This window comes from Staurois parvus, unplaced genomic scaffold, assembly GCF_062004578.1.
Source record: "Staurois parvus isolate SC_StPar_1 unplaced genomic scaffold, SC_StPar_1.0 ptg000243l, whole genome shotgun sequence".
Taxonomy (NCBI): domain Eukaryota; kingdom Metazoa; phylum Chordata; class Amphibia; order Anura; family Ranidae; genus Staurois; species Staurois parvus.
Genome location: NW_028318039.1, coordinates 3,228,013 through 3,372,191, shown reverse-complemented (window position 1 = coordinate 3,372,191; position 144,179 = coordinate 3,228,013). Strand labels below are relative to the sequence as shown.

General features: G+C 43.0%; 1 protein-coding gene across 2 annotated transcripts; it reads left to right on the top strand.

The window, feature by feature from the left end:
• The first annotated feature begins 32,115 nt into the window (after positions 1 to 32,115).
• Positions 32,116 to 120,208, top strand: ACOD1 (aconitate decarboxylase 1). Of its 2 annotated transcripts, none has more exons than XM_089680386.1 (5): positions 32,116 to 32,313; positions 108,177 to 108,338; positions 112,110 to 112,199; positions 115,360 to 115,565; positions 117,451 to 120,208. In XM_089680386.1, the coding sequence occupies exons 1-5, from the start codon at positions 32,287 to 32,289 to the stop codon at positions 118,409 to 118,411; spliced, it is 1,446 nt and encodes a 481-aa protein (XP_089536512.1). In that variant the 5' UTR covers positions 32,116 to 32,286; the 3' UTR covers positions 118,412 to 120,208. The 2 variants fall into 2 exon arrangements, with proteins under 2 accessions (XP_089536512.1, XP_089536511.1); XM_089680385.1 differs by lacking the exon at positions 32,116 to 32,313 and adding an exon at positions 107,303 to 107,440.
• Positions 120,209 to 144,179: the final 23,971 nt, after the last annotated feature.

The window sequence follows — 144,179 nt, the reverse complement described above, 5'->3', positions numbered from 1 at the left end:
ATTTATTTGAGGCCTCCTTCTCCCCAGTCTCACCACTCATAGGGGTCTCCTCAAGAAGACTTATTACCCAGGAAGTCTCCACACTTAAGAAGCTGGTATGACAGTCTAACTACTGAGAAGGTAATAAAAGTGTCTATTGACTACTGTATAGGGTGGCTTAGTATGGCTTAGGTGCGATTTAGCTCCTTGATTATCACATATATTTATTTATCTCATCTTTATGTTCCAGTTTCCACATACCAGGAGGTTACTCTACATACAAAAAGAGGGGGGTTGTGAAAAGAGATTCACAAAGAAAGCGGCTACATTATGAACAGAATGTGATACTCAGAAAAATTTCCAAAAATTATGCTTTATTACACATACAAATTTGACATATGGGCAATCGCCCTGGTTTACCATCACCTCAGTATGAGACAATACACACAGACCTAAAACCATATAAAATGACACCAAGACCGGTCTGAATGCATGTGCAACAAGGACAATGACTACAAGAGTCTAAAGTCCCTGTAGCACTGGCGCATAGGTGAACACTTCCCAAAGGAGGTGTATACAAAAATTATACCATAGGTATACCATAAAACATGTTATAAATGTGTAGACTATGCTACTACCAGAATGGTTATATCCCAAACAGGGAGTTTCAAAAAATTATACCATGGATATAAGTATCACATGTATGCAATACAGCAAGCACAGTATGTGTCAAAAAGAAGGCATGCCTCTGGGCCTATATGAGACAAAACATAAATGTCATATAAATGATGCAGTACATTCCTATGCCGGCACACGTGGTTGGGGCCCATTCATCTGTGATATTACCAGCTGTTTCCTAGGGCTCTTAAATAAGAATATGCCCCATTTTTTACCAGGATGGAAGGATAGATGCATAAAGCAGCGCACTGCTTGAAATGGTTTCTTCACCACTACATGTGGACTACACACCACTTTCTGTAAGAAAAACAAGACACATCCCAATAGATCTTCTGCCTGTTGAAATACATGTGGTATATCTTGTTTCCTCTACATACCCTGGCTTATACCAAGAACATACCTGTTGAATACACGGTTTACTCTAATACAAGTTGGAAATTTATGGAAACCTAGGATCAGAACCACACCACTATTCCACATTGCCCTATATGGTACCCTATTTGCCAATATGACCCAGAAATGAGGACGCCAAGTGCTTTTAAAATGATTTTATTTGTTTGATATGTTCACCGTGCTTATGTTTAACCTCCTTATGATCTATGTGATCAAATAAAATATTGTCTGTAATTTTTGAACCCATATTACTCTGCTTGAATCCTTTAGTAACCTCCTTTTCTTCGGTAGGGGTGCTCTGGTCACACTACCATATTGTTCAATCCATCCCATTTAGCATACCTTATACTAAACCTCCCTCAACACTTTCCTCTTGCGACCTTGCTACTACCAAAGAGGTCACTAAGGTTTTCTCGGAAGCCCGTCTCACTACCTGCCCCCTGGATCCTGTCCCCTCACAACTACTACCGTCACCCTCTCCTTCTATCTTATGCTCCCTCACTCACATCTTCAATCTTTCCCTCTCTAACAGTGCCTTCCCCTCCCCTCTAAAGCATGCGCACATCACTCCCATACTTAAAAAGCCCTCCCTGGACCCCACCAACCTGAACAACTTAAGACCTATCTCCCTGCTGCCATTTACCTCTAAACTCCTAGAACGCTTAGTCTACAATTGCCTGAGCTCCCACTTCACCGACAACAACCTTCTTGACCCTTTACAGTCTGTCTTTCGCTCACTCCACTCCACTGAAACTGCCCTACTAAAACTCACTAATGATCTACTAACTGCTAAAACCAATGGCCACTACTCCGTACTCTTACTACTTGACCTCTCTGCGGCTTTTGATATGGTTGACCATCCCCTCCTCTTCAAAAAACTCCACTCTCCTGGCCTCAGAGACTCTGCTCTCTCGTGGTTCTCCTCCTATCTATCGCAGCACTCCTTCAGCGTTACCTATAACGCTGCCTCCTCCTCTTCACTCCCTCTTTCTGTAGGGGTGCCTCAAGGATCTGTCCTTGGACCCCTTCTCTTCTCCATCTACACCTCCTCCCTTGGTCACTTGATAAAGTCCCATGGCTTTAAGTACCATCTCTATGCTGATGACACACAAATCTATCTTTCTACCCCTCACCTCACCCCTGCAGTCTCCTCTCGCATTACTAACCTATTAAGCGACATATCAGCATGGATGTCACTCCACTTCCTCAAACTCAATCTTTCCAAAACTGAGCTCTTAGTATTCCCCCCAGCCTGTGCCCCCTCCCCTGACTTTTCCATCAAGATCAATAACACAATGATCATTCCCTCTCCTCATGCCAGGGTACTAGGTGTACTCCTAGACTCCCATCTGTCCTTTCACCCCCAAATCCAATCACTGTCCAAATCTTGTAGACTTCACCTCCGCAAATTCTCCAAGATATGCCCGTTCCTTCCCCTCGGAAACCACTATGAAACTTAGTCACTTCCTTGTTATATCTCACCTTGACTATTGCAACTCCCTCCTCATTGGCCTACCTCATCGCAGGCTATCCCCTCTTCAGTCTATCATAAATGCTGCTGCCAGACTTATCCACCTTACTAACCGTTCTGTATCTGCCACCCCTCTCTGCCAATCCCTCCACTGGCTTCCCATTGCCCAACGGATAAAATTCAAAACATTAACAATAAAGTATAAAGCCATTTATAACTCTGCCCCAAATTACATCAACTATTTTGTCTCTAAATATCACCCAAACCGTACTCTCCGCTCCTCGCAAGACCTCCTGCTCTCTAGCTCCCTTGTTTCCTCCTCCCATGCTCATCTTCAGGACTTTTCCAGAGCTTCCCCCATCCTCTGGAACTCTCTACCCCAATTTATCAGACTATCGCCTACTCTGCTCACTTTTAGGCGATCTCTGAAAACCTATCTCTTCAGGGAAGCCTATCCTGCCCTCAGCTAATAATGGAATCTTCTACTCTTCCAACCAGTCCATCCCCCACAGTTACTACCTTTTGTACCACTAGCCCCTCCCTCCTAGATTGTAAGCTCCAAGGAGCAGGGCCTTCCTTTCCCTCTTGTATTGAACTGTATTGTTGCTGTATTGTCTCCCGTTATATTGTAAAGCGCTGAGCAAACTGTTGGCGCTATATAAATCCTGTATAATAATAATAATAATAGTAATAATAATGATACAGTTCATCTGCAATTTTAGCCTTTGCAAGTAAGATATCCTCATTTGTGATGGCACAACTTTCATCTTGGAAGGTCAATACATTGCCTTGTTTTGTGAGCTTCTTCACTAATAAAAGGTTTGTTTCAAGAGTAGAGACCTACAGGAAATTTTTCATAGATATCTGTCTGGTGACACTCTGGGAAATAGTACAATAAAGAAAACTGTCTCCTGTTCCTTTTGATTCCATTATTTGCCCATTAGCTGTGGCTATTTTTTCTGTTTTACTCTGGTCAAGGTGAATAAAAACATTTCTGTAATTTGTCATGTGACTTGTAGCTTCTGAATCAACGCAGCTGTCAGTGTCAGGCCAATCAGTGTAGATTGAGGATTTTCCGCTCCACAGTTGCATGTACACAAAGAGGTGATAATGATCACAACATAATTGTCCCAAAATGGTTACATTGCCATATTACTCCAGTGTCATTGTCCTATTATAGTCATATGGCCATATTTGGTCAAAGAACTCATGAGCATCCCCACCCCTTTGTATAAGTTTAGCTGAGGGGCAAGGTATCTCCTGCCCAGAACTCTTTCACCCAGCAATGGCAGCTAACTTCCAGGTATGGACCAAAACCAAGCCCATTGTTTAGGAGCTACAGTATGTGGACAGGAAAATCCAAAATATTTTCTGAAAGCGGAGAACCTATAGAAAGAAAATATGATAGTCCTAATTATGTATGTCACATGATATTTGCATAAATAGTTATGAAATCCATGCTAAATAAAGAAAAAAATTGGTGCTCATTAACACGATATAATCTCCAAATTAAAAAACAGCACTGTGTAGAGTAAATAAATTCCTGATATATCTAGTCTTGAAACAGACAAAGCAAAGGGTTGAGTTTAAAATTTCATATACACTGCCTAAACAAATTAAAGGAACACTTTGAAAACACATCAGATCTCAATGGGGAAAAATGTCATGCTGGCTATCAGGGGAGGACTGACAACTCATGGGGCCCCCGGGCAATAGGGGATCATGGGGCCCCTGTGTCCTTGCCCAAACTAAAAAAAGCCTATGAAAAAGGTACCAGGGGCATCTCATGGGGCCCCCTACTGACCCTGGGCCCTCGGGCAGTGCCCGAGTTTCCAAATGGTCAGTCCGCCCCTGCTGGCTATCTATACTGATATGGACTGGATAATGTGTTAAGAATGTAAGGAAGCTCCATCGTTTGATGAAAATTAAAATTATCAACCTACAGAAGATTGAATTCAAAGACACCCCTAAAATCAAAGTGAACAAATTATGCTGTAGGCTAGTCCATTTTGCTGAAATTTCATTGCAGCAACTCAGAATGGTACTCAGTAGTTTGTATGGCCCCCACGTGCTTGTATGCATGCCTGACAATGTTGGGGCATGCTCCTAATGAGACGATGGATAGTGTCCTGGGGTATTCCCTCCCAGATCTGGACCAGGGCATCACTGAGCTCCTAGACAGTCTGAGGTGCAACCAGGCAGTGTTGGATGGACCGAAACATGATATCCCAGAGGTGTTCTATTGGATTTAGGTCAGGAGAGCATGGGGGACATTCAATGGTATCAATTCCTTTATCCTCCAGGAACTGCCTGCATACTTTCGCCATGAGGCCGGGCATTGTCATGCACCAGGAGAAACCCAGGACCCACTGCACCAGCGTAGGGTCTTACAAGGGGTCCAAGGGTTTCATACCAAGACCTAATGGCAGTCAGGTGCCATTGTCTAGCCTGTAGAGGTCTGTGCGTCCCTCCATGGATATGCCTCCCCAGACCATCACTGACCCACCACCAAAACAGTCATGCTGAACGATGTTACAGGCAGCATAACTTTCTCCACGGCTTTTGCAGATCCTTTCACGTCTGTCACATGTGCTCAGAGTGAACCTGCTCTCATCTGTGAAAAGCACAGGGTGCCAGTAGCGGACCTGCCAATTCTAGTGTTCAATGGCAAATACCAATCGAGCTCTATGGTGCCGTGCAGTGAGCACAAGGTCCACTAGAGGACGTCGGGCCTTCAGGCCACCCTCATGAAGTCTGTTTCTGATTATTTGGTCAGAGATATTCACACCATTGGCCTGCTGGAGGTCATTTTGTAGGGCTCTGGCAGAGCTCATCCTGTTCCTCCTTGCACAAAGGAGCAGATACCAGTCCTGCTGATGTGTTAAGGACCTTCTAAGGACCTCTCCAGCTCTCCTAGAGTAACTGCCTGTCTCCTGGAATCTCCTCCATGCTCTTCAAAATGTACTGTGAGACACAGCAAACCCTCTGGCAATGGCACGTATTGATGTGCCATCCTGGAGGAGTTGGACTGCCTGTGCAACTGTATCGCCTCATACTACTAGTAGTAACACTGACCCTAGTCAAATGCAACACTAGTGAAAAACAGTAAAAAAAGATGAGTAGGGGAAAAAACATAAGTGGCCTCCACCTGTATAACCATTGCTGTTTTTGGGGTCTTGTCATTGTTGCCCATCTAGTGCACCTGTTAATTTCATTAATACCAAAGCAGCTAAAATGGATTAACAACCCCCTCTGCTATGTAACTGACCAGCTTAATATCCCAGGAGTTTAATTGACTTGATGCTATACTCTGACTAAAGTGTTCCTTTAATTCTTTTGAGCAGCGTATATGATTTCCAGCCAGGTCATGAAGATCCAGGTTTCTTTATATATCTTTGCTGGAAAAAAAAATCCATTGATTTACAAAGGTTGGCAGCATAAGCCAAGATTACACATAGCTGGATGAGTCATTCTTTCTCTGCTCTGTATGGCTTCATAAACATTTTCAGAAAGGCACAGAGTGACATTTTTTAGTGTAGCCACAGGCACTGCAGCCATTCTTCTGTTGCATCTTACTATTTTGGTGCAGTAGGTGTGCTTTATAAATCTGTAGGTATTTTCATTTTGTATAAATATTACCACTCCACCGCATTTATTTTATCCTTATTTAGATGATTAAAGACAACATGTAGGGATGCATGGCCATATTGCTGCTTTAAAGATGAATTCCAGACACAAAAATGTTTAATTTATGTTAAATCTTTGCCAATTGAAAATGCTTTTAACTGTACAAAAGTACAAAAATGCCATGAAAAGGGTATCAAAGCTGTAAAAAATGTAATTAGTTAATTAAATTACCACATACATATAAACCCCATGTTACAAGCAGCTGTGTGTCCAGTGCTCTTGTGTCATCAGGATTACAATCAGGTTCACATTACTTGAGAACAAAAAAGGTACCGTATTTATTCGAGTATAACGTGCACACGTGTATAATGCGCACCCCTAATTTTCGATTAAAAATCGGTATAAAATTTTGTTTCACTTTTTCTCGGCTCAGACCAAGCATTGTAAGTGACAAACGTTGTTGAACACGTGCGGCCATGATAATAATCATTTATTGACTACGTAAACTATGAACACAATACCGAAATAAAATTACCGGTAACAATATTTATTTAAAATGCTTCAAAGTCAGATTCATCATCATCAGATACACTAAAGAGTTGTTCCCATTCTTCTCGAGTTAATTTATCATCAGTGTCCCAGTTGGCAGGAACATCTGTTTCTCCAGCTTCTTCGCTTTCTTCTGAGTCTGAATTCCACAGCAGGTCGTCTTCTGTGCCGTCCATTTTATTGCTGATGCCTGTCTTTAAAAAACTCTTGATGATCATTTCTTTTGGCATGTCTTCCCATGATGTTTTAATCCAAGATGTCACGAGAGTCCAAGATGGGACGTAGAAAAAAAAAAACGATCCCCTGTTTTCGCCGCCCCTTAAAGGGGCGGGGCCGGCACAGGGGACTTTTTTTTCTTTGCCCTCGCGGACAGTGAGCGCCTGCGCCCTCAATGGACCGGCCGCCACTGCGTCACCCCACCAGTGCATCTCGCCAGTTCGGGCCGCCCACTGTACGCGACGAGGGGACGTAGAAAAAAAAAAACGATCCCCTGTTTTCGCCGCCCCTTAAAGGGGCGGGGCCGGCACAGGGGACATTTTTTTTTCTTCGCCCTCGCGTACAGTGAGCGCCTGCGCCCTCAATGGATCGGCCGCCACTGCGTCACCCCACCCCAGCCCTCGTTTATAACGCGCACCCAAACTTTGATTTCTTTTTTTGGTAGAAAATTTTGCGCGTTATACTCGAATAAATACGGTAAGTAAAACGTGATAATAAACAGGTAGCACCTTCTGTGCGGGGAGACCCAATGTGAGTCTTGGAGATCAACTGACTCGGACATGCAGGCATGCAATGCTGTGTACACCATTTATTTAAAGGTGCAAAAAAAAAAAAAGGGAGGGGGGTGGGTAATGGGGAAAGAAAGAAGGGCTGGGGAGAGAAAATATTAGAAAAGGGAAGTGAAGCCAAGAGTAGGTACCCAGATTGAGTTCCACAGCACAACAGATAGGGAGACGGGGGCCTACTGTTTCCCAGTGAGAAGGGCTGTAAGCTCAGAAGGTTCCCTGTACATCAACCAAGATAACCATGTGCTATGGTATGGTTCATATGTTTCCAAGACCTAGGTTAGAAGCAATTCCATTGTGTTAATATTGTCCATGTCAGTGATCAATTTTACGAGGGATGGAACATGTATCGTCTGCCAGTGGCGAAGAATAACCACTCTAGCGGCAGTCAAACATCTAAGAAGACCTCGTTTTATGCGTTTGAAAGAGCGTTTGAAAGAGCAGAGTCACCATCAGACCTGCAAGATCATTGTAAAGCCGTAACATTTGGTCCCAAGAGGAATGAATCAGGGACAGTCTCACAAAATGTGTAGTAATGAACCCGTACTGGTATGACAGCACCAACATAGGTCTGTTACTGTAGCATACATGCAGTATAGAAGAGTAGGGCACCTGTACCATCTTGCAATAGGTTTAAAATTTGTTTTTGATGGGCTTTATTAGCTAAAGATAGATGATGCGTAAGGGCAAAGGATTTCTCCCAGTTGTATGTAGTAACCGGAAAATGTTTAATTGAAATATATTCCTCAATAGTGCCAGAAGATATAAATTTAGTTTGTGACCACTAAATGCCTTGGCTTCAGAAGACCCAGCTTTATTGACCCTGGCCTGCCCATTTCATTCAATGGATTTCAGTTCTTTGAATGGAGGTTCAGCATCCCATGTGGGCATTACCTATAGTAGTCTGCTTGCAGAGGCATGCTTAGAAAAGTCCACTCCTCTAGACTAACATTTACCCATTAGGGAATGTTGTATTTGCATAATATCTCCCAAAAACCAACCCACTGCCAGCATTATGGAGGGCTCTTGAGAGAGGTACTGAGCCTGGGTGCTGTGATGTTTTTAAGAAGCCATGTACATCACTTTGCCAGCCCCTCCCACCAGCCATGATCTTTCTGCATTGCATAGAAGCACAAATACCCTAGCATCTCATAGTAAAGTACATGATGAAAATGAAAGGGTTTTATAAAAAAAAATCACTAGCATATTGATGGGAAAGGGTGAATTGGTGGGTACCAGGGAAGGTAAAATATAAAGATTAAAATTCAGGTTTAGGCAGACAGACCACAGGCTCCACACCACAGCATGTATCTTATGAATGGACTGTAAAATGCAGGCCATGGAGTGGTTTCCTATAGTGGAGAGTGGGAAGCGGTATTTACTCTCCACTATAAATACCCCTAAGGCTAAGTTCTCACTTATGAGCATAGTTGTGGCTGCTCTTTAAAAATAAGCAGGGTGCTATTCATTCTCAGTGGCACCCTTACGCATCTAAAAATACAGCGCGGGTGCAGGCACTGCAGGTGCAAAAATACCATGTGGATTCCCAGGCTTTGCATTTTCAAAATGCTGCAGTAACCTTTTTCCTGCATGAAATGCAGGCATAGCAGCCCATTCAAATGTACAGTCAGGTCCATAAATATTGGGACATCGACACAATTCTAACATTTTTGGCTCTATACACCACCGCAATGGATTTGACATGAAACGAACAAAATGTGCTTTAACTGCAGACTGTCAGCTTTAATTTGAGGGTATTTACATCCAAATCAAGTGAACGGTGTAGGAATTGCAACAGTTTGCATATGTGCCTCCCACTTATTAAGGGACCAAAAGTAATGGGAAAAGTGGCTTCTCAGCTGTTCCATGGTCAGGTGTGTGTTATTCCCTCATTATCCCAATTACAACGAGCAGATAAACGGTCCAGAGTTCATTTCAAGTGTGCTATTTGCATTTGGAATCTGTTGCTGTCAACTCTCAAGATGAGATCCAAAGAGCTGTCACTATCAGTGAAGCAAGCCATCATTAGGCTGAAAAAACAAAACAAACCCATCAGAGAGATAGCAAAAACATTAGGCGTGGCCAAAACAACTGTTTGGAACATTCTTAAAAAGAAGGAACGCACCGGTGAGCTCAGCAACACCAAAAGACCCGGAAGACCACAAAAAACAACTGTGGTGGATGACCGAAGAATTCTTTCCCTGGTGAAGAAAACACCCTTCACAACAGTTGGCCAGATCAAGAACACTCTCCAGGAGGTAGGTGTATGTGTGTCAAAGTCAACAAGAGAAGACTTCACCAGAGTGAATACAGAGGGTTCACCACAAGATGTAAACCATTGGTGAGCCTCAAAAACAGGAAGGCCAGATTAGAGTTTGCCAAACGACATCTAAAAAAGCCTTCACAGTTCTGGAACAACATCCTATGGACAGATGAGACCAAGATCAACTTGTACCAGAGTGATGGGAAGAGAAGAGTATGGAGAAGGAAAGGAACTGCTCATGATCCTAAGCATACCACCTCATCAGTGAAGCGTGGTGGTGGTAGTGTCATGGCGTGGGCATGTATGGCTGCCAATGGAACTGGTTCTCTTGTATTTATTGATGATGTGACTGCTGACAAAAGCAGCAGGATGAATTCTGAAGTGTTTCGGGCAATATTATCTGCTCATATTCAGCCAAATGCTTCAGAACTCATTGGACGCCGCTTCACAGTGCAGATGGACAATGACCCAAAGCATACTGCAAAAGCAACCAAAGAGTTTTTTAAGGGAAGAAGTGGAATGTTATGCAATGGCCAAGTCAATCACCTGACCTGAATCCGATTGAGCATGCATTTCACTTGCTGAAGACAAAACTGAACGGAAAATGCCCCAAGAACAAGCAGGAACAGAAGACAGTTGCAGTAGAGGCCTGGCAGAGCATCACCAGGGATGAAACCCAGCATCTGGTGATGTCTATGCGTTCCAGACTTCAGGCTGTAATTGACTGCAAAGGATTTGCAACCAAGTATTAAAAAGTGAAAGTTTGATTTATGATTATTATTCTGTCCCATTACTTTTGGTCCCTTAACAAGTGGGAGGCACATATGCAAACTGTTGTAATTCCTACACCGTTCACCTGATTTGGATGTAAATACCCTCAAATTAAAGCTGACAGTCTGCAGTTAAAGCACATCTTGTTTGTTTCATTTCAAATCCATTGTGGTGGTGTAAAGAGCCAAAAATGTTAGAATTGTGTCGATGTCCCAATATTTATGGACCTTACTGTATAAACTGCCATACCCACACAAACGCGACCTGCAAGTAGTGTGAACCTAGCCTTAGTGTATTTTATTTTAGTACATTAGTGTATTTTCAGTTTGAGTTATTATTGCGGTCTGTTTCTTAAAGTAAAAATGTCACCCTGTTCAAAAAATAGCTTCACTTGAAAGCTCCCTCCCTACCTCTGTGTGCTTACCTTCGCCTTTCTCCCATATCAGCACTTTTGTCTGTCAGTGCCTTTGGAAATACTTGCTGCTTCCAGGTATGGGGGCACATGAAACATTATCGCCTTTTTCCCAGGATGCAATGCTTGTGCATAAGCCAGGTCTGAATACTGTCAGGTAAGGGACAGGAAAAAAGTCATACTTGTGTAAGCTTTTACCCCGAAGCTGGTAAGGAATGTTTACATTTGTATTTACCGGTATGTTTTTGCTTTTTGTTCTGTTTGCAGGACTTTCCATTTAAATGTGGTGAAATGGAGGGGTGATTTTCTACATTTCTACTGTGAAAGGGGGAGACAGGTTTAGAATACTGTGTAAAAAATAAGTCTTTTGGATTTTTAGTTTGGGCACTAGGAAACCTTTGGGGTTAAATCATGAGTGGGATGTAGCACACTATTATGAATAGAAGATTTTTTTGATGGAATACAAATGTTTATATATCTTCAAATTCTGTGTCCCATAAACAGGTTTTCCTTTCTTTTTTTCCCAAATATTTAGTACTGTATTTTTGATTGTTTTAAATTCTAGTGTCTAGTTTGTTTCAATGAACACAGCAGCGGCAGCAAGTAATTGGTAGCCACATCTCATTTGTTAACTTTTTTATGAGTGTTTTCAATTAGTAATTATTTTGTTACTTTGCATGTGTGTATGTATATACAGTGGGGCAAAAATGTATTTAGTCAGCCACCAATTGTGCAAGTTCTCCCACTTAAAAAGATAAGAGAGGCCTGTAATTGGCATCATAGGTAGACCTCAACTGTGAGAGACAAAATGAGAAAAAAAATCCAGACAATCACATTGGCTGAATTGGAAAGAATTTATTTGCAAATTATGGTGGAAAATAAGAATTTGGTCACCTACAAACAAGCAAGATTTCTGGCTCTCACAGACCTGTACCTTCTTCTTTAAGAGTCTCCTCTGTCCTGCACTCATTATCTGTATCAATGGCACCTGTTTGAACTTGTTATCAGTATAAAAGACACCTGTCCACAACCTCAAACAGTCACACTCCAAACTCCACTATGGTGAAGACCAAAGAGCTGTCGAAGGACACCAGAAACAAAATTGTAGACCTGCACCAGGCTGGGAAGACTGAATCTGCAATAGGCAAGCAGCTTGATGTGAACAAATCAACTGTGGGAGCAATAATTAGAAAATGGAAGACATACAAGACCACTGATAATCTCCCTCGATTTGGGGCTCCACACAAGACCTCATATACACACACACACACACACATACACACATATATATATATATATATATATATATATATATATATATATATATACAGTGGGGATCGAAAGTTTGGGCACCCCAGCTAAAAATTTGTATTAATGTGCATAAAGAAGCCAAGGAAAGATGGAAAAATCTTCAAAAGGCATCAAATTACAGATTAGACATTCTTATAATATGTCAACAAAAGTTAGATTTTATTTCCATCATTTAGACAAGCCTGATGCATTTTGGAAACAAGTTCTGTGGACTGATGAGGTTAAAATTGAACTTTTTGGCCGGAATGAGCAAAGGTACGTTTGGAGAAGAAGGGGCACAGAATTTAATGAAAAGAACCTCTGTCCAACTGTTAAGCATGGGGTTGGATTAATCATGCTTTGGGGTTGTGTTGCAGCCAGTGGCACAGGGAACATCTCACGAGTAGCAGGAAAAATGGATTCAATAAAATTTCAGCAAATTTTGGATGGTAACTTGATGCCATCTGTGAAAAAGCTGAAGTTAAAGAGAGGATGGCTTCTACAAATGGATAATGATCCTAAACACACCTCGAAATCCACGGGGGATTACATCAAGAGGCGTAAACTGAAGGTTTTGCCATGGCCTTCACAATCTCCTGACCTCAACATAATTGAAAATCTATGGATAGACCTTAAAAGAGCAGTGCGTGACAGACAGCCCAGAAATCTCAAAGAACTGGAAGACTTTTGTAAGGAAGAATGGGCAAAGATACCTCAAACAAGAATTGAAAGACTCTTGGCTGGCTACAAAAAGCGTTTACAAGCTGAGATACTTGCCAAAGGGGGCAGTACAAGATATTAACTGTGCAGGGTGCCCAAACTTTTGCAGATGCCATTTTTTTGTTTTCTGTTATTTTGAAAGTGTAAATGATGGAAATAAAATCTAACTTTTGTTGACATATTATAAGAATGTCTAATCTGTAATTTGATGTCTTTTGGAGATTTTTCCATCTTTCCTTTGCTCCTTTATGCACATTAATACAAATTTTTAGCTGGGGTGCCCAAACTTTCGATCCCCACTGTATACACACACACACACACACACACACACATATATATACATACACACACACACATACATACATACACATACATACACACACATATATACACACACACACACACACACACACACACACACATACAGGGGTGTGGAAATTTTTTTAAATACGATTTTTTAAAAAAAAGTAAAAAAAAATTGGTGTCCCAATCTACTTGTCCTGATAAAAAAAAACATAAATTTTAACCAAAACCATATTTAAATATGCTTTAATTAATGTCTGGGGATTTAAAAAACAAAAAGGGGCTTCATGGCGACTTAAACGTTTAATATTTTTAACATTGCGCTGTTTATCTCCTCCTCACCCCCCTACCTGTCTCCAGCACCACACTCAGGGACTAGCAGGGAGGAGAGAGACCTTGCAGTGTAATCAGCACCGATTGGGTGCTCGTCAGGAAAGGGGAGTGTCGGGCTTCTCCTTTATCTCTTTCACTGCCAGGGCTGTTTTTGGGTTTTATGCACGTTTAAAAAAATAATTTAAGGCCTGAAAATGACACAAAACCCCAATATTATATATTTTCTGAAACTGGAGATTCTAGAGAATAAAATAGCGCTAGTTACAATTTTTTATGTCACACGATATTTTCACAGGAAATGCAAAATTTCAATTAAAAATACACTTAAGTTAATTTTAGGGCACACAAAGCCATACATTTTCCAACTTTTTGTAAAATATAAAAGATGAGGTTGCAGCGAGTAAATGGATATCCAACTTGTCAAACCGTGCACTCGTGAAAGGTAACAAACTTCAGTACCCTATATTTTCTATAGGTGGCACTTTTAAATCCCCTTATAAGTCATCAGTTTAACGTTACGTAGGAGGTCTGGTGCTAGAATTATTGCTTCTCATTCTGGTGTGCGCGGCAATATGTAATGTGTATCACAATCAACGTTTTCATGTGTAGGCATCCCAGTGTATGTTTTTACGTTTGTGCGTGTGTACATGTGTGGGGGTGGGGGGCCTTGAAAAAAATTTTTTGGGGGGGTTATAGTATATGCTTGGGTGTAACTTTCATTTATAAAAAAACAAAAAAAACTTTTTTTTTTCTTTTTGTTTAATCACATAGAGGACAAAAAGTCCCCCATGTGATGATTTCTTGGTGGCAGGTGCTCTTTTGTGAGACATCCAGGGTCTAAAAGACCCTGCATGTCTCCCCTGTGCTCCTCTGAATGTAATGCAGTGCACATCGCACTGCATTACATTCTTTCCCAGCCTCAATTATCGGGAATCTGTCAAACAGGGATCCGGAGTGACATCATTTCTGGGTCAGGACAAGAAGGGGAGGAGAGCGGATGTGTCTGCTCTCCTCCCTCCCCTATACCACATCCTGCCGGCACCCACTGAACCAGTCCTGGGCCCGCAGATGAGCAAGCGGAGCCCAGGACATATGGTGGGCAGGGGGCAGAGGCTGGCACTGTGGGCTGTATGGAAGCAACTGGGCAGCAGCGCTGCTGCCCCAATGCTTCCACCTGACAGGTGAACTTGCTGTTTGCCCACAGTAGGGCCAAAGAACTGCATGTCCCGGGCATTGGGTGATATGAATTGCACATCCTTGATACTGTATATATATATATATATATATATATACAGTATATGTATGTGGCAGTGTATCTTTGAGCTATGACTAAGCGCTAGTGGAGTGTAAAACACGTTAGCTGGAGTCCTGTATCCCTGTCATATTTGTGGAATATGCTATAAGAAGAAATAAAGGTGATTTTAACCATTTGCCATCTGCCCTTCAGCAGAAGTACTGCTACAGGGCAGCACGGCTGCACAAAATCACATATATATATATATATATATATATATATATATATATATATATATATGATCTGCCCTACACTCGCTGCTATTGGTGGCTAGGGATGTCCCAGCTGGTGATCGTCGGCAGAGCTGACAGGAGAGAGACCTGTGTGTAAACACTGGTCACTCTCCTGTCAGCATGGACATTCTGCTTTGTATCTCTCTGCACAGCAGAGAGATACAAAGCAACATGTCTGCTAAGTAAAACACCATACAGTACACAATGTAAAACACACACAGCACACTATTAACCCTTTGTGCGACCCAGATGTTAACCCCTTCCTGCCCAGTGTCATTAGTACAGTGTCAGTGCTTTTTATTAGCAGTGATCACTGTATTAGTGTCACTGGAGATGTCAGTGACCATTAGTCAGTTCCCACCCAGTCTCAGAATGCCCGATGCAGTCCCGCTATAAGTCGCTTATCACGGCCATTACTAGTACATAAAAAAAAATTCCAGTATACAGTATATACTGCCATTTGCAGACAGTAACTTTTACGTAATCCAATTAATATATAATTATTGGGATTTTTTTTTAGTTAAGACATGTAGCAGAATAAATTTTGCCCTAAATTTATGATGAAATTAGATTTTTTAAATTTTTTTATTGGATATGTTTTATAGCAAAAAGTAAAAAATATTGCTTTATTTCCAAAGTTGTTGGTCTTTTTTTGTTTATAGTTTATAGTTGATCAAACACCACCAAAAGAAAGCTCTATTTGTGGGAAGAAAATGACATAAAAATTTCATTTATGTACAGCATTGCATGACCACGCACTTGTAATTTAAATTACCACAGCGCCGTATCGCACAAAATGGCCTGGTCAGGGAGGGGGGTAAATCCTCTGGAGGGCAAGTGGTTACTGGATGTGCAACATTCGGATGTTTGTTTGTATACAAAGCAACCCCCATGTTATGGAGATGTGAAGGGAGGTGTTCTGTAGTCCAAATCATGAATGAGCAGGCCAGGTAACAACATGGGATTTATTTACTAAACCTGAAGAGTGCGAACTCTGGTGCAGCTGTGCATGGTAGCCAGTCAGCTTCTCACTTCTGCTTGTTCAGTTAAGCTTTAACAAACAAACAAAGAAAAAGAAAAGAAAAAAAATTGGGCCAGTCCAACATAAAACAGACTGGGAAGGCAGCAACCAATAGTGTAATACCATTTATGAAGCATTACAAACAAATAAATCCACATACAGTGTTATTTGGCTTGTACAACACAAGCAAAGAAGCATATGCAGACTCTTTGGAATGCTCCTGTGCTTTACCAACTGGAAGTTACAAAAGAGGAAGTGACATCAAAAACTACAGTACTCCCAACATGTTTCGTCAGTCTGATATCATTAGGGAAAATTGAGCAAGACCCTTTTCGGTGTTACCCAAGCAGACCCAAAGCTGTGGCCAGGCTACATAGGACCCACCCTGCTCTTTACTTTGGACACAGGAAATGCTTCATCTGAGTCTCTGCTGTACTGTCTTGCAGAACCCTTCCAACCGAGTTACCTCTCCCTGGACTGATGGGAGAGTCCTGTGTAAGTTGTGCACTTACCCCTTGCTGTGTCATTGTCGTCTCTGTGATTCTGGTGCATGGTCCCTGATGTATTGTATTGTTACCACTATGATTCTTCTGGACTGCTTCTGCTGCACTGTACTGCTGCCATTGTGATTCTGAACTGTCCTCATTGCACCATATTTCTATCACTGGACTCTGGACTTACCCCTTTTGCTGTACCATATTGCCACCCTGCAATCTTGCTAGTTGTCACTGGCTATGCTAGTGCTGTCCTGCCTTGCATCTCCTTGGACTTTACCCCGGCTCCACCCATCACCTCTGTGCACACGGTGGATTCAACTTTTGTCTGTGGTAGTATTATATCCTGTGTTTGTGGAACCCCTTAATAAAGAGCCCCCGTACCAAGGGTCCTGAACCTGATCTCTGTGTGTTCTGTTCTGTCCACACCTCCGTCACAGCTGCCATCTTAAATATCATTCCAGTACATATAGTGTTGCACAGTACAAAAAAAAAACTCCGCCAGTGCTTATCTACTATTAAAATACCTTTTCAATGTGCCCAAAAATTATGCTAATAAACCTCTTATGACTTGTGCTTCCAAACAAAATATCCATGTGTACCTACTCAAATGTCCGTGTGTACCACTTTAAATGCAAATACACATCAATAGTTGCAATAACAACCATAATTGTGCTCATATGGGCAAAAATGTTAAGAAATATTATGTTGACTTATCCACGTGTCCAGCTCAGTTATCTGTGTGTACCGCTTTAAAATTCCAATATCCCTCTAAAGTGCAACAGTGATCTCAAAATGTGTATGTAGACACTGTATATCTTAAATATGCACACAGATAGCTCCAAACAAATATGCATATTATTATCCATGTGTACTAATGAACACTACGCATATTATTATCCACGTGTACTAATGAACACTATGCATATTATTATCCACGTGTACTAATGAACACTACGCATATTGTTATCCACGTGTACTAATGAACACTACGTATATTGTTATCCACGTGTACTAATGAACACTACGCATATTGTTATCCACTTGTACTAATGAACACTACGCATATTATTATCCACCTGTACTAATGAACACTACGCATATTATTATCCACGTGTACTAATGAACACTACGCATATTATTATCCTCCTGTACTAATGAACACTACGCATATTATTATCCACGTGTACTAATGAACACTACGCATATTATTATCCACGTGTACTAATGAACACTACGCATATTATTATCCACGTGTACTAATGAACACTACGCATATTATTATCCATGTGTACTAAGGAACACTATGCATATTATTATCCATAAGACGCACTTTTTTGCCCCCAAAAAAATGGGGGGGAATGTCTGTGCGCCTTATGGAACGGCCGGCCCAGTATTCCCCCTCCGCCGCCGCCATGTTAGAATAACGGGTCGGCCACTTGGCTATACTGTGCAGAAGAACCTGCTCCTTGGTCCTACCTGTTCCTCGCTCCAGCGGTGTCCTACTTTCACCAGCCGTCTTCTCTCCCTGGCGCCAGCATCTTCAGTGTGGGCACCCAGGTGTGACAGCTTGTGGCTTCACAGCCGGGTGCCCACTGCGCATGCGCAAGATGTGCTGCGTCTTGTGAATGGCCACCTGTAGTCTTCTTGGACCTGTCACGTGTCCACCAATACTACGGGGAAGACAATTCTGCGGAAGAGGGAGCGGGTACCTGTCAAATTTGGGTACCTGCCCCCCCCCCCACTCCCCAAAGGTCTGCAGTCTCTGGTCATCCCCTGTACTACGTCTGCAGTCTCTGGTCATCCCCTGTACTACGTCTGCAGTCTCTGGTCATCTCCTGTACTACGTCTGCAGTCTCTGGTCATCTCCTGTACTATGTCCGCAGTCTCTGGTCATCTCCTGTAGTACGTCCACAGTCTCTGGTCATCTCCTGTACTGTGTCCGCAGTCTCTGGTCATCTCCTGTAGTACGTCCACAGTCTCTGGTTATCTCCTGTAGTACGTCCACAGTCTCTGGTCATCTCTTGTAGTATGTCCACAGTCTCTGATCATCTCCTGTAGTATGTCCGCAGTCTCTGGTCATCTCCTGTAGTATGTCCGCAGTCTCTGGTCATCTCCTGTACTATGCCCGCAGTCACTGGTCATCTCCTGTACTATGTCCGCAGTCACTGGTCATCTCCTGTAGTATGTCCACAGTCTCTGGTCATCTCTTGTACTGTGTCTGTAGTCTCTGGTCATCTCCTCTACTGTGTCCGCAGTCTCTGGTCATTTCCTGTACTATGTCTGCAGTCCATTGGTTCAGAGTATTTTTTTTCTTGTTTTTCTCCTCTAAAATCAAGTGCATCTTATGGTCAGGTGCGTCTTATGGAGCGAAAAATACAGTAAGTCCTTATCTTGATCCACATTTTCTTCCAGGATGCCTTTAAAAGTGTAAATTTTTGTTTATTAAAATTCTTACAAACAGCATAATAAAAACATATTTACATATATACAGAATAAATAAAAATAAATATATATAAATAATCAAAATTACCTTACTGCAGCATAGAAAACTGCTTTTGTTTTGCCAGTAACATCATAAGCAGCACTAAGTACACAAATCAAAACATATTTTATATTAGTATGCCCTTATAAGTGTACTGTCCACATATATTCAATTCATCCACACGTACAACAGCATGTAAGAATATCCAATGTTTTTCCACTTATCACCAGTGCTTTCAATCATATAGCTTATTCAAAGTGCTTGTCCCTTCACCCCAAAAGCTAATGCTCTTATCTTGACCATAGACTAAACAAATAGTAGATTATATGCACTTTTCCCTGTAAATTCTTATAAGCTACAGCATCGATCTCCACTCCACCCTCTATTAACTTTACAATCCAGCTCCATCCTCCATATTTCTCCAGACCAGGGCAATGGAAAACTCAGGAAAAAGAAGAACATATAGTGCTGTCTGCTTCCAAATCATTATTTATATTAAAAACCTGTTATATTTAGTTTAAGAAGTGCACTCCACAACAGTGCACTGAAGATTCTGGCATACAAGGTTTAGAAAATCACCAAGACAATGGCCACTCACACACTTGCTGGTAGCGGCATGACATCACCGGCTCCACCCAACATGTTGCGTCAATTGTTTCCTCAATCTGTCACATCTGCAAAATCCCCCACTCCTTCCTTCCTTCCAGCCCCCCAATTCACAGAGCTAACATGTCACATCAGACAAATCGGTAAGGGAGATTTCCTTTTTCCCGGGCCCTGGAGGATATCATGCCCTGTCCCCTCCAGAGATGTCAAACCAGCCCCTACAGCTGTACACAGCTCCGGATATAGGATCTGTATGTGACTGCAACTCATCACATACAGATCATCTGTGACAAGAGGAACACAGCAGGCAGTGACTGGAGTGACTGTAACACCCCAGGTGAGAGAGTCAGCAGTGACCGGTCTTTAATATAGGGGGAAAAGTATCATACTGGATTACTGAATAGGTCTTGAAGAAATTCACAAAGCACAGCAATATTCCAGTAAGAATACACATGACTCTTGTATTTAGACAATATTTGCTTATCACAGAGTTCAGCCTTGTCTGCCCATCACATTTCAAAGAAATACGAATTTTTCACCATGAAAAGATTCCCAAATGCTGCGTCTTCCTAGAGAAGGCATCTTGCACAGTTTTTAGAGATCTGAACACAGGTGCATTGTTTTCTATGGAACATTGCATTTTACTTCACAAAGATCAGTAATGCAGTGATGGGTTTACTAGACCCAAAACATACATTTTGTTTTAGTTTTAGCTTTAATTTACACAAAAACGCTTGTAAATGCATGTAATATATGTAAGTTGCAACACTGGCAACTAGAAGAGGATGAAGAAGAATTTTACGCATGCATAACCATATGCCCATTTACACACGTATACCCAAGGTTTTTATGGAACACCCTTTTTTCTTTTTCTTTTTTTTTAATCGGGATCTTTCTGCCAGCAAGATCCTGCATATAAACATTAGTAAATGTGCAAGATATTGTATAGGTAAATAAATCATTGTTGATCAATATTGATTCAGCCCTCATCTACTTTCAGAATTTCCGGCCCGCTGGCAGTTCTGTCCTGCATAACCCAGGAGCAATTTTGTAAGTACAAGGATCTTCTGTGACATAAATGTCTTGAGTCCTACAGTTGGCTTGATGGTGTGGTGTTTTTTTTCCCCATTGTAACCCAATTCCAGCTGCCATTTTTATAGAATTGAGGCAAGGAAAAGCCTCTGTCTCCACTAGCAGCCCTGAAGAAATGGCGGTTGATCCGTGGTTCTTATGGCCATCAGACCCTTTGCTTCTAAACCAATATATAGGAATACAATATTCCTATACAGAGCTATTACACTATTACACTACTCTGCTCTCCATTCCACAGTGAGCTGAACAGACCAGCGATTTGAAATCAGTCATTTCCATAAAGTGGAGTGCGTGGTGCCGTGGCTGAATGACATGCTGGTCTTCTTCACAGTGTCGCTGCAGTTCTGCCAGCAACTGAAGGACAAGGTAAGATTCTGGCAATATGCCCTGCACACCAACTAAAATGTGTGAGAGCACAGTGTGGCCTACATGCATCACATGCTTTGCACCCATGGATGATACGCCACTGGTGGCTGGGTCTATATTAAAGGTAAGGGTCTGGAGCTGCAGTTCCAATAGCCCCTACATTAATCTGGCCCTGATAACCGGTGTTTAAGATAAAATAATTTTGAGAAGTGGAGCTACGTTTAGAATTGTTGTAAGCAAAATTCTGCTATAGGAAGATAGTCCATCCAGTCATCCTGAAGATAACTGACAAAACACAGAAGATACTGCTCCAGTGTTTGATTGGTCTTCTCGGTCTATCCATTAGACTGGGGATGAAAAGCAGAGAACACATTAATTACATAGTTACATAGTTAGTCTGGCTGAAAAAAGGACAAAAGTCCATCCAGTTCAACCATTAAAAAAAAAAAAAAGTTATAATCCTACACCCACAGTTGATCCAAAGAAAGGCAAAAAAAGAGGTAATTTATCAGCTTTCTTTTTACCACAGACATCATAGAACTCTTGGTATTGTGTATGGAGATTGTCATATAGGCAGTTACCACATCAACTTTTAATTCCTTGATCGGTGGAAAACTTGTTTGACAAGGTTGTCTACAATGTTCCTTGCAATGGGGGTATGGGTAGAACAACCTAGGAATATCCAGGATGACAGGAACTTTGGGTGACTTAATCATATGAAAGCTGATAGTCTCATGATGGTCAGCCTCAAATTGGAATTCAAGAGGAACTGTTTCATGGGTGATAGGTCCTGAAGATAAAGGTCAACCATCAACTGCCTCCATATCAATAGGGGCAGATTTATTTCTTGCTTGAATATTATTGCTTTGGGCAAATTCAATTCCCTCCAGCTTCGGTGTCCAGCATAGCTGAGCAAAAAATGTCATGGCCCTCGTTGATATATTTAATAGGGATGACAAAATGACATATTAGGGAATTCACGTTTTTTGTTCATGGATCAATGGGGAGACTGGGTAATAGAGTTTATTTGTTCAGGCACTATAACATCAGTTGCAGCAACTATATATAAATATAGACAACTTCTCAGAATGTCTTCTCTCTCTCTGGCTCTTTTAATCTTTTAAAAACATCAAGCTGCATAGGTTCAGGAGTGTTAGAATCTACAGAAACTTTTGGATCCATTTGAAGAACGTGACTAGCAGAAAACCAAGCTATTACTTTCATTTTTTCCCAGTCTCTCCTTCCTCTTTTGACTCTGATCAATTCGGATATATAATTGGTTGAAAACCTTGAGATCATTAAGGCTGGATTCACACTGATGCGGTGCAGAATTTGAAGCGTTTTCTGTGCGAATTCCGCACCGCATCAATCGCACCCTGTTCATGCGAACCGCTGAGGGTGTGAATGTTAACAACACCCAAAAATTGGTCCGCAAAACACGGTGCGATGTGCAGAATCGGATCACATAGGTGTGAATACCCATGCGATCCGATTCTAGTGCGGACCAAAAAAAAGGGTCCTGCACCTTTTTGGTGCGGTGCGATTAGAGCCATACAAAATATATGGCTCGGATCGCACCGCACACAAATCGCATGTGATTTGTACAGGAATGCGGTGCGGTTCCTGTGCAAATCACATGCGATATACCGCACCACATATATGTGAACCCAGGTTCAAAGTCTTTATTCTGCATGCATCATACATACTAGGGGTAGTACAACTGGGGGAACCAATGGTGGAGAAAGATCTGGGAGTTCTGGTAGATCACAAGCTTAATAATGGCATGCAATGCCAAGCTGCAGTTTCTAAAGCGAACAAAATCCTCTCTTGTATTAAAATAAGTATAGACTCCAGAGAGAGATATCATATTACCCCTGTACAAATCATTAGTAACACTTCATCTGGAATATACAGTTCAGTTCTGGGCACCAATTCACAAAGTGAACAATGGGGAGGAAAGATTAGGGGAACTGAATTTATTCTCTCTTGAGAAGAGGAGATTAAGGGGGGATATGATCAACATGTATAAATACATCAGTGGTTCATATAGTGAACTCGGTGTCGAGTTATTCACCCTGAGGTCATCACAGAGGACAAGGGGGCACTCTTTATGTCTGGAGGAAAAGACATACAGTACAATCTCCAAACACGGATCATGCTTTGCTGGGTTTTTTTGCCTTCCTCTGGATCAACTCTGGGTATAGGATTATAACTTTTTTTTTTAATGGTTGAACTGGATGGACCTTTGTCTTTTTTCAGCCAGACTAACTATGTACTCTGGCAAGCTCATCTTTCAACTATTCAGAGGGCTGTTGGTAGAGCTGACTTTTTTTGCGCTGCTGGGTTACAAGTAGTATCTAAGATCTAACGTCAGAACTCAGTTGTGTACTCGGAGTGGAGTGTCTACCCTGCCACAAATTATTCAACTTTGCTTCAGCAGTAGCATGTTGATTGGTTTCATTAAAAACTTGATTCATTGCAAAATTATTCAGAGTTGCGTTGTCTTGTTCTACATAGAGGGAGATCCATGCTAGGACTTCCTCATTCAGAAGGTTAATAAAAAACAATACCTTCTTTTTTCAGAAGTAAATGCAACACTGTGCATTTGGAAATATACGGGACACTGATTAAGGAAACCTCTGTAATGGCCAGGGCCGTCATGGGGGGGGGGGGACGGGACAGCCCATACACATGTAAAGGGTCCAGGGGCAGAAGTTTCTGGGAGTTCTGACAGGAGCCCAGTAAGTCTGCCTGGGATGTGGGGGAAAGAGCAGACTTATAGCAACTTGTTGGAGGCCCTTTATTTTTAATTGTGCACTGCAGTAGAGGAAGGAGCTGACAAGTGAGCTCTTGGTTGCCAATAGCAATCAGCTACACTCCATAGTAACCAGCCTGAGGCCTTTCATTCTCAACTGTGCACTGCATAAAGAAAGGAGTTCACAGGAGGACTCTTATTTGCCCATAGCAACCAGCCAAACTCCATATCAACCTACCAGAGGCCTTTCATTTTTCAACTGTGCACAAGCAGTGTGAGCATGGTTTGTGTAGAGGATGCTTCATATAGAACATCTGCCTGCTCATAGAAACCACTGAGACTCCATAGCAACCAGCAGCAGTCTGTTCAATCGTGGGAGCATAGTGTGCATTCTGGACCAGCAGCCTGTAATGAGTCGGGTCAATAGGATCCAGCGGGGTGAGAGATGTGCTATGGGAAGTTGAATAAAGAAGTGTGATCGATCGGAGCTGTGTGTCAAGAGGGAGCAAAGTGAGCCTTAGGACCAAGGAGGGACCGTACACTGAGGTATATCCCCTTGATCAGGGCTGTACTGAGGACACAAGAGGGACAGAAGGACTACAGAGGGAGGAGGACACTGCAAGAGAGGACCGACATAGCAGGGAGATGAGATGGAGGTGGACGACATGGGATGAAGGAGAACATTGGATTGGGGAGATGAGACTGAAAGAGGAGGACATGGGATGGGAGAGATAGGATAGGAGGAGGAGGAAGAGATGGGATGAAGAAGGACATGGGATGGCACTTTGTGAAATGGTCAGTAGGTGGATTCGATGGGATGGCCAGTGGGCGGGCCCTGGGTAATGTTGATGGCCATGCCCACGGGGGCAGAGGCCTAAAACTATGTAAGGGGCCCCAAAATTTCTGATGGTTGCCCTGGTAATGGCGGTGGCCTCCATTGCACTTGAGTGGTAGTGTCATATGTATGTTAATATCATCTAGGGAATGCAAGTCAAGCAATTGTTTCTGCAGAGCGTGGATTTCTCCACTTTCCATTTAGGCAAATATTCTTTGGGTAGTTAACCGAATTCTTGCAGTTCTACATTTTACTGCCTGAAAGGAGCCACAGCAGTTGCTATTGCGGCCTCCATATTTAGGCTAGATTATTCTGCCATGGTCAGGAGTCAGGCTTGAAGACCAGTAGCTATGGAGTTGAGAGGCTCCCACTGACTAGAAGGTTAGGTAAATAAGCCGATCACCCTCTTGGATGATGCAGGCTTGCCTGAGGTGTATTAACTGGTATTCACCAGAGCGCCTGATGGTGGAGATTTTTTGGAGGAGTTGCTGTATGTTAGTACCAGGTTGCAGTCCTCAGGATTACCCCACCAGGCGAGCAAACCGGGGTCTAGTAGCAGGTAGGAATTTAGGTGACCCCCTGGGCTAGACAAAGGGAGAGTGTGGTCAGGTGTAAGACCCAACTAGTTCTTATCTGGGACTACTTAATTGTCAGCTCGTGGAATCCCTTGCCTAGGGATACTGTCAGTGCAGCCAGGTGAGGAGGAAGGATTCATCTGGGGTCTGAGGAGGTACATCAAGGGAAATTCAGTGCTCCTTGATGAGGCAGTGCATTTTTTTTCTGATCCACATTTTTGTACAGTGTACAGGTTGCTAAGACTTTTATCCTCAAATTTGCAGTTCCTTAGGCATCTCATATACCCCTAGACCTTATCCAAGTCTCAATAGAAACAGCTAAAAAACTCTTAGATTGTAAGCTCCAAGGAGCAGGGCCCTCTTAACCCTCATGTATTGAACTGCATTGTTGCTGTATTGTCTCCCTTTATTTTGTAAAGTGCTGAGCAAACTGTTGGTGCTATAGAAATCCTGTATAATAAAAATAAAAAAAACTCAAGAACTGTCTTACTGACTTTAGGTGTGGAAATGTGGAAAATGTATGTTGCCTGGCCGTGCAGAGCTTAAGAGGACCCAGTCAAACTCAGCGGCTCCTGCAGGAGTAGCGCTACACCAGCATACCAGATTAGGAGATCACTACCATACACCATATCAGTGTCATGATCACCACCATATCATATACCAGTGTCCTGATCACTGCCATACCCCATGCCAGCATCCTGATCAGTGCCATTCTAAATACATATAAAAATACATAATATTTCAATTAAAATATGTTTACAAAAACAATCTAAAAATCATAAACTTCTAAATGTATAATTGTGTAATAATATACGCACACAGCACATGCATAATATAGTATAGTACACATGCACACGCATGTGCAGATGTGTGCACACAATGCTATTCATCGGAGAAGCAAAAAAGGGACTAAAACACCATTTTAAAAGTTTTTGTCAAACACAAAAACATTTTTGTAGGTCACATCCATAATTGGGATGAATTTAATAAAGACTTTGCAATTTAAAAGCACATTGGCTCCAGTGCTTTTTAAACTAGGTGACGAGGTCACTTTGCAAATAATAGGCAATCACTTGCAAGAAAAATAAAGAACACCACATTTTTGCTGGAACATAATTGGATGATGCAAGCCAGAAGAGCTTCCCCTCATTTATGAAACTCTGGAGCAACTGCACTCCAAAGTGCATAGTATATTTGCTTATAGTAAATCCACTACAGTAACAAATGAGTTTGAGGCCTAGCACATAGAACCAAACTAAAACAGGCAAGCCATTAGAAGATACCCACCATTCTCATATACATACTTTTTTGTCTTTTTGAGACTCGGGTTATACCCAACTTTTCCAGTGGCCAGCAGGGTATTTGTTAGGTATAAAATGAAAAAGCCAGGTCATTAAATACACAATCATCCCATATACAGTACTTATACTTTTGTGTCATTTGGTAGAAGGAGGCTGCATTTTTCCTAAATGCAGAGGTAAAAATAGTATAAATGGAGTTAGTATTGTGAGGGTCTGAAACTTTAAAGTAGAACTGTAGGCAAAACTTTTTTTTTTTTCCCTTGTAAAATTTTATTTTGCTATCTGTGTCCCAATGTGGAGATTCACTTCTAGTCCCATAGCCAAATAGGAAGTGAGAGGAAATCCCTCAAAATTAAGGGAATCCTTTGGGGATCCCCAAAACTAGTGCCCATTGGAAGATTTCCCCTCTATTACTTTTCTGGGGGCAACCCAAAATTTGGAATTTTCTTTTACTTTCAATGATAATGGTAAATAAGAGAAATGGGGTGAATCTCCTTAACGGGGGCACAGACTGCAATAAAAACTGACAGGGGATCTAATCCATCTCTACTCTATCCAAAGCTAAAAAAAAAAAAGTTTTGCCTTTAGCTATACTTTTAAAGCCGTGTAGGCAGGTTGCTTACTGTAGCTAGTGTTGTTTTGGCTGCCCTAGCCTGGGGGGGAGGGGTTAATTTGCTGTCCTGCCTAGGCTAGTTCGTGGGTTTTTCCTACATGCAACACACTGGTCCCTCATCCAGTCCCGTGTCCCCCAAAAGGGACAGGGGACTTGGATTCCAGGGGCTTGAGTCTCATGTCTTGGGGATAAGCCGCATGCCATGTAGAGGGATTACTAGGACTTGCAGTCTGCTCTGGAGACACTGACTCATTGGGACACCAGCCTTATAGATACCGCCATCCTGGACTTGCCAAGAATGGACACTCTGTTCGGGTATACTGGGACAGCCACATCCTGAGTTAGGGTTAGTTGGGGAAAACACTTTGCCTGTTATTTTGTTGCACTGAAGATTTTACACTAAAACCTTTAAATGTTGTTCAGACTGGTCTTAAGTTATTCAAGGAGGTGGATGAAAGTAACCAGCACTCTACACATCTGCGGCTTGGGTCAGTTAACACATGTTAGGGTATGAAGACAGCTCTGCAAAAGTGAACATGGTTTGAAAGAGAAGCAAGTAGTTGTCAGGGGTAATGGAAGTCTAGTAACCAGTACAAGCAGCCTGTTGTGAAGCATGGTACCTGTGCCAGGTGAGACATACTCTGGTATCAAGGGGGTTGCCTCTAGGGCACCCTCTCTTTGCGGTCCGCCTCACATAGCAATGGAAGCAGATCAGCATCATAGAGGTTTTCAGCAAAGCCGCCAGATATTGGAGTAAGATGTCAAAGTGCACGGATGAGGTCCACACTATGTGTATGGAGTGACTCCATTCTGTCAGTGGGAGACAGATGTAGGCTGGGTGGAATTGGGTGTAGGCTCAGCACGTTCCTTCTAAATGCAAGAGTTACAGCAAAGGAGTGCATGGGACCAGAGGGTTAACTGGAATTGAGTTTATTCCCTCAGTGTACACTTCTTCCGGCTATCTCTAAGCTGGAGCACCGCGTTAAGGTTGGTTTTCTCTGAAAGTGGTCTCTGCTTTGTCCCGGGGCATCATAGGTACCCCATATGTAGGGCGAGTGACCCAATCCATAGTGCCTAGTGTAGCCCAGAAGAACCCACACTGCAGGTATGCCTATTATGTCCCCCTATATTTTGGCTCTCAACAAGGTAACATGGAGGAAGGCCCTAATAGGTTAATGATACCCCAAACACAGGTCGCAAGAACAGTGAGTTTGCCCGCACCAGATCGCGTGGTACAAAAGCACCATGAGATCCGATTGCAGTGTGTTTCTAAAAGTAGTGCATGCACTACTTTTGGTGCAGTGCAATTTTCAAAATGAATGGGCTAAAAGCACACCGAAAAGAACTGCAGTGAATAACACAGGAAAGCACAGGGCATTTCTGAGTGATTCCTGTGGGGACAAAGTGTGAACCGGCGCTAAGGCTGGGCTCACCCTATTGCGGTTGGTTGCGGGTGTGGGAATTGCAGCCGTTTCTGCACCTGCAACTGCAACGTGCTGCACTTTACAGAAGCCAGGGGCGGCCATACATACCTAATGGCACCCCCATGCATCTAAAACCATAGCACGTTTGTAGGTGTGAGAACCGCTGGAAAATCACATGGCTCAAAAGTACCAATTGATTTCCAGCCCTGCGGTTTAAAAATGGTGCAGGAACCTTTTTTCCCTGCATGAAAAACAGTCATGGCAGCATATTAAAATGAATGGGCTTTCATGCCTGACCAAACACGGCCCACAGAACCACAAAAGTGTAAACCTAGAGTAAATGTTTAGAGTTTTTTTTTTTGTTGTTGTTTTTAACCACTTGAGCTCCTGAGGATTTACCCCCCTTAATGACCAGCCTTTTTTTGCTGTTTGGCGCTGCACTAATTCAAATGATAATTGCGCAGTCATGCAATGCTGTACCCAAACAAAATTTACGTCCTTTTTTTCACACAAATAGAGCTTTCTTTTGGTGGTATTTGATCACCTGTGCGCTTTTTATTTTTTGCGCTATAAACAAAAAAACCACGAAAATATTGAAAAAAAAACAATATTTTCTACTTCCAGCTATAAAAAATATATCGTAAACTCAAAGTTAGTCATAAATTTAAGCCAAAATGTATTCTGCTACATGTTTTAGGTAAAAAAAATCCCATGCATTAGCGGGAAAACTGGCGCTATCTGGGAGGGGCGCTAACACTATCGGAAGTCACCAGTGACACTAATACAGTGATCAGTAAAAATCTGTTCACTGTAATCAATGACACAGGTGACAGGGCAGTGAAGGGGTTAACTGGGGGGGGGGCGATCAAGGGGTTAAATGGGATTTCTGGTGCACTAGCGGGCAAACTGGCGCTATCTGGGAGGGGCGCTAACACTATCGGAAGTCACCAGTGACACTAATACAGTGATCAGTAAAAATCTGTTCACTGTAATCAATGACACAGGTGACAGGGCAGTGAAGGGGTTAACTGGGGGGGGCGATCAAGGGGTTAAATGGGATTTCTGGTGCACTAGCGGGCAAACTGGCGCTATCTGGGAGGGGCGCTAACACTATCGGAAGTCGCCAGCGACACAGATACAGTGATCAGTAAAAATCGGTTCACTGATCAGTGACACTGGTGACAGGGCAGTGAAGGGGTCAACTCAGGGGGGGGGGGGGGGCGATCAAGGGGTTAGACGGGACTACTGGTGTATTAGCAGGCAATCTGGCGCTATCTGGGAGGGGCGCTAACACTATTGGAAGTCGCCAGCGACACTGATACAGTGATCAGTAAAAATCGCTTCACTGATCAGTGACACTGGTGACAGGGCAGTGAAGGGGTTAACTGGGGGGGGAATTAAGGGGTTAAACGGCTTTATTGGTGTACTGGTGGGCAAACTGGCGCTATCTGGGAGGGGCGCTAGCACTATTGGAAGTCGCCAGCGACACTGATACAGTGATCAGTAAAAATCGCTTCACTGATCAGTGACACTGGTGACAGGGCAGTGAAGGGGTTAACTGGGGGGGGGCGATCAGGGGGGTTAAATGTGTCCTCTAGAGTGTTCTAACTGTCAGTGTGCTGTTTTACTCACGTTTAAATGTGTCTTCTTCTCTGTCTGGAACGGAATGTGTCCAGGCAGAAAAGAATTACATCATATCCTGCCCTGTGTAAAATGTCAACACAGGACAGGATAGGACAGGGACCGATCATCCGATTTTAGCCAGAAATCACTGGCTGAAATCTAATGATTGATCCCTCCTGGATCGAATGGTGTCACCCGCGGGTCAGCGGGAGCGCACGTGCGCCCCCTACCCGCGAAAGTGTCGGGAGCGCGGAGCCCGTTTTAAAATGTGCTTTTGCGCTCCACTGCCGCCCTGCACACGTATATATACAGTGGCAGGGCGGCAAGCAGTTAATATTGATTACTATCTCCTATACCAACAAGACCCAAAAAATATTAACAAGATTGAGGTGTAGGAAAATGTTCATATGGTCAAATGATGGTTAGACATAAAAGTGTAAATTGCACATATAAATTGACAAAAGGACTAATGGTTGAAATTAAGTTTTACAGATTGGTAAAAGTTAAACCGTGTACAGACACATTGAAATGAGCAGAAATTTCATGGATTGTTCAAACCTAAGCAGTGTACAAACAAATGCATGTGAAACGGACAACATTAATGTGGCCTAGCCTCAAGCAAAGTGACACAAGATATCATGTTGTTAACCAAGGCCTTGTTGTTTTGCATGAAACACTGTGTCAGCGCACAGCAGAAAAGCGGAACTTTACATTTCTAGAATCTCAGCATTTAGTCAATCCTGGCTGAGAACCCACAGATGTGCTGTGCAAATAGGTGAAAGTTGGAGTACGAATTTCAGATGTGGATGATTATTGAATAACTGTATAGATGTAGCACCCACTAGCTAGATAGGATTTTTGAATCAGAGGCTTGGGATGAGTCAGCCTGGGAGTGAGGCAGTGAGGTTACCTCAGGCAAGCTGGGCAGAGGAGGCCTGATGTGCAAGTTTGATGGAACCTCACCAATACCCAGGCAGGAGGCCTGGCATGGTGAGTAGGACAGCCCTTAAATGGGGGAGAGCCTGAATAGCAGAGGAGTCAGGTGGAAGATGGAGTGAAGGAAGGTGCTGGAGTGTGGAGCCTGTGAGAGAGCACCAGTGGATAGGGGCCTACCTACAGGCCTAAGCTCGATGGAAGAATCTCCACTGTCCCACAGTCTACAAGGAAATACAGCCTGTCAGCAGGTGAAGGATATTAATCAAATTTATAATTCGGCACTTATATTATATTGATGGCAAGCTTGCAAAATATTTGTTTTTTATGATTAATCATAATTAATATTAAAATGTTTGAATGTTCGCCTTAAGCCGATGATATTATTTAATGCTTCAGTTATAGCTGAGACCGAAAGATATGAGTTAGTTAAGCTGAGACCAGCTAAACCAGCTGAAGGCTATATTAAGGCATAGTTGGTTAGAAGTCTCTAGTAAATGTCAAGGGTATTAGGAGTGACTCATTATAGATTTACTATTACTTAATGTATTTTTAATAGTATCTGTGTGTATTTAGTATAATTTATAATATTGATACATATATAGATTAGTGATTATACATTGATATGTTGTAAAGATAAGTACCTAAGTTATATTATCATTTAAATATGAATAGCTGAGGTTACATCATCAGCTTACAGTATTATGTACATCAGCATATGTACCTGTCCATCAAATCTCCATATATATAGCGTCCCCTGCCTTCTATGAAATTGCTCTGCTAGCAGTACTGATTTCCATACAAGGTATTAAGATCACGAGGTATGATGCTTATTCGCTTCATAAAAGGTCCATAAAGGACAGTGGACAGACACTCTTTCATACATAACACACACACACGCTAACACTGATACTTTGACACACACACATGGCTGTTCAAACAGACATACATAAGGACTTTCTGAAAAGCTGGAACAGGTGCTACAAGACAAGACAGTCATTAACATCACTTCCGTCTTCTTACTCGGACTCAGAAGACAAGATCACATGAAGGGCGGAACAGCACATGGCCAGGACAGCCATGACAATAATGGTAACTTTTCTTTAAACTTCTGCTTGATATTTCTGGTTTTATCTACATGGAACTGTTCATGATACGGTTTACATTGTTATTTTAAGCCAATGTGTGATAAAATAAAATCACACTTTATTTTTTATTTCAACGTCTTTCATTCATAATCACCTTAAGACACTAAAAGAAGTATTATATGTGTCTAAAATCCAACAGCAGGGAAGGAGCCAGCCCAGTGTAAGGCTTGAAAGCAGCTGCAACCCACTAAGCTACAGGAAAAAGGACATTGTGAGTACTTTCACACCCCCTGGGTCAAAGAAGGGACCTGTCAGCACCTGTGGTAGTGAGTCAACTTGGGGTTCCCCAGGGCGCGGAGACTAAGCCCCAGCCTGCTTCTTTCCCTGATGGTGGGGATGGACTTGCAGTAAGCTGGGACCAGGTTGCGGCTCCCGGGTACGCCCAGCTGAGGATGTGGAAACTGCTCGCGGGAGCAGAGTACAATGGGAGGGGACAAATGGAAATCCGATAGACTAGCCGAGGTCAGGACGGGCAGAAAACAAGCACGATCAGAGAACAAAGCTGGGATCTGTACACAAGTAGTCAAATGCAGGAGTTAGCAACACACAGGTGCTCAGACAACTAAGAAGTTGCTCAGGCAAAGTGTCCTAGACTGAGCATGTCTTATATAGGCAGGCAAACAAGGAGGCGGGCCAGGAAGTGATGGAAGGGAAGGAAATAAAGCCCAGAGAACAGCAGACGACACCCATAGGTGAGCACAGACAAACACACGTGAAAGGGATCAGGATTAGCACTGGAGCAAGGAGGTAAGAATACACAAACAAGAAGCTGCAGGCTAATTTGTGACACCAACTAGTTCTCAGTGGGACTACTTCTCTGTAGATCTTGGAATCCCTTGCTCAGGGTCGCTCTCAAGACAGCTGAGTGGATGAGGAGATTTTCGTTTGGGGTCTGACTTACTAGACTGGCTACTTATTTTTTTGTTTTGCCCATTTTTGCTAAAGTTTGTCCTCAAATTTGTACAGTTTCTTGGGCATTCCATATACCCCTAAATCCCAAAACCTCAAGGACTGTTTTACTGACTTTGGATTAGAGTGTTGGAAAATGTGTGCTGCCTGGCTGTGCAGAGCTTAGAGGGGATCCAAAAACTCTGTGGCGCCCAAGAAGGTAGCGCTACATACAGATCATACAAAGGGCTTAATTCAGTAAGGAATATCACAAGATCTCTTGATTACTTGACTTATGTAAGCCAATTATAGCATGTGATATTTCACCAATCAATTCACTTACAGCTGACAGCAGAATATACACAAAGCAGGTTGGACATTTGACACCTCCCCCAAAAAAATAAAAAATCAGCATGTGGGTTCTCCCTAAAATCCATATCACACCCTTTCAGGTTTACACTTAATATATGCATTTCTCTTTTCCACAAGCTAACAATTGCTATGGGAGTGAAAAGATACTCTTGTTTCCTGTGTAAAAAAAAAAATTAATACAAGTGCCAGCTTTGAGCAGATGTTAATCTGTCTACATATACACACTTGTGCCCTGTTTGATAAATTTGGGTTCTGAGTGCAGTTGCATACAAAACCTGTGATAAATTCTAGAAGGGCTGTTCTTTCTCAATTGTCGCATCATATACCAGACGCATACCAGTATCTGTGAGATAGTCTTGTAATTCAGCCATCTTGTCCAGAGGCCCTGGGGACACAGCGCTCCCCCCTGACATCAGTATTTCCCAGCCACCAAGGATTCCAAAATGTGCCATATTGCTACACCTGATCCACATGCACAATCTCTCAGCTCAGCCATGCCCTCTTCTTGTAATTGATGGCACTGCCTTTCTTCCTCAGCTGCCAAACTTTCCCTGGCAGGCCAGGCTCCAGCTGTGAAAACAGTTAACTACTTAATGCCTGGTTGAGAATGCACCAAATACAGGATGTGCTTTCCCCTTTGAATTCCGTCTTTCTGAGAAACACTGGTCAGACACTGCAGCTACTCTCTTAAAATTAGACAGTGCACAAGTACAGCACAAAAATAGGCAAAATGTCCACAGTCTTCTGTCACTTGCTATAGGTGACGGCACGCATGTACAGTTCGCATGTATAGTTCAGTGGGATAACTAAACACTTATGTAGCGCTTACCCCCTGATATCTGAGAATTGACGCTGCTAGACCTAGACACAGTTCCAAGCAAACTGACAAATGTAGGTTGAATCTAGGGAACATCTTAAATTAAAAACTTGAACTGGGAAGGGGTATGGGTGCAAAATACTCCAAAACATCAGGAAAAATTAATGGCAGGGCACACTTTAGACAAAATCATATTGTAACAGCCTTTGCTGGGGGGTAGGAGGTAATGGCCAGCTAATCTGGAACTCTGTGATGTGAGCAGTCCCAGTCCTTACAGCAACCTCTGCCACATATATCCCAAAGCACATGCACTTGAAGTCCATAATCAAAGTTTTATTCACAAAGTCCAAGGACAGATGCCTACCACCCAGCCTGCATGCAGCACACTCCAGTGAGGAGGAAAGAGTGTCCTTCTCCAGACCAGCCTCCACAGGTGTTACCCTTCAGCAACTGTCTCTCAATCAGATGTCCTTCAGGCCCTCAGTCAAACACATGCAGAGGCCCATACAGCAACTCCAGTACACAGGCTGCACCCCAGTAGCAGCAACCTCAGGACAAGAACACTCTGACCAAGCCTCACATAAATGTATCTTCTTCCTCAGCCTCCTTCTGGGTGCCCTTCCCAGGGATTGGCTAAGAGCAAATAAATATTCATAACTCCAGTGGTTGGACCTCCTGCTTCATTCTTTGGAAGCTTCTTACAGACGTGGACAGGGGAAATTAACCACCAAACTGGGAGAAACCTGCCCAGACCAAAAAAAAAAAAAAAGATCACCACTCCACTGAGTACAGCAGAGTCAAAAACTAAACTTAGCCTAATTAGGGCAGGGTGCTACAGAAATGTAGCAATATAGCCGGCAACTCATTTCTTTATTGAACAGTAGAAGATATAAAATCCATTTAAACTGATGCGTTTCGGCCACAGCCTTTCTCAAAGCTTACATCAGAAAACTAAAATACAAACTTACATAGTGTAACAACCCACAATAAATGGGCACGGTACATACTTAATTAAAATCATCATTTAGTCTAAGTATTTACAGGTGAAGGTGAATCAATGACCCTTCAAAGAAAGAAAACCTTGTCCCATAGAACATAGCAATAGGGAGCACCACAAATATCATAAATGCCCAACGGCAACACTGTTCACACCATGGATGTATACATTTCAAATATGGAATGGAAATAACAAAATCATCATTCATTTACCATTTCAAGAAGAGATTAACATCCATTCTATTATTTAAGCCAAAGGGGACCCTAGTATTGATCATATAAATCAACTACACTTCACACTTAAGCAGGGTGTGGTGTTCATCACCTCCTCTTATAGGTTTTCGTACATGTTCCAAGCCAAGGAAAGAAAATGAATCAAGGTTTCCACTATGCTTCTCCTTAAAGCACCCTGCTTTTGCTACAGAAATATTTTAAAAAAACTGGGATGATATACTAAAGGAGTAGATGTGTTAATTTTGCAAAATGTCACTTAGCTTGGTGGATGAGGTGAAGCTTTGACTCCAATAATCCAATGTAGTGCTTACCCTTGAAGGAGCAGCTGATGTATGGATACCCTGATTCCGGATGACAATGATCCTTCCAGCAATGCCACACCCTTTGACATACACAGGCTAGAAAAGGAGGAATTATTTGGGCTACACACCCAACAAGGCAACAATAGGAAAATGGCCACAGTAATAAATGATAAACCATTCTGACCAAGTATTTCTGTAGCTGAGCCCTACATCTAGCAGTGTCATAACTGTGGTACTAGAAACTAAAAGATCATTGAGTCTCTACAGAATATTGGCCACTGTGATATTAAATGGTCCATGATATTGTGGCAGTTGAAATGCAGGTCCAATGCACCTTTCAAAGAATTCTGAAGAATTTCAATGTGATGTCAAATCGATGCCAATGGACACAAATCCTTAACCCAGGAGTGCTCAACCCATGACCATGGAGCCCTCTAATGTGGCCCATGACCTCAAACCAGGGAAGTGCATACTTGGGGTTGGTAACCCATTGATCGTAATCTTGGATTGCTAACCCAGAGCACCTGAGCACAGCGAGCTGGTGCTTCCTATATAGCGCCAGCTCCTCATCCCGGGCTGAGTGATACCAATAAATTCAAAATTCTTAACCATTTAATTTTATTGTGGCCTGTGACCAATTACCAAATCACTTAAGTGGCCCTAACTGTTCAAATGGTTGAGCATCCCTGCCTTGATCTATTGTTCCAGGCACTAATATTGTTTCTCTGTCTTTATTTTGGGTTGATCGCTTACACTTTTTTCCAGCTGTGGCAGATTTAGCAGTATGTAACCTTATTGTTGTCTATATGCATGAATATGGATTTTCTAAACAAAAATGAAAGGGGAAGTAGACTTGATGCTTCTGCAGACATACAAGTCAGCTGCCATCTGTGACACTAAAAAGTAAAATTGTGGAAAACACGGACCAACTTGAGAATTCGGAGGATATATTTTGTCTCTTTTTTTTTTCTGGAAATGCAGATACTTGTTTATTACATGTACAGAGTCACCATATGAATCAAAAAGGAAATCAACATTTTTAAATAGATGTTAAGCTTGAAACCTCTTGGTGGGGGGTACCTGAATTTAGGAATACATTGATTAAAACATTTGAGAACCATTCCCATAGAGCAGTACATTCTTTTAATGCAGGGTGTGAAACCTGCACATAAGCTTCTTTTGTGAGAGAGAAATACAATGCTCAGAAAAGGGAACTGTTCTCTAAATGTAGCTCCCTGTTTCTAAGAAACATATCTGTGGGTTCTCTGAAGTAAAACTGTGAAGTATAGTTTTCAGTTCTGCAATCCAAAAAAGAATGCTTTGTAATATTTCCTGCAAGGATCATCCACGGATAAAATATATATTTTTTTATCCTTGACTGACTTGATTTCATCCAAAACTTAGATATTTTATAACACATGTATGGATTTTATAATAAAATATATATTATTTATACATACCTCCATAAGGGTTCTAGAAATACCCACAAAAAAATAAGTAAAGTTGGCTTTGTAACATGCAAACTTCACCCAGTTTGAACGCAAATAAGCTAGATGAAACTGGCTACATGGATTGCCCTGTTGCCACTCTGCCGTCCAACATCCTTCAATTGAAAAATCAAAGGAGCCAGACAGAAAATTGTGGGCCGAACAGTGGCTGCATCCAAATAGATGCAGCCATTGTTTGGGTATTCTGATAGTTAATCCAATAGCCGCTGCAGCAGATTTGTGGAGAAATCCAGCCTTCAGGGTAAACTAAGATCTGTGTATGACCATCCTAATTAACATCAATGATCTAATTGGTTATACATATAACACATAAGACAGTTAAATACAAACAATGGTGCTAACATTGATACCCTTAAAAGTGTTTCAGTTTTCTTCACAAACAAGTGATACAATTTATCATCTGTGTCACAGGAGGTATTGACTGAAAAATGTGTTAGTGAACCTCAAACTGGAGTTTGACACCAAATTTCTAGAACAGTTCTATTAGTACCAACAGTACCATACACCGATTCCGGCACTCTGGCTGCAATGTCAAGCTTTGTAAAAACAAGTAAATTGCATCAAGGCTCAAGTGGTGTTTCTGCAACATTTCCTCATGAATGAGAACCCTAGTTTGCATTGCTCTAGGTTTCCCTTTGCATATCACAGTGCTTCCCCCAAATTCTAAATACAAAAGGTGTTTCTATCCTTCTTTCAAACCAACTTCCCTGTAGGGAGACTGATGTTATTTCGGACAATGATGGACACTATTTGATTGTGAAGGAAACTATATTGGAGCATAAAATCACCCTGGCCAACCTACACTGTATCTTCCAAAATGATTGTTTTTCTAGAAAGATTTCTAGAACATATAGCATAGTACCAGCATAGAGAGGGCACTTGTTATTGGAGGTGACTTGAATCTAGCTCTTGACCCCCTACTTGATGTGTCCAGGGGAGCCTCCCATCTGTTATATTGAGCCTCCCATCTGTCATATTCAGCTTCTCCATTCTTACCAACTGATTCATGGCGAACTACACGTCCTCAAGACCAAGATTATTCTTACTTTTCTATACCTTACAATGCATATTCTTGGATATACAGTGCCTTGAAAAAGTATTCATACCCCTTGAAGTTTTCCACATTTTGTCATGTTACAACCAAAAATGTAAATGTATTTTATTGGGATTTTATGTGATAGACCAACAAAAAATTGGCACATTTGGGAAGTGGAAGGAAAATGATAAATGGTTCTAAATTTTTTACAAATATCTGAAAAGTGTGGCATGCATTTGTATTCAGCCCCCTTTACTCTGATACCACTAACTAAAATCTAGTAGAACCAATTGCCTTCAGAAGTCCCCTAATTAGCAGAGGCTACCTGTGTGTAATTTAATCTCAGTATAAATACAGCTGTTCTGGGCAGCCCTCAGAGGTTTGCTAGAGAACATTAGTGAACAAACAGCATCATGAAGGCCAAGGAACACATCAAACATGTCAGGAATAAAGTTGTGGATACGTTTAAAGCAGGGTTAGATTATAACAAAATATCCCAAGCTTTGCACATTTCACAGAGCACTGTTCAATCCATCATCTGAAAATGGAAAGAGTATGGCACAACTGCAAACTTACCAAAACACAGCCGTCCACCTAAACAGACAGGACGGGCAAGAAGAGCATTAATTGGAAAAGCAGTCTAGAGGCTCATGGTAACTCTGGAGGAGCTGCAGAGATCCATACCTCAGGTGAGAGAATCTGTCCACAGGACAACTATTAGTCGTGCACTCCACAAATCTGGCCTTTATGGAGGAGTGGCAAGAAAAAAGCCATTGTTAAAAGATAGCCACAAGACGTCCCGTTTGCAGTTTGTAAGAAGCCATGTGGGGGACACAGCAAACATGTGGAAGGTGGTGTTCTGATCAGATGAGACCAAACTTGAACTTTTTGCCCTAAAAGCAAAACTCTGTGTGGTGAAAAACTAACACTGCACATCACCCTGAAAATAACCCCACTGTGAAACATGGTGTTGGCAGCATCATGTTGTGGGGATGCTTTGCTTCAGCAGGGACAGGGAAGCTGGTCAGAGTTCATGGAAAGATGGATGGAGCCAGATACAGGGCAATCTTAGAAGAAAACCTGTTAGTCTGCAAAAGACTTGAGATTGGGACGGAGGTTCGCCTTCCAGCAGGATAACGACCCTAAACATACAACCAGAGCTACAATGGAATGGTTTAGATCAAAGCATATTCATATGTTAGAATGTCAAAGTCCAAACCTAAATCCAATTGAGAATCTGTGGCAAGACTTGAAAACTGATGCTCAGACGTTCTTCATCCAATCTGACAGAATTTGAGCTATTTTGCAAAGAGGAATGGACACAAATTTCACTCTCTAGATGTGCAAAGCTGGTAGAGACATACCCAATAAGTCTTGCAGTGAAAGGTGATTTTACAAAGTAATGACTCGGGGGGGGGGGGGGGGGGGTAGTGGAGCTGAGGTGGTGGCTGCCGGGTATTGGCCATTTTATGCTGTTTGGGTGCTGTCTATTTTCTCCTATGGGCATTGGGTGGTGGGGCTGCGACCTCTATTGAGGAGGGCGCGCGTGCGCTGTGTGTGCTTTCATTATGGGCACTTTCGCCCACTATCTTGTTAAGGCAGAAGCGCTATGCGTGCGCTCGCGTGAATAAACCTCTGGGATGCGTGGTCAACTTCCGCCCTGTGGTTTATCTTGGCGGAGGTGCTGTCCCTGATTGACACTATTTATGCGTTCCGCCGCATGCCGGTTTAGGCACCATATGGGAGGCACACACAGTGGACGGTTGACGCGATATAGTGACTTTAAGGTATTAGATATGGTGTTTTGACTTGGTTTGATGGATGAAATTGTTATTTAAGGGATTACTAAGCATGGCTATTGTTTTTTGTGATTGCAGGAGCCACACTTAGAAGATTTTGTGTACTGACACATATGAGACATTTAATTACTGAAAGGAGCGTATTTGCATTATACAAGATTTATGCGGCCTTGCATTCCTTTTGCACCTTCCATTTGGATGGGATTACCAGGTAGGTGTTGAGGAATGGTTTGCCGGAGATGGTTATGATTCCTTAGAATGTGGATATCTCCATACCGACTTTCATACATATTATAATTAGATTGCTTTTTGGAATGCACCCATGGAATATTTTACATATGGATAATACTTGCATATATAAATACATCTGCTGCTTGACTCTTGAGTCTGTTAGTGATCTACTGCTAGTTATACTTGGGCGGTATTATCCCCCCCCTCCTTTCCTTCTCCCTCTTTCCCCTGCCCTTTTCCTTCATTAGTTTTGTTCTCCTTGCAGGGTTCTATTTGATTGGGGACGACGGGGAGGGGCTCTGGATGTGGATGCTCACCCAAGACCATGTTTTGACCCTCTGTGTGGGTGCTGTTGCCTCGCATCACCGTTTATGTTAGCATGTGAGTCTGCGGAGAATGTTTTTTTTTTGTTTTTTTTTTAAGGTTTATGATGGTTTTGTGACACTGTGTATACACATACATACACATACACACACACACACCTTCCAGCTTAGGCATTTGATTTCCTCGCTTCCAGGTTTGGGGTCCTGAAGAAGCTAACAAGCAAAGCGCGTCAACCCCTGGAGGACATTGATGCCATAGTAGATGATGCTGTTAGTTCTTGGGCTCGTTAGCCAAGTATTGTTTTTATATAATGTGTTTGGAAGATGCATTTCAATAAATATGTTTAATGTACCACATGAGGTTGTCCACTTAATGTATTAGTAAAAATCCCATTAGGCTTTGTGTCTTTTTCGTATTGCATATTAGGGATGAGGTACACTTGCAGTCCAATATATTTGCATCCCAATCAGTCTGGATTGATACCTGAATGAGATGTGAGAGACAACACTCAGAGAATGTTGAGTATTGTACATCTGGTCAAAGAGAAAAACATTTCCTTTATTCTCTTATCCACTATTGTGGAAAAAGCCTTTTGATAGAGTGAGTTTAGGGATGAATATGTTGGCATGGATCAGGGCCTTTTTGAAAACGGAACCCGACAAGGCTGTCCTTTTTATCTACCCTTATATTTATTCTCTCTTGAACTGTTATTAGGTCTCATCAGGTAATTACAGGCCTTAATATTTCTAAGTATGCTCATGAGGTTGCAGCATATGCAGATGATTTGATTTTTTTTTTTCATCCCCTCAAACTTCCCTTTCAGTCTTGTACAAGAGCTGGAGATTTATGGGGCACTTTCTAATGACCAAATTAACGTTTCAAAATCAGAAGCCCTTAATATTATGTTCCTAGATTGTAAGCTCCAATGAGCAGGGCCCTCCTATCCATCTTGTATTGAACTGTATTGTTGCTGTATTGTCTCTCCTTATATTGTAAAGAGCTGAGCAAACTGCTGGCACTATATAAATCCTGTATAATAATAATGTTGTCTCCTCAACAAATACAGAGACTACAATGACAATTTTACTTTTAACTGATTATCTTCACATATTAAATATTTGGGCATGCTGATTCCCGCTAAGTTAAAATGGATTTATGAATTGAATATTTGCCCATTGGCTAAAAAGATTAAAGCAGATCTATGAAACTGTAAAAAAGTAGCCCTTAAGAAGAGTGGTTGATTGGTGCACCCAGAAGACTACTAAACCATGGCTTGAACTAGAACAGGCTGCAATTACTGCCCTTTTGGAAGGCATTATCCTGCCTCCTCTAAGAGTAGACCTATTACAACCCACCCCTTTGTTAGGGTCACCTTTTGTACTGTTAAATTATTTTCACGACAACATCTTTCACCTTATCCTAGTCCGCTTCTGCTGATTCTCAATTCAAATTTATTAACACACAGTTCTACTGATCCACAGTTCTGCATTCTCTATCCAAAGAACTAAGGTATACCGCTTAGGCCAGGGGTAGGCAACCTGCGGCTCTCTAGCTGTAGTGGAACTACATTTCCCATGAGGCATTGCAACATTACAAAACTGACAGTTACAGCTATGACTTGCAGAGGCATGATGGAACTTGTAGTCCTGCAACAGCTGGAGAGCCGCAGGTTGCCTACCCCTGGCTTAGGCAAACAATCCAGATCAATCCACGTCAGGTACAGGCTCTGGCTCGCAACCACACACAATGCAACAGGAAGAAGGGTCAGCCGCACCCCGGAGCATAGATGAATATAGTGTATATTTATTGATCCATAGGACACACAAACCACCAGGACATGAATACAGGACCTGTTAACGCATTTCACAAGATCTCGTGCTTAATCATAACAAAGAAAACAGCAAAAGTGCTGTCTTATATAGGTATTGGTTAATAAAGAACACCTGTCCTAATCAGCACTCCTGAATCCCGAGGATACACCTACTAATACATTGTAATAAGACATATAAAACCACTGTATCAAAAACAGTGATCTCAGAGAACAAGAAAGGAGGAAAAGAAAAAAAAAGAAAGTGAAGTGGAATGAAAAGAGAAACAAAGAAAGAGAAAAAGAATAATGGATAAAAATAATTTCGAAAAAATTATAATGAAAAATAGAATAACAAACACAGATAAAAGTGAGTAAATATCCCAAGAAGATATGGGCTAAGAAGCCACATTTGTAAGAAAATGATTTGGAGACAGGGAAACTTTCTCCTTTTGCCCTAATTGTCCTGCCATACTGTATTAGTTCTTTGAAATGTATATGCTCGCTCTTAAGGTGGGAATACATGATTAGAAAGTCGACCAATCGGTCATCCGACGACCGAGAGGCGTTCGTTGGTCAAAATCGTGGCCCACATTAACCAATCTAAAAAAATCATTCGAAGTGATGCAGTGTGCGTGTGACCTTATAATATAGTTTATTACATTATCTATATACATAAATAGTGATACATAAAATATAATATGCATCATTCTGGTTTCATTATCTCATTAGGCCAATCTACTTTTAACATTTGGATTTTTGTTCGTGTTTACGAAGATTCCTTGGACATAAACATCTGAGTCATCTTCTGTTTCCGCTCATGCGTGATAGCGCTTGATAGATTTTTTTTCGTACAACCGTCATATCACATAGAAAATCGGGTGTTTGTGTGCAAAGCGACAACATTTTTCACTGTTGTTCAACTGGATTTTTTAGTTCACAATATCATTATTGGTTAAAACATCCTGCTCATCAACAAAGAGAAAATCGTTCGATCAGTGGTTTTGCTAATTTTTTCATATGATTTTCTTATCGTGTGTACTGGGGCATTAGACAGGAAAGCAATTAAAATACAGTATTGCATATATTGAAATCGTGCAAACTTCTGTGGATATTATTCACGGAAGGTACCATTTGACACAATTTATAAACCTACCTAATCTGTCTAGTGCATCTCTGTATAAGTGTGGAAAAAAAACCTACTCTGGGGGGATATTTATCAATTTTGTCAAACATCAAGGCAAAGCTAAACAGGAGCAGTTGTGTGACAGATTTGCTGCTGGATTTTAAACTGGATAATTGGATAAATTACAAACTGGATTTAACACATTATTATACGTGAGAATCTAGTTATGTTTCCCTTTTAAGTAACACACTTTTATTCTGTGGTATCTTGAAGATGCTAGACATAGGGGATTTTTTTAGATCTTCCTCTTTTGAGTTTATTCAGCCCTGTTTACGGCCCACGTACTGCATATTAGTCTATCTTGTCCTGTAGAACAATAGAATTTTCACGATCTAAGGATCAAACTTAATTTCATAGTGCATTGTAGGTTTATACTACTTCAGAGGTGTCAGCATAACCTAAATTTGGGAACAGCGCCACACCCTTATATTCCAAATGGTAACTCTACTTTCATGGCATAAAAAGTTAAAAAAAAAAAAAAAAGCATATGCAATTGTGACAATTCATATTGTAATTGAATATTGCTAAAAGTGACCTTTTGCTTTTCAATGAGCAGCGCAGTAATTTTCTGTAAAATGCAATATGGCAACCTGGAAGCATTATGTACACAGATGTTGTACAGAACGCGCCCCCAGAAAAGTCATTTCCTGCTTGTGTGATTGGCTTACTGATTTTCCCAGAATTCTGTACTAAGATACAAGTTAGATTGAGCACCCCCTGCAACAAAATGTCATTTTTAGTGGGATAGTCTCAGAGGGACATCACGTCTAACGGGATGCAGACTCTGTAGCTTTCCTCATTTTAGAGCCCTGCAGGTGCAGCACCTGACTGACAATTACAAAATCACTCCCATACAGATTCACTCTGTATTTAGCGCATGATTGAGCAGCATACAGATTCAGCACATGAACACACACAAAAGTAGGAATCTTCAACAAAGCAATGTACTCAATCCACCAAGAAAGGTATGGGTTTTTTTAAAAAAAAAAAGTGGAGTTACTCTTTGGGGAAAGATGATCATTGGCAGGGGCATCATGAAAGCAGCTATCCTACTGATATTTCAGTAAAAAACAATTTGAAGGAAGTGATAATTGGGCTCCTATTCATCTATGCTTTCAAATAGCAAGCTGAGATGGGACGTTTGAGCTAGTACCCTACATGCCTGCAGAGACTGCATGAGGCGCTGGTCTGGAGTAGTTCAGAATGCTTGGAGATTTATTACAAAGTTACAACTTGAGTCATAAATTCCTCCATTTGCTGCTCTAATGCAAAGTTTACATTTGAGATTTTGGGAATGGTAAAAACAGGCGGTTGATTTGCATTTTTACTACCCTCAAAAGCAGCAAAGGCAGACACAGGGTTGTATTTTTTTCTGTGAACATTGTGCTTGGCGCACAATAAGAATTATACTCCCTGCTGTATTCAGTAGGAAGTAGTGTCCGCCGAACGCGAACCATTCAAGTTAATGAGGACTGGGCATGAGATGCATACTAAAAGGAAACGTAAAATGCAGCGCAATATAATATGATGAAACCAAGGTACTGATCCATAAATGAATGAATAAATAATGTAATAATAGTAGCAGATTCAAAGTGAGGCACTTAAATTTAGTGCTGGCGTGAATAATGTTGCATGAGTGTCCTGCAAATTGACAGCGAGAAAGTGATATTAGTAAATAAATATAAAGTGACAACCGTGAACAGTCCAATATAAAATAAGATGATTCAGGATAAGATAGCAAAAAAAATCCAATTAATCTCCGTGATGAATAGGTGAAAGTACCTTCGTGCTAGGAACTGCTGTATGAATGCACTCACCACAAACGCATATTAAATGCGCATAATATATCCAGCTCTTCCACAGGTAGGGAAAACTTCCATCACTAGGATTATGGAATGGAGACAGGAAAAACACCACTGGCTTCTCACAGCATTACAGGGATGACTCCGACACCACCACTGGCCTCTAGCTGCAGTACAGGGATGGCTCATGGTACCTCTACACCGTGGACAGAGCCAACAGAAATACGGTAGCATAAATAAAGTATGTGATGCATACTTGTGCAGCATGGTGTTGGCCTTTAGAGGTAAAATCAGACAGTGAGGATGCAGCATATCAGTTATCAGAGGGCAATGCATGTGTAAATGAGCTCTTAAACATCAATGCCACAGAATAAAACCCTGGCCACTTCTGTTTAGATCATGGTTTCTCAACCTTTTAACCTTGGAGGAACCTTTAGCAAAAAGTTTTAGATCTCAGAGAACCCCAGAACGTTGGATCTAATCAACAATCTGTAGTTATGACATCAGTTATTGTAGAAATAGCATTAAATCAGGGTTTCTCAACCAAGGTTCCATGAGAAGTCCCCAGGGGTTTCGCTGCATGTACTGAATATCCACCCAATGTTGTTTTAATGGGCACCGACAGTAAGGACTTGATGCCCGATGCCTCCTCTGTAGTTGCAGCTCCTGTAAACTTGTGGCAAAAGCCTGGTGCCGAGAGAAGAAAGCAGGAGCACATCGCTGGAGCAGGGAGTGAGATGCTGTGTATGGTCGTGCTAAATGCAAACTGTGGAGAGAGGGAGCAGAAAGCAGGAGCACATGGTTAAAGCAGGAGGTGATATTCTGTGTATAGCAGTGCTGAATGCAGACTATGGAAAAGGTGGGCAGAGAAGAGGAGCAAGTGGCTGGATCAGACTCCATGTAGTAGTAGGTGAGATCATAATAGCTTAATGTTATGACATATCTCCTGCTAAATTCAGTCTGATCAGCCACTTGCTCCAGCTGTCTGCATTCAGCACTGCCACACACACATCACCTCCTGCTACCTTCGGCCACGTGGTCCCGTTCTCTTCTCTTCTCTCTCTCTGCAGTCTGCATTCAGCACTGCCATACACAGGATGTCACCTCCTGCTACCTTCGGCCACGTGGTCCCGTTCTCTTCTCTTCTCTCTCTCTGCAGTCTGCATTCAGCACTGCCATACACAGGATGTCACCTCCTGCTACCTTCGGCCACGTGGTCCCGTTCTCTGCTCCCTCTCTCCACAGTCTGCATTCTGCACTGCCATACACAGGATGTCACCTCCTGCTACCATTGTCCACGTGGTCCCGTTCTCTGCATTCAGCACTGCCATGCACAGGATGTCACCTTCTGCTACATTCATCCCACGTGGTCCCGTTCTCTGCTCCCTCTCTCCACAGTCTGCATTTAGCATTGCCATACACAGGATGTCACCTCCTGTTCTCTGCACTCCTCCCAGTGCCACCCTCTGTTCATAAAGTCATTTGGGAGTGTAGAAATGAATTCAATTTAATACCATAAAGAATGAATACATATTTAATTACATCAAAATAAATTATAGCCAATCTTCCGAAATAACAATGAATAACAGACTTCTTCAAATACTAATTGCGTAACAATGAATATATACTCTCCCGAAAAAACAAGTTGTTCCGAAAACTTAGGAAATTAAGGAAATAAGGAAATTATTTACTTAATGAATGAAACTGAAACAAATTTTTCTGTTGTGCACATCTCTAGAGGCTAGTCACGTCAGGGGGTAAACGTAAGATAAAAACTAAACAAAGGGACAGCGAGCACTCAGGAATCTGATAAGAGCAGCAGCAAATGCACTAAAAAGGAACCCTAAACCTTATGTGAAATACAAACAAAAGTGGTGCAGTGCTGAAAATTTTTTTTAATACAGTGCAAAACTAAAAATATATAATAATTATTAGTGATAATATGAAAATAATGACTAGTGAATATTGGTGATATCAAAAAAGTGAATGAAGTGCTGCAATTGGCGCAATGAAACATGTGCGGCTGTGAAAGTCTTAAACAAAATAAGTGTTCATATGATGGTGAGGGTCTGACAAACACCGGTCAGAAAGTCGTGCTGCAAATGGACCGTTGCACAGGTGGTATCAGATTAATTCATGTGACTTTTATCCGTGCAGGAGATTGATAAAAATGCAGGTGGAGGTGAGCACAGACAAACACACATGTGAAAGGGATCAGGAACAGCACTGCAGCAAGGAGTATAGGTTCTGCTGTACAGGGGACTGAAAGCGTATGATACCAAGATTAATACTACACTATGAGCACCTTCTTTTTTGGCTCTTTATTGAGCTAACGATTTCCAGGACTCCAGTAGGATTATGGTTGCAGAGCACTCTCATATCCAGAGGAGGGAGTCTCTTCCCATGCTGTCTGTCTGGTCCATCTAAAGGGGGCTTCCTGCAGATCCTAGGTAAATATATGGTTCAACACACTGTGCTTTTACTATGCACATCTGGTGAGTGTGCATTTTTTAGCAATCTCCTGCATGGATAAAAGTCACATGAATTCATCTGATACCACCTGTGCAATAGGATCCGTTTGCAGCATGACTTTCTGACCAGTGTTTGTCAGACCCTCACCATCATATGAACACTTTTGGAAGGGACTGCAGGCTAACTTCTTGCCTACTAACCATGGGCCCTGGCATCTGAGGGGGCTCTATTCTTTAGGAGGTGTGCATGGGAGAACCTTTTGGAGTAGCTTTACTTGGGATTCAAGTCCATGTCTCCCCAAAACACACATACTGTGAGAACTGGAGGATCAGTATACAGATTTGGGGCCTCTGTGCCAAAACCTGCATTGACTGCTTCAACCCCTTCCTAGACTAAGATTCTAAGCAGAAGTTAATATAATCAGCTCAAAACAACCTGATGCTGAGGTCTCTTGCTGTAATCTGTTTAAGATGTGATGTGTTTACTGTTGTGTATTTGTTTCATTGTTAATTGAGTCAACTATTGTTTCTGTCTGTTGACTAGTTCTCCTGGGAGGTTCCTACATGATGGGATTAGTCAGGTGTCAACTTTACCTCGTTATGTTGTTGGATGTTTATCCCAATGTGTAATATTGTTTTTTTTATTGTTCATGTGGAGACTGTCCCTATTTCTGAAGTGTATAAAAACCTGTATTTCTGTTCAATAAGGTAGTTTCAGTTTTGCATAATACCTTGTTCCTGTGTTCCAACAGTGAAGAAGCAGTGCTGTGATGGAAGTCCCAAGCAGGGTATCAGGCGGTCCATCACAGCACTATTATGTTCTGCTGGTGGGGAGCCTTCCTTGCCGGCAGAACACAATGATCACTGCTAACGACTATAGCTGCTGGCAGTAACTGTATGCAAAAAATCCGACAAGCTGGTTGTATTGAAGTTGATCAATGGATTGAATTCAGTACAATTAGTCTGCCCATAGATGGATCGAATCGTGATCGGTCCCTGTTGAACTGCGGCTTAATGCTCACCTAGGTGAGACATAAGGAGGTACAGCTTTGCAGCACAATTAAATGTCACCTGTTGTAAGACAAGGAGGAGAAAGAAGGCAAGGCAACATGACTTTTACTTTAGGATGAAGGTCTGCTTTAACAGGTAATGCCAGCTCAGTGCAGTTCTGAACCAGTGGCAGAATGTCACCAAATGAAACACTACGTTGATCAAGAAAAGAATGAGCCACACGAATGCATTCCAGCAACTGTTTACTAGTTTTTTCCTAAAATACCTGGGGCAATATTCGCTTTCCTATGTTGCTAGCAAAACCGTAAAATACCTCTTTTGGTAACAAAAAGACAAAGTGTATGCAATCAAAGTATTAAATCCCTTGTGCATCCAATCTGGTCATTACTGGCCTTGGCATTATTAGTATACTATGTACTAGTATCCTGCAGAGCAGGTGTGACCACATGTGAAACTGCAAAGAGGAAATAAGAACTTAAAATTATGTTCAAAATGTTTATTGAGCACAAAACACAGGCGAAAAACATCAAAAACACAGCAACCTACACAACACCTGTAAACACGTGCAAAGTATAAATTGCCTAGTTTTGTCCCACTTCCTCCCAGGCTCTGATGGTTCTTGCTCAACTCTTATTATGGGGATCCCTGGGATCATAGATGCAGGGGTAGCCTCGACTGAGAGTAATGAATTTCTCAGCTTCCAGAAGCATAAACACACATCTTGTGATCAAAATGGAGGAGGGTCTAAGGTGTGGAGTGACACTAGAAAAGGAGAGCTGCCGCTTGAGCTGAAACTGCTGAAAAAATGCTAAAAAAATGTTTAATTTCCATTCAAGTCTATAGGGACAAAAATGCTCAAATTTGACTGAAAAGTAGTGCATGTACGTTTTTTTTTTAGCAAAAGGTGTTTTTGCTACAGGCGACAAAATGCTCAAATGTGAACAGGGGCCATTGAAATGAATGGGATTTTCCTTGTTGAGTGTTTCTGAGTATTGAACTTCGTGCTGAAAAAGTGTGAACAGGGCCTCAAAGAAGCAGTGGGTGGAACAGGTCAGGAAAAGAGCCATAATGGAGGTCTGATTGATGGAAGAAGGTACAAGTGGCAAAGAGCACAAGCGCAGAGGTTAATGGTTAATTTCACTTTAAAAAAAGTAAATGCACATTTTTTTTTTGCAGGTAAAAAAAAATAAAAAAAATAAAAATAAAGTGCATTCATTTATTCTATTTTCTTGGGAGCCTGTGAATCCTTGAACCTGTGATCAACAGATTGCAGGTGCAATGTCAGGCTCTTGCAGACTGTAATCCAAATTAAAAGGTATGCGCTAATAACAAACTTATACAAAAGTGTATATCATCATCCAAAAAACATTAGTGTTTTAAATAAGTTATAGTGTCCAAACAAATTAGTGTCCAAAAAAAAAAATATATCTTCAGTGACTTGAACCAATTGTGAGAAATCCACCACCAAAGGAGATTAAATGAACTCACCAGAGCTAATGGCTGGTCAGATTATAAACCAGCAACAGCGCTTGTGCTCTGGGAGCAATGAACCCGATGTCCAAATAGATATGGTGATGTTTCAGATACTTCCAGATAATAATAATCACAGCCAAACAACTTTGCAGCCCAAGCTCTTATGATGAACTTCTCCACGCTTTCTCATACCTCCATGAGAGCATGCAGTACACTCAGGGACAAAAAAGAGAACATAATGGTGCAATACGTTTTTTTCATTTATCTCTTTAATAAAAAAGGTATAAGGAAACTCACAAACAAGGTGTCCAACAGACACCAGCTTCAATCGCAAAAAAGGGTTGAGATACAGTTAACGCTCACCGCAGATCTCTCCCATACAGCACAGACCAGCAAGGCTCTCTAACGTCCACATCAAGTAGGCTACGCCCAACCGGTTTCGTCACACCGACGTCATCAAGGGGCAGTGTGAAATTGGCTGGCCCTTTGTCACAAGTTGGTGAGAAGGGCAGGGGTCAGGCACTGTGTTTGTCACATATTGGCTGGCAGCGTATGTGGGATAGTTCTGCATTCAGTGCAGTGTTAGGAATTAGCTCTGCACTGAAGGATTGCAACCTTTGTGGAAACAGTCCTTAGAGACAAGTGGTGCATATTTTTTTTTTCTTTTTTTAAAGAGACATACAGCAACAGCTTCTTCCTATCTCAGCTTTATCTTTTCTTCTTGCAATTATGCCTGGCTTAGCTGAATATAAAAAAAATGATTTATGTGCTGAGTGTGAAGCAAGAGGAATTGACATCGGTGGCAAGAATCGTGAAAGTTTGATTCATGCCCTACAGGAGTATATCTGGACAGACCAAAACCCTGGGGAACATGAAATTGAAGGGGTTCATGCTATCTCCAAGCCTAGTGGTTCAGACACTGCCTCGCAGGATGGGCAAACAGAGACTGACACTGGAGTACCACTGAATGTCACCTCTAAACCATAGCATGAGCAGGTCAGCACCAGAGTGCCTGTAACCAGCAGACTCTCCTCAAATGCAGGAAGCCCTGAAACACATTATGGACACGAATCCTCTGATGTACCTGCAATTCTTTGAATGCCAGGCAGTGGCTGAGAGGCTGCAGAATGCCAGGCACAGCTGTCAGACTGCGCAGAGGGAAGCTAATCGCCGGCACGAAATGGAGATGGCTAGGCTCCAGCAGCAGCGACAGGCTCAGAATCTTGGGTCACTAGAACACAGGAACGCTTCTCTGCCCATGGGCCCAGCAGCAAAGCTTCCGGTAAAGCTCAGTACCTGACACCAGGGATGTGAGGCAAGGCCCTGGATGCTTATGTTGAATTGCCAGCTTAGCAGGACGATGATTATGAAGCCCTAAAGGATGCAATTATCCGGAAGTATCTGCTAACCCTGGAAGTGTACCAGAAACAATTTAGGTCCTTGCAAAAGGGACCTGGAGACTCTTATACGGATGTGGTAAGTTGCTTACGCTCCACATTCTGCCAGTGGACCACAGGCCTGAAATCTGAGTCCTTCAAGGAGGATCTCATGATCCAAGATCAACTGCTGCACCTCTGTCTGGCAGACATCAGACAGTTAGTGTTGGAGAGAGGACCAGCATCTGCAAAAGGCACAGCAGAACTGGCAGATACCCATGTCAACACTCATGTATCTGACCACCACAAGGCTCCTCCAAATGGCTGGAAAGGAGGGAAATCACCCATAACAACCCCTCCTACGTCGGTGAGTCAAGTTCCTCAGCGGCTTGCACCTGCACTACTCGGGGCCAAGCCATCCCTGACTGACAACCGCAGATGTGACAGCTGTGGAAAAGCCGCACATCTCAGGACTCAGTGCCCTGAGCAGAAGAAGATTATATCACCTAGCAAGCAACTCTTCTTCTGTGCTGTTTGAAAACTCTGGTAACCACCACAAACTTGCAGTCAGTCACCATGGGCAACCAGACCGTAGCTGGTTTCCATGACACTGGCAGAAGTCACATTGGTCAGACCAGATGTGATTTTAAGAAAGGACATCAACCCAGGAAAGTTCTTTACCCTCACCGGAGTTGGGGGAACCCGTTCGCACGTACTCTGTGCTAACGTGTTCATCGATTGGGGTTCAGGAAGTGGGATGAGAGAGGTGTGAGTCTCGGATCAAATCCCCATACCCGTTCTGTTGGGTGCCGATTTAGGTACTCTTGTTTACTATTATGCCCCTGCTAATAACACCCTGGGTGCCCCCGCGGAACTCTCTGGACATAACAAGGTACTGTGTGCAGATGTTGGGTCAATATCAGGGCAACCTGTGGATGGACAGAGGGAGGGTGAGGAGAGTGTCGAGGCACAGAGTTCTTCATCTCCTAGGGCAAGAGAGGAAGACCTGTTTGCATGTGCAGGTATCAAACGCATGTGTAGTTGATGTTAATGTAATGAGGATTTTTCATTGTTGGGGGGTCACCCAAAATGCTCTGATGTGGGCATAGGTGGTGTCTCTGGGTGCTGAGCAAAGGGGTGGTCTGGATAGGCCCTTTCCTTGCTCCAGGCCAGAGGATTCTGCGTCAATAGCTCCCAGAAGTTGTCTTTGTATGGTACTGGACAGCTGGGTGGTACTTGTAGTCCCACGACTAAGTCAGCAGTGGGGAGTGATCAAAGTGTTGAAGTCCTAAGCAGGTTTGCTGTGAGCTTCCCTGCTGAGAAAAATAAACAGCTTGATTGGGACAGTAAGAAGCTAGGAATGAATAGTCTATTGGCAGGGGGCTTGGGGACTGGAAGAGTTAACCAGCTGCTTATTGCTTCCAGTCAGCCTAGAGGACATGTATTGAGAGTGTCACCTGATATGGCCTGTCAAGGTCTATGGGGGAACCTAAAGCCAGGGAGGAAGACACACAGAACTATTTCTAGTTTAATTCCCTCCCCACAACCAACCAGGACAACGCATGTCATGGGCAGTGGCAGTACATCTGGATTGGAAGCGCGAGGGGGCCTATTGCAGTTGATTGCAGGCCCTTAGGGCGGGAGCTTGGGCCTTCAGCTCCAATCGCCCTTCCTTTCCATCCAGGTACAGCAGCTGCTGGCAGCGCTTATGGTAAATGGTGCCTGGGCTCAGGAGAACCCTGGGAGGGCCCACCATGCTGTCATGAGGCGGGCGGCAGGGTGTATCCTTCCCTCATGCTTTTGGCCCTCCTCGTCTCACAGGAGGCACAGACAGAATGGGCCAAAGAGAGGGAATTCTGCAGTCAGGGGTTCAGAAATCCCGCAGGGTCTGGATGTCACCAGTAGTCCCGGTCCCTAAAAGGGGCCTTGCAGTGTTCAGCCCTGTCTGGGGAGAGCAACTTGGACTCCTGTCATCAGTCATGAAGAAACTGCCAGTACACTAACTGTCAGAGGAGCATGTCAGAGGTTCAGCACTGGGAACCACAGGTAGGAAGAGACCCCCAGAGGTCTGGAACTAGGGAGGCTGAGGCAATAATAGCCTGGCCTACTCCCCAGGCCAAAAGTAGGTTACATCATTCTTGGGTACACCTGGCTATAGTAGGGTGCCTGGGTGCAGCTATCATGGCTCACCTGAACCTGTGACTGACTGAACAAATGGGAAACAGATGAAAATGGTGTCCTTGATGCCAGCATATAAAGAGGAATGTTCAACCTGAACGAAGGTACCTGTCAGCACACTTGTGAAGTGAGCCCCGGAATTCACCTGTCCAGTTCTGGCAGACACAGGCGCCACTACCTTTTGGGTCAGGTGTAGTCCCGAGCCTGAGGAATGAGACCGAAAAGGAACATCTCATCCTCAACCCAGACAGGAAGCTACATCTCAGTAAGTTAGCATATGACACCCCTGAACAGAAGTGTTTTGTGATCAGGTGGGCACCACGAAAGCTGATGCAATATCTAAGTCGTTACAGCAGACTGGTACTCACTCCTCACAACCCACTTTGTTGGCACAACCAGGGGCGGACTGACCATTCCAGCACTAGGGCACTGCCCGAGGGCCCAGGGTCAGTAGGGGGCCCCATGAAATGCCCCTGGTACCTTTTTTATAGGCATTTTGGGTGTGCTTTGAGTGTGGGCAAGGACACAGGGGCCCCATGATCCCCTATTGCCTGGGGGCCCCATGAGTTGTCAGTCTGCCCCTGGGCACAACAGTGTTGCTAGAGAGAACAGCACCCTTCTCAGAAGGAACCTGGTTCTCCAGCAGTGCAGTTGTACCACACCACAAAACGGGCAATGGGCAAAATGGATCTGTGGTCCGACAAGCCAAACCAGCAGCAGGAGTCTGTTTCATCAGGAGGGAAATTGCAGTTCCCTCCCATGCAACCACCTGAGGGGGGGCGGTATACGATTGTGCACAATAGAGACATGGAACCTGTGCACAATAGAGACATGGAACCTGTACCCAACAGCCATTTTTGTTTTTTCATGATCAATGATCTTCCTCCCCTCCCTCCTCCTGAAAACTGAAATTTGTAGGTGTAAGTTTTAACGAACTTCAAAAGAGCCTCTTATCTTATTTAAAACACAATAGATGCCAGAGCCTAGGCCTGGATGCCAGCTGCAATTAGCCTTGACAGGATGTCTGTTTCCAAGAACCATGAACAACACTTTCCTCTGCCCTATCGTAAAACAATAATGACTCAGTTAAGCCGTTACACATGATGTGTATGGCCATTAAGGCTCTAGGAATGTAGAGCGTGCCATAAAACATCTATTCTGCACGTAACAATTCCACATACAATTCATAGAATTCAACAGGAACAGGGCATATTAATATTAGATGTATTATTATTAATATACAACATTTATATAGCGCCAGCAGTTTGCGCAGCACTTTACAAAATGAAGGCAGACATTACAGTTACAATACAGTTTGGTACAAGAGGAAACAGAGGGCACTGCTCGCTAGAGCTTATAATCTAGGAGGAAGGGTTGAGTGATACAAAAAGGTAATAGCTGTGGGGGATGATCTGATGGAGGAAATAAAAGGCAGTTTACTAGTTAGAAGCAGGATAGGCTTCTTTAAAGAGAAAGGTCTTCAGGGATCATCTAAAGGTGGATGTAAGAAGCTCTGGAGAAATCCTGGAAGCGAGCATGGGAGGAGGTGACATGGGAACTAGAGAGCAGAAGGTCTTGGGAGGATCGAAGAGCGGTTTGGTTGATATTTTGAGACCAGGTTGGTGATGTAAATAAAATATAAATAGGCGCTACATTTGCCCAAACAATAAACTTCATATAGTGTAATAGGTACAAGATTAGTATCACCTGAGGGTTATCTAATTTTTGGTCCATGCAAACAATTTAAAAAATTTTAGCCTACAGAACCTGGTATTCCCAGGCGGTCTCCCATCCAGGCCCAACCTTGCTTATCTTCTGAGATCAGACAAGATCGGGCACATTCAGGGTGATGGGGCTGTGGGAATCAAAGTTTGCTTAGACCAAAAAAGATATTGTAACCCCTCCGTATAGCAATTCAACCAATAGTGAACATGTGAAGTAAAAATTAAAATACCATGAATATGACAACTCTTGTAACTGTCCCAAAATAATAGAGTAATAGAAAATTCCAAAGAGGGTAAAAAAAAAAAATCAAAAAATGTGGAAAAAAAAATATCTAAAAAAAAATGACTGTGATCTTCATTGTGTGTTCATAACTGAAGTGTAGATGACTCACACACCAGATCCTTTAACCCCAGTTATGGTGGTCAAATGCACATTTCGTTATATTGGGAACCACCCTTTCTTGTTGGATTCTCCATTTTTCTCCCTCTAAATCTCCATGGATTATAGCCAGATATAAGGGATTCCAATAGGTTTTCCAGTAATATACTTTAGGTTGGTTTTAGATATTCTTCCCATGGGAATGCAGCCGACCAATGAATGAATCAGACAAGTGAATAGTTTATCTAAATGTAGTACTTTAATAGGAATCAAAATCACATAGACAAAAATATTCCACTCACTTGGAAATCTGATTGTTTGATTGCTCCTGTGGACAGGTGTCTTTTTATACAGGTAACAAAATGAGATTAGCAGCACTACCTTTTAAAAGACTGCTTCTAATCTCAGCTTGTTACCTGTATGAAAGTCAACTGGTAGCCAGAAATCCTGCTGATTGATAGGGGATCAAATACTTATTTCGCTCCATGAACATGCAAATCAGTTCGACATGCATCTCTTTTATTTATTTATTTCAGGTACTTATATAGTGCTGTCAATTTACGCAGCGCTTTACACATATATATTGTACATTCACATCAGTCCCTAACCCTCAAGGGGTGTACAATCTAAGGTCCCTAACTTACATTCATACATACACATATTAGGGCCAATTTAGACAGGATCCAATTAACCTACCAGCATGTCTTTGGAGTGTGGGAGGAAAATGGAGCACCCGGAGGAAACCCACGCAAGCACAGGGAGAACATGCAAACTCCATGCAGGAGGCACCATGATTGGGAATTGAACCCATGACCCATTTATTGCAAGGCAGACGTGCTAACCACTAAGCCACTGTGCAGCCCATTTTTGATTTTTTTTGTTGCTATTCTGTCTCAGTGTTACAATACACCTACCATTCGATTTTTAGACTGATCATTTCTTTGTGAGTGGGCAAACATTCAAAATCAGCAGGGAATCAAATACTTATTTCCTTCACTGTAGCTTAAAGGAGTTTGTGATAAAAATTTCATGGACAGAGGTGAGTTTGTTACAGACAGAGCGGGCATTCCAAAGGGCACAGGAAAAGGGGAGGCTGGTTCTAGGAAGAAGAGGAATAGTAACCAGATTGTGCCAGGTGTGTTGGTCAAAGGAAAAAGATGGCAGCCCAGGATTTGGGGAAATGTCTCCAGATGTTAGGAGAAGCAGAAGGGTGAGAGAGGTAATATGGGAGTATGACTTATATAGAGGGACAGGTCCCAGTGTTCTGGAGGTTTTATTAGTATGCGGATTCAGAATTAGCAGGAGTTGCTGAGTGCAGTAATAAGGTGAAGACGGGTGAGGGTGATATATATATATATATATATATATATATATATAAAAATAAGCTCTGGGGTGGAGAAGAGGGGTGAAGGGGAGAGAGTTTGAAGAGAGGATACAACTGTGAGAAGGAAGGAGTAGGGAGTGCATGTTACAGAGTGGTGAGATGAAGAAGCAGACTGGGTAAGAGCTGAAAAAGCTGGATGAGGAAACAGGTCACTTGTAGTCTTTTTAGTATTTGGAGTTGTCTGCTGTGACGTCTTGCTTTGTGCTTTCACTGAAATGCAGAGCCAAAGTGCAATGCTCAATACTTAATCCAGGGCAAACTTCTCACTCCAAAAGAGGACTACAAGAGAGCAGGAGGGCAGAGTTGTAAAGATTAGGATCAGCTCATAAATTTGGGTTAGACAATAAGAGAAAAATAAACACCACAGTAACATGGACAGAGTTAAAGATTTTAGAAGTAGTAAGATTCACCGATCAGAACATTGATAGTTATGAATCCGCTTCAGTTAGAGGTGGATTATAAAAGCAGTATATATTACCATATAGCAGTGCAGGGTGAATTAGCATTCATACATGGCATGGGCAATAGTAAATATGCATATTGCTTGCAGACATTTACCTGTGATGGGATAGAGAAAAGTTATTCAGATGATGCAGAGCCAAAGTGCAATGCTCAATACTTAATCCAAGATGATAGTTGCCAATGCTGCCCCTGGCTGTGCCTCCCCTAAGGAAGGCCTAAATTTATACTGAGTTGGGTGGGGGATATTGACAATTAATCAATAAGTACTGCATAGGAGAGACACATGGCTAGCAGGGCAAACGTCTCACACCAAAGGAGGACTGCAAGAGACAACAAGAGAGCAGGAGTGCAGTGTTGTAAAGATTAGGATCAGCTCATAAATTTGGGTTAGACAATAAGAGCAAAATAAACACCACAGTAATATGGACAGAGTTAAAGGTTTTGGAAGCAGTAAGAATTACCATATAGCAGTGCAGGGTGAATTAGCATTCATACATATCATGGACGATAGTACAAATGGATATTGCTCTCATATATTTGAATGGGGAATATACCAAACAAATCAAGGTCATACATCACATGTTAGCACATACGAAAAGAGAGAAAGCAGTCTCCTGCCACCTGGGTGACAAGGTACGCTGTATTTGATATCCCTGGGTTCGAAAAATAATTCTGAATATTAATCTGCCAGTTGCTGGAATACCAACTGCACGCATTGGAGGTTTTTAATAATAGTGTAAAACTATAGTTGGGACTTGGTCATAAATTTGGTGACGCATCCCATAAACTGGATTATTGGTCAGTTGGTCTCTGGTGACACCCCTTTTTGTTATCATAGAAAAGGACTGACTGGATCTAGTAAAAGAGTTCTCATTTAACATCAACCAAGGAACATCTTAACAGACTTGAGAGCCACATCTACATTTTTGCTTGAACAATTGGACTCTAAAACCAGGACTTTGCAAGTATTCTGCCTTCTTAATGCCTTTCTTTTATTTGTCTGTTGCATTACTATTCTCTTTATTTCTTTGTAACATCTTTTTCTGTGAATATTTTTATTGCAAACTAAAGAATCCCTGTCTCTCGATGAGTGCTACTGATAATAATCCTCTGAATATACTTGTCTGTGATGACAGTGTGCGTTACAGATGTTTGTTGCTCACATGTTCTTGCTAACATTGTGAAGGGTTGATAGTTCCAAAGCTATCTGGTGGCAGTTAGGAGTTTGAAGGTTTAATTGCATAATTAACCCAGTGTCAATCGCTCTCAGACTGCTGGCACATAGATTGTGGTGAGCTGGAAAATCTTTGTACAGGATGCACCTGAGAGTGGCATTGTTACACAAATGACAGCACAGTGTGAAATTGGCTGGTCCTCTGTCACAAGTTGGGAGAAGGACAGGGTCGAGCACCATGTTTGTCACACCTCCCAGCAGCCAGCACCAGGTGCAGACTAGTTCTTGGGACCTGCTGGCAGCTAGGAACCAGGTGATTCAGCTCCCAACAGTTTGAAATATCTACTGTGTAGTTAACCTTTTTGAGTTTAGACTAAATACTTATTTGCCTTAATGCAATCTCTGCATTAAGATAAAGGTTCCAATACCCCCCCACCCCCACCCCCCCAACACTTACCTGAGTCCTCTCATGATCCAATGCTTTCCCCACCACCGAAGAATTTGAGATCAGCCATTGGTGAAGGTGAGGTTATGCATGTAATTTTTTATAGAACGTGGGTTCTCCCCAGATAGATGTCCTTGCAGAGCACATTTTAGGGTTTACATGTGCAATTAGTTTATAGTGTTATAATAACTGTGATAAAAAAAAATCCTATTTCCAAATGCTTATTTTAAACACCAATTTCAACTGATTTTACATTTTAGAGAGCTCCTTTATGAGCTACATGCAATTTAATTGCTGTTAGGGGTTAGAGCCTTGATATACTGTTGAATAAATTATATACTGTTATTTTTACATTTTGTGGATTGTGGTGGTTTAATGTTCAGTCATTTTTTTCCTGATTAGCTTGCAAGGTGGTGAAGTTCTAGTTTGGGCCAATCTTAAGAAAAAAAAAAATAAATAAAAATAAATATATATATATATAATTTTTTACAAAACCACTGTATTGGCCCATTAATAGACTGAATAACAAACATTAAAAATTATCAGTGATAGCTATTATAAAACAATGAATCTGTGTAAGTATTGTTTAACTGCATAAAGACCGCCCACAGTACATTTACTCCTGCAGGGCGGCCCCTGTGCGCAGGATCACGTGTATATGTATGTGTGTATATATATATATATATATATATATATATATATATATATATGCGATTCACACTCCCACGGTTTTAGCAGGCTGGGGGGGGGGGGGACACGCGTGACCCTGCCAACCCGCGGGTACCCCGATTTGATCCGCGAGGGATCAATCATCTGATTTAGGCCAGAGGTGTCCGGCCCAAGTCAGATGATCGATCCCTGTCCTTTCCTGCCCTGTGCTGACAGTTACACAGGACAGGAAGGGATGAAATCTTCTCTCTCTGGGTACATTCTGTCCCAGAGAGAGAAGAATCAACACATAACTAAAAGCAGCACACAATTTCAGTTAGAACATTTTAGGACACATTTAACCCCTTGGTTGCCCCCCCCCCCCAGTTCACCCCTTCACTGCCTTGCCACCAGTGTCATTAGTACAGTGTACAGATTTTTTTGTTGATCACTGTATTAGTGTTGCTGGCGACTTCAGATAGTGCTAGCGTTAGTTAGTGCCCCTCCCAGATAGCATCAGATTGCTCCTTAGTACAACAGTAATCACATTTAACCCCTTGATTGCCAGGAACACGCTCACATACGCAATAAACCTCAATTGATAGTATAGTGTCTGAACAGATCAATATCTTTGATCAGATCAGCACTATACCAGTGTTCACATTAGTAGAGCGTCCCCAAAAATGCAGCATTAGCGGGATTAGCCCCGGCACCTGCCAGCACCTGCGTTTAGCCCCTACACTTACCCCCCCTTCTACCCCAGAAAGTGCAGTGTCAGTAGGTCACTGTCACTTGATACATTGCACACAAATCACAGTGTTCACAGAATCAAAAAATAAAAAGCGCACAGGTGATCAAATACTACCGAAAGAAAGCTCTATTTGTGTGAAAAAAGGACATAAATTTAATTTATGCATAGCATTGCATTACCGTGCAATTGTCAGTTAAGCTAGTGCAGGGCTGTATGGCAAAAAATGGTGAAAAGTACAGTATCTATACCATAGTTTGTAGATGCTATAACTTTCACACAAAGCAATCAATATACACTTATTGGGATTTTTTTTTACCAAAGACATGTAGCCTAAATTTATGACTAACTTTGAGTTATATATACTATATAGCCGAAAGTAAAAAAAATATAGTTTTTTTCAAAATGTTCAATCTTTTTTGCAAATACCACCAAAAGAAAGCTCTATTTTGTGTGGAAAAAAAGGATGTAAATTTAATTTGGGTACAGCATTGCATGACTGTGAAATTACCAGTTGAAATAGTGCAGAGCCGAATAGGAAAAAAAGGCCTGGTCATTAAGGGGGGTAAATCCTCAGGATGGCAAGCGGTTAAGGGAGGACTGTGGTCATCTGTTGACAAAAGGATACTATCTTTAGAATTTCGCAATATATTTTTATGACTTTGTGTTGCAATGCTGTGATTCACTGCAAGGTCTGTTTTCATAACGAAGTCATTTTAAAGGGCATTTGCTGCTTTTCTTCTTGGTGATTCATAAAAATGTGTCATTTTGGGTATTTTCATGTGTGGACTTTACTGTTTTTGCTGTCACCAAAGTGCTGAATGTTCTATGAACACTATCATATGATCATACACATCAGCTTCCTTAATTCTTTCGGACCGTCCCAAGGCTCAGCAGTATTTGTGATTCTTTTAAACCTTCTCTGTTTTGTTAATAACAGCATACATCATTTACATATATCTTAGACTGTACGCCCCTTGAGGGTCAGAAACTGATGTGAATGCACAATATATATGTAAATCGCTGCGTAAATTGATGGCGCTATAGAAGTACCTGTAATAAAATATATAAAGATACTTTTAAAAATATTTTGGTAAATGAATAAAAAAAGTATTTAAAATTTAAACTCTCAACTCAACAATCTCCTCCTTCAACCCTGTTACCACCAAGGAAGTTACGGAACTCCTTTCCAAGGCCCACTTCACCACCTGTCCCCTGGACCCTGTCCCCTCATGACTATTGCAGCCTCCTTTCTGCTGTATCCTAATCTCTCTAACCCACATCTTCAACCTCTCACTCTCCATGGGCACCTTTCCCTCCCCACTCGAACATGCCCTAGTTACCCCCATACTCAAAAAAACCCTCGCTGGACCCCACCTGTTTGAATAACGTAAGACCTATCTCCCTGCACCCGTTTGCCTCCAAGCTTCTCGAGCGCCTTGTTCACAACTGTATGAACCGCTACCTCACCGACAACAACCTTCTTGATCCCCGACAGTCTGGCTTCCACCCACAACATTCCACTGAAATTGCCCTACTAAACTCACTAATGACCTATTAACTGCTAAAACCCATGGCCAATACTCCATACTCATACTCCTTGATCTTTTTTGCTGCCTTTGACACAGTCAACCACCCGCTCCTCCTCAGTAAACTCCACTCCATTGGCCTATGTGACTCTGCTCTCTCCTGGTTCTCCTCTCACCTTTCTCAGCGCACTTTCAGTGTCACATACAACTCCTCCCCCTCCGCTTCCTCTTCCTGTTGGGGTACCCCAAGGATCTGTCCTTGGGCCTCTCCTTTTCTATCTCTACACCTCCTCACTGGGCCAATTGATAAATTCCATGGCTTCCAGTACCACCTCTATGCTGATGACACTCAGATCTATCTCTCCACTCCCCACCTCACCCCCTCGATCTCCTCACGTATCACAAATCTACTAAGCGACGTATCAGCATGGATGTCACACCACTACCTTTAAACTCAATCTTTCCAAAACCGAGCTTGTAATTTTTCCTCCCTGTAGCAATCATGCACATAGAGATGGGCGCGGTCATCCATTTTGCTCCAAACCTATGCATTTTTGTATCTCTCTTAAACTCCAAATCAGTCTACCTCCTCCGATTTTCCTCCTCCCTCAGGAATGCGAACCGTGTATGTTTGCTGAGTTCAAAAAGCCTGAGCTTTTTACACAACCTCCTCTTCCTAAATAAGGCAATTGGCTTTCTATTGTAAGAAGATACCCCGCTGATTTTGGTAGAAAAAGGCTGTTATGCTTTGTGTGTGAGTGAGAGAAAGAGAGATCTTCCTGTGTTTAACATCACTAGCAGAGGGAGATCAAACGCATCCTTGAGCTCCTAAGACTGGAAACTGCTTAACCCAAGGCTTTTGGCAAGTACTTATCTACCTAAACTTTCTTTCTGTTATTTTTTTTGCTGTGCTGTTGTTCTCTGCATATTTATGTATATATATTGGTTACATCTTTTTTCTGTAAATATTTTTATTGCACCCTTTTGACCTTTTTAGTAATAAATCTTTCTTTCTGAAAGTGTTGAACTGTTTCTATAGCTCGTTAATGCAACTTAAGAATTCCTGCCTCTAAATGAGCGCTACTGAGTTTGTTTAGCCCTCTGTATAACCTGTCTGCAGTGACAGTGCTATACAGACGATTATCTCAATCATCATAGTGTTATTGTTGATATTGCCGAGTTTCCTCTTTCTCTGTACAAAAAGGAGGTGGTGTCAGTGTGAAGGGTTAATTGCATAATTAACCTGACCCAGTTATAATCGCATTCAGGCTGCCGGTACATCGATTTGTGGTCCATTAGCTGGAAAATTGTTGTGCAGGGTGCAGCTGGGCATGGCATTGTTACACACGTGACATCGCGGTCTCAGATTGGCTAGTCCTTCGGTCTCAAGTTTGGTGAGAAGGTCAGGGGTCACACTCCCCCCCTCCCCTGATCCCCCACTCATGACTTTACCATTAATATCAACAGCAAAACCATTGGTCCTTCCCCTCGTGCCAGGGTGCCAGGCGTAATCCTAGACTCTGACCTCTCCTTTGGGCCCCACATCCAATCACTGGCTAAATCCTGCAGCCTCAACCTCTGAAACATTTCCAAAATCCACCCCTTTCTGACCAATGACACCACAAAACAACTTATCCACGCCTTGGTTTTATCCCGACTTGATTACTGCAACTCTCTCCTCACTGGTGTCAGGAATGGACTGGCCAGCAATGGTGGGACTCACCTGCCTTTTGATCTGCAGTACCAGGGCTGGCCAGCGGGTGCTCCCAGCAATCAGAGACTCAACCTTTCAGCCAGCTAACACCTGGAACTGATGATACTGGTGTATTTAAGGGATGGCCAGACTTGCAGACTCTGCCTTGGTGTTGTGTTTGTCCTGGGCCCTGTATCTGTCCTGCATCCTGTTTCTGTTCCTTTGCTACCTGTTCTGATCCCTGGCTTGTGACCCTGACCATCCCTCTGCCTGACCCTCTGTACTACGCTGCTTGCTACCTGCTGAACCTGGCCTGTGACCCCGACCATTCTCCGCTTGCTCCCCCTGTACCTACCTGCCCAATTGATATTGACTCGGCCTGCCTGACGACGCTTGCTTGTATGTACTGTTATCTGTGGGTGGTTGGTTGGGTTTGTTTGCACTGTATTATGTTTAGTATTGCACTGCGTTTATGTTTGTATTGTTAGTGTTAATAAATTACATTGTTAATCACATATCTGAAGTCTGCGTTTCCCTGCTTCAGTCACACACCTCTGGTCATACCTGGGAGCCCTGACATTACACCAAGGCCAATCCTGACCAGAAGTGGCTGCACAGGGAAGCCATCTTGGCTTGTTGATGGGAAGGATGGATCTGGATGAGGTTGCGTATTTATATCTGCTAGTGTTTGATGACAGGGAGTATGCTTATCAGACTCTGAAGGAGTATACCCGGGATGAACTGCTAGAATGTATACGGCTCGCTCATGTTCTAGTAGATCAGGGCACAGAGTTCTCTGAGGTGCAGCCTTTGATTGAGGTTTGTGCAGAGTTGGTTTCATCTGGTACCCCCGAATGCAGGGATGAATTTTTGCCACCATTTAGTGCAGACCAGGTTGAGTCCCTGGTGTGGTTATTAGAGGATGATGTGGGTTACTTTCTGGAGCATTATTCCACATGTTCACCACAGACACTAAGAGATTGTATAAACGCAGTGCAGTCATTGACCAGACAGGCTTTGTGTAAGCTCAGCTTTGTTCAACCCATACTGCAGACATGGACAGACTTGTTGCACCCAGCCTCAGTCAGCTTACAAAGACCCAGTCCTGCTTCTAACTCTACTCCTGTATTCCCAACAGCTCCTCCAGTTACAGCCCAGTATACTTGGCTATCTACCGCATGTCAGTACCCTGTTCCCACTCGCTGCACCTATCCTGCCTTTAACCCTGTAAAAAAGCCCTTTGTAGCAACTGCTCCCTCTCCTGTTCCATCCTCCAGTTCTTCTCTGTCTCCAGCTGCTCCATTCGTTTGCAGACCTGCGTTTACTTGCAGTGCTCCAGTAGTTAAAACCAGAAAAAAGCGAAAATTCTTTCCAACCAATACCATCCTGCCAGTATCCAAACCGGTGAGCCTGCCTTCCGTGGTTCAGCCTGAAGCCTCTACTCGGCCTGAAGCCTCTACTCGGCCTGAAGCCTCTACTCGGCCTGATGCCTCTACTCGGCCTGATGCCTGTACTCGGCCTGATGCCTGTACTCGGCCTGATGCCTGTACTCGGCCTGATGCCTGTACTCGGCCTGATGCCTGTACTCGGCCTGATGCCTGTACGCAGCCTGATGCCTCTCTTCAGCCTGATGCCTCTCTTCAGCCTGATGCCTCTCTTCAGCCTGATGCCTCTCTTCAGCCTGATGCCTCTCTTCAGCCTGATGCCTCTCTTCAGCCTGATGCCTCTCTTCAGCCTGATGCCTCTCTTCAGCCTGATGCCTCTCTTCAGCCTGATGCCTCTCTTCAGCCTGATGCCGGTACGCAGCCTGATGCCTCTCTTCAGCCTGAAGCCTCTACTCGGCCTGAAGCCTCTACTCGGCCTGATGCCTCTACTCGGCCTGATGCCTCTACTCGGCCTGAAGCCTCTACTCGGCCTGATGCCTCTACTCGGCCTGATGCCTCTACTCGGCCTGAAGCCTCTACTCGGCCTGAAGCCTCTACTCGGCCTGAAGCCTCTACTCGGCCTGAAGCCTCTACTCGGCCTGAAGCCTCTACTCGGCCTGAAGCCTCTACTCGGCCTGAAGCCTCTACTCGGCCTGAAGCCTCTACTCAGCCGGACGCCGGCATTCAGCCTGATGCCTCTACCCAGCATGATGAACTGATCCAGCCTGACGATCCTATTAGGCCAGTTGACTCGATGCCCGCTGTTGATCCAGATGATCCGGTACCTGATCCGGTGCCCGCTGTCGTGCCAATTGACTCAGAGCCCGCTGTCGTACCTGGTGACTCGGTGCCCACTGCCTTGCCAGATGACGCGGTGCCCGCTGGCGAGCCAAATGACCTGATGCCTGGTGACCCAGTGCCCGCTGTCATACCTGGTGACCCGATGCCCGCTGTCGAGCCAGACGATCCAATGCCTGGTGACCCGGTGCCCACTGCCTTGCCAGATGACGCGGTGCCCGCTGGCAAGCCAAATGACCTGATGCCTGGTGACCCGATGCCCGCTGTCATACCTGGTGACCCGATGCCTGCTGTCGAGCCAGACAATCCGGTACCTGATGACCCGGTGCCCACCGTGGTGCCTGTTGACTCGGAGCCCACTGCCTTGCCAGATGACGCGGTGCCCGCTGTCAAGCCAAATGACTTGATGCCTGGTGACCCGATGCCCGCTGTCCAGTCAGACGATCCAATGTCTGACCCAGTGCCCGCGGTCATACCAGTTGACTCAGAGCCCACTGCCTTGCCAGATGACACGGTGCCCGCTGTCGAGCCAAATGACCTGATGCCTGGTGACCCGATGCCCGCTGTCCAGCCAGACGATCCAATGTCTGACCTAGTGCCAGCGGTCATGCCAGTTGACTCGGAGCCCACTGTCGTGCCTGGTGACTCGGTGCCCGCCGCTCCACCTGGGGGTCCGGCGCCCGCCGCCCCGCCTGGGGGCCCGAGACCTGTCGCTCCGCCTGAGGGCCCGAGACCTGTCGCACCGCCTGGGGGACCGGCGCCCGCCGCTCCGCCTGAGGGCCCGAGACCTGTCGCTCCACCTGGGGGTCCGGCGCCCGCCGCTCCGCCTGAGGGCCCGAGACCTGTCGCTCCACCTGGGGGTCCGGCGCCCGCCGCTCCGCCTGAGGGCCCGAGACCTGTCGCTCCGCCTGGGGGCCCGAGACCTGTCGCTCCACCTGGGGGTCCGGCGCCCGCCGCTCCGCCTGAGGGCCCGAGACCTGTCGCTCCACCCGGGGGTCTGGCGCCCGCCGCTCCGCCTGAGGGCCCGAGACCTGTAGTTCCGCCTGGGGGTCCGGCGCCCGCCGCTCCTCCTGGGGGCCCGATGCCTGTCGCCCCGCCTGGGGGCCCGATGCCTGTCGCCCCGCCTGGGGCCCGATGCCTGTCGCCCCGCCTGGGGGCCCGATGCCTGTCGCTCCGCCTGGGGGTCCGGCGCCCGCCGCTCCGCCTGAGGGCACGAGACCTGTCGCTCCACCCGGGGGTCCGGCGCCCGCCGCTCCGCCTGAGGGCCCGAGGCCTGTAGTTCCACCTGGGGGTCCGGCGCCCGCCGCCCCGCCCGGGGGCCCGATGCCTGTCACCCCGCCCGGGGGCCCGATGCCTGTCGCCCCGCCCGGGGGCCCGATGCCTGTCGCCCCGCCCGGGGGCCCGAGGCCTGTCGCCCCGCCCGGGGGCCCGAGGCCTGTCGCATCGCCTGGTAGCCGATGTGCCTCTGCCCGGGGTCCTGCCCGATGTGCCTCTGCCCGGAGTCCTGCCCGATGTGCCTCTGCCCGGAGTCCTGCCCGATGTGCCTCTGCCCGGAGTCCTGCCCGATGTGCCTCTGCCCGGAGTCCTGCCCGATGTGCCTCTGCCCGGAGTCCAGCCCGATGTGCCTCTGCCCGGTGTGCCTCTGCCCGGAGTCCTGCCCGATGTGCCTCTGCCCGGAGTCCTGCCCGATGTGCCTCTGCCCGGAGTCCTGCCCGATGTGCCTCTGCCCGGAGTCCTGCCCGATGTGCCTCTGCCCGGAGTCCTGCCCGATGTGCCTCTGCCCGGAGTCCTGCCCGATGTGCCTCTGCCCGGAGTCCTGCCCGATGTGCCTCTGCCCGGAGTCCTGCCCGATGTGCCTCTGCCCGGAGTCCTGCCCGATGTGCCTCTGCCCGGAGTCCTGCCCGATGTGCCTCTGCCCGGAGTCCTGCCCGATGTGCCTCTGCCCGGAGTCCTGCCCGATGTGCCTCTGCCCGGAGTCCTGCCCGATGTGCCTCTGCCCGGAGTCCTGCCCGATGTGCCTCTGCCCGGAGTCCTGCCCGATGTGCCTCTGCCCGGAGTCCTGCCCGATGTGCCTCTGCCCGGAGTCCTGCCCGATGTGCCTCTGCCCGGAGTCCTGCCCGATGTGCCTCTGCCCGGAGTCCTGCCCGATGTGCCTCTGCCCGGAGTCCTGCCCGATGTGCCTCTGCCCGGAGTCCTGCCCGATGTGCCTCTGCCCGGAGTCCTGCCCGATGTGCCTCTGCCCGGAGTCCTGCCCGATGTGCCTCTGCCCGGAGTCCTGCCCGTCGTGCCTCTGCCCGGAGTCCTGCCCGTCGTGCCTCTGCCCGGAGTCCTGCCCGTCGTGCCTCTGCCCGGAGTCCTGCCCGTCGTGCCTCTGCCCGGAGTCCTGCCCGTCGTGCTCTGCCCGGAGTCCTGCCCGTCGTGCCTCTGCCCGGAGTCCTGCCCGTCGTGCCTCTGCCCGGAGTCCTGCCCGTCGTGCCTCTGCCCGGAGTCCTGCCCGTCGTGCCTCTGCCCGGAGTCCTGCCCGTCGTGCCTCTGCCCGGAGTCCTGCCCGTCGTGCCTCTGCCCGGAGTCCAGCCCGTCGTGCCTCTGCCCGGGAGTCCAGCCCGGTGTGCCTCTGCCCGGAGTCCAGCCCGGTGTGCCTCTGCCCGGAGTCCAGCCCGGTGTGCCTCTGCCCGGAGTCCAGCCCCGGTGTGCCTCTGCCCGGAGTCCAGCCCGTGTGCCTCTGCCCGGAGTCCAGCCCGGTGTGCCTCTGCCCGGAGTCCAGCCCGGTGTGCCTCTGCCCGGAGTCCAGCCCGGTGTGCTCTGCCCGGAGTCCAGCCCGGTGTGCCTCTGCCCGGAGTCCAGCCCGGTGTGCCTCTGCCCGGAGTCCAGCCCGGTGTGCCTCTGCCCGGTGTGCCTCTGCCCGGTGTGGCTCTGCCCGGAGTCCTGCCCGGTGTGCCAGTCTTTGATATCTCGCCAGTTACCAGACCCGGGCGGTGGAACATTTTCCCAGCTAGGACTGTTTGGAGCGTCCTGAGGCCGCTCCTTGAGGGGGGGGTACTGTCAGGAATGGACTGGCCAGCAATGGTGGGACTCACCTGCCTTTTGATCTGCAGTACCAGGGCTGGCCAGCGGGTGCTCCCAGCAATCAGAGACTCAACCTTTCAGCCAGCTAACACCTGGAACTGATGATACTGGTGTATTTAAGGGATGGCCAGACTTGCAGACTCTGCCTTGGTGTTGTGTTTGTCCTGGGCCCTGTATCTGTCCTGCATCCTGTTTCTGTTCCTTTGCTACCTGTTCTGATCCCTGGCTTGTGACCCTGACCATCCCTCTGCCTGACCCTCTGTACTACGCTGCTTGCTACCTGCTGAACCTGGCCTGTGACCCCGACCATTCTCCGCTTGCTCCCCCTGTACCTACCTGCCCAATTGATATTGACTCGGCCTGCCTGACGACGCTTGCTTGTATGTACTGTTATCTGTGGGTGGTTGGTTGGGTTTGTTTGCACTGTATTATGTTTAGTATTGCACTGCGTTTATGTTTGTATTGTTAGTGTTAATAAATTACATTGTTAATCACATATCTGAAGTCTGCGTTTCCCTGCTTCAGTCACACACCTCTGGTCATACCTGGGAGCCCTGACAACTGGTCTACCGTTACACAGGCTATCCCCCCCTTCAGTGTATTATGAATGCTTCTGCTAGACTCATACACCTTATCAACCGATCAGTGACTGCTGCCCCTCTCTGCCAATCCCTTCCACTAACCCAACATATTAAATTCAAAATACTAACCACCGCTTACAAAGCCATCCACAACACTGCCCCTAGATACATCCCCAACCTCATCCGCAGATATCACCTAAATCGCCCACTCCGCTCCTCCTCCCATGCTCACCTCCAGAACTTCTCCAGAGCCTCTCCCATCCTCTGGAACTCCCTACTCCCTGACTATGTCTGGTCAGCCCCCGCCCTGTCTGCCTATAGGCAATCTTTGAAAACTCACTTATTCAGGGAAGCCTACCCCCACCTCCACCTAAGAACTGTACTTGAATCACCTCCACCAGATCATCCCCCCCAGCTATCACCTTTTGTATCATCTCCCCCTTCCTTTAGATTGTAAGCTCCACAAGCAGGGACCTCCTATTCCTTCTGTACTGAAATGTTTTGTAATTGTACTGTCTCCCTTATATTGTAAAGCGCTGCACAAAACTGTTGGCACTATATAAATCCTGTATATCCTGTATAGTCCCACGACTAGGGAGAGTAGCAACAGTGCTAAACTTTCTCCATTTGTAGACAGTCTGTCTTACTGTGGACACATGAACATCAAGGCTTTTGGAGATACATTTGTAACCCTTTCTAGCTTCATGCAAGTCAACAATTCTTGATCGTAGGTCTTTTGTGAGCTCTTTTCTGCGAGGCATTGTTCACATCAGACAGTGCTTCTTGAAACCAGTAAACCCAAAACAGGTGTGTGTTTTTTAAGGGCAGGACAGCTGTCCGCAACACGTCCAATATCATCACACTGATTGGGGTCAAGGTTGGCTCACTCCTGGCTCCAATTAGCTCTGGGAGAAGTTATTAAGCTAGGGCCTCACATACTTTTTCCTCCCTGCACTGTGAATGTTTACATGTTATGTGCAATTAAACCATGGCAACATCTAATGTTTGTGTAGTATTATGTTCAGCAGACTGTGTTCTTCTATTGTTGTGACTTAGATGACGTTCAGAGCACATTTTATGCCCAATTCATGCAAAACTCCACGTAATCCCAAGGGGTTCACATACTTTTTCTTGCAACTGTATGATCACAGATTTGCCCGTAAACATAAATTAAATGGGTGGGTGTGGTCACCAAAACTTATGCTCAAGACATAGGTGCTTAGGGAAAGGGTTCCCTAAAAAGGTAGTTTCATATGGGACCATGCAGCTTTATCAAAGGCCCTTTGATAAAGCTGCATGATCCCATATGAAACTACCTTTTTGGGGAACCCTTTCCCTATGTACCTAGGGTCAGATGGTACCCCTGTGAGGCAGATCTAGGACTGCCAGAGAGGGATAAACTAACCTGCATGCCATGTTGCCTCTCGCAGGTTGCCCTGGATGAGCAGCAACAATCTGGACATAGAGGAGTGTGTTCCACAGACTGTACAGAGGTCCCCTGCTTGCTCTCTATCTTGCTCCTCCAGGAGTCCCAGCTGGGTTACTGAGCATGTAAGGCTGAGGCACATACTCCAGGCCTTGGTTTCAGTTTCACTTCTGGTTCAGAGGCTGGAGCAGGAACTAGGAAGCATCCAAGGAGGTTGTCAAGTCGATATGGTGGCAGGGACAGCGTGGTGAATGTGACTGGGAGAGCAGAGCGGAATACAGCCAGAGCAGTGTGAAACTGCTGGACCTAACCATCTCATGGAGAAAGGAGGAAGGGAATGTGACACCAGTGGCTGTGGCAGTGGTGTATTTAGGTTTTGTGCTGCCCTAGGCAACTCAAAAATTGTGCCCCCCCCAATGAGAGAGCGAGAGAGTTCAATGAGTGTGTGAGTATATATGATTCTCTCTCTTCCCTCTCTTTCTCTTCTCCCTCTCCCCTCTCTTTCTCTTCTCCTCTCTCTCTCTTTCTCTCTCTTTCTCTCTCTCCTCTCTCCTCTCTCTTCACCCTGTCTCTCTTCACCCCCCCTCTCCCCCCTCTCTCTCCCCCCTCTCTCCCTCTCCCCCCCCTCTCTCTCTCTCCCTCTCCCTCTTCCTCCCCCTCTCCCCCTCTCTCCATCTCCCTCTCTCTCTCTTCCCCCCTCTCTCTCTTCCCCCCTCCCCCCCTCTCTTCCCTCTCTCTCTTCCCTCTCTCTTCCCCCTCCCCCTCTCTCCCCCCCTCTCTCTCTCCCTCTCCCCCTCCTCTCCCTCCCCCTCTCCCTTCCTCCTCTCTCCCCCTCTCTCCCCCCCTCTCTCCCCCCCTCTCTCACCCCTCCCACTCTATTTCTCTCTCTCTCTTCTCTCTCCCCTACTAGCACATATTTCCCTCATTCCTCCTAGCAAATGGAGTTTCTGGGGCAGGCCAAAACAGTGGCTGCTATTAAATCCTTCCATATTGCTATGACCCCTGTGCAGAGAGTGGGACAGGAGAATCTAATACCCAGAGAGGGTCCTTCCTTACAAGAGAGTGTTGCTTCAAAGGGGGGCCAAGCTTGACTCCTTTTTCCAGGGACTCCCCCCTTCACAGGGTGCAGAAGAGGAGGACCAAGGGGAAGGCAGAGGATCCAGAGGGATCAGACCATAGCTCTGGGTATGAAAGACTAGACACATGCAGTTCATTTTTTTCCAAAGTGAAGTTCGAAAAAAAATTTTTGTTCGGAGATTTGGATGTATCTAAAATAAAATGTCTGAAATTATAATCGAATTCAAATAAAATTTGAAAATGAAATCTAATTTGAAAACAAATTTGAAATATAAACATTGTTGACTGTTGCTGATTTCCTGTTGCTGATTTAGTGTTTAGAATATAGCTGTCTTCCAAAATTTGAATTTCATTTGGAATAGAATAGAAAATAAAAGCATAGAATAGTAAATTAAAGAAAATAAAGGAATATAATAGATTTGAATAGAACAAAGAATATAGCTATCCTCTGAAATTTGAATTTCGAAATGAATAGAATAAAACAGAATAGATTTGAATAGAGTAAAATAGAATATAAAAGAACAGAATAAAAACAAATAGAAAATAAAAGAATAGAAAATAATATAATAGAAAAAAAAATAGAATATAGCCATCTTTCGAAATTCAAATTTCAAAAAGAATTGAATAAAAAATAAAGGAATAGAAAAAAAATGAAATAGAAAAAGGAATAGAGTAGAAAAGAATAGAATAGAAAAAACATTAGCATAGAACAGAATAAAATCTAATATAACCGTCTTCCGAAATTCAAATAGAAAGGAACCAGCTATTTTTCACAATGTGGATCTATTTCAATATTTTCTATTGGAATTTGATTCAAATTTGAATATATCAAATCCATTGGAAAATTTCAAATTTGGTTGAAATCAAACAAAATGAAATGCATTTCGTTATGAATGCAATGAGGACCTAGACTTAGCTAGTGAGACTAGCGATGAAGTCAGGCCACGGAGAAACTTGTTTGTTTTGGAGGGCTTCAGAGGAGATTCCTGAACCTCCCAAAGAATGTTCAGCTCAGGGCAAAATGTACAGGGGGCTGGTTAAAGTTGAATCTAGGGTTCTACCCTTCCACCAGTTCCTAAAAGATCTAATACTTAGGGAATGAAAGGAACCTGAAAAGAAGGTCAGACCCAAAACTTGGAAAAAGGAGATTCTGATTCAGGGAGGAAGACTAAGACAAATTTTATGAAGTTAGATGCTGTGCTTTCACAGGTCACTAAAAAATCTGACCTCTCCTTTGAAGATTCCGGTAACATTAAAAATTTGATGGACTGTAGAACAGAGACACTCCAACACAAGGCAAGGAGCATCAACCCATCAGCCATGGGTCCTGCACTTGCTGCTACCTGTATCACCAGGAAAACAGATTTGTGGGTCGATAGGGTCACTAGGCACTTGTCACGGGGAACTGAAAAAGAGGAAGTCTTTGACTTCCCTTCTGTGATAGAGAAAGCCATAGCATATCTGGTAAATGCAGCAGTATAGGCAGTGAGGGCATCTTCCAACATTGGCACGCTTATTATTTTGGGACGAGCCGTATGGGTTAAAGTGTTGGAGGGAGATCTCACGTCGAAGATTAGGCTTACCATTCGAGGGCTCCCTATTTACATCAGGTCTGGAGATGGTACTCGCCAGGTCCTCTGAGAAAGGAAAGAAGTTCCCTGTTAAACCCAGAAGGGACAACTTCAAGAAATTTTTTAGAGGTCCCAGGGACAGACAACAAAGGTCCAAGAGGAAGTCTAATAAGAACAGGGGTAGACAAAGGCCATGTGCTAGGCACACCCCCCTATGATTATGTGCTATTGCACGAAACGCGTCAAGGAGGAGCTATAGTGCAGTGACGTCACGCCGCCGGCACCACGTGGGTCCCGGTGGCAATCTTTGATTCATGTTACTTGGTCAGTATTTGCCTTTCCTTATGCTTTTTTTTACTTACTGGATGCAATAAACATAACATATTGGAAACAATATCATGCTATTGGCCGCCTCTTTCTGGGGCTCTATGTGAGCTTCCCACTACCCACAGAGTTATGTGAAACGATTTTAGAGCCATTATTTGGTGCCTTTTGGTGTTTTCAGCAGTTTTAGATACTTTTAGCGCTCACTTACCCACCCTGCGCATATTATAAAGACCATCTGCTGTTTGCTTCTCTGGGCATCACCGGCAAGGAAGCAAAATAATGCCATGATTTGGGTGGGGGCCAACTGTCTCAATTTGCTTCTCAATGGGAGGAGATTTCAGACAGTCTTTACATTTGTCAGGTCATAAGAGAAGGCTACCACCTAGAATTCTCATCTTGACCCCCACTGATTGTACTCTTACTCATCCTCCAAGGGACGAGCTAAAAAAAGGGCTCCTGGAGGGTATTCAAGAACTTGCAGAACCAAAAGTGGTAATTCTAGTACCAAGTGACCAGCAGTATTGGGGATTTTACTCCTTTCATTGTAGTCTGAAAAACATCAGGAAAATATTGTCTCATCATAAATCTCAGGAATCTAAACCAGTTTCAGGCCAGACAACCCCACAGTGGTGGCATACCTGAACCATCAGGGGTGTTCCAGGTCTGAACAGCTTCTGGACTCAGCCAAAGAGACCTTCAGATAGGCTGAAGGAAGGTTGCTCGTCATCTCGGCAAACCTAAAGGGGGTCAAAAAATTAGGAAGCAGACTTTCTCAGCCAGCAGCCAATCCAACAAGGAGAATGGGAGCTGAATCAAAAGATGTTTCATTTGCTGCCACAACAGGACAGTGGAGAGGCCAGGATTTTGAACTGGCCTATGCTTTCTCTCCACTGGCTTTAATTAATTAGTCCTGCGGGTGCTGCAGGAGCTAAACCTATAGTCAGGCCACCTCACGCTGATCGCATCTTGGTGGCCAAGGAGGACATAGTTTGCGACATTGAAGAATTTCTCACCCCCCTTCCCCCAGAGACTGACAAACTCTCCAGACTCTACTCCTCCAGGGATGGGTTCGTCATCCCAGGCCGAAGTTCTTTCAACTGACGGCCTTGCTTTTGAGCTCCATATCTTTAGACAGTAGGGCTGCTCTGACATTGTATGGTCAGGCAGTTTTACACTGACAGGAAGAATAAATAAACTACCAGAGCACTCAACAGCGCTGTGGTATTTCATTGAGAACGTCAAGCCAACAGCCACAAAGGATGTCAGTAAGGTAGTTGATTCATTCACAGAACTCTGTGAATGAATGATGCGACCATGTGGGCAGCGCCCCTTACGACCATGCTCTTTTTTTAAAAAAACTGACATCTGGCACAGGGAGCATCTCCACATAATGTTGTCACACAAATGGTGTTCTGGTTCTCTGTGGACTTTCTTAAATAAACTCTTAACCCCACAGGTAGCCAAATGATAGGATAGGGACGCTCTCACATTAGAGAAAACTTTTATTTTTTTGTTTATTGTGTATACTTACTGGTCTGTAACCTCTTTGAACACACTGTGGCCTTGCACCTTACTAATATGTTTTAACCGACGAAAACGAGATGTAACCTTGGTGGTTAGGCTGGAAACTAGTGTGGTCTTTCTTCTGAAGCCAGGCAAGGGCACCCATTCTTGGGCTAACTGTCGCTTCATCTCATTGTTAAACTCCTAGCTAAATGACTAAACTCTCTCCTTAACCACCTTATTTATAGAGACCAGGTGGTTTTCGTTCCCCATCGCCAGGCTTCTAATAACATTAGATGCATGATTCTTCAAGAGATCACAGCAGATGGCACTGCTCTTTGGATATGTGCAAAGCATTTGATTCTTTGTCATGGTCATATTTGCACACCACTTTATGCCACTGGGTCATTGGCAATGCTTTCCTGAAATGGGTTAATGTGTTATGACAGCTCATCTGTCATTGAATACTAAAGTTTTAGGTCCCCTCCTTTCCTGATTTGTTGGGGCACATGCCAGGGATGCCCCTTATCACCGTTGTTTGTTCTCATGTTACAGCCACTTAACACACATATGTGATCAAAGATATTAAGGGTTTGGAGATTTCAAGTGTCTACCACAGGACCGTCCTATTTTCCTATTCATAGTCTCCACCTGAATTGCTTAAAATCTAACATTTTGAATGTTGCCCTACCTCTACCTTTTCAACAGTCCCTACAGACTTTCTTTTCAATGGGCCAGTACTATCTCACACCTTGGCATTGAACACCTTCAGGCCTATGACTTTTTATACAAAGCCAACACCCCCTCACTAAACATCTTAGGAATTCATTAACATACTGGGATCATACTCCTATTTTATGGTTTGGGTGCATCCATAAAATTAAAATGTTCTATATTCCTAATCTACACTACCCATTTTGGGACATATCCATCCCATTACCTTCAAATATCTTGTGATCCTTGCAACTCTAAGTCTTAAAATTTATATTGGGCTCAACTGGACCCAGACTGAATAGAAATGTAAGGCCAAATCTTAAGGGAAGTTGGGCATACCCAACATCTTTTACTATTAAAAATCAGCCCACATTGCCTTACTAATTCAGCTACACTATGAACAGGGTGAATCTTTGTGGACCCTGTGGACATACTGAATGTTTCTCCAGCCCCCCTTCAACCCAGTGTTGACTCGTATTTTATCCATTTGGGATTCCATTAAATATTCTGTCATCTCTCCCCTCATCTTCTCTACTCCACCTTCTTAAAGCAGAGCCGCAGTCAAAATGTAAAAAAATAAGTCAGCAACTACAAAAACAGTGTCCTCATTGCAGGCGGATTCTCTGCCTGTCCTCTCTCCCCAGCTCCCAGCCGGGTGCCCATTGCGCATGCCATGTGAATGGTCCCGTAGTCTGGGACCTGTCACGTGTCCCAGAAGAATACGGGGAGGGAGGAAGGACAACAGTTATTATGTTCCTTGGAAAAGTTTACAATTTTCAGTTTGAAACTGGCTTCATATTTCCTTCTTCTTGCTGGAGCCACGATGGGGTCTTGTCTACCAGCCATTTTGTTTAAATACACCCACTAATCTGTCAGCCCGCTGGATGTGCGGTAATACTGTATGTATGGTAGCATCGGCTATATACAGTATCAGGGGCAGACTGACAACTCATGGGGCCCCGGGCAATAGGGGATCATGGGGCCCCTGTGTCCTTGCCCACACTCAAAGCACACCCAAAATGCCTATAAAAAAGGTACCAGGGGCATTTCATGGGGCCCCCTATTGACCCCGGGCCCTCAGGCAGTGCCCGAGTTTCCAAATGGTCAGTACGCCCCTGTACAGTATACATACAGTATACTGCACTGAGCCAATCACTGCAAGCAATGTATTCTCTTAATGAATACAAAGTCTGCTCAGATTGGCTGAGTCAGAGAGGTGGGCTGATGATGTCACAACCACTGCTAATCCGAGCAGGCTTTGTATTCATTAATAGAGTACATCGCTTGCTGTGATTGGCTCAGCGCGGTATACTGTATGTAGCCGAAGCTACCGTACATACGGTATTACTGCACATCCAGCGGGCTGACCAATTAGGGACGTTCGTTTTGAGCCAGCTTGGCCCAAATGAACTAAAGTTTCACATTGTATACCCTGCATATAAGATGACCCCCGATTTTTGGGGTATGTTTTTAAGTATAAAAAGTCGTCTTATACACCAGCAAATACAGTAGTATTTTTTCTTGCTGGAGGGTCCAGTATGGAGCATCTAAAAAAAAAAAGCTAAGCTGCAATTTATTTTTTAAAGGTATGCTCTGTGAATGGGGATATGTACCGAATACAAAGGTGAGGTTATCCCAATATGTCTGCAAAAGCGGAAATATGCTTCTTGCCCAGCCTATTGTAAAATGCCACTTCACACTTACAGTTGGGGGGGAGGGGTATACATGATGGAGGCCAGTAAAGAGGTTAATTTTATTAGTAATGTGCAGCATGAAGGGGTTAATGTGCTGCACTGGTCACTGATACATTAGTGACTAGTGCAAGTTAAATAACCCCTTTGTACTTTTTAGCGGCACCAAAGTCAGTGTTAATTCATCCCTTTATGCTGCAGAATGAAGGAGTTAATAAAAATTGCCCCTGGCCACTAATGCAGCATAAAGGGGTTATTTAACACAAATACTGCTTACTAATAGGGAGGGTAGTTTGAAATAACACTACCAATGACCATCAGTGCAGGTTCACACTATTGTGGTTGGCTGCAGGTACGGGAATTGCACATGTTCCCACACCTGCAACAACCCGCAGCCAAAATGCACGGGGCTGCCATCCATTCCAGATGGCACCCCCATGCATCTAAAAACGCAGTGCATTTGCAAAAGCACCATGCAATTTTCACAGTCAATGTATTTTTAAAATAGTGCAGGAACCTTTTTCCTGCGTGAAATGCAGGCACAGCAGCCCATTCAAAATGGCCCACTGATCCACGATAGTGTGAACCAGACCTAAAGTAAATTCCAGCTTACACATAACTGGCCCTAAAAATTGCTGGTTAAGCTGTACGTGGTTCTACAGAACATTAGAATTCTTGAAAGCTGCATCAGTATCACTGTATTGTGGCATTACATAAATTACATGTGCAAAAGGTTCTTTGGCTTATAAAACCAGCAGCAACCTAAATGATTTATTTCCCTACAAAATCAGTATACATTAGATAGCTTTGGCAAAAACAATTTTTTTGTTTCCATTGAGCAGAGAAATTAGCAGAGGAAATATATAAAAATAATATAAAATATATCTAAAGTATATACTTAAATGTTAAGAGTATGTTACCCCAATATTTCATATTTTGTGAAATGCATCATGTTCCCTTTGCACATCCTTTGTGTGAAATACCTGGCAATCCTTCCAGTCCCCTTGTTTTCCTATTTCATACTGACTATGCTAGGCATATGAGCACTTCTAGCTGACATGCCCTCTGGTGTATTGCTTTTTCTGCTCCTGCCTTCCTGCTAACACCCCCCCCCCCAATCTAAACTCCTTATGCAGTTGAGGACAGAGGTCGTGTGAGCACCTATAGAACAGGAAAAAGACAATAATTAATCATTTGTGTCAAATACCTAACCAAAAGTTAGATGCACTATATCCACAGGCCTCCTCTATCCAAATTACAGCTCAACTCCTCATTGAATGTCAAGAACAGCCCTTGATAAATTCATTGTGGTTGCTACTAATTACTATTTTCATCAGCAAATTCTTGGGTATGGTCACTTATGATTCTTTTCAACAGTTTGCATACTAATGATTTAGGCTGACTGGTCTGTGGTCAATCTGCTGGCACCATTCAAGTCAGTAAGCTGTCCCTAAAAACTAGGGACAAATGGTCTGGCTATAACATTGCTAAGTTTGAGAACTCTTGGTTGTAAGCAGTCCTGTCCTGGTGATTTTTTCACATTACGTTTTCTGGTCATTTTTGAACACTGGACTCTGTCAGACACAAGTGTACATTTAATATACTGTTGTTAACATTACTGTCTTGTTTAATGTGTCTTGTTTAACTTCACTCTCTGTCATCATGGACTATTTTAATACTTATGCTGCTATCATTAGTAAACAGGAAAGTATATCATATTTACTTGTGTTTAAACTTTTTTTTTTTTTTTTTTTTTTACATTTCTTAAGTTACTTCCTGGTTTCCATGCCTAGGTACATGATGTCATCCCAGTAGTCTTCAGGAGGGGAGGAAGTGTTCTTGGCTCAGCCTTTGGCTGAGCTAAGAGCAGATGGGTTCCAGGAAGTAAATGATACATGAATCATCTGCCCTTGCTCAAGATGGCCATTGCCAGAAATGCCAGGGGGTGTTTTTCAAGGTGATTTCTCAGCAAAATAAAGCATGTAGACATGGATGGATGAGTTTGCTTTGAATATTAAAAATGAATTAAATGCATTTTTGGTTTGTGGTGTTCAGATGCAGTGCAGTTCCACTTTAATATACCCCTTTTCCTTCATATAAATTGAGAAAAATGTATCTAATACAGTTGCCTTCTTCATATCTCTTGTGATCAACCTCCCCTGATTATCCTTTATGCGGCCAATATGTTCTGACCTTCTATAAATATATTGTGAATAAAATTTTTTTCATACTCCCTTCAAATTAGGGTTTTTCAAATCAGAATTGCCGCGATTCTGCCCATGATTTGAAAATGCGCTGTAAAAGTGTGAAAACGCACAATCATGTTTTCAGGTGCCATTCATTTCATTTCAGGGAGTTTTTGCCGTGTTTTTGCCGTGATTGGGGTGCGTTTTTCTGTGCAACAAACACACCGCGATCACGTAAACCAAATTGCGAGATGTGCAACACCCAAAAAAGGTTCTGGAACCTTTTTGGGCATCGCATCCCGTGAATTTGTTTGCGCGATCGCAGCGCAATATATACACACACACATACACTCCATAGTTGAATAGACTATGGTATTTGCAATCACAATGTGTAATAAAAAAAAAAAAATCCTGATCACTTGCCCAAAGTAGTTTAATGTTACTATGGTAACATTGTATTGCTTTGGTCACAGTGTGCTGAAAAATAAAATGGTAAAAAAAAAAAGAAAAAATGTAATAATTAAAAAAAAAAATTGAAACATTTGCAAAATAAATACAAATTCAATTATTATTATTATTTTCACCAAAGAAATGTAGCAGAATACATTTTGACCTAAATTTATGAAGAACTGTTATTTATTTGCAAAAAATTATAACAAACGAAGAAAAGTGCATTTTTTTTTTTTCAAGTTTCAGGTGTTTTTTGTTTTATTTAGCAAAAAATAAAAATGCAGTGGTGATTAAATGTCACCAAAAGAAAGCTCTATTTGTGTGAAAAAATGCTAAAAATTTCATATGGGTACAATGTTCCATGACTGCGCAATTGTCATTCAAAGTGCGACAGTGCTGAAAATTGGCCTGGGCAGGAAGGGGGTATAAGTGCCTGGTATTGAAGTGGTTAAAGTATAACAAAAGGCAAAAAACATATTTCTCCATTTACATGAAGTTCAGGTTAATATAACCCAGCACAGAATTCCCCTTACATCAGAGTCTGCAGGTTTCCCCATTACAGTGCTCCAGAGCACTGAACAGCACAAAACTCTGTGTACCTGGATGTAAAAGGGACTTTGTGGACCCTGATTTAAGGGGGAATGCTGCAGACTCTGGTGTAAAGGGAAACTCTGATGTAAGGGGGTCTTTGGTCACCAGAGCACCCCTTACATAGGTGTTCCCAGAGCTCCCCTTAACATCAGACTCCACAGCGTTCCTCTTTACATCAGTCCACAAAGTTCTCCCTTACATCAGAGTCCACAGGGTTCCCCTTTTACATCAGGATCCACTGAGTTCCCCCATGCACCGTAGGGGGGAATCCTGCAGACTTTGATGTAAGGGGGGAATGCCGGGAACAGACCACCTTCCATAAAGTGAGTACACTAAGATAAGGGGGACCTTTATATCAGTGTCCCCCCCTTACATCTGTTACTCCCTGCTCAGACTATGTGTGGCCATTGCAGTCTGCAGCTGCCTTTCACTGACCACCTTCATTGCTGGCTAGTGTATAGGGTAGTCAGGTATGGTCCTCTGTAGGGCTCCTCTCATCACACCTCTGTCCCCATCTCCAAGTTCTCCTCCAGAGTCCATCTCCAGTGTCCATAGTCCCAGCTGCGGTGGGTGACAGACCTTACCCTCCATTCCACCACTCATCTCTGTACTCCCAATTCTGCCATGCACCTTTGCTTCCCCCATTCCACCACTCACCTATGTACCTACCACTCTCCTTTCCAACACTCACCTCTGGAGGCATCTTCTTGTCTGTGTGTGTGTGTGTGTGTGTGTGTGGGAGGGGGGGGTGTCTCTCCTCTCCCTCCATGGACTTTCACTGCCCTCTCTTCTTTGTCTGCTCCCCTCCCCATGTCACCCCCAACAAAGGGTACAAAAGGAGACAAAATGGGTAAAATACTCCAAAATACCTCCTAACACCCAACCTGTTCTCATACAGTGCAGCAGATGTTCCATTATCTCTGTACTCTACCATCCTCTCAATCCTCCAGCGTGTATTCTACCATCATCTCCATCCTCTGTATTTTACCATAATTTCTGTCCTGTGTGTATTCTACCATTATCTCCAATCCATTCTCTGTATTCTCATGCTTTTGGCTACCCTGTCCTCCGGCTCCGAGTTCTTGACTCCTTTCTCAGTCATAAAAGACGCCAAGTAGTGGCATGACATCACTGCTTGTCTACTCTTTGTCTCAGCTTGGCCAAGGCCGGCCAGCTTTGGAACTGTGCATGCGCAGTTCAGAAGCCGGCCCACGGCCATATTTTTTATGGGTGACTGATGTCCATAATGGATATATGAACAGTTTGTAAATCAGACGAAATTTACAAAATGTCTGTAAATTCATGAAAAGTTAACAATGGCAACATGTTTTAAATCCCATAACAATGCCATACAGATGGGTAAAATCATCTTTAAAATTACATTTATCTAAAGTGTATTCTATTAATGACAGTCTTCCTGGTACCTAGACATGAGAAAAAGTTGTGAAATTTCCCTTACACAAACTGACACTGAAATGTGAGATGTGGCAATGTGCAGTAAATGGCTTAAGAAACTGGACGTTTTATATTTGTTTTTCCAATGACCTAAAAATGGTCATACACAGTATAATGGGAACTATTGCAAAACTATTTTGTGTTAAAAGATTACATCTAATGACCTGTCAACCATGTATGGACTTATAAGAGTGCACAGGAACTAAAGAGCTAATTAATTGTACAGTATCTCTACTTCAAGGTTTACCCCACTTTAAGAAAAAAAGAGGATGCATGGACTTTAAAGTGTTTTTAACTACTTTCCCTCCGGAAGATTTACCCCTCTTCCTGACCAGGCCATTTTTTGCTATTTGGCGCTGCCCGATTTCAACTACTAATTGCAAGGTCATGCAATGCTGTACCCAAATGAAATTTATGTCCTTCTATCACACAAATAGAGCTTTATTTATTTGATCACCACTGGGTTTTATTTATTTTTTTGTGCTATAAAAGTCCAAAATATTGAAAAAAACCCTATATGTTTTACTTTTTGGTTAAAAAAAATATATAGTAAACTCAGTCCACAATTTAGGCCAAAATGTATTCTGCTACATGTCTTTGATAACCAAAAATACCAATAAGTGTATTCTGGTTTCTGTGAAAGTTTTATAGCATCTACAAACTATGGTATGGATACTGGAATTCACACAGTTTTACTTTCTAACTGCCTATCACATTTCTTGATGTGCTAAAATGTCAGGGCAGTACAAACACCCCCAAATGACCCCTTTCAGAAAGTAGACAACCCTAATCTATCTGCTGAGAGGCACGTTGAGTCCATGGAAGATATATTTTGCTTCTCACTAGTTTTTGGAAAATGATAAAAAAAAAATTTTTTTTTTTACACAAAGTTGTACATTTAAATTGTATGTTGCTCACACATGCCATTGGAATTACACTCCAAATTCTGCTACTCCTCCTGGGTATGGGGATACCACACGTGTGAGACTTTTTGGCAGTCTAGCCGCAGACAGGAGCCTACAATCCAATGATCCCTTTGAAAGTTTTATGGTGCGTAAATTCCTCATTTCACTTCCTCATTTCACTTCCTCACTACCTACCAAAGTTACCGATGCTCTGAAATTCTAGGATAGCACAATCCCACCACAAATGACTCCTTTTTAGAAAGTTAATACCTCAGACTATTTGCTGAGAGGCATGTTGTAAATGGAATACTTTATTTTTACCACAAGTTTTTGGAAAATGACATAAAAATTTTTATACACAAATTTGGCACTTAAATGATATATTGCTCACACATGCCATGGATATATGTGGAATTACACTCCAAAATACCTTCTGCTACTTCTACCAAGTATGGGATACCACATGTGTAAGAGTTGTTGGTCTAGCCACATACAGGAGCCCGAAATCCAATAACCACTTTGAAAGGCTGAAGGTGTGTAACTTCCTCATTTCACTTCCTCACTACCTATCACAGTTTTAGAGGTCCTGAAATGCCAGGATAACACAACCCCCCCCCACAAATTACCCATTTTTGGAGAGTAGACACCGCAAGGAATTTAATAGGAGGCATGGTGAGCACTTTACAGGTCTCATTTTTTTCACAAGGTTTTGAAAAATAAAAAAAAGAGAACTTTTTGTTTTCTTTCTTCAATTTCCAAAAAATTGTGGCAACAAACGAGATCTGCAAAACACTCACCATGCCTCTTATCAAACTCCTTGGGGTGTCTACTTTCCAAAAAGGGATCTTTTTGAGGGGTTTTGTACTATTCTGGAATCTCAGGGCCTCCAAAACTATGCTAGGTAGTCAGGAAGTGTAATGAGGAAATAAAGCCCTTTTAAAAGCCTGAAGAATGTATTTTTGGGTGTAATTCCACATGTACCCAATGGCGAGCAATATATCATTTAATAAGAACTTTGTGTAAAAAAAAAAAGAAAAACAAAAAAAAAAAATTACCACACTTTTTTGGAAAATTTAAAAAAATAAATTCTTCTATTGGCTCAACATGTCTCTCAGCAAATAGTTTGGGGTGTCTACTTTCCAAAAAGGAGTCATTTGAGGGGGTTGTTATCTTGGCATTTTATGCCCAGCATTAGGTTATGCCACATATCACTCACTCTTCTAACCACTTGAAGACCAAGCCTTTTATTACACTTTGTTCACATGAAAAAATCTGTATTTTTTTTTTGCTAGGAAATTTAACGCAGATGCCCAAGAGAATAAAATGGTGGGTGTTGCAATTTTTTTTATGTCGCATAGTACTTGAGCAGTGATTTTTCAAATGCAAATTTAAAAAAGTTTCCTTTTTTTAATTTTAATGTGCAAAAACACAATATATTGTTTGATAAAATATAAAAGAGGATGGTATGTTGAATAAATAGATACCAAACATTACATGCTCTAAAACTGTGCACGCCCCATGCAATGTCAACACACTACATACATATCTATAGGCGACACTTTAAAAGCCTTTACAGGCTACAATTTTAGATTTACACAGGAGGCCTAGTGCTACAATAGCTGCCCTCGATCTGACATTTGTGGTGATACCTCACATGCATGGTGCATTCACTGTTTACATACTGACACGGGGCCGACGCTTGCATACGCCATTGTGCGCACGCACTGGGGGACGAGGGTGCTTTAATTTTTTTTTTTTTTTTTACACTGTCAATTTAATTTTTTTTTGTAAACATCCCATGTGATAGCAATAGGCAATGACAGGTATTCATTTCTGAGAAATCTGGGGTCTCTTGGACTCTAGATATCTCCTCTGCCCTTATCCGGTTCCCAACCGTGCTATAGCCGAAGGATGGCTACAGCGCGGTTGTGTAATCCTTGGACGATGTCTATGGACGTAATTCCAGAACACGCCCCCCAGCGCCGCCGGTGATCGCTGTGTCCTATGGATACAGCTGATGACGTGAAACGGTAAACAGACAATCACGGCGGCCTTTTACCACATGATCAGCTGTGTCCAATGACACAGCAGATCACCAGGTAAATAGAGTTGCCGGTTATCACGTGCACTTTCCTCACGCTGTCACAGCTTAAGGAAAGTACTGCCGAGAACCGGCAATTGCCAGCGAAAGAATCGTCGCTGATCATAAGTCAGTGATCACTGATCATAAGAATCGTCACTGATAATCATAAGATTATCACCTACTCTCCTCTCCTTTAGGCGCACCCTGAAAACTCATCTCTTCAGGGAAGCCTACCCCCTGCTAACTTGACCGACCTCCTCCACTCTTCCTACCACTCCATCCCCCACAGCTATCTCCTCCTGTACCACTATCCCGTCCCTTCTAGATTGTAAGCTCGAAAGAGCAGGGCCCTCGATCCCCTCATGTTTTGCATTGTATTGGTATTGTTCTGTCACATGTCCTGTCCCCCTTTGTAACGTACAGCGCTGAGCGAACTATTGGCGCTTTATAAATACTGTATAATAATAATAAGTGCCCTGATGATCAGTGCCCCCCACCTGTGCCCTACAGTGCCCCCCACCTGTGCCCATCAGTGCTGCCCATCAGTTCCACCCATCAGTGCTGCCTAACAGTGCCGCCTATCAGTGCAGCATCATCAATGCCGCCTATCAGTGCCCATCAGTGCTGCCTATTCGTGCCACCTCATCAGTGTCCATCAGTGCTGCCTATGAGTGCCCATCAGTGCAACCTCATCAACCCACATCAGTGATGGAGGAAAATTACCTGTTTGCAAAATTTTATAATAGAAACAAAGATCAGATGCTTTCCATATTTAAAAATGGTGCTGTTTATATCCGGCAAAATTGAAGTGATGAAATGCTCGTAGTTTCCACTTTCTTAGACTATACAGATGATTGGCCCCATTCCGGTCTCCAATCAGCTCTATGGTCAACTTGCAAAAATGCCGGCTGCATTCTCAGGATCCTCGACTGCTCGGGACTGCCCAAGAAAGTCGTGGAAGGCAGCGGGAGGGGGCATCTCCTCCTTGTATAACCACTCAAAGTCCAGTGATGTACTAGTATGTCACTGGACCTAGTTGGGTATATATGTTATGTTCTATTTTTTTTTTTAATGCAACCTGTGGGCTGAATGAAAAGAGAAGAAATCTCTGCCAGAAAGAATGTGGTATGCCCACTATTAGAATATACCGCACTGCATCCACCCACTTCTAATGGTGGTCATACATGAAATTTTTTTTTTCATTCAGCCCATGAACTGAATGGAAAAAAAAAAGAACAGAACAGATTCCTCTATTCACATCAATTGATGTGGATGAAAACATTTCTGGCAAAAATTTTTAAAAAAAATATATGCCTGAAGCATTGGAGTGTTCCACCCACTGACTACCCCATGCTTGGGCATATATGGGGTTTTTTTTGTTATAACTGTGGATGAAAAATCTCATCCAACAGTGCTGCCCGCACTTATGTATAGAATAAACAGACTGGCGCTGCAGCTGAATGGCGTTCCTGCAATAAAAGCAATGGTTAACAATAAAACCGTAACATTAAAACAGTATTTCAATAAAATAACAACTATTTTTATTGTTTTATTCTTTTTTTTTTTTACTTTATTTTAAACTGTAACCTCCAGATGTTAGTCTCTCAAAATGCAATATTTTCCAGACTACTTAACATCTTTCCAGACCCTGTGTTTATATGTGCCCTAGACTGTGCTGTTCTGTACCCTATACTAATACTCCACTAGTGTGTGGTAGCAACAGAAGCAGTCCTTGAGGCAGAGACCAGGTTGACCAGAATAGGAGGGACAAAAAAGCGGGTGTCACGCCTAATTCTGTGTCTGCTACAGATACATCTTTTTTGGGGTGACTTTGGGTTGGGGTACCAGGAATGGCATCAGTAAAATGCCTCTCATGCAGCCGCCTCACTGCATCTGGGTTAGGGGTTTGGGATTTTGGGTCTGGATACAAAAGGGCTGTGATGATCTCTTCCTGGAAGGATCCACTTCTTCCAGTAGCTTTGAAAAGCACAAAAGCATTGTACAGAGCCAATTGAAATAAATATACAGACACCTTTTGGTACCAGTGTCTGGCTTTACGGGAAACTAAGTATGGCTTCATCATCTGGTCATTGAAGTCCACACCTCCCATGTTAAGGTTATAGTCGTGGACACAGAGAGGCTTCTAAACAACACCAGCTACCATGGAAATTTGGATGGTTGTGTCTGTGTGAATGGAAGACAGGACGATAACATCCAGTGTGTCCTTCCACTTCACTGTGAGCAATTCCTAGTTTTTCAAGAAGGCTTCCTCCCTCTTTTATAAGACTGGTATTTATAAGCCGTTGGGGGAAGCTCCGGCGATTAGCTCACACGGTACTCCACGTGCCAGTTTCAAGATCATACAAATGTCTAAATAGTATCACACTTGTATAAAAATTGTATAAGTGGTACCCCATATGGAAAAAGGATGATGCCAAGTCCCAAACTATCTTGCCACTGCTCCCCATGTAGTCTGGGCATCCAGGGGGCTGCACGTGACTATCTTTTTTCCTTCATAAATCCGAAAATTACATGTATAGCCTGTTGCCCTTTCACAGCTCTTATACATTTTGACCCCATATCTGGCACACTTGCTGGGGAGAAATTATTTGAATGAAAGGAGACCAGAACAATGAATGAGGGACTCATCAACGCAGATGTTTTGCTGGCAAGTACACACATCTGCAAATTTCTGGCTAAGGTGACTTATCAGGGCCCGAATTTTGTGGAGCCAGTCATATTCAGGGTTACCCTGAGGACGACAGTGTATTATCACGGAAATGCATAAATCTCATTATATTCTCATATCTATGCCTGGCCATGGCAGCAGAGAACACGGGCATGTGATGACTCGGGCCTGTGGACCAATACAACCACATTTCCTTTTTTTTAATAATGCCCATGTTGAGAGTTAAGCCCCAAAAAACTTTAAATTCGGAAACCGTAATAGGTTTTCATGTAAATGGTCTGGTAAGGTTTGAATTTGGGCTGGCGGCAATAAATTGTTGTGCGTATAAATTGCTTTGATCCACAATCAATCCATACAGATCTTCCATCAAAAACAGCTCCAAAAAATCAAGGGGAGTAATTTAAGTTTGCTGTTTCCACCTGAATTCGGGATTGGGCAATGAAAGGAGGAAGTACAGGTGCGGTAGAATTTTTGGGCTGCCAATCAGGATTTGCAAGCACATCCAGAAGGACACTATGGGCTGTATGGGCCTGTGTTCGAATTCTTGGTGGCTGCGGGACACTACTTGTGCTAGCCACCGCACCAGCTTATACTGCACTTAAGGGACTCGCGTCACCAAGTGATACTGCAGTGCTGGAATGTAAAAGACCAGGATGTACTAGGCCGCTGGTGCTCGCAGGTTTATCAAAAGGTAGAGCGACACTAGTACTGGCACTCTGCTGCATATGAGAATCATCATACAATTGTCAGAAACCTGGGAACGGGGTCGGGTATGCCTGAAATGGCATATGCAGGGACCTCTACTCCATTGTGTGAGCAATTTGTCAGGGTGCCGCTGCTCTCTACAGGTGCATCTTCTGAACCAGATTCTGTCAGTGAGCTTTCCCTTTTGCTCTCATCTGACATTCTCAGAATCCTGTAGGCCTCTTCACTAGTGTACCTTCCTTGGACATTTTGGTCACTAAATTTATAGGTACCTAGTGTGCCTCATGGGGAAAGAGCACCTGGCTGTCAGGGACTGCTTGAACCGCTACAAAACAAATTACCTGCTAGTGCTAGCAGAGATCAGGCCTGATCTTGCTAACCCTGCAGTTCTCTGTGCAATGTATCAAGTGACCGTGATCTACTGACACTGCACTTACTGGGGGAGAAGAAGGGGTGGGGACACTATAATAATGTGAACACTGGTATAGTTCTGATCTGATCAAAGATATTGATCTGTTTTAGACATTATACTAGCAATGGAGGTTTATTGTGTATGTGAGCGTGTTCCTGGCAATCAATGGGTTAAATGTGATGACTGATGTAGTGGCAGGCAATCTGACGCTATCTTGAAGGGACGCTAATTGACACTAACACGATCTTAAGTCACCCGTGAAACTAATACAGTGATCAGTAAAAAAAAAAAATCTGTACACTGTACTAATGACACTGGTGACAGGACAGTGAAGAGGTTAACTGAGGGGCGATCGGGGGTTAAAAGTGAACTAGCCGTACTTTTACTGTAAAAGTGTGGTGCTTGGACTTGCGTAGATCTGCTTTCTTCTCTCTCTGGAACAGAATGTGCTCCAGGGAGAGAAGATTGCATTATTTCCTGTGCCTGTGTAATGTAAACACAGGCTTACATCATTGGTCTGAATCTGCTAAGTGATCAGTTCTGTACCAGATCACAGCACCGCCGGACGTATGTTCTACCTGCCCGTGAACACGGCGGCAGTGCAGATCACGTTTATATACGTGATTTTGCACAGGGAGTCTGCCCTGTAGCAGTAAAACTGCTATAAGGTGGAGTTTAACTGGTTACAGGCAATTTTTAAAAATGAAAATAATACACATGCAATGGTGTTGCAAAGTGTCCCCAAACCTCCTCTTCTGGGCTCCCTTGCTGGTGCTCTCCTCTTCTCATACCTTCCAAGTGCCCCCATAGCAAGCTGCTTGCTATGGGGGCAGATGTGTGGGCCTGTTCCCAAGTCGGGCTCTGTGTGTCTATAGACGCACACTGTGGTTTGGCCCCACCCCCTGCTCACTCCTCACAGGTTTTGACTAATGGCTCCTGCTGTTGCTCCTGAGTCCTGTGAGAAAAGAGAGAGCAGAGTTGCCACTCTTGGGAACAGAGCTGGATAGAAAGAGGAACAAAGTAAATATTTGGTTGGGGGTGGGGCTGATACTGGAAAATTGTTTTTTTGTTTGTTTGTTTGTTTTTTGTTTTTTTGTTTTTTTTTACTTTAAGGAATAGAATCTTAAGCCTTTAAAACAACTTTAAGACATGGTATCTAAAGATAATGATGGGTCATAAATGGCTCGCTTAGGTTTAGTGAAACTGTCAGATGAAGCCTAGATTATAATTTTTAAATAAAAAGATAAAAACTGTGATAACCAGCATTCAGTTTTCTAGTAAAGGGGGCTTTAGGCAGAATCCGCACAATCTACAGTTAAAATAAAGCATTGTCTGCTTTGGGAAGTGACCAATATTGTAGTGATTATTTTTAGTTTTTATCGTATAACTGGTTTTGATCCTGAAATGCATCTCAGTGATGGTTATCACCTCCAGCCTCTTTGCAGCCACTTCATGTCTTCATACATGCACTTTGGCTTTAACAGCAAGGCAATCTCAGGGCAAGTTTTTTTTAAGGTTAAGACAGTGAGTTATGCCTCCATAATGTGTGTTGAAATGTTGTAGCCATTTTCGGAAGCCTTGAGAGAGTGACAATGCAGGGACACTATTGGGAGAAAGGAATATAAAAGGAGACTGCAATCTTTCTAAACATAGGGCCAGTTTACTGACCATCAGACTTTAGGAGGGTTGGATTGTGGCCAGTAGAAGTACAAAATGCCATAAAGTCAGTGGGGGTAAACAATGCCCCATCATTGGTATTAGTGGGAGAAATAGTGTCCCACTATTGGTATCAATGGTAGGAATAATGTCCCATTGTTAGTTTCATTGGGAGCAACTATGCACCATTGTTGGTGTCCGTGTGAAGAATAGTGCCCCAAAAGACTATATAAAAGCAAGCAGAGGGCCACGTCTGGCCTGTGGGGAGCAGTTTGGAGACCACTGGAATAAAGCATTGTTCCCCTATAGCAGGAGGTACCTAAACAAGGGCATTTAGGGCAGTATCACCTGATGTTATTTTATTGAAAGCTGCAGATTTAAATATATGGAAAATTTACTTTTCAAATTACATTAACATTTTAAAGCCCATTGCTGGGCAAAAACACATCCCAAAATTCTAAAACCACCAATACCACATCCCCTGCTTCCACACATTCACAAAAAGGTCTCTCTTCCAGAAGTGGAGAGATGAGTGATCTACTGTTGTAGTGCTGTTTGCCCCTTGAGGTCTTCAGGACCCCATGTGGACTCCTCCAATGATATATATTCTTATAGCTAATGGAAGGTATCCATGCCACCAGGGAACAACTTGGGCCATTGAAGGACTCTCACGAACTGTAGTCCAGAATGAAGAACATTTTGGTGACTGCAGGTTTAGGTAAGAAATTGGAACATTTGTTATTTAATAGAAAATCTAATTGGGCAGATTCCCAGTCATGGAATAGTGAGAGATGGGGTTAAGTTTGTAATGGTTAGTTTGGTAGTGGGGGGAGGATGGGGTGGTTGCCAAGCCTGCCAAACCGCTTTAAAATCATGTTAGACCATTGATGGAACAAAGGTTCTTTGGTTAAAGTAATATTAAACCCATCTAAAAATAACTAACAAGTTATATTGAATGTTGATAATACAGTCAATAAATATCTACTTTTCTAATAATCCTTTATTAATCTTTTATGCTACTTATATTTTGCTGCCAATGCTATCTCTTCTGGTCCTTTACTTTCCCCTTACTTCCTTTGGGAAAGTGTGCACTAAATATCTACCCTATGTTCAATGGTGTGACTACAGGTCTCGTGATGCATTGCACACAATATACATCATGTTTCTCATGATCCCTCCTCCACAGCATTAACTGTCATTAAAAAGCAAGTGGGAGGATGGTGTTTCACATGTTTCATTAATGTCCTGCCTCTTCATGCTGCTCGTGTGTGGTGGCACACAGAGCTGGAGGATGCATCAGTATAGTTCGGTGTTGGGAAGTGAGAGATAGATTAGGGGAGATGGGGATAGAGTGTGCATGCTGTGGTTGCTAAAATAAAATGTACACACCATATAAAATGTAAGTGTACTGTATCTTAATTTAACAACATTAATCAGCTGGGTTTAAAATTGCTTTAGGCTTCTTTGGCATCCATGGCACCACTGCAGCTAAACGCACTGTGTAAGCATGCATGGTGATGTCTGACAAGTAGGTGTAGTAGTGTGTAAAAGCCTTGTTCACTTCTGATTTTTCTGATGGTGCCACCTCACTGCATTGCTTTCCCACAAAGCATTGGCTGACAATCAGGTTTTTCAGTCCTTCAGCCTCAGTGACCCACCCAAAACTCACTGGTATACCTTGTAGCATTTGACAGGCTTAGGAAATAGCAAAAAGCCCTTCAAAGGGGTAAATCAAAGGGTGACGTAACACCACAATATACAAAGACAAGGAAAACCAGTACAGTGGGAAAAAAGAGTACAGACAAAATTTCTGGGCATGCAAACGCACACACTGAAATGGGCACAGGGCAATGAATAATAAGTGAACAGTGCAGCGCTCTAAAAAACTACAATTCAATATAAAAAACTACAATTCAATAAAAAATGACAATAGTGATATAAATAAAAAATTAGTGCCAACCCATATTAAAAATAAGAAATTAGGTGCAAAACCATGACCATAAAAATAATGTGCCCACCATTCAGTATGATATTTGACACTCCAAACATCATCCAATTAAAAACTTTAACAGTGCTCACACAGTGCCACAAAAATAAATAAACATAATATATGTAACAAAAAAACAATTCCTATTAGTGTAATACCAAACAGATCATGCGATGTGCAGCAGTGATATAAATCAGCATATATATCACCAAAATGAATCAACATAAATATAAACAATATTATGAACAATGTCCTTTAGGTGAAAAATAAAGCAAATCATGCGATGTGCAACAGTGATAATGGATGAAAAAACGTGTCTGTGCAAAAATCCTCTTTCGTTAATGGCTAGATTGCCTCCTCACCTCCTCCTACTGACCCCTAAGGGCCAACAGGCTTGCAGGATCACCCTGGATCCTTAGTATGTAATGGCCAGCAGCTTCCTTCCTTCCCTGGAGCTCCTTTGCAGGGTTCCAAATACCCTTATTCAGTCAGGGCGGTCCTGAAGAGTAATAGCTCACCAATCCAGTGAGCCAAAAAAACTCTCTAAGTGCAGTATTGAGTCAACTTCATTTATTAAATATAGAGTAAAAAGGTTTAACACTCACATTGCAGTCAAACTTCCCTCCTCACTGATGTGTGGGTGTACTGCATGCGAGTGGGACCTCTCGGGTATAGCAAGATGGCGTCTCACGCCGGAAGTGCGTCACCACGCACCAGAACTACCGGAATTAGGGGTCAGTAGGAGGAGGTGAGGAGGCAATCTAGCCATTAACGAAAGAGGATTTTTGCACAGTCACGTTTTTTCATCCATTATCACTGTTGCACATCGCATGATTTGCTTTATTTTTCACCTAAAGGACATTGTTCATAATATTGTTTATATTTATGTTGATTCATTTTGGTGATATATATGCTGATTTATATCACTGCTGCACATCGCATGATCTGTTTGGTATTACACTAATAGGAATTGTTTTTTTGTTACATATATTATGTTTATTTTTGTGGCACTGTGTGAGCACTGTTAAAGTTTTTAATTGGATGATGTTTGGAGTGTCAAATATCATACTGAATGGTGGGCACATTATTTTTATGGTCATGGTTTTGCACCTAATTTCTTATTTTTAATATGGGTTGGCACTAATTTTTTATTTATATCACTATTGTCATTTTTTATTGAATTGTAGTTTTTTTATATTGAATTGTAGTTTTTTAGAGCGCTGCACTGTTCACTTATTATTCATTGACACTGTTATTTGGTATCAGTTTTTGAGTGCTGGCAGCTTAAGGAATAGGTTTAGGAGTTCCATTTTCAAAGCGCAGGAGGATTTTGATTATTTGCAGGCACAGGGCAATACTGTAAACAGCTGAAGAGCAGAAAATAGTTACTCTAAGTATTTAGTGAAGACACCCGACAGGACCCTAATCACAATGTCTCTGATTAAACCAGCATCTCTCACACTAGAATTGAATTTACCCACAGGGACCCAATTCTAGGGCACAGTCTCTCTCTCTTCACTCCACTGGTCAATAAAGAGATAATTATTGTTGACATACATGTGGGCCCAAAGTTAAGTTGGAGCACTAAAATAAAGTTGTGATCTTAAAAGGGTCAAGAGTGTCAAGCAGAACAGGCAACACAGTCTTTGGTCAAAAGGCCACTTATGAGTCCCTTCCTTATCTGGTGAGAGATCGACTTCTCAAATCAGTGAAGGTAGATATGCCACTTTCCCTATTCAGGTAGCAGGTCCAGACCTTTGTCTGAAACAGGATCTGGATACAGCATGCTCTAAAACCAAATGATCTGAATACAGCATGCTCTGGTCTGCATCAGGAATGCCAAGCAGTAGTTTCCTTCTCACATTCTCTACCAAAAACTGTCTGTCTCTACTCCAGCCCTCCTCATTATGCTCTTTCTGTCAGCACTCTCAGCCTCCTGGTGTTTTCTGAGCAGCAGTGGACATCCCAATTCTGCATTTCATATACGACTGTCCTCTTACAGCCTAGGCTCTTGGTCCTCTCCCTTCTTTTCAGGTGCTCCTCCCATGAGCCTGCTGTTCCAGACATGGCTCTGGACTTGCTGCCTGCAAGGGAAAGTGGTGTATCTGCCAGCACTGGCTAGAAAGGTGGACCTCTCACCAAACAATGGTGGGCACACTGAAGATGAAGTGACTGGGAAGAGGCCTTTGGGCCACAGACTTCCTTTTTGCCTGTTCTGTTTGAGACTCTTGCCCCTTTTGAGATTGCAAACTTAAAAGCTCCAACTTAGGACTTTGAGCCCAAATGCATGGCAACATTGAGTATCTTCTCATTGACCGATGGAGTGTCAGCCAGAACAGGCAAAATGGAAGTCTGGGGCCAAAAAACCTCTTGCTAGTCCTTTCATCTTCAGGGCTCCCACCATTGTCTGGTGAGAGGTTCAGCTTTCAAGCAAGTGATACGCCACTTTCTCTTGAAGTTAGCAGGTCCCAGATCCATGTCTGGAACAACAAAATCTTGATACAACATGCTCTGAAATCACAGCATCTGGATACAACATGCTCTGATCTGCAGCAGGAGTCCAAGGCAGCAGTTTCCTGCTCATGCTCTCTACCAAAAGCAGCTTGTCTCCACACTAGCCCTCTTTGTGGTGCTCCTTCTGTCAGCAACTCACAGCCTCCTAATGTTTTCTGAGCAGCACTGAACAGATATCATCTTCACTCTGCTCCTCACATAGGCATCCTCTTGCAGACCAAGCTCTTGGTCCTCTCACCTCTGTTCGGCTGCTCCCCTCTAAGGACTTTTTATTTCCACACTGTCTCTCCCTACTTGGCTGTCCTCCCTCAGGGACTAGACTCCTCAGCAGCCTTTGCACTCTCCCAGTCTTCACCTTCAGCAGGCAATGCTTCTTTAGTCTTCATTTCTACTAACATTGCCCCTCTATATTGGTGAAACCGAAAACTGAAGGGATGTACAGTCTTCTCTCAGCCTTACAGCAGCATATGCTCTTGAAGGGCCAGGGTGCCAAACTGACTACCCCACCTAGGAGAATGACCGTCTGTGTATCTCTGAGCTAGCCTTGACCCAACAGGCTAGCAGCCTACTCTGCAGTCCAGTTAGCCTGAACTAGTGCTTAGTCTTATGTGCCCACACAGTGAGGAGCCACACTGGCCAGTTTGATAGATAAGTGAATACTTGACATTTATTTGTTTGCTTACCATAGGCGTGTGCATAGGGTGTGTCTGCGCTCACCCTAATCACCCTGTTTGCATTAGTATTATCGCTCTGTATACTAGTGGGGAGATGGGAAACATCTTCCACTGATCAGCTCTGTTTATAAGAGAAGAATGGAAGCATTTCTCTCTCATTCGGAATCTGCAGGCAGGGAGATAATATGAGACGTGTGTGTTTGAGCTTTGGTGTGCACACCCTAATGCAAAAAGCTGCACACACCTATGGTGCTGACAGTGGCACTGGCAGTTACACATTCTGACTGGACAGGAATTTCTTGTTTCACCTTTACTTTGTAAGGAGGTATGTACCTGGGAATATTGTTGAAGCAAAAGAAAAAGTAAAAAAAATAAAAAATAAACAAAATGCAAAGGTTCTTGGCACAGGTTGATGAAAACCTCTTCTGAGAAAAACCCATGCTGTATTTCAAAATAATGGTGATATACACTTATAACTTGTTCCAGTCATTTTTGGAAATACAGAAGGTCAAAGAAGTGTGTTTATTTTATAACAGGTCCTAAAACACTTATCAGCAGTACTGGCAGCAGGCAGGCCATTCTAAATAGATCTAAATGTGGATATATAATTATGTTTCTTTATGAGACATAACTACATGTGGCAAATGTCTGTCTTTAAATACACATTTCATATAGAAAAAAATGATAAAAAATTATATATATGTACATGCACTGCTCCAAAAAATTAAAGGAACACTTATTAATCAGAGTATAGCATCAAGTCATTTAAACTCCTGGGATATTGATCTGGTCAGTTAAGTAGCATAGAGGGTTGTTAATCAGTTTCAGCTGCTTTGGTGTTAATGAAATTAACAACAGGTGCACTAGATGGGCAACAATGAGATAACCCCAAAACAGGAATGGTTTTACAGGTGGATGCCACTGACCGTTTCTCTACTCATCTTTTCTGACTGTTTTTCACTAGTTTTCAATAGAACAAACTGGAGACTGAGATATGCCTGCCCTAGAATATAGAGAAAATGTTTTCTTTTCTGCAACAGAGGTACAGTAATGGTATATTGGTACATAGGGAATATGGAATGAAGTAAAAAAGTGAACTCGGCCTTTAAATAGAACTTAAGCCTATTTGCAGTAAACACTGCACATATATGCCACAGTCCTTGCAGGGCCGTCTTTAACGTGGGGTAAAAGGGGCAGCTGCCCTGGGCCCAGTCATTATTGTGGGGCCCAAGACAGCTGCTCCTTGAGCTTCTTTGCATGGAGAGTCCGGTGGTGGCAGGAAGCAGGGCAGTTTCACCTGGTGCTGAAAGCGGCATCCTCAGGGTGCAGGCAGGATGATCGGGTGGGCCCCGGAGACAGAGGCCGCAGGGAAGGCTAGCAGCACAAGAGTGGCTAGGACTGAGAGCCTGGGAGGGAGAAGACCTTCACCACCCCCCTGCTTGAGGTGAGCAGCAGCAGGCGCAGCATCCCCAGCTCCTCCCAAAGACTGGACTCCTTTTTCAACCTCCTCTCCACTCCCAGTTCCGACATCAACAGGAGGACAGGCTGACCAGGGGTCCTGTACAGAGGAAGAAGACAGCCGAGAGGTGAGTACTAGGTGTCACACTCACCTATCCACAGACTGGGACTGGGACAAGGGGGCACAGGAGGGACTGCAGAAGGGGCAGGGCTAGGTGTCTCTCTCACCCCCTGTCGCTCCCACCCCACTCCCTCTCATCCCCCTCCCTCTCACCCCTTCTCCCTCTCACCCCCCCTCTCACCCCCCACCCCTCCCTCTCACCCACCACACCCCTCTCTCCCTCTCTCCTTTCTCTCTCACCCCTCTGTTTCTCACTCCCCTGCTCTCTCAGCCCACCTGTCTCTCCCATCCCCCTCAGTCTCCTTCTCTCTCATCCCCCCTTCTCCTCTCTCACCCACTTCTATCTCATCCCCCTTCTCTCACCCCTTGTCAGGGCTCCCGGGTATGACCAGAGGTGTGTGACTGACGCAGGGAAACGCAGACTTCAGATATGTTATAAACAATATAATTTATTGACACTAACAATACAAACATAAACGCAGTGCAATACTAAAACATAACACAGTGCAAACGAACCAAACCAACCACCCACAGATAACTACATACAATGCAAGCGTCGTCAGGCAGGCCGGGTCAATATCAATCGGGCAGGTAGGTACAGGGGGAGCAAGCGGAGAATGGTCGGGGTCACAAGCCAGGTTCAGCAGGTAGCGGGCAGCGTGGTACAGAGGGTCAGGCAGAAGGATGGTCAGGAACGAGCCGGGGTCAGAGCAGGAGAAGTCAGCAGAGGTCAGATCAGGCAGGGTCAGCAACAAGACAGGAACAGGAACAGGATGCAGGATACAGGGCCCAGGAAAAACACACACCAAGGCAGAGTCTGCAGGTCTGGCCATCCCTTAAATACATTAGTATAAGCAGTTTCAGGTGTTTAGCTGGCTGCAAGGTTGAGTCTCTGATTGCTGGGAGCACCCGCTGGCCAGCCCTGGTACTGCAGCCCATAAGGCAGGCGAGTCCCACCATTGCTGGCCAGTCCATTCCTGACAGTAATCCCCCCTCAAGGAGCGACCTCAGGACGCTCCAAACAGTCCTAGCTGGGCAAAATGTTCCACCGCCCGGGTCTGGTAACTGGCGGGATATCAAAGACTGGCACACCGGGCAGGACTCCGGGCAGCGGCACACCGGGCAGGACTCCGGGCAGCGGCACACCGGGCAGAGGCACATCGGGCAGAACTCCGGGCAGAGGCACATCGGGCAGCGGCACACCGGGCAGCGGCACATCGGGCTGGACTCCGGGCAGCGGCACATCGGGCAGGACTCCGGGCAGCGGCACATCGGGCAGGACTCCGGGCAGCGGCACATCGGGCTGGACTCCGGGCAGCGGCACATCGGGCTGGACTCCGGGCAGCGGCACATCGGGCTGGACTCCGGGCAGCGGCACATCGGGCAGGACTCCGGGCAGCGGCACATCGGGCAGGACTCCGGGCAGCGGCACATCGGGCAGGACTCCGGGCAGCGGCACATCGGGCTGGACTCCGGGCAGCGGCACATCGGGCTGGACTCCGGGCAGAGGCACATCGGGCTGGACTCCGGGCAGAGGCACATCGGGCTGGACTCCGGGCAGAGGCACATCGGGCAGGACTCCGGGCAGAGGCACATCGGGCAGGACTCCGGGCAGCGGCACATCGGGCTGGACTCCGGGCAGCGGCACATCGGGCTGGACTCCGGGCAGAGGCACATCGGGCTGGACTCCGGGCAGAGGCACATCGGGCTGGACTCCGGGCAGAGGCACATCGGGCTGGACTCCGGGCAGAGGCACATCGGGCTGGACTCCGGGCAGAGGCACATCGGGCTGGACTCCGGGCAGAGGCACATCGGATCACCAGGCGGAGCAGCAGGCCCCGGGCCCCCAGGCAGAGCAGCAGGCCCCGGGCCCCCAGACGGGGCGACAGGCACCGGGCCCCCAGACGGGGCGACAGGCACCGGGCCCCCAGACGGGGCGACAGGCACCGGGCCCCCAGACGGGGCGACAGGCACCGGGCCCCCAGACGGGGCGACAGGCACCGGGCCCCCAGACGGGGCGACAGGCATCGGGCCCCCAGGCGGAGCGGCGGGTGCCGGGCCCCCAGGAGGGGCGACAGGCATCGGGCCCCCAGAGGGGGCGACAGGCATCGGGCCCCCAGACGGGGCGACAGGCATCGGGCCCCCAGACGGGGCGACAGGCATCGGGCCCCCAGACGGGGCGACAGGCATCGAGCCCCCAGACGGGGCGACCGGCATCGGGTCACCAGGCACGACAGTGGGCTCCGAGTCAACTGGCATGACCGCTGGCACTGGGTCAGACAATGGATCGTCTGGCTGGACAGCGGGCATCGGGTCACCAGGCATCAGGTCACTTGGCTCGACAGCGGGCACCGCGTCATCTGGCAAGGCAGTGGGCTCCGAGTCAACTGGCATGACCGCGGGCACTGGGTCAGATATTGGATCGTCTGGCTGGACAGCGGGCATCGGGTCACCAGGCATCAGGTCATTTGGCTCGACAGCGGGCACCGCATCCTCTGGCAAGGCAGTGGGCTCCGAGTCAACTGGTATGACCGCGGGCACTGGGTCAGACATTGGATCGTCTGGCTGGACAGCGGGCATCGGGTCACCAGGCATCAGGTCATTTGACTCAACAGTGGGCACCGCGTCATCTGGCAAGACAGTGGGCACCAAGTCACCAGGCACGACAGTGGGCTCTGACTCAATTGGCACGACAGCGGCATCGGGTCACCAGGTATGACAGCGGGCACTGGGTCACCAGGCATCAGGTCATTTGGCTTGCCAGCGGGCACCGTGTCATCTGGCAAGGCAGTGGGCACCGGGTCACCAGGCATTGGATCGTCTGGCTCGACAGCGGGCATCGGGTCACCAGGTATGACAGCGGGCACTGGGTCACCAGGCATCAGGTCATTTGGCTCGCCAGCAGGCACTGCGTCATCTGGCAAGGCAGTGGGCACCGAGTCACCAGGTACGACAGCGGGCTCTGAGTCAATTGGCACGACAGCGGGCACCGGATCAGGTACCGAATCATCTGGATCAACAGCGGGCATCGAGTCAACTGGCCTAATAGGATCATCAGGCTGGATCAGTTCATCATGCTGGGTAGAGGCATCAGGCTGAGTGGAGGCGTCAGGCTGAGTGGAGGCGTCAGGCTGAGTAGAGGCATCAGGCTGAAGCGAGGCATCAGGCTGAAGCGAGGCATCAGGCTGAATAGAGGCATCAGGCTGAATAGAGGCATCAGGCTGGGTACAGACACCAGGCTGGGTACAGACACCAGGCTGGGTACAGACATCAGGTTGAAGTGCGGGTGCCGAGGCACCAGGCTGAACCATGGAAGGCAGGTTCTCAGACGGCAGGCTCACCGGTTTGGATACTGGCAGGATGGTATTGGTTGGAAAGAATTTCCTCTTTTTTCTGGTTTTAACTACTGGAGCACTGCAAGTAAACGCAGGTCTGCAAACCAATGGAGCAGCTGGAGACAGAGAAGAGCTGGAGGATGGAACAGAGGAGGGAGCAGTTGCTACAGAGGGCTTTTTTACAGGGTTAAAGGCAGGATAGGTGCAGCGAGTGGGAACAGGGTACTGACATGCGGTAGATAGCAGGGCAGGAGGAGCTGTTGGGAATGCAGGAATAGAGCTTTGAGGAAATAGATTAGAAGCAGGACTGGGTCTTTGTAAGCTGACTGAGGCTGGGTGCAACAAATCTGTCCATGTCTGCAGTATGGGTTGAACAAAGCTGAGCTTACACAAAGCCTGTCTGACTAAAGACTGCACTGCGTTTATACAATCTCTTAGTATCTGTGGTGAACATGCAGCATAATGCTCCAAGAAGCAATCCACATCATCCTCTAATAACCATACCAGGGACTCTACCTGGTCGGCACTAAATGGCGGCAAAAATTCATCCCTGCATTCGGGGGTACCAGATGAAACCAACTCCGCACAAATCTGAATCAATGGCTGCACCTCAGAGAATTCTGTGCCCTGATCTACTAGAACATGAGCGAGCCGTATACATTCTAGCAGTTCATCCCGGGGATACTCCTTCAGAGTTTGATAAGCATACTCTCTGTCATCAAACACTAGCAGATATAAATACACAACCTCATCAAGATCCATCCTTCCCATCAACAAACCAAGATGGCTTCCCTGTGCAGCCACTTCTGGTCAGGATTGGGCCTTGGTGTAATGTCAGGGCTCCCGTGTGTGACTGACGCAGGGAAACGCAGACTTCAGATATGTTATAAACAATATAATTTATTGACACTAACAATACAAACATAAACGCAGTGCAATACTAAAACATAACACAGTGCAAACGAACCAAACCAACCACCCACAGATAACAGTACATACAATGCAAGTGTCGTCAGGCAGGCCGGGTTAATATCAATCGGGCAGGTAGGTACAGGGGGGGCAAGCGGAGAATGGTTGGGGTCACAAGCCAGGTTCAGCAGGTAGCGGGCAGCGTGGTACAGAGGGTCAGGCAGAGGGATGGTCAGGAACGAGCCGGGGTCAGAGCAGGAGAAGTCAGCAGAGGTCAGATCAGGCAGGGTCAGCAACAAGACAGGAACAGGATGCAGGAACAGGATACAGGGCCCAGGAAAAACACACACCAAGGCAGAGTCTGCAGGTCTGGCCATCCCTTAAATACACCAGTATAAGCAGTTTCAGGTGTTTAGCTGGCTGCAAGGTTGAGTCTCTGATTGCTGGGAGCACCCGCTGGCTAGTCCTGGTACTGCAGCCCATAAGGCAGGCGAGTCCCACCATTGCTGGCCAGTCCATTCCTGACACCCCTCTCCTTCTCATTCCCCCTCTCTCCCCCTCTCACTCACCCTCCCTACCCCCCTCTCTCTCTCTCCCCTCTATCTTTCTCACTCCCCCTTTCTGTCACCCCAGCACCCCTCTCTCTCCCTCCTTTTTCTCACACCCTACTCTCTCACCCCTTTTAACTCTCTTTCACCCCTCTCTCTTTCTCACTCCCCCTCTCTCTCACCCCACCTCTTTCTCTCCCACTCCCTCTCTCTCACCCCCCCTCTCCCACCCCACCCCCTCTCTCTCCCCACCTCCTTTCTCTCTCACACCCCTCCTCACCTTCTCTTTCTCACTACCCCTCTCTCTCACCTCACCCCTCTCTCTCATCCCCCCCTTCCCTCTCTCTCTCACCCCCCCTTTCCTCTCTCTCTCATGCCCCCCTTCCCTCTCTCTCTCTCACCACCCCTTCCCTCTCTCTCTCACCACCCCTTCCCCCTCTCTCTCACCCCCCCCCTTCCCTCTCTCTCTCACCCCCCCTTCCCTCTCTCTCTCACCCCCCTTCCCCCTCTCTCTCATCCCCCCTTCCCCCTCTCACCCCCCCATCACCCCCTTATCTCTCATCCCCCTTCTCATACCCCTCTTTCTCACCCCCCTCTCACCCCTCTCTCTCTGACCCCCCTCTCTCTTTCTAACTCCCCCTTTCTGTGACCCCCAATACCCCTGTCTCTCCCTCCCTCTTTCTGTCCCTCCCTCTTTCTCTCCCTCCCTCTTTCTCTCCCTCCCTCCCTCCTTTCTCTCCCTCCCTCCTTTCTCTCTCTCTCACACCCCCTCTTCCACCCCTTCTCTCTTTCACCCCTCTCTGTTTCTCACTCCCCCTCTCTCTCACCCCACCTCTCTCTCCCATCCCTCTCTCACACCTTTCTCTTTCTCACTCCCCCTCTCTGCCACCCCCACCCCCTCTCTCTCCCTCCCTCCCTCCTTTCTTTCTCACACCCCCTCCTTCTCCCCTTCTCTCTCACACCCCTTCTCTCTTTCTCACTCCCCCTCTCTCACCCCACTCCCTCTCTCTCATCCCTCCTCTCTCTCTCAACCGCTATCTCTCTATCACCCCCTTCTCTCTCATCCCTTCTCTCACCCCTTTCTTTCTCACTCCCCCTCTCTCTCACCCCCACTCTCTCCCCCCCTCGCATGTAGGGGAAACCAAATGGACACTGACTGAAAGGTGTCAAAGTGAGTGTTATTGATCCCACCCCCCAACACTGTCACACATCCCATTCCTCCTCCCAGCATTGCCAATGATCACGCCTTCTCCCCCCACAGACCCTAACAACCAGTGGCTGAGCATCAATGATGTGCAGTGACCTCTAGCAACCAGTCAACGAGCTGTAATAATGCACTGTAACCCCTGGCAAGCAATCACAATCACTGCCTGATCTGCTGCAGTAAACTGATTTTGAGTCTAGGTGCTATTTATTGTATGTATTAGATCAAGTTGAGAGCGAAATTCCATGTGAGCAGGGGGAGGGGGGTGGAGGGGCCCAAGAAAATGTTTGCCCAGCGTCCAATCAATAATAAAGATGGCCTTGAATCAGGGGTGGACTGACAACTCATGGGGCCCCTAGGCAATAGGGGATCATGGGGTCCCTGCGTCCTTGCCCACACTCAAACCACACCCAAAAAAAGACTATGAAAGGTACCAGGTTATCTCATGGGGCCTCTTACTGACCCCAGGCCCTCAGCCAGTGCCAGAGTTCCCAAATGGTCAGTCCGCCCCTGCCCTGAATCCTTGTTCCCACAAAATACTCCTGAACTACTGTACCACAATTGAGGGAGACACTCCTCATAAAGGATCAAAAAAACAAAACAGGATCTAGTCAAAGAGCTAACACAAAATACTTAATAACCAGCAACTGTTGATACAATAAATATCAGTGTCAGGAGTATGTAATGTACAGTAATAAGCACTTTATGTAAAGCACAGAGAGTTGTTATGGTCATAGAGTGGTATGGTCAGCAGTATGCTTAATAGTGCTCCTTTATATTGCTGGCCTGTAGTAGGAGCCTGTGGTCAGCATTGATGGTCATCAGGAGAAAGATGGCCAGGGGGTAGAAAAAATGTTAGTGGTCAGAAGGAGGGTAAATGCTTTGCTGGTTCCCATATATGCGGATTGGATGCTGTTTGAACTGCATCCAATCCACAAGACATGTGAAATAACATTGCTTCCTATGGTGCCTGTTCACAAACATCTGGTGTACTGGCAGTGCGGATTCAGTGTGGATTGAAACAAAGTGGCTCTGGCTAAAAGTTTGCATTAAAAACAGAGGGTTTTGTTTTCACACATTTGCAAATATGCGTAAGCCATAGTTCCCACATCAAGGGACCTCTGTATATTCTGCAGTCTTAGCTATAAATTTCCAGAGCCTGCATAATAGGAGCACATATACAAATGGAATGATTAAGGGCAGGTGTGCCTGGAGGTAGCCCACCCCTTCTTAAAGGCACAGGGATGCATGTGACACCCAGCTAGAGCTCAATGACAGCAAAGTCACCACAAGCATCCCTTCACCCAGTTCATTCAGCTATACAAAAAGGTGACAACCACCCAACCTATAACTAGCCTTTGCAGCAAGGTGCACATGGAAGGGCAATGCAAATCACAAACAAAGGCTTTCCTAGCACATGTACCAACCCGCTTGCAAAACAACCAAAGTGGCCTGTCTAACAGTTGGTGTTAAAAATGGAGAGCTTTTTCTGCACACATTTACAAATATATGCATAAGCTGCTGTGCCGATGTCAAGGGACCTCTAAACTCTGTTATTATCACACGTGCTTATATAGCACCATCAATTTACGCAACGCTTTACACATATATATTGTACATTCACATCAGTCCCTAACCCTCAAGGGGCATACAAACTCACATTCATACATACACATACTAGCGCCAATTTAGACAGGAGCCAATTAACCTACTAGCATGTCTTTGGAGTGTGGGAGGAAGGCGGAGTACTGGCGCAGGCACAGGGCGAACATGCAAACTCCAGGCAGGTGGTGCCGTGGTTGGGTTTTGAACTCATGACCCTAGTGCTGCCAGGCGGAAGTGCTAACCATTTAGCCATTGTGCTGCCTCCACAGTAGGAGCACATATATGAATGGATAAATTAATATGCTTGTCTCCAGGACTTCTCCAGAGCTTCCCCCATCCTCTGGAACTCTCTACCCCAATTTATCAGACTATCGCCTACTCTGCTCACTTTTAGGCGATCTCTGAAAACCTATCTCTTCAGGGAAGCCTATCCTCAGCTAATACTGGAATCTTCTACTCTTCCAACCAGTCCATCCCCCACAGTTACTACCTTTTGTACCACTAGCCCCTCCCTCCTAGATTGTAAGCTCCATGGAGCAGGGCCCTCAAATCCCTCCTTGTACTGAACTGTATTGTTACTGTATTGTCTCCCATTATATTGTAAAGCGCTGAGCAAACTGTTGGCGCTATATAAATCCTGTATAATAATAATAATAAATTAAGGGCAGGCATGCCTGGAGAGACCCCACCTATCCCTAAAGGCACAGGGATGCACATGACAGGACGCACATTGGAAACTAGCATCTTCCGAAGTAGACCAGCAACAGCAGCCCCCATACTTTTTTCACAATGTGTACATTAAGTCAAACCTCTTTAACATTTTTTAATAGAGAGGGGAGGGGTAATAACCCTATATCAATTTTCTCAATGGAAACATCAATCCTCTTTTGAAGAGATTTTTTTCCAAGTGAGCATAGCTGCCAAAGGACAGAAAGTGTTACAGTATTTGCAGGGTCACCAGGTTAAAATATTCTAAAAAGAAAAAACTTAAAAAAACAAAACAAATGCAGACACCACATCTAAGAACAGATAAACTGCAATATAACAAATGTATGTCTCTGTGCCTAAAGAGGATGTAAAGTTTTATATATCTATCATCTCAATATGCATGCATCTATCCTATCTAATCAGTCTATCCTTCTAATTAATCTATCGCAATATAGATGCATACATGTTGAAAGTTTAATCTGCATAGTGGATTTTTTTTTCTGACTGTATAAAGCTGACGGGGATGTTGGAAATTGGGTAAACTGGAAAACCCAACCATAAAAAGCGGAAGAAAGCGAGGTGAGGGGAGGATGTTTAAAGTTGCTACACACTATATAATGATGGTGTCTGGAGAAATGAGAACAGGAATCGGACCAAGGAACTGCAGACTGATTGTAAGAGGAAGGATGTTTGCAACCAAGGTACTGTGCTGGATTGTCACTGCTGCTGTGTATGAAAAACACATTTCTGAACTATTCCTCAACATTTCTACATTTTGTTTTTGCATTACTTATTTGCTTAAATTCACAAGTTTATTATTTAAACTTGACTAATCTAAATTTTAATCTGTTCTGATATAACAATTTTAGCAGTAGAAAAATGTCATATATTTCAGTTTAGCTAGATGTAGTAGTTTGAAGTTTTAGTACCCAGTGCATCCCTACATTATTATTTGTGACTAATATATTAATCATTTTTTTTTACTCAAGAGTCACACACCTTATACTGAATGTTCGCTTAATTTGTCTAACAGAATTTTATGGGAAAAAGTTTGAATGGGTAAATGTTGTGTGAATTTTGGGTGAAACATTGATAAATAGACCCCACAGTAACTATTGTTTTCAGTAATATAATTTTTAGGTTGGACTAAAGAAACACTGGGACATCAAATTATTTTGTATAATGCTACTACAAATGTTAACAGTTGGCAGTTGTTTAACAATAGAACTTTGTATACACATCTTTGCAACAAAAGTTGACTGGCCACACAGAAAAACTTTGGCTAGTCCTGTATTACATTCCACTGTATGTGGGAGATAAAAACATTTTGATAAAAAATTCTATTACAGAAGGTTATGTTATGATCTTCATCTTTTATTACATAAGTTGCTACCATAATGTGTATTTTAGTAATATATGGATTTTTATGTATTTCAGACAGTAACAGGGAGTTTTGCTTCCATGATCCATGGTTTAACTGTAAATAACCTCACAGAAAGAGTTATTCAGAGAAGCAAGAGGATGATTTTAGACACTCTGGGTGTTGGATTGATCGGAACTACAACAGAGGTTTTTCATAAAGCATTGCAGTACAGCAAGGTAAAAATGTTACATGTGCAGAGGTCCTTTTATATGTGAGATGTCTAGGCCTTCTTAAACATAATTTGTTCATATAGTGCTAAAGCTGCCCATAAATACATTTTTTTTCCGATAAGCCAGCGGGAACAGGAACACAACCGAGATGGATGGAGGAATCCTCTCTGCTGTGCTATTGTATTTTCACAGAGGAGGTGCCTTCGCTGTCAGGATACACTGAGCTACAATGTAGCTGATTGGCTGCATGAACTGAATTTAAATTTTCCAACATCCTCATTCCAAAAAAGCTGATCATTAAATCGACTTCTCTTGGGCGGGAATGGCTGTAGATGGACGGCCAATAACACAGGAGGGTCAAGCAGAGGAGTAGTCTAGACAAGCCAGGTGACACATATATAAATCAATTTCACGCGATTCAAAATCAGCAGCGTGGAGAAAGCGGAGTCAGAACAACTTTGGACATACATGGTGATACACAGAGCAGTTTAATCTGGATTAACAAGAGCACACAAGGTAGCATCTGCTAACATTATCACTGGTGATGTGTAACGATAGGCGTTTTAAACGTGAGCAGTAATGAGCTGGCCAATCACTGTCAATTTCCAGGCAAAGGCTGTCTCAGGTGAGTTTTTTTTGCTCATTCTTAAAAGGACAACCTGAATCCTGGTACTGATACATAAAAGTAGGCAATATAAATGCTGCCATGAGGTATCCATATGTATCCAATTATTATCTCTTGTTTTAAACCTTGGACAGATCCTTCTGGTAGGTTATAAGTCACTGCTGTGACTTATTTATGTGTGTTCAGGTTCAGGCATTGAACTCTGCAGAGCGGGAGCGCTGTCATTCTGGGAGGAAGTCATATGACATCCTTTCAGTCACGTGCCACACGTGCTCTAGGAGCACAATCTGTCACCTGCTGTATCTGATAAACTGATTATTGTACTGGGTTAGCCCACTTGGCTTTCATTTATAGCCATTCATTGTGTACTATTGTGATGATCTCTGTGATTGATCACATGATACAGACAGGGCCAGTCACAGCACATCTGTACCATGTGATAGCTGTGGCCAATCACAGCTATCACAATAGTACATAATCCCAATGAATGGATGCCATTATATCACTGATATAAGCAATCATAGTGTAAAAAAAAAGCTTGATCACCTCCCCAGAGTAGTAGTGTGGCGGTGGTAACACTGTACTGCTCTGGTCACACTATGAAAAACAAAAGGAAAAAAAATTGTAAAAAACGTTTCTTATAAATTGGAAAAAAGTTAAATTTTTTTTAACATACTGTCATCAGTAAGTATCCCTGAACACCGCCACACCAGTCATATAATGATGCTGAAAAAAAGTTTAAATATGTATTTAATTTTGTCAATTTCCACAAAAATTTTGACAAAAAAATAACTCCAAAAAACTCATGTCTCCTACTAAACACCTCAGACTGTCTACTTTCCAAAAAGGAGCCATTTTGGGGGTATTTGGACTCTCCAGGCATTTTAGGGCCTCAAGAGACTCTATAACTTTCCTGCAGACTAAATATTATACACTACATCGGGTTATTTTTACCAAAGAAATGTAGCAGAATACATTTTGGCATAAATTTATGAAGAACAATTATTTGCAAAATTTTATAACAGAAATTAAGAAAAATGTGGGTTTTTTCAATATGTTTGGTATTGTTTCATTTATATACCAAAAAAATAAAAAACCCAGTAGTGATTAAATACCATCAAAAACCTTTATCTGTCTCAAAAAAATGCTAAAAATTTAATTTGGGTAGTGATGCACTACTGAGTAATTCACATTCAAAGTCTGACGTGCTGAAAGCTGAAAATTGGCCAGGGCAGGAAAGGGGTGAAAGTGTCTGGTACTGAGATGGGTAAATAAGTCTAAAGCTCCATTTGCTAACTCCCAATGAGAATACCAAATTAAAAAAATGCAATATTTCATATTTGATTAAAACTGTATATCCTTTTTATACTTTTTTTTTTTCTGTTTTGACCACAATTAATAAGGAAGGTAAAAGCACCTTTTGCATTATCAATAAGAAATAATAAGTCCTTGGCTGGTTTATGTCTGTTAAGATTTTGCTTAGTGCAAGAGCTTCAGTTTTACCTGTGTCATGAGAACATTTATCTTTCCATTGAACACCCAGAATTGTCACATATAACCAGATGTACTGTATGTGGGATGAGACTTGAGTCTTTAACCACTTCAGCCCCAGGCCTATTCTGACACTACTCTCCTACATGTGAAAATCAGCATTTTGTGCTAGAAAATTACTTGGATCTCCCATACATTATAAATTATTTTAGGCAGAGGCCCCAGAAAAGTAAATGTTGGGTGTTGCAAATTTTTTTTGTCAAATGCAATTTATTTGGAAAAAAAAACACTTTTACAAAATTTTAATGCACTAAAATGCAATATAATACACAATTGTTTGGTAAAATATAAAAGATGATATGCTGAGTAAATGGATACGCTTTAACGCTCGTGGAATGGCATCAAACTATGGTACTTAACAATGTCCATGGGCAACATTTTAAAAAACTTTACAAGTTACAAGTTTAGAGTTACACAGGAGGTCTGGCGCAAGGATGCTTTCACTCTGGCATTCACTGTAATACCTCCCATGCGTGGTGAACTGTCCGTTTACATATGCTTGTGGGACCGACATGAGCGTTTGTCTTTTTATGCAAGCACGATGGGACGTGGTGCTTTAAAACTTTTTATTATTTATATAATTTTAATTTTTTTTCAATTTGTTTTATCACCTTTTTATTGCTATCACAAGGGATGAACAACACCCCTTGCGATGGCATAGGCCATGGCAGATCTTCTTTTTGGAGAGAGCTGGAGTCTGTTAGAAGCCATATGTCCCCTCTGACCTCTAAAGCATTAGATTAAACCAAAGTCAGTTTGCTCTGATGCTTGTACAGGCCAATAATGGAGTTTGTGCATGAAACTGATACTGTAAGTGACAAAATCCTTGTTGCTTCCGGTTTCTTAGACCATGGAGATGTTTCAGTCCTCGAGCATCTCTATGATCAGCCAACTAATCCTCCAGCTTCAGTTCCGGGCTACCCAGTGAAGGTTGTGGGAGGGGGCCCCCCTTCTGCCACCTGTAAAAGCGATCCAGCACCTAATTAGCAACTCTGATTGCGTTTACAATAAACACCAGCACCAGCTGATAGAATACAGGGATGATGCCTGAAGCTGCAGGTATCATCCTGTTATAACCACCTCAACCTGGCGACGTATGGGTATGTTGCGGAAGCTGAAGTAGTTAAAGAGAGCCTTCAAATTTCATACATCTTTATATAACTTAGGAGGGAAAGACCCAAATTCAGCACTGCTTGTTAAGCACAGTCAAATGCAAGTTTCATAACTTAAGTAGAGTTCACCTCAATAATCAAGCAGGACCTAATTTATTTCAAAGCTATAAAAGTAGTCAAACTCTTAAGATAATAAAGAGAAACTATATTATGTGTTCTATTTATTTTTTGCTGTAGATAGATTTATAAAATGCATCAAACTTCGTAAAGAATAGCACAAAATGCCTACTGCATTGAAGTTATTTCTCTAAATAGCAATTGTTCCCAGTTGTCAGATGTAATTTACTTTCCAAGTAATCACGATAAAATAGGTCTTTTAACACTTATCTATCATTTTGGATTCAATAATAACAGTATTTCTAGAAATATTTGGTCTCATTTTACCTTTTCTTTGCTTACTCTGTCACTTATTTTATTGATTGATTTCAGATTTATAGCACAGACATCTCAAGCACAGTTTGGGGCCAGCCAGAACTACGACTCCCTCCTCTCTATGCTTCTTTTGTCAATGGCGTTGCGGTAAGATACTTTTACAATGATCTTTGTGTACAATTATCTTAGATCAATGTTAGATTGCCAGTCAGCATTCTGCAGAAGGTAAAGTGTGGTAATAATACATAATGACGTAGAGGTTTTCTGCATAGTTTGCTATAACTTTTGCTTGAGAAAAGAGACTGTATTGTAAACCTGACAGCTGTAATGAGTTGGTTCTTCTGGATGTGTTCTTATGCTTCAAAATAAAAAAAAAGGTTTCTGAGGAAATATACGTAAGAATTTATTTTATACCTGTCTTTTACATCACAGGTATAAAAGCTGCAAAGAAAGCATGCATGGGTGAGATATTACCCATTGTAAACTACCGTATTTGCCGGCGTATAAGACGACTTTTTGACCCTTGAAAATCTTCTCAAAAGTCGGGGGTCGTCTTATACGCCGGTACACATGTTTAGGGGGGCTGCGGCATTAAGTACAGGGGTTTGCAGGGGCTGATGTCTCTTACCTGGATCCAGTCCCACGACGATCCGGACCAGGAAGCGCGGCGTCTCCTTCAGTTCGGCCACTGGATGTTCGTGCGGCTGCTCGGCTCCGCCTCCTCACCGGTGATTGGCCGCCAGAACTGTAGCTCAGGAAAGGCACACAGGCGGCCAATCACTGGCGAGGGGGCGGAGCCGAGCGGCCCCGCGAAAATTGAGTGCCGGAGCAGCAGGTAAGTGTTCTGTGTAGAGGTGCTGCTGCAACCACATATGCTGGCTGCAGCAGCACCATACGAGAACAGGGTCAGCAAGTCTCAGTGGGAGGAATAGTGCCCCATCATTGGTGTCACTGATACCAATGATGGGGCACTATTCCTCCCACTGACACCAACGATGGGGCACTATTCCTCCCCCCCACTGACACCAACGATGGGGCACTATTCCCCCCCCACTGACACCAACGATGGGGCACTATTCCACCCCCCACTGACACCAATGATGGGGCACTATTCCACCCCTCACTGACACCAATAATGGGACACCATTCCTCCCACTGACATCAATGATGGGGCACTATTCCTCCCACTGACACCAATGATGGGGCACTATTCCTGCCACTGATACCAATGATGGGGCACTATTCCTCCCACTGACACCAATGATGGGGCACTGTTCCTCCCACTGACACCAATGATGGGGCATTATTCCTCCCACTGATACTAATGATGGGGCACTATTCCTCCCACTGACACCAATGATGGGGCACTATTCCTCCCACTGACACCAATGATGGGGCACTATTCCTCCCACTGACACCAATGATGGGACACTATTCCTCCCACTGACACCAATGATGGGGCACTATTCCTCCCACTGACACCAATGATGGGGCACTATTCCTCCCACTAATACCAATGATGGGGCACTATTCCTCCCACTGACATCAATGATGGGGCACTATTCCTCCCACTGACATCAATGATGGGGCACTATTCCTCCCACTGACACCAATGATGGGGCACTATTCCTCCCACTGACACCAATGATGGGGCACTATTCCTCCCACTGACACCAATGATGGGGCACTATTCCTCCCACTGGTGTGCATTGGAAGAGGGGTAGTCTTATACGGCGAGTATAGCCCAAACACTACATTTTAGCAGGAAAAGTAGGGGGGCCGTCTTATACGCCCAGTCGTCTTATACGCCGGCAAATACGGTAGTAATTTTTTAAAAAGGAACATAGATGACCATTATGTAGGTAATCATTAACAGTGTGTTATTTAATGTAGCTTTTTCTATCCTTGGACTGGAATTGCCATAGAAGTGATAAATTAAATATGCCACATCTCCCTAGCTCAACTGTCTGCCCAGTTATGGCCAGAATTTGGTGAATAATCTAATCTCACGTGGTGGACAAATACTTTTGTAAAATCATGTTAACACAACTTCTCATGCCCTTTTGGCCTACATAGTTATCCATTGCATACATCAGCAAGTTAAAGTGGAACTTTAACCATAACAACCAAAAAAAAATTAAGTTCTTTAGCAAGGAACATACATTCCATGTTAAAATATTATGCTACCAAAAGTAGTGTGTGCTGTAAACTGCCTCCAGCGTGGAGCTGAATTCACTGAAGCCCAGAGCCCCTGAACAGCAGTAAATCTTTAGGCTGTCAGCAGATCGGCCTCTACAATTTTGGCACAGTGCCTAAAAAGAGAGAGCAAATGAGCATGTGCAGAGCAAGGTTAGATGGTGTATTACTGAATTTTAAACCGTATAGACCAGTATTTTTTTTTTTTTTTTTCTTTTACATAGCTATACCTGCAAAAGAGGCCAGCCTGACTCGATCTAGACTTAATTTTCTGACTAAAGTTCCACTTTAAGGTGAATGGAGTGGCTTATAACTGCACAAAAAAGGAACCTATTTCATATTTTATTACTGCACAATACAGTATGTGCTGTTTAAAGGAGTCATCTACTTTTTTTTTTTTTTTTTCAAAAGCTATATCTGCATCTGTATAGTATAACAAAGCAGTTTCTCAGGTACAGCTGTTGAAGACTGGATTGGGGGTCGAAGGCTGCAGAAGGAGCCACTGTCGCAGGACTGGTGCAGCTGTGTAAATTCCTACCTCCTCCTTTGATGTTTGGTGCATGGAGGGTTCTGCATTGGAGTTACATGGAGGGACACCTGCCTCTTGTAAATACAGAAGCCAACAGGAGAGGTCTTCCACTACTGATGGCGTCATCTAATGAAAAGTACAGAAGAGGAAGCCAGTAGTGGAAGATTTCCTCTTCCATCTTTTGTGTTTACATACTGCGGGGCAAATCGGAGAGTTGTCACAGTGGTTCTCTGAGTATAGGACTAGTGTCAGGAGGTGCTGGTATGCAGCACTGGCATGCTCCGACACAACGGTATAACAGAAAATATTTGAATTATTTTTTACTTTATGGTTACATGTATAAGAGTGTGTTAAATCAACATATATAATGTCCATTTATCAAATTTCAAAAAATGTGAATAATTCAAAATTTCTTTTTTTTGAAATTTGATATATGGACATTATATATGTTGATTTAGCGCACTCTTATATTTGATTTAATTTGATTTTCCACTGTGTGTGGAGTTGGAGTTGCTGCTGTATAGCTTGAGGGGTGTGGCGCTTTTCTAAATACCAAATGGTTACATGTACATTTTATTATAGGTTCACTCCATGGACTTTGATGACACTTGGCATCCTGCCACACATCCCTCAGGAGCAGTCCTTCCTTCTCTGGTTGCCCTTTCAGAATCTGTATCGACACATCACAAGAAATCAGGATTAGACTTTATCTTGGCATTCAATGTTGGTATTGAGGTACAAGGAAGACTCATGCATTTCTCAAATGAAGCCAGCAATATTCCGAAAAGGTATGATATTGTGTAAAACTGAAACAAATATAGTTCACAAATCATTTAGAAGTTTTGAGCTTTTTTTTAGATAATTCACACCATAACACTCGCTATACACACATCACTACCTAATGCACCTTAGATGTGTATTTCAATGCAAATTCATTTGCAAACCAATGCACATCTACAATGTGATTGAACAAAATCTTTGTTCTAGTGCACCACATAGATGCATAAGCTGTGTTTTGCAATGTCTTACACTGCAATCCTATTTTTTCATGCATTCAATTACATTAACTATGTTATGGTGCAAAGAGATCCTATAGTCCTCATGCTGATGCAATGAGCAGTACTTACATTTGTTCAGTATGTGCCCAGGGACAAATGCAGAATGCATGCAGTCTGTATTCTGGACATTCGACCCTGAGCGCATACTAAACATAAGTACCATTCAGTGCAATGTTCAGCCCTGTTCAGCTGTAGGAGCCATCATCCTATCATACACATTGACAGGCTGGAGGCAGTGGGGCTGCATGGTGTGCCTATACCTTCCTTCCTATACCTGCCTCTACCTTCCATCAACACCCAAGGCTAAATGCCTAGTGTGACTAGGGCCTAAAAAGAATAGGGCCTAAAAAGAATAATTCCTCTTTGTCTGTGTTTGTAGCCGTATGAAGGGCATTCCACCTTTTTGGAAGCTATAACCCAAGCAACAGTAGGGCGCCAGTCCTGTGGCTGTTTAGATTATTAGGGGTTCTTGTGCACTTCTGCCAAACTTGATTAGCTTCTGATGTTAATCCTCCCTCTTCCAGTCTTAGTGCTGCTGTGGGCATTACAGAAGTCTGGTATTTAGGTACTTACTGATCAATTTAGTTATGTATTTTTTAAAGTATAGTTTTATTCCTGCTTGGAATTTGGCTTTAAAGTGCACCTGTACACAGACCATGGGTATGAAAGTATTCTTATTCTTTATATACATATTCCTAACAAATAGCAAATTAACTTTAACACCGCTCTAGCTGTAGGACCTGTGACGTAATTACTTCTCAAAGATCTTCAAAGAATACAATAGAAGAGCTAAAGTTGGGTTTCAGTTTTTAACAGCTTGGGTACAGTTGCACTCTAATTCCAAGGTCTATTTCCTTTTTTACATGAATAGTATGCAGGAAACAAACACTAATGAGTGCATTAGACTTCTAAAATAAGCAAATAGCTGCCAGCTGTGTCAGATTCCTAAGACCGTCCTGAGTTTTAAAAAGCCAAACTTTTTTGCATTCACTGCAAAATAAATAGAGGTTCTTTGAATAGTCCAGCAAACTCCACTAATAATGATTTCCTCCCTATGCTACGATTGTTGCCAGCTAAAGCTCTGTGAAATAGGCAACATTTTTATAGGGGGATCGTGTGACCCTGGATCTGAGACCTGTTTAGACATAGAGGAAACTGTATTTTAAGCAGGGAGTGTATGGACTATAAAGCCAACCTCTTCACAGAATAGACAAAGTGCAGGCTGGTTTAAAGGTTTGTCTCTGAAATATCCATGTTTTTAAAAAAAATGACTCATTACAAAAGGCCTGCTTTTCTTGTATGTCAGCGTAATTCTTAATATCTTCAGATGTTTAAGTATTTTTGTAACACTTATATTTAATCATTTTGTAAATGAGTGATATTTTAGCATAGAACATATAATGCCAGGGTATGTAGAACTGTAGTGCAATATAAATTAGAATAGATTATATAGGACTGGGACTGCAAATTATGCCAGCAGTTATGCATACATAGGGTTTTACTTGTAGTTACAGTGGTGTATTTAAAAAACGTACTTCATCATGATTGTAGACTTCTCTCTATATTGTATGTAGATTATTCAAAGTGTACTTAATTTGCAATTCTGTGTCTACAGGTTTCACCCTCCCACCGTGGTTGGTACAATGGGAAGTGCTGCAGCTTCATCAAAATTTTTAGCCCTTGATCAAACTCAGTGCAGAGATGCCTTAGCTATAGCTGCATCATATTCAGGTGCCCCTTTGGCAAATGCAGCCACACAAACCAAACCCCTTCACATTGGTAATGCAGGCAGACATGGCCTTGAGGCAGCTTTCTTTGCACTCTTGGGGCTTGAAGGAAATAAGCACATCCTGGATCTAGAGTCTGGTTTTGGTGCTTTCTATCATGACTATGAACCCCAAGCTGTTCCATCTCTAGAATCATACAACTGGCTGCTAGAAAAACAAGATGTTGCTGTCAAACGCTTCCCTGCTCATCTTGGAACGCACTGGATGACAGATGCGGCTTGTGCAGTGCGGAATCATATTGTTAGAGACTGTCACTCCCTGCCAGTCAATGACATTCAGAAAATCCAGCTAAAAGTTCCAGATGTTAAATATGTGAACCGCCCATTTCCATCTTCAGAGCATGAAGCTCGTCATTCCTTCCAGTTTAATGCCTGTACAGCCCTCCTAGATGGCAGTGTTAATGTCCATTCTTTTAGTGATCACAATATCTCTAGGCCAGAAATGAAGGCACTGCTTGGTAAAACAGAGGTTGTACACCCACTTGATAACAAACCCAATTTTGACCAACTTTATTGTGAGATCAGTATAACAATGACAAATGGAGTCACCTTTACGGAAAGATGTAACACTTTCTACGGTCACTGGAGGAATCCATTGAGCAACAAAGATCACCTGAAGAAATTCAAATCCAATGCATCCATGGTCTTGTCAGCAGATGGAGTAGATGGAATTATAGAAGTAGTGAAGAACCTGGAAAATATATCTGACTGTTCGGTGCTTAGCACTTTTCTCAGACTAAGAAATCAAACAACTTATAAGCATGAAAGGTCAATGCATAATAAATCCTGAACACAAACATTCTTACATTTACACATCAGACAGATGCCCTTCTAGTTTATATAACCAAGACCACATTATCACTTTATATTTTGACTATCCATTTCTATATAATGCCTTTTGTGGCCTATGGTTACTGACGGAATGGAAACCAAATACACTGCTTACATTTTTTTTCTTGCTATCACTGGATACTTATGGGTGTCCAGCAGCAGAACTATAAATGGATGACATAGTAAATGCTTCTTAGGGGAGTCATATGACTCTGTGTTTCAATTCAGCCACGTTTTTTCTTTTTCTGCAGGCTGTACAATTGTAGAGTCTGTTACCTTCCTCCTTATAGTACATTCTGATTTTAACTAACTGATTACAATCATATACTATGGCTTGTGATAAAAGAAATAGGAATGAAAGAGTACATCAGTCATATATCCATCGGTCATCTTGAAGGATAAATATGAGCTTTTGCTCTACGCAATTGCTGTTTTGATATTGAAATTCTATAAAATAATGTATAATTTGGTCAAACAGCACTTCATGCTGAAAGTCTGTGTTGTGTAGGTCTCCTAATAAGCAGTACTAATTATGTTGTACTTCAACTACCCTGAATGTGCAAAATACAATCTTTTGTTTTACCAGAAGACGAAACACTAACTTAAAATGTATATTTAATACCTGCTGTTATATATTAATGCCTGTTTTTTTTTTTTCTCTTTGGAGAAATTGCCAGTTCTATCTGCTTTAAAGTTGATATAATTTGCTTAAATGCATCCCTAGAGCTGTATACTGTATTAAAAGATAATTTTATTTAAAAAAAAAACCTATGGGCAGTGTGTAAAATCATTCCCTTACAGTAGAAGTCCAGGCAAGAATAGGAGCCCACCAAGCAGAAGTGAAAGTGCTATATAGTGATGAAATGATAAACTGCTGGATTACATTTTAAGAAAGCATAGTATTGAAAGTGTCCTGCTTCCCTGTTTATGGAGTAGACTAGATTGTACCTGGCTGGTTCATATTACCTAAATTTTGAGAACATTTCAACCACTAAAATACAGTTTGCATGTGCGATGTGTTGATAATTCCAGAATACTGTATTAAGACAGAACAACACATAAACAGGTGTTTGGGGGTTTATAACACGAATGTAACCTTTCCAAGGTGTGCTGATTGATTGCACAGAAGGACGCAACTAAAGCTGAGGATCAATGACCTGCAAAATAAAACCGCTCAAGATTGACTCTCTCCAGAATAAGCAACTCTCAGCAACAAGATTTTACACAGATGGGTTTCTTGGTGTATGCCAGGATGAAAAAGACCTTGGACAAGTTGGTTTTGTATCATTTATGCATGAAATGTGGTGCAGTATTCACTAGGGATATGCATCTGGTACATGTTTACATGGGTGATTTTCATATTATACTTTTAAGAAATTAAAACACTTTATTATAATGCTGTGGTCTGAAAAGAAATCACAAAATTAAAAAAAAAGAGGGTTCACATAGAAATTTTTTAAAACTGACACTGGAAATTGCAAATGCCAAACACATATGTGATTTTAGTAATAGTTATGTTCGTACTCTTCTTGCTTTCATTGAACAGTGGTTTCAGGATAAAATCATCTTTATTTATACTATGTACACTACCTACATTTCAAATACTACTTGAAAATATAATACATTAAATCATACTGTAATATAAGCACATTTCACTATGTTTGATTTATGTACTTATTGTTTGATTTATGTACTTATTGGATTTTGTATATGATCAAATGAATAATAAAATATTTGGTGTAAACCAAAAAAAAGAGATTGTTAACAATGTATGAAATTTGAATCCCGCGAGCGCCAAAGACACATAAGTAATTTGATTTAAACATACTGTATGGACTGTGATTTAAGAGATACTTCATGTTTTGCACATTGAACACTGTATTTATTGTGTTTTGTTATATTCACTGGCATTGCATCATGCCCCCCCCCTTCAAGCTGCATCAACTCATCTAGATGTATAGGGCATTCACTTCTTTGTCACCCAAGTGGTGGCATTAAACATACCAAGCTGGTATAACATTCAATTATATGAAGTCTCCATGCAAAGTTTTTGAAAACTGAGCACTCTCCTTCATGCTTTTGTGATAGGGAGGGCAATACACATTATTAAGATGCAACTTAGCTGCAGGGAATCATGCATTGCTTCTCTATTTAAGTAAGCAGTGCAGTTTCTAATCCCTTGCCTTGTCATCGTTCTGATAAGCTCATGCAAAAGCTTTTCATAATAGCATTTTTTTTTCTTTTTTAATCTGACAGTTGCCTTGTTAAAACAATTTGAGTTGATTATGTTGGTATCATCTCATTGTGGAGGTCATTAGTAAATGCACTTAATCTGTCACACCTGAAGCACCAATCCTCAAATAATCATGCCCCCCCCCATCCCCATCTGCTCACTGTTGCAGCTTGCTCAAGTATGCAGTATTTAAATTTTCAAAGCCATTTTCTTAACAGCTGACAGTGTCCTCAAAGTGAACCCTCACAGATTTGTATAGGACCATCTCCCCAATAAAACCAGTCTCGAGGTCGCCCTATGCACATCTAAGAAGGCTAACCATGCATATCCAATAAGCAGAGTCTGAAGGAGGATGGTAACATATCAAGGACTGCTGTGACTGTCCTACTCAGGTATTTAAAGTGGTTGTAAACCTCAGACATGAAATACGAACAAAGCACATCCCTGTATATAGTGTGTACTTTTCTCAATTAAGATCACCAAGTATCATTTCTGTCAATTTTGCCTGACGCCAAGAGAGAAATGCTGACGGGAGAGACCTCCAGTAGATTGACATCCTTAGATATGTTCCTGTAAGCTGTGTGATGGGGGGGGGTCTCTTTCCTCCAAGCAGTTCCTAGAGCTCTCCTAACTGAGCTTTGAAGAGTGTAACTTCAGCTCTCTGCCACCTTTTTTTCTGAACTCTCAGACAAGCTTTATAAATTCTGCACTTTGAACGGGTGTACAGAAGAGAAGACTGCAGATGGATAGGTACAGCTTATGTAGGATGATTTGTTTCATCTTTGTGTGTTATCTAAGAGTTTACAACCACTTTAAGCAGCTGGAGGATGTCATCATCATGTTACTTTTGAGGGCTACGCAGAGTGGGCAACTGTTCTTACTGAAAGTACACTTCTCCTTTTCAGGGTTTATGCATTTCACCAATTTGTAAGAGAGGCCTTGTGTTCCTTTTTAGAGTGGTTTCACCCTGCTTCCAACCAGTCTTGGCTGGATTTCCTCTCTGTTTATAGTATATAAAAAGTGGGGGAAGACCTGCTAAGAGTGGTACATGAGAAACGGGTGGACTGACCATTTGGAAACTCTGGCACTGCCCGGGGTCAGTAGGGGGCCCCATGAGATGCCCCTGGTACCTTTTTCATAGGCTTTTTGAGTTTGGGCAAGGACACAGGGGCCCCATGATCCTCATGAGTTGTCAGTCCACCCCTGATGAGAAATGATATTCAGGAAGGACTCTTGTTTATAATAAGATAACCATATGTTTCCCTCTCCCAGGGTCCTCCAATTGGAAATATATCTCAGGGTGATGGTGAGAGCTGCTATGCAGAGACTTAGAAAACTGGCAGCCTCCATGCAAGATAATGTGGCTTTCAATGAGGAACTGTTATGCCAGTAGCTGGTTTTGATAAAGAAACAGTGGTTCATAAAAGCATTCAGAAAAGCAAGCACTGACTGGACATTCTATTATTGGGTGTACTGGGATGTGTGTTCCACCCAATCTGCATAAGGATTAGTACACCCTGAAAGGACTGAAATATGAAACCTCTTGCATTTCACGTGTTTATGGGAAAGCTCTTGGCATGGGATTTAACCCAGCCTTTCTCATGCTGCTAGGTGGCCCTCCTCTACCTACCTTACAATGGCCACTGCCCTCTCCTATCTTTTTGCCCAGTCTACAACACTTGACTGGCACTGTACTGAGGTTTTTGTGTGTGTATCTGTTCACTTAACCCCCATGAATGGCTGCTACTAATAGAAGTGAAGCTGTGTACCTGGTTCTGAGAAGATACTATAGATCAGGAATCTCCAAACTATGGCCCAGAGGCCAAATCCAGCCTGCTAAGGTCAAACGTCCATTGCTGTCTTGTCTTTTTCCAAGTCAGTCCGTTGCTAGTACCATCGACGCTCTAGCAACTGATGATGTACTTGTTCCAGCAGGAGCACAGAGCTTTCTATGCCCTTTACTGCTCTGCCTCTTTGCTGTTACACTGCAGCCACTATGTAAGTAAGGTAGGGGAAAACTACTGACAGGGAATCTGATGCATGGAAGGCTTAGAAGGGGACCCTGATGTTGCGAGGTACCCTGATGGCACTCTGATATATGGGGGGGTGGCTCATAAGGTGTACTCTGATGGGAACCTTGATTTAAGGCAGGCTCTGATGGGAACCCTGATTTAAGGGGTGACTTTGATGTAAGAGGGAACTTTGTTTTACTGAAGTTCTTTCTCTTTTTTTCTAAATCATATGCTAATGAATTAAAAAAATCCAAGTAAAAAATATTCATTGATTTCGTACCACAAATTTTTTTTTAATATATGATGTGGCCCTTATACTGAAAAGTTGGAGACCGCTGCTATAGATGATAGAGAAGCCTTTCAATGTTACAGCAAATGCATGTGGAAGCAAGGTGGTATGAATACCGCTGGTACTAATCACGCATTCTCCTCCAGCATTAACCTCAAGTGAAGCAGCCTAGCCCACTGCAAACTCTAACTTGGGCAAATTGGTTTACTCAAGAATCGCTAGGGAACTGAGTATGCAAATAGTAGAAAGTAGTTACTCCTTGCTCCTAGGGTTAGTTTATTAAAAAGTATGCCGTTTGCAAAACAACATAGTCCCTAGAGAGTTTATGGAATGTTCCTCAATTTGTGGAAGCAAATGTAGATTATTTTCTGCCGTCATAGCAACAGGAAAATTGCCTGGGAAATAGCATACAGTAGTCACTTTGGATTGATATAGTGCATTGAAATTGTTTCAGTGAATTATTTGATCTAAAAGAAACATTTTTAGCACCCCGATATAAATACAGATTAAGGATAATTAAAAGGACTGTAAAGATAATTTTTTTTTTTAATTAAAGGATAAATTCATCTTTTAAAAAAAATAATAAATGCACAAGTTTTGCATGTAAAAAATGTGCATTTATGATTTGTTTTTCCTAAGGAGCTCTATTTCTAAGGCATCTTTTGGATGATCATCATCTTTTAAACTGCACTCTGTGCTGCAAATAAAAAAAGACATGAGTGGGGGCATTCATTTGTGGAAAGGTCCAATAGAAAGGTTGTTAAATACTTCCATAATTCCATATTGGGCTTCGGGAGCAGATTAAAATTATGGTAGTGTAGACATCGACTAGCCCCAGAACCACTTCTGCTCTCTTCTTTTTCTCTCTCCTTATTGTAGCAGTCACATATTCTGTGCGACATTGTCTAAAAGTGGTAGTGAACCACAGGTAAAAAAAAGAAAAAATTCCCCTGCAAGGTAATGTCATAATGTACTAGTATCAGGGGCGGACTGACCATTTGAGCACTCAGGCACTGCTCGAGGGCCCGGGGTCAGTAGGGGGCCCCATGAAATGCCCCTGGTACCTTTTTTTTTTTTTTTTTAATAGGCTTTATTGAGTGTAAGCAAGGACACAGGGGCCCCATAATCCCCTATTGCCCGGGGGCCCCATGAGTTGTCAGTCCGCCCCTGACTAGTATGCATCACATACTAGCACGTTATGTAAAACTTACCCTTAAAGCGGAGTTCCACCCAAAGTGGAAGTGCTGCTTGTTTGCCTCCGCCCCCACCACTGCCATATTTGGCACCTTTTGGGGGAAGGAAGTGGGTACCTGTCTTTGACAGGTTCACAGCAGCGAAGTGAGCCAGGAGTTCGGCCCCGGAAGTTCAGCCCCCTCCTTCCTCCTGCAGACCAATCAGGATGTGTAGCTTGACCTGTGCATGCGCAGTGGGCACCCGGCTGTGAAGCCGTAAGCTGTCACAGCCTGGTGCCTACAGTTGAGATTCCGGAGCGAAGGGATGGCACGGGTGAGCACATAACTAGACCTGGGACAGGTAACTGTGTGTTTATTAAAAGTCAGCAGCTACAGTTTTTGTAGCTGCTGACTTTTAATAAACACAAAAACGTCTGGAACTCTTTAAATTAAGCCTTTTAAATTAACACTTTAAATGAAGCCCTCCAGGGCTGTGCTGTCACCGCTGCAGAGGCTTCCATTCACCTGGTCTTCCTTTGTGTTTCGTGAGCTCCAGCCATCTGACTGGCCGAGCCGAGATGATGTTACTCCCACACATGCTCGAGGGAGTCCCGGGTCACAGCACACTATTCTGAAGGAATGGCACTGGTATGCTGCTCCTTCAAAGCGCATGCACTGGCTTTAAAAACGGTGCACGTTTGGGAGATATTCATTTTACCTACAGGCAAGCTTTATTATATGCTTACCTGTAGGTAGAAGTTAAAAAAAAAAGTGTTTACTACCACTTTAAATGTTACTGCAAAAGAAAACATAAAAGGATTACAAATATCAAATGCACAATTTTGTAAAGGTATATTGCTACAGGACACTCCTATGCTTCTTTATATTTTGAATATCTCCTGGAAAGATCAACTATACATTGCATCGTCTTGTCCACATGCAAGATCCTATGGAGAAACTTGCATCAGATCCTGATGCCCACACCCACCGAAGGGAAGTGGCCTAATATCTTTTCTGGCAATGAACCAATTTCTTTGGCTGTGTCAGAATTATATATGGGAAGCACATTTGTATTGTTATGCTACCATGTTCTGGTTCAAGTATTTTATTGCAAAAAATACTTTTATATGGTACTACTTGCTGCAGTTGGTGCTGACTACAAATTTATGTATTTAGACAGAGGTTCTTATGGTAACAGCAGTGACTCTATTATAGTCCAAAATTCCAAATTTGGGGAACATTTAAAAAAAAAAATCAACTCTGTCTTCCCCACGATAAGCGCTAACAATACCCGGCCATGTAAGCAACTATGTGGGGAATGGAAACAGTAGTAAAATAAAAGCTAGCGTTCTCAACTGAGCAGCTAGAACACCAAAGGCAACCAGTAATAAAACCTTCAAAACATATAATGGATAAAATAGGTGCAGCGCTAAAAACACAAAGTAATAATGTTCATGAGTAATTCAATAAAGTGATAGTCTGTGCAGATCTAGGTGCAAATTAGTTGTAGAATCTGCAATTAGTGCTCCAAGACGTATGGTAAAATTACGCACTCACCAGATGCGTAAAGTAAATACGCATTAAATATCACTCCAGGGGTCTTCTCTAGAGGTTAAGTAGGATCCTAGTCCAGGCCAATGCTCATTATGGGTATGGTGGTGCTTGTCAGGAGCTCACAGGTAGGAATAGGGTCCAGCTGGCCAGAGATCCCTTTAAGGGATGAACGGGTGTAGAAGCCTGCTTTGAGGGACTCCCTTCTCTGGATATGTTGGCTGGATCATAGGGGCTCTATAAATAAATTGCTCCATGCAGGAGACCATAGAGAATGCCCATAGTGTAGTATAGTGGGTGTAAATTTATTAGAATAATAACACAATGATAATAATTCCAAAAATCCAGAGAAAGCAGCAGAGTAAATGCACATCGGACTAACAGTCCAGTAATTAAGATGGCCACCAGGCCTCCACGTGGCGCCGGCAGCGTGACGTCATGGCGTCTTTGGCTTCTAATGCGTTTCGTGTGCACACACTTCCTCAGAGGGTGGATACCAATGACGCCATGTAATTATTACATTCAATTTATAGGCAAAATAGCGCGTGCACGTGATGTCGGCCATTTTGCTGAAGACCAAAATACATAAAATGTCCGCGCGCATGCGCGGCGCCATTTTGCCATGGATTTTGTGGAACATGGTAATAAGATGCCTGAGTTAGTAGGTAAAAACAATAAACAAGGTGCGTTAATTTAAACAATAATGCCGGTGACAACTTGATGTCATTAAAATACCATTCCAGCAAGCATTATGAAAGGGGGAATAGTCAATAAATAATTTATGGGAAATGAAACGTAAATGCCTCTAAACATGTCATTATGCAATGCGATCGATCATTAATCATAAAGTGTCAGGTTATATCAAGGCATAAATAAATAGATATTACAATACTCCCAGGGAAAATAGGCAATATATAATAAATTTCAGCTAAAACATTAAAGCACCCATAAAATGGCTAATATATGACATAAAGCCTAGTAAATCCCTAAAATGGATAAAATGTAAATAAAAGGAAAAAAATTAAAATAAAATATATATATATATATATATATATATACACTGTCTCAAACAGTATGTGAATAATAATAATCGCTTAAAAAATCAAAAGCCATGCCAAAAATGTCCAAACTAGGTAAAACAGACGAATACAAAATGAATGCCATAAATGGCATTAATACGAATATAAAAATAAGAAACAATCACAAAATAGTAAATAAAAAATGGCAAAAGGTGTAAAATATGTATTAGTAAGGTGTGTCATAAAAATCATCAAAAGGACTCATAAAAACAACCCATCTCATTTGAAATAAAAATGAAAAATATAATGCGTGTGGTAAGTATATGATGCATAAGGTGCTAACTGTTATCAATAAAACAGTTCACATCAATTTCAACCTTATGCCCATCCGGGTGTAAAGTGCCCAATTCATACATATATCTAGTTTCCATTTGTGAGACCACTCTAGTTTTGTGTATACCCCTCCAGTGTGGGGTTACCACATCAATTCCCGTGAATTTTAGAGAAGTGGGATCCCTATTGTGGTGTCATCTATAATGCAGGGACAAGGAGTGCTCCTTGTACCCTTTTTTAATGTTATAGACGTGTTCTCGTAGGCAGTCTCTCAGCCTCCTAGTAGTACGCCCCACGTATTGTTTAGAACATGGACATTCTAATAAATAAATGACATATTTGCTGTTGCAGCAGATGAACTTATCAATATCATGTTTTCCCAGTATGGTGTGATGTATAGGAGGCGACTCTTTTTTTCCTCGTATTGTTACATGTGCATATAATACACTTATTGCAAGGGTAGAAACCCTTGAGATCAAAAAGCGTTGGGGACCTAATAGGTGGATTAACCACGTTAGGAGATATCATGTCTCTAAGTGTGGTAGTTTTACGAAAAATAACTTCAGGTTTTTCTGGTAAGATTCTTGACAGCACAGGGTCAGCTTTCAATATACCCCAATTCTTATGAATAATATTCTGTATAGCCCTATGTTGGGTGGAGAAAGTGGTTATAAATGGACAGACTAAGTTCTTGGTTGGTCTAGTAGTGTCGTCCAATACTGTATATCACCTCTATCCATATTAGCCACCAGTTTAAGGGTATCTTCAAGGACCTTATTGTCGTAACCTTTTTCTAAGAATCTATATTTTAGAACAGAGGCCTGTTGATGGTAATTGTCAATATCTGTACAGTTCTTCCTAATTCTGAGGAACTGACCCTTAGGTATGTTGGCCAACCAACTAGGGTGATGACAACTATCGGTTGGGATATAGCTGTTCCGGTCCGTTGATTTAAAATAACACTTAGTAGTTAATCTGCCATTAGAGTTCATTAGGGTCAAATCTAGGAAATTAATTTCAACAACACTATAATTATATGATAATCTGATATCGATGTCATTATTATTCAGAGTTCTGAAAAAGTTAATAAGGGATTGTTCATCACCATTCCATAATAGTAATATATCATCTATGTAGCGCTTATATAACGTAAGCTCGGGCCAATCCCTGGCATAGATAATGTCCTCTTCCCAAAAGGATATAAAGAGGTTAGCTAGGTTGGGAGCAAATTTAGCTCCCATTGCCACCCCTTTGATCTGCAGGAAGTATTTATCATCAAACCATAGGTAATTCTTACTCATTGCAAAGTTAAGTAGGTCTAATATGAAATCAATATGAGATGAAGATAATGTATTTTCGTGTCTCAAGTAATAGTCTGCAGCCTTAATGTCCTCATTATGGTCGATATTGCTATATAGTGCTTCAACATCGGCAGTGGTGGGTGTTGTAACCATGTCCTTAATTATTCTCAAGACTTGCTTAGTATCTCTCAGGTATGATGGGGTTTGTGTCACCAGGGGTTGTAAAAAATAATTAATGTAAGCGCCAACCTTGGAACATAATGAGTTAATCCCACTTACAATGGGTCTGCCAGGAGGTATCACTGGATCTTTGTGAATTTTTGGCAATATATACAATACAGGTAGCTTAGGTGCTTTAGGACATAGAAATTCCTTTTCCTTCTTATTAATAATACCTCTATCATAACTCGTTTTAATGATGGCTTTTAGGGAACGTTTATAACCGGGAAGGGGGTCGTTAGGTAATGAGGCATATGTGGAAGTGTCATCCAAAATCTTATATACATCTTCCATGTAATCCTTTTTATTAAGAATGACCCCCCCTCCTCCTTTGTCAGGGGACATTTTTGATATCAGAGCTTCCAGGTCCATCATATCAGATGATGTGTTTACGCAGACAAATGAGGTTAACGACCTAAAAGGCCTCTTTTTGCATTTACATGATCTTACCACAACTGAAATAAAAACTTTATGGGATATCTCTTTCTTCGAGAGATATGTCAAAGAACAAATGGTCCCCAGAGCTTTACATTGGGACATTTCCCCTGACACTGCGGACAACTCGACCCTTACAGAGTGGTATCAGTACTTTAGTACAGCTGGTATTGATCTGCTAAAGTGATTGATGATGGATTTACCACAAGGGACATTTTAATTTTCTTTTAATAAAGGACTTGTCAAATGTTTGGGTGTCCTTATTCCTAGGTGCCTTTTTTTGGGGTGTTTTATGTACCCCATACTCATTCAGGTGGGGGGGGGGACTTTCTGGAGGTCCACTTACTATTAAAGGGGGCTTCCAGATTCTGATAAGACCCTGTCGACAGATCCCCACAGGTATAGGGTAAGGGTTGTAAGGGTAAGACCTTGTCCTCATCAACATGGGGATAAGGTACCACCCCAAGTTGAAGGCATTTGGCCTGCTGGGTGGAACTGCACCCTTGTCTTGCCCCTTTTCTGGCCAACCAGGCTGCATGCTCAAATTAAAGCTCTGGTATGGATTTTTGGGGGGACCTCACACCTTTTTGTTGCGCATGGAGCCCCCTTAAAACTCATACCAGACTTAAAGCTGAATTCCAGGGATTCAGCAACTTTGCAAACAGTGCAGGCACACTATGAGTTAAGTCCAATTAGGTGCATGTCGCATTCGGTACTTATCTCTATTACTTATATGTATACAGGTGACATGTTTATTGCACTTCTGGAGCCACCCCTTTCCAACCCATTCACAGAAGTCTTTGTATTTTGTAAATGAGCAGAAGGAGGGAAGGGGCTGGCATAGCAGTTCCAGCGACTCTGCTCATGAAGGAAATGAGATCACAATGAGCAGCATTGGAGTTCTGGAAGTTGTCTTCATGGAGAACAATAAACCTGTCCAACATAAATAATAGGGCTAAATCTATGAGGTGGTAGGCACCTCATTAGGCTTAACTCAGGCACACAGACCCCTCCAAAGTTTCCCCACAATGCATAACAGACCCTTAAGGGTCTGTTATTTGTTTTGGAGACCTTTATGGTCTGTGTGCCATTTATTCTTTCTTTTATTTATTCTTTCTTGCACAACCCTTGCTTATTAGCCTAGAAAATGGCCATGTTTAATTTGACAGGTCTATCTTGAATTGATTTACATGGCGTTCCCCTGCTGAACCAAACCTAGGACACTTCAGCTCATCACCACTGTCCAGTGCAGAACATTTCTAAAATATTGACTTGCTATAGTATAAGAAAAATTACCTTTTTTGATTTAAATTGACTTTAATGAGTTTATTTTTTGATTACAGGTATTATATAAGGCTGACAATTTATGCAGAACTTTACATATATATTGTACATCAGTCTCTGCCCTCAAGGAGCTTATAATCTAGTGTCTCTTAGCCCTGTTCACTCCAATGTGATTTGTCATGGGATTTGATTGTTCAAAATCGCATGACAAGTTGCACCATATTTGTGCCTATAGGACTGTTCACATTGGTGCAACTCCCACTTTGCAGCTCAGCGCCATTTTAGAAAAAAGGTTCTGCACTCTTTTTGGTGATTTCATGTGCAACTTGCATAGACATCTGTGCATGAAGTCGCACAGATGTCAGGCAAACAGCACAAGAAATCGCATGGACCAGCGACTTTGAAATCACGCTACTTGAAGTTGTGAACCAGGGCTAACTCACATTCATACACATACTATGCATTCATACACATACTATGGCCAGTTAAAACATAAGCCAATGAACTTACCAGCATGTCTTTATCTCAATTTTTTTGTAGAATTTACTTCACATGCTTTCCAAATTTGTGGTATTTACCTTAAAGTCGATCCTTAAATCTATGAATTGAATCTTTTTGACACTTTTTTTTAAATTGCATGCAATATTTAAAAAAAACACACACAAAAAAATATTTTAAAAAACACAAAACAAAAATACAATAGCTGTTATTGAATTGACCCCAATATTAGATATTTCACATAACGACAGTGAATAAAATTCATACATGGTACAGACTTTGTAATATTTCAGATATGGCCTATACATAGACCATAAGAAAAAAAGATTACACACTATCACAGTTCTTTACTGCATAAAAATAGGCAATATGCTCCAACAGGCCTTTAGGTTTTCTAAAGGTGAAATATTCCCTGTCTGACACTAGGTGACGCTCTTGGTCTTTTGCTTGCAAGTACATGTCTAACTTCACAGATGCCAGTTAATTATCTCTATAGTTAGACATGGCATTGTGTGTGACTTTGCTGACACAACCTCTATAGGATTCTCTAGGATTTAGATAAAATGTGATCAATTAGCTTGTCATCAAAAGCATGCTTTTTTAAAATAAAGCATTAAAATGTGTAATACCAGTTCACAAATCAGAGTAATGTAAAGACTGCACAGCTTAAATAAAAGGATAACAATCTCTTATTTGTAAAACAGTTATTTTATTTTCTCTCTCCCTTTTCATATGTCAATTCTCCAATGTCCACCGTCAACTGGCAGGCAGCACTCAACAACAGTTAAAATGAATGTCAAAAAAGCTAAACACTTATGTCTATAAAGGCTCTAATGGAATGAGTGATTGTTTGATTTGTGTGTATTGCCAAGCATGGTTATCTGTGATTTAAAAAAAATATTTTTAAATATCAATTTGTTCTTCAATAAAGATGTATGTACAAAATTTCTCACAACCTCTTGTAAAAATGTACCAGAATCATGACCTAAGGGTTATGTTTAAAAGAGTTAACACTGAGACTAACAACTCATGCATTTGCTGCCTAAACACTTCCCTCTATTTTGTCAATTTAAATTAAGATATGTTGGTTTATTGGTGGATCAGTTTTTGGTAGATATTAAGATTTGTTGATATTTTAGTTCATAGGTTGCCCTCTAGGAAAGATCTGAAGAGTCCTAAAAGGAGGTCTGTGGATTGACAGTAGCAACTTTGGTATTTATGTATTACAGGTACTTATATAGTGTCGTCAATGTACGCAACACTTTACATACAGATAGTGTACATTCACATCAGTCCCTAACCCTCAAGGAGCTTATAATCTAAGGTCCCTAATTTACATTCACACATAAACATACTAGGGCCAATTTAGACAGGAGCCAATTAACCTACCAGCATGTCTTTGGAGGGTGGGAGGAAACCGGAGTACCTAGAGGAAACCCACACAGGCACAGGGAGAACATGCAAACTCTGTGCAGGTAGTGCCATGGTGCTGCCATACGGAAGTGCTAACCACTTAGCCACTGTTTAGAGGAAGCACAAAGTGTGGTTGATTGAGAGTCCAGTTTAATTTTTATTTTTCTGTTTCTATTTTTTTATGAGACTAAAAATGAAAGCCAAATAGATATCGTTGGGAATCTCTTTTTTTCCTATGATGATGAATACAAATTTAACGGAATACTTAAACATTTTTCTGAAGTTCTTTCTTAACCCTATCTACTATTCATAATACTGCCCCAAACTACCTCATTGACCTGATATCCAAATACCACCCAACACGTACTCTTCGCTCCTCACAAGACCTCCTACTCTCTAGCTCCCTAGTCTCCTCCTCCCATGCCTGATTCCAGGACTTCCCCCATCCTCTGGAACTCACTAACCCAATCCATCAGGCTGTCACCTACCCTCCTCACCTTCAGGCGGACCCTGAAAACCCATCTCTTCAGGGAAGCCTACCCCGCCCTCACCTAACAGCCGATCTCCTCCACTCCTCCTACCACTCCATCCCCCACAGCCACTTCCTCCTGTACCACTATCCCCTCCCTCCTAGATTGTAAGCTCCAAAGAACAGGGCCCTCGAACCCCTCGTGTATTGTATTCTTACTGTATTGTCTCATTTACTGTCCCCCACTATAATGTACAGCGCTGAGCAAACTTTTTGGCGCTATATAAATACTGTATAATAATAATAATACTATCTAGTTTTCCACTGTCGGCAACATATCTTTCTCTGCAGTAATCTGAAATTTCTTTCCCTTCCTATGAATCACTTTATGGGTATATTTCAAAAGTTTTCTACATCTTCCTGCCTTTCTTTAGCTAACACTGTCCTTTCTTTTCCTTTTTATCTACTCTAGAGCAAAAGACTTGTGAAGATTGTTGAAATATATTCCACTCAAATGTATCAATACTTTATCTACATGGCAAGTGATGTAAACTCCAAGGCTCCTTCTTGACAAGTTTATACTTAAAGTGTTACTAAACCCAAGAACATTCACTATACTGTATCTGATCTCCCACAGTACACAGAACATGGAAACACAATTATGTTAGTAAATATAAACTGCTAAATACCTTTTCTCATCAGCAGTTAGAGCAGTCTTGTGACTTCTATCAGTGTCCAGCCGAGCACATGTTAAAGATTGTAGGCGGAGTTTTATTCTACTCTAGGAAGATGCAGAACCCCTGCCCTCTTGTCTGGACAGTGCTGATTGGCCCTGTGCTGATCACATGCACTCTCCCAAGAAAAAAAACCTTTCTAGCAATACACACCAAACGGAGCATATGCAGAATGGCTCCACACGGTATGTCTTATCAGGAGATAAGAGGGGGACACTGGAAGAAGGGAAGGATCAGAGAAGACAGGATCAACCAGCGTTTTTACACATTTCAGAGTATTAACCCCTTAGGTTCCACAGTGAGTATAACAAGCATGCTTTACTGCATATACAGACTGATTTTACTGTTGCAGGTTTAGTAACACTTTAAGTCTTTGCTTCCCTGATGGCAACTCTAACTTGTGTTGCTAGAGACAGTCTTACCTTTATGGAAAGTGGAGCTTGGCATATCACAACTCTTGGAAAATTGGTGAACAAAACAACAGAAAACACCATTTGTGGATCAAGCTCTGTACCAATCTGCCCAAAACAAAGAAATCCATTTGTATTTTGTAAGAGGATCTTGTCAAATTAAGTATTTAATTTTGAATCTGAAAGTCCTCATAATCAAGTATTCCCATCATAATATTGTTGCGATATGCACAAAATAGAAATGTTTATTGTAATTAAAAGAGTATGTAACCTATTTATATCATACAAACTACTATATCAAATATACCTTGTGCAGGGAGCAACGGTTTAACCTCCAGGTAACACTGCTCGACACATTCTGTATATTACTGTATATATTCAAATAGTTGTGATTCTATAGATTAGAGTAGGACTGCAAGAGATATGTGTTTACATGTTGTGCAATTTGCTGATATACTCCAACATTTTCAAAGTTATCTCCACAAAGTATTTGCAAATTCAGAAATTCAGGTTGCATAGCCCTTCAATAAAGTGTAAGCAGGCAGTAGTAAATAAAAAATCATAAATTGCAAAGCAATGTTTTGACCTATGAAAGAGGCTATTTTTCCAGCAAGAAATTACTCCATGCTGGAAAGAGAGCCTGTTTGATGGCTTTAAATGTCAACTTGTTATATGGAGAACTTTAGGCTTTAACTTGCTGCTGCATGCTTGCACTTTAATTCCTGAATCCACAAGTCCTTTGTGCAGACAACCTTGGAAATATTGAAGATCTGGTTTGCTTATTTCTAACATTAGACTGCTATTTTTTGTACAGGGCATTTGAAATAGGTACGGACTGGAGAGAGCTTTACTAGAAGATATCTACAGAAATACTTTTAAGTCTGAGCAAGAGTCACCTCTGATTTCATTTTGAATTAAAAACAGTTTCCAATTCTCTCTGTGTTGCCTTGGAGAAATGAGTACTGAGAAATTGTATAACATGCCTTACTGCAAAACAGCAGCTTAATGTCAACTGGGTTCTTCCACAGGAGGTGGTATGAATTCTCTGGGTGAGGTGTAGCTTGCTACCTTCAAATGTAAAGTAGCCCCTCGGATCTCTTAGCTGTAAACCATGGCTACGTAACAAAAGAAAAAAAAAACCGTAATTAGAAATAAACATGAATAGTTTTATATATATATATATATATATATATATATATATATATATATATAAAAATACTAGAACATTAACCCCACTGTAGTTAGGTTTTCTGCTCACTTGCCTTTGCCTTGCATCCTGTTTTTGTTTCTTTGCTTAATTCTGTGCATGCGCCCAATTGATGACATCCCTGATTTCTATGCAATGCTGGAACGAGCAGCTTTGACTGCAGGTGCTTGGTCAACCACTGTATCAGCATTCAGGCCAAATCATGTAAGACTTTGGCTTTTAGGTACTTGGATATGTAGCACCCTCCTAGTTAGGGTTAGTTTGCTAGGCAAATTTAGATTAGTTCCTCTGTAGCCAGTGAAGCAGTGGTTGACTACTCTAGTTTGCTCATTGTTTCACAGAGGGTTCTAGAATAACAGTGGGAGGAAGGACAGACAGGCAGCTTTAATATTTATGGAGATCCAGCCAATCCCTGGGAAGGTGTGTTCAGTAGATGGCTGAAGAGACCATAAATAATCTGAGGCCTGGAGCAGAGTGTTGGGTCTGGGGTTCTGCCCTGCAAGAGGAGTCCCTTGCCTAAGAGGATCTGCCCCTTAAGGCAGTCTGCTGGAGATGCTGCTTGAAGGTCATCGAGGTCCCAGTGGTAGTCTATGCTGGGTGGGCCTATTTCCAAAGTCTGGTCTGGGATTTTCTTATGGTCTGGAGAGCTCACTGAAGGCTACCTGGTGGATGTTGGGGGAGAGTGTCCAGCTGTCCTTTGGTATTGTGAGTCTTTGGGGTTGATTTACTAAAGGCACCTGCAAGTGCACTATAAGTGCAGTTTCTCTAGATCTGAGGGGAAGCTCTGCTGATTTCTATCCATCCAATCATGTGCAAGAAAAAACACTTTTTTTTTCATTTTCCTTGCTTGTGTTTGGGTATTTTTAGCAAAGTAAAGCTTTACTTCATTTACTAAGCTCTGTAGCAAGTGCACTTACAGTGTACAGTATATTTGCCTATAAATCAACCCCTATGTCTCCCTTGCTGAAGAGTTCCTGGTGGATATCAGAAGGAGGCAACCAGTGATACTGTGGGATTGTGAGTACCATCCTAAATTCCGTGCCCTAGTGACTGTATACAGTTCTCTTTTCTTCAAAAAGACACCAGTCATTATTCACCCAGTAGTGATTCTCTTGGGAACTCCATCTCATCTACTTGTTCTGCTTGTGACTCAGTGATAGATAAGTGGGAAAAGGAGTGTCCTCCACAAGTTCAGTACTTTTGCTCCCTTCACCTCATCCAAGTTTAATCTTCAATAAAGCATAGAAAGACACTCCCTAGACTGTTATTGGGCCAGAGAGCGAAAAACTGTTGTGTGGCTGCTGTGTTTGAACTGAATCTGTGGGAGAGCTCAGTTCATCACCAATGGCTCCTTTGGTGGTGCTCTACAGATATTTAATCAATAATATTTCTTATAGCTTGCAATGCACAAAAGAGCATTTCTGCAGTGGAATACTATAGAGGAGAGAGTTAGATAGCTGTGGGCTGAAATTGTTGGTGAATGAACATCATGATACAAAGTACACCTGCATAAGATCACTTGTCATGCTTAACTCATGGGCAGGCACAGTGAAAGGCACCTGTATCTAAAGCTGGCCATAGATGGTATAGTTTAATTCATTCAATCAGCAGGTTGAATGAGATAAAAAAACAACCCAACTGAATCCTCCCCTCTGTATCATTATATTCTGACAGCAGGAAATACTTCCTCGCCATCAGAATGCACAGATCAGCACTGCAAGTTATAGCCTGCAATGCAGATTGAGAGGAAATTGTCCAGCAGTGTGTTTGTGTGTTTAAACAGAAGTCGATTGGTAGATCAACTTCTGTGCAACCAGAGTGCCCATACATGATCAAAATTCATGCGATCCCTGCTGAATTGGATGAATTTTGATCCATCTATGGGCAGCTTAAGTGAAGAAGAGTACAGTGTCAAAACTGTATGGAACGGAGGTGTCTCAGAGAAGAATCTTGTTGGGATTAAGGCTTCATTTACACTGGAGTAAAAAACACCATGCTTTTTTACTGATCAGAACACAGGTGCATTGTTGTGTATGGAACAATGCACACAGCTGTGTAAAAATCAGTAAGCTGTCATGCACACAACAGTAAAAACAAGCATTTTTTATTTATGGATATGAATGCAGCTACATTGTTTTCAAAGGAGGCATTCACACAGGTGTGTAAACATGCACTGCATTCAGATCTGTAGCACAAAATCCAAAAGTCTGCATCTGTAGCATGTGTATATGCAGTAAGTACACCATTGAAAAAAGAACAGGACAATTTTTAGGCATAAAAAAATGGATCTTTTGAAGCAGGAACTTTTGCTCCTTGCTTAATGGTCAGCAAATATTTACAGCTGTGTCAGGGCTATGTGAACTAATGCAGAGTTAAGTACAGAGCTGTAAAATAAAAAAGGAACATTTCAAGTTTGAGTGCCATATGCATGTATATGCACAAATACGAGCGTATATAGCAACATTGGCAGTTAGAAGCAGATGAAGACGTTTTTTATGTATATATACACATATACATATTTGCGTGTCTTTACTCAAGGTCTTTATGGAACATTTTAATCAGGATCTTTCTGAGAACAAAATCCTGAGTATACACATCGGTAAATGATTGCGTCCATGTGCCACTGGCCTAAAACTCATAGGTGCATGAGCACTTTATGCGGGATAAATTCTGGCAAGTTGCAGTTTTTGCTATAAGTAATCTACAGAGGGTCTGCTTGCTTCTTCATTTGGAACAAAGTTTTCCTTTTAGTCACTTTAAATGTTAATTTTGGAGTACAAGTACTTCTCCGATTGCAAAGCATGGCTTCCTAGAGAATTTAAATGAATCTCAGTAGGATAGAAATTATCATACAAACGGCCCTGGAATCATGGGAGATTCTTTTTGTCCAGTTTCCACACATCCTGATTTATTATGCATAGAAATGGACTTTTAATAATCCCTTCACGCCTAAGGGTAAAACAATTCTTAAAGCCTTAGTGGTCTCACTGTTGTCTGAACTAGATCAAACCTTGATCTAGGTATTTTTTCTTTATTTTCTCTTTTATTTTCTAATATTTATTTATCTTTTTTTTTTTTACAAACGTTTTTTTTTCTCTCTCTGCAAGGAGAGAGAGATACAATGTATCTCTCTCCTCCATTCAGAGAGAAAAAAACAAGGGGGGTGGGCTTCACAGTGACTGATCTCTCTGATAGCCAATCAGAGGCTTTCATAGCGATCATGTGACCCGGAAGCAGGAGTCCCGGGTCCCGTTCGTTAGAACAGGACCCGGGGCTCTCAGTGACACCCTGGTCTTTGTGCTGGGAGCGCACTGTGCGGCACACTCCCAGCACAAAGACAGGTACGCAAATATGCTGCCCCATGGCAAATGGGCAGTTCTGTGAGGCCCCATATTTGTGTAATGTCGGCATGAAGGGGTTAAGCTCCATGCACACTAGCATTGTTTTAGTCTTCTAGAAGCTGTTATTAGCATTTTTTCTGCTCGTAGAAGCTAAATAGTGTTATCTTATATGATTGATTTTGTAGAGTTTTTTGGAGCGTTTTTCCAGCAGGAAAAAATGCTAAATGCTTCTAAACACTATTAAAACAATAATAAGCTTTTTTCTAGCTTTTTTCTACATGTACTGTAAAACAATCCTAAGCTTTTTTCTAGCTTTTTTCTACATGTACTGTAAAACAATCCTAAGCTTTTTTCTAGCTTTTTTCTACATGTACTGTAAAAACGCCAATAAAATACTAACGCTTCGGAGCACTCCTAAAACGCTACTAAAATGCAACTAAAAACGCTATTACCAGCGTTTTTTTATCCATTGTTTTTTCCAGTGTTTTTTTGGGTTAACCTCTTCCTGTCCAGGCCATGCCAATAAAAGAGTGCTGCCGATGCGGGTGGATGTTTCCAAATGTCCCCCCCCATCCATTGCCTGTGCGCGCTCCCTGGGAACACAGATCGCTGTACGGGACCTCTGTGTGAGGTCCCTATTCATGTGATCACTGATTGGCCAAGCAGTGATCACATGAATAGTAGTAAACAAGATGTCACTTCCTGTCATCATTGCTTACTATGTGTGAAATCTGTGAATGATCACAGAGGTCACATGGTACAAGGCTATTCACAACAGCCTTGTACCATGTGACAAGCTGTGACCAATCACAGCTCGCAGAGTATTTCTCAATGGCTGCAGGAATGCAGCAAGAGAGAAGGAGAAATGATTGCTTTTACAGCTTTTATGGGTGTAAAAGCAATCAGTGTAAAAAAAGAAAAAATAATCTTCATCACCCCCCACATGTCACTGTGGTGACACTGTACTGCTAGGGTGACAGTATGTAATAAAACAAAAAAAACATAAATAATAATATAAAAAATAAAATAAAAATGTAAAAAAGTTTTTTGAAAAGTTATAATTTTTGGTTATAAACTAATTTGGGTTTTTTTTTGCTAAAAATATAGATGAATACATTTTGGCCAAGATTTATGAAGAAAGATAATTTATTTGCAAAATTTTCTAAGAGAAACACTTTTTTTTCAAAATGTTTGGTCTTTTTTATTTATATAGCAAAAAAATAAAAATCCCAGTGGTGAATAAATACCACCAAAATAAAGTTTTATCTGTCTCAAAAAAATGCAAGAAATTTTATATGGGTACAGTGTTGCATGACTGTGCAATTCTCATTCAAAGTGTGATAGCACTGAAAGCTGAAAATTGGCCTGGACTGCAAAGGGGTGAAACTGTCCGGACTTGAAGTGGTTAAAAGTTTGCATGGAGCCTTACAGTTAAACTGAAAAAAAGTGTCTGTTTTGAGAGTACTCTTACTTATCCCTTCTGGTGAAACCCCTGCACAGCGTTAATGGGCATAGGAGCTGGTAGTTGCTTGGTGGTAAGCCCACACGTTTAAGGCCCTCTGGCCATTAGGATACCAGCCCATCTGCTTTTAGGGGGAATGATACATCAATTTCCAATGGAAAACCTTTTAATGAAAAAGTAAAGAAAGCTTGCTTCATTAAATGGGTAGTAGACTGGTGGATACAAAAGCTCTAGATCATACAGTATACCGTAATGGCAAAGCAAATTTGTGATTATTCACTCATCTCTATTACTAATTGTAGTACATCATTCATATTTATAACAGAACCCAGTAGCATGATGGCCACAATATATGCACACAAGAGAATACAGGAGAAAACTGTAGCACTTTCACATTATAATAAAGCAGTCATAAAAGTAGTAATGACAACAATAAAAATAGGATGTACCTGAACCCTGAAATGTTCATCCTGGGAATGAACGCAGTCCTTTTTGAAGCACATGTCCAATAACTGTACCTTTTTTAATTTTTCAGATGTTCCTACTGTAATTAAAAGAGACTTTCACTTAAAGTGGAACTGCACTGCATCTGAGCGCCACAAACCAAAAATGCTATTTATTTTATTTTTAATATTCAAAGCAAACTCATGCATCCATTCATGTCTGCATGCTTTATTTTGTGGAGAAATCATTTTGAAAAACACCCCCTGGCATTTCTAGCAGTTGCCATCTTGAGTAAGAGCAGATGATTTATGTATCATTTACTTCCTGGAATCCATCTGCCCTTTGCTAAGGCATAGGCTGAGCTGGGAACCCTCCATCCCCTCCTGAAGACTCATGGAATGTATGACATCATTTGCCTAGGCCTGGAAACCAGGAAGTAAATGAAGAAATGTAAAAAAAAGTTTAAAACAAATAAATATGATATACTTTCCTATCTATTTACTAATGCTAGCTGCATAATGGGTGCGCAAAATCACATATACTTGATTTTGCATTGATTGATTTTGCACGCACCCTACCTGTGCCACCACCTTTTTCGGTCCCGGATGTCAATCACCGGGTCCCAGCCAGTGATTATTCACTGGCACCCGGTGATCGCTGAGGATTACCAACGGGGAGAGACGTGCTTAGCAGAGCTATACAAAGCAGTGTTCTTACAGTGAAGCACACACACAGCCCCCATAGTATAATAGCATACAGCACACAGTTAACCCTTTGATGGCCTCAGATGTTAACTGCTTCCTGCCCAGTGCCTTTAGCACAGTGTCAGTGTTTTTTATTAGCACTGATCACTGTATTAGTGTCACTGGGAATGTCAGTGACAGTTAAGCAGTTCCCCCCAGTGTCAGAATGCACGCCGCAGTCCCGCTATAAGTCGCTGATCGCTGCCATTACTAGTAAATAACATATTAAAAAAATTCCATTTGTAAATGCTATTAACTTTCACGTAAACCAATTAATTTATATGTATTGAGATTTTTTTTAGCAAAGACATGCAGGAGAATACATTTTGGCTTAAATTTATGACGAAATTTGATTTTTTAAATTTTTTTACTGGACAGTAGCAAAAAGTAAAAAATAATGTTTTTTTTCTCAAAATTGGCTGACTTTTTTGTTTATAGTGCAAAAAATAAAAACCGCACAGGCAATCAAATACCACCGAAAGAAAGCTCAATTTGTGGGAAAAAAAGGATGTAAATTTCATTTGGGTGCAGCGTTGCATGACCGCGCAATTGTTAGTAAATAAAATATCGCAAAAAATGGCCTGGTCAAGAAGTGGGGTAAATCCTCTGGAGGGCAAGTGGTTAAAGAGTAGAGGAATAACTATTATTTCAATTAATATTAATTACGAACAATTAGTGCCTGCTACTGGAAAAATTGTTGGGTAGTAATGGTGTAGTAATGTGATCATTCCTGTCAGTATAGCCAAAATAGTTTCTTTCAAATTACAGAAGCAATGATTTGTGTGGTAGTGTATGCAGTAATATGGGTATACTGCACGCCATGCAGTATATATAACACATATATACCATATAAACCCTTCTTTATAGCAAATGTATACAGTTATCGTTTCTCAAATATAGTGACCTTGTTGTTAAAAGTTACTCTGTAAGCAAATTATACTCTCTGTGCGGATCACATCTGTGGACCTTCCTATGGGCTTCATAGATTCTAATGTGCTGGATGGTTCACTAAACTTCTGCACATTACGGGCAATACACACCAGTGCTTGTGTGCTAAATGGTGCATGTGTCATGACATATTATTATCACAGGAACGCATCAGGCTCAAAATGAAATCTATTGGTCAGCCTTTTCAAAACAATTTCAGACAGAGTGGTGTGAAAGAAGTCACGGCACTTTCATCCTTCCCTTATTTCAAACTGTATAAACAAGAAACCTTTCCCTGTATGCATAAATACTTCTATGTAAGTTGGTCCAGAGGTGGCCTTCAATGGCTAGAAAGAATGAAATGGAAAAAACACCATCCCAATCTACAGTCTAGATTAGATAGATGACTTGAGACATCATGTGACCCCAGGCTTAGCTGAGGAAAAGGGGCATTTTGATTAGTGATATGTAACAAAAAATTAGAGAAATTGGCGCTGGAGAGAAAATGAAGGCTTGAAAGTCCAAAATATTATAAGGGAGTAGTCTGTATTGTACAGTTTAGTGGTATAGTGTATTCAGCAACATCAGGAGGCAGCGCCCTTAGAGTAAATCTGGACTCTGTACATGGAGAAGAAAAGAAAAGAGGGGCGTTAGACTAAATGCAGTATTAGAAGGTTGTTTAATTGAGCAAGATAACTTGGGTAATGCACTAGATAACAGTCGAAAAAGGCATGTGTCTCAGGATGGATGTCATCCTTATTGAGGTTCCGGAGGCTGATGGAGAAGGTGGATAAGCATCTAGGGGCCAAGGCTGCTGGGGGAGCCAGGTCACCAGATATGATCTTTCTTTCCCGCTGCTGATACATCCTGAAATTATTTTGAGTTCTAATTTGAAACTTGCTAAATCTTTATTTATTACAAGTACTTTTATAGCACCGTCAATTTACACAGTGCTTTACATACATTATATTGTACATTCACATCAATCCCTAACCTTCAAGGAGCATACAACCTAAGGTCCTAACTCACATTCATACATGCACATACTAGGGCCAATTTAGGCAGGAGGAAACTAACCTACTAGTGTCTTCCGCTTTTAAAGAAGACAGTCCCAGGTTGTTGCTAAACTGGTTTCCCACCAGAGTGCTCTTTCTCCTATCTTGTACAGGGGGTGCAGAGCTACTCACTTGGTCTAACTCCTATGCTGTGGGTGGGTCGGTGGCTGCTACCAGGCCTACCAGCTGGGCCTCTTCTTCCCTGCTACACAGGTGGTCAGATGAATATCCAAGCTCTGCTCCTTTCAAGGTATCTGCCTGGAGGTGAGCCCCTTCCCATCGGGGCCCCCTCCCAGGCTACTGCTCTCCAGCCTTCACATCCTCTTCCACCAGAATGCTCCTCCAACTTCCAAGATCTCTGCCTGGAGGTGAGTCCCTTCCCATCTGGGCCCCCTCCCAGGCTCCTGCTCTCCGGCCTTCACATTCTCTTCTACCAGAACTCTCCTCCAACTCTCCTACTGTTGAGCAGGCTTTGTCACTTTTAAGGGTTGTCCTGGTCCCTTGCAAAGCCTCCTGTTGCAGATTGGTCAGGATCCCTCAAAGATGCAGATCAGCCACTCCTAACATTCGCCCACTGCTTCTAGAACTTTCTTCAAAGTCCTAGTGCAGGGGAAAGTTTCAGAGAACTGATCTGCAGAGCTACATATGACCAGCTTAATTCTCAGCCTAGATTTGGCTACTGGTGCAGAATTCTGACTTGTGGAAGTTGGGGATGGCGGGGGGAAGTACTGTCTTATTTTTAATTATTATTATTATTATACAGGATTTATATAGAGCCAACAGTTTGCTCAGCGCTTTACAATATAATGGGAGACAATACAGCAACAATACAGTTCAATACAAGAGGGAAAGGAGGGCTTTTTAATGGAGCTTCTGTAACATATTGGGCAGAAGGTTAGCATTATCAATGTCTATACATAAAACAAAGACTGCCTGCTACACAACTTATATATTTTATTTATGGTGTAGCTGTGTCGCAATTGTTAGTCAGTGTGTGTGCTGAGGCTGACGGAAGTCTCAAAAGTGGACCTCTAACTGTTATTTGCAGTTCACATTGAATCAACAGGACATATGTCAGCATCTCTTTATAGAATGTTTCTTGCAAAACTTCTCTATTTACAGCTATAAAAAAAACTGCTGTTCCTCAGCTCACACCAAAATCCGAGGCATCCTAGG

What these genes read in the sequence shown, in the direction of transcription:
- ACOD1 (XM_089680385.1), top strand. Translation starts at nt 107,330, where the DNA reads ATGTTTAAAGTTGCTACACACTATATAATGATGGTGTCTGGAGAAATG. An exon ending in AAGCATTGCAGTACAGCAAG is followed by an intron (nt 108,339 to 112,109) that starts GTAAAAATGTTA and finishes GATTGATTTCAG; the next exon opens with ATTTATAGCACAGACATCTC. An exon ending in GCCAGCAATATTCCGAAAAG is followed by an intron (nt 115,566 to 117,450) that starts GTATGATATTGT and finishes CTGTGTCTACAG; the next exon opens with GTTTCACCCTCCCACCGTGG.